General features: G+C 37.1%; 1 protein-coding gene across 1 annotated transcript; it reads left to right on the top strand.

The window, feature by feature from the left end:
* The first annotated feature begins 7,177 nt into the window (after positions 1-7,177).
* LOC149532345 (uncharacterized) lies at positions 7,178-106,712 on the top strand. Its single transcript, XM_089804935.1, has 9 exons — positions 7,178-8,066; positions 76,458-76,664; positions 76,876-77,109; positions 97,984-98,050; positions 98,142-98,375; positions 104,879-104,970; positions 105,192-105,386; positions 105,496-105,632; positions 105,724-106,712. The coding sequence occupies exons 1-9, from the start codon at positions 7,521-7,523 to the stop codon at positions 106,049-106,051; spliced, it is 2,040 nt and encodes a 679-aa protein (XP_089661061.1). The 5' UTR covers positions 7,178-7,520; the 3' UTR covers positions 106,052-106,712.
* Positions 106,713-144,179: the final 37,467 nt, after the last annotated feature.

The following is a 144,179-nucleotide window of genomic DNA, read 5'->3' on the forward strand; positions in this document are numbered from 1 at the left end:
GTCATATTATATTCACAAAAATCAAAGTAAGGATTAAATGTAATGATAAAATCAAGATGTCAATGTCATCAACCATCTTATTTTGTATTCACCTATGTGTAATGTTTTAATGGAATAACATAATAAAAAATGCCATGCTCTCCTCCTAACCCTATCTCATTAATGCCTTGATGCATACTCATCTTGCTTTAGACTTGTTTACCCAAATTGCACACACCTTCCATTTAATCATCCTTATTGTTCTCTAGTTCAAGTCTACTTTCTTACATTTTATACTTTCATTGGAACTAGTATTTCATCCACAGGGTTCAATTTAGATAGTGCAATGGTTACTTGATTTAATATTTAGTTGTGAGAGTAAAAACTTGAAAATTTTACATTCAAATTTCATTTACAACTTTCTTGCACCTTCCTATAGATAGGTGTTTAAAAATATTCTATGTGCGATTAATTGATTTCTCAAGATATACAATATGTGATAATAGAACATCTGATGCAATGAGAATCTGAGGGCACTCCTACTAGAGGTAATATGGATCCCTACAAATAACTACATAGTGGAAACACAATACAAGATACACAATATGCTACCAAATGTAACTCTTTATTCATAAAATAACTATTTACATGTAATATGCCCAGCTATAAGGCCTTCCAGGTTAGGGCCAATTACAAAAGCAATTAGAAAAAAATAGTTTTGTAAGATCCCTTAAGATCTAATTCCATACTAATTTTGGTAGAAAACCCCAAGGAAATCTCAACTTGTGCTCAAAAGCTCATCAAGCAATTTACTAGTTTGCCAAGCCTCAACTACTATCCCTTCTCAAAGTTGGCTCCTGCACTTCATCCTTTTCTCCAAGTTGGATGACTCTCTGATCTCCTACTCCAAGACTCCACAAAAACACCCCTACTTATACCCAACTAAGCCACACTAGCCTAGCCCATTAAAAATTAAAATAAACCCTTACATTAAATGTTTTCATAAGTCACAAGTCAACTGCAACACAAATTAAATACCCATACATAAATTAAATGCAAAAAGTCAGCTCATTGATAACTCGGGTACCATAGGAACCAAGACCGAACTAAGTGTCAGATAAAAGCATGTTGAGTGTTAGCATTCCACAGACATAACTAAGCTCCTTTATTGACTAGACACCAATATGTGTCAAGTCCTCCAGAAGCAACCGACCCCCCTCATTAACCGAGCTAACTTACACAATACTACTGCCTAGCTCCCAATACAAATCGAGCTCCCAGTATCTACTGAGTGCCCCAAGCCTCACTAAAAATCTCCATTAATCGAGTCACTCCATTAACAAAGCAACTAAACCAACTCAATATTGACTGAGTCCCCTTCATTCTTTGACTGAGTCCTCCAACTCCAAGGTCAAACCACACTAATATGCAAAATTGCTAGCCAACCAAGGATGCTCTTGCATCAGACACCCCAGGTTCAAAAAGATGTTCTCAGTAGCTAGCAGAACATCTTCTAGGAATCAACACATAAATCCCAAATTGGTTCTTCACATACATATCCTCCAAGTCCTCAACTTGTACACTCTTTCCCTTGATCTTCTTCCGCTTCTTCACATCCATCCTTGGTGTGCTACAGGTTTGCTTTCCATGCTAATCTCTAATCCTCTCATAATCCTTGAACTCAACTTGGTTGCCAATACTCAGGTTCCTCTTATCAAGCTCTTCATTCTATAAAGGAATTTGGGAATGCTTCTTGCCACCTTTCACAATTGTAAACACATTCTTGACACAATCATGCACAACCCTACAATCATACCACCAAGGTCTACTAAGCAACACATGACAACTATTCATGTCCTTAATATCACACAACACTTGATCCTTATATTTCTCAATCTAGAAATCAATAAGGCATTGCTCCCTTACTTCCAAAGCATGCTCACCTTGCAACCAGCTAGCCCTATAAGGATAAGGATGTCGTACTCTTCTCAAACCAAGTTTCTGAACCATCTCCTTAGCAACAAGGTTATAAATACTACAACCATCCACAATCACCTTGCAGACATTACCACCAGCTTTATAACAAGTCTTGAACAAATTAGTCCTTTGACAATATTCCACTGTCCTTTGACCAATCAACACTCACCGAGCTAGTAAATTCTCTCCTTTCTCAGGTTGATTGTGATGGTCTTCTACCTCATTCATAGTAGCAACTCTTTTGTCACCAGCCTTAAGACATTCATAAAATTTATGTCCTACTTCTCCAAATTTGTAGCAAGTATCCTTAAACTCAACTCTACTTGTCCTTCTCTTCTGATCAACAAGTTTTGGTTCATCTTTATCACTTGGTCTAGCTTTTGCCAAGCTATCCTACTTCTCCTTCCCTCTAGAATTACCTTGACTTTTCCTCTTCAACTTATCTTCTACCTTTAGGGCATACTGTTAAGCATCCTCAATTGAATCAATATTCAACATACCAACCTCATCTTGGATATTGAATCTCAAACCATTAATGTATCGAACTACCTTCTCCTTTGACAAATATTTATGCCCAGACTAAATAGTCTTGTAGAACTCCTCGTTATGATCTCTAATAGTCACATCTTTCTATTTCAAATTCTACAACCTTTTGAACAACTCAAGTTTATAATCAACAGGAATTCACTTAGCCTTCAACTTAGTTACCATCAACCTCCATCTAGTGACCTTCGTTTCACCTTCCTCCTCCCTATCTCTTTGCAGTTCTTTCCACCAAAGAGAAGCATGCCCTTTCATCTTAGTTTGTGCCAACCTCACTCTGAGTGGATCTTCAATATCCTCAAGCTCAAAGTAGTCTTCCAACTCACCAATCTAGTCAATTAGGTCTTCATGAGTCAAAGTACTCGAGCAATTAGAAACCTAAATCTTATGCTTCAACCTCAACTAAGATCGAAGTCTAGCAAACTGACTACCCCTAGTTCCAAGAAGTCTATCCACATGATCTATTTTGTCCTCACCACTTGATCCAACAACTTTAAAGTCTTCAACAACCTTGTCATAACCATCTTCGGTACCCACATGCTGAGGTACACCACCTATGGCACTTACAATTTCAACAATCATGTCACTCTTCATCAACACCATCTCAGATATGAATAATTCTTTAATCTTCTATGAGATCCTTCTTCCACAACATCACTAAGATCATTAATCACCCTAGGGTCCAATCTTCTTAGAGGCATCTTCCAAGATTTTTGCAAACCCTCTACAATAAATCTAGAAGACCAATCAACTCCACAACATCAACCTTCTCTTCTAGCCTTCATCCAAGTCCTAGTGCAAATTATCTCAACTTTGATGCTTGGTCTACACACTTAGGAACAAATAATCTCTGATACCACCTGATGCAGTGAGAATCTGAGGGTACCCCTACTGGAGGTAATCTGGATCCCTGCAAATAACCACACAAGATACACAATGATACCAAATACAACTCTTTACTCATAAAACAACTATTTACATGCAATATGCCCAACTGTAAGGCCTTCTGGGTTAGGTCCAATTACAAAAACAATTACAAAACCAGTTTTGCAAGATCCCTTACGATCCAACTCCACACTAACTTTGGTAGAAAACCCTAAGGAAATCTCAACTTGTGCTCGCAAGCCCACCAAGTATTCTCTTGGTTTGCCAAGCCTCAACTGCTATCCCTTCTCAAAGTTCGCTCCTACACTCCATCATTTTCTCCAAGTTGGATGATTCTCTGATCTCTTGTCCCAAGACTCCACAAAAACACCCCTAATTATACCCAACTAAACCACAAGTTGGCCTAACCCATTATAAATTAAAATAAACCTTTACATTAAATGTTTGCATAAGCCACAAGTTAGATGCAACACAAATTAAATACCCATACATAAATTAAATGCCAAAAGTCGGCTCACTGACAACTTGGGCACCACAGGAACCAAGACTAGATCAAGCTAACTTGGGCAATACTACTATCGAGGTCCTAGTACAAATCAAGCTCCTAGTATCTGCCAAGTGCCCCAAGCCTCACCAAACATCTTCATTAACCGAGTCACTCGGTTAACATAGAAACCAAACCAACTCAGTATCAACCGAGTCCCCTTCATTCTTTGACCGTGTCCTCCAATTCTAGGATCAAACCACACCAACGAGTAGGATTGCTAGCCAACCAAGGATGCTCTTGCATCAACATCAAAGAGAGAATAATTAGACTTCATTTAATTTTCAAAAGATAAATAGAGAATTGGATGAGCATTGCAATAGGTTAGACACATACACATATAGTCTCTAATATTTCTTGTCATCATTAACCTACACTACCAAATGATTTTGGTCCAAGAGAACCCATTGAGTTATTGAGTTGATAAAATCAATTGTATCCTTGGACATATCCTTGATAAATCTTGATACTAAAATATTAAGGGTGAGCATATTTTCAAGCACATATTATGTCTACTTGATCCCATGCCAAACATATCAAATGTGTACAACAAATTAGATTTGCATCAATGCAGATTGAAATAAGATACTCAAATTTTAGCCACATTTTTAAACAATAGCAACATTATTGAAATAGTAAAGATTCTAAATTAATTATCAAACCGAACAAATTGATTTTTAAACAATGAGATTTGATTCTTCTAACATATTTTGTAAAATGAAGCAACTTGTAGCTTGTGCATATTTTGATTTTGAAGTAGAAGTTGCTCGTACCATTTGTTGGTTTCTATGGAGTAATCATAAAAAATAAAAGAAAAGAAAAGACATTCTCTCCTTTTCACATACATTATCATTTTATAAGTGTTTGTATATATTAGAGTAAAGGGTTAATTTAATTTCATTTATTAAATTACGTTTACTCCCTACTTAAGATTTTGATTTTATGCACATGCATTCCCATTTAATAATTAAATATTAAATATTAAATATCATTTACCTCTTAGGGTTTCCCTTTTAGGTTTTATGATCTCCTTCTATAAGGATTGATCCACTGTACATTTCTCTCATTCTTTTTGTCTGATAATATATTCTTTCATATTTCAGAGCCAAACCCTTGCCTCTCTTGTCTTTTTCCTCTCTATGATAGGTTATTGCATATAGGTGTTTTATTGGATCTGTGGATTTGATCTCATCAAATCCTTCAGTATATTTACTTTATGCTAGCTAAAAAATCAATATACTTTGATATGCATGGTCACATTGGATTCACATACATGCCGAATAAGAGGAAAACATAGCGGTGATATTAACATACCAATGTCAATAATTGTTTAGTTTTTCACTCACCTTGGTGCAATATTTTATTGCAATGCATAAAACAAATGATATGCTCTTTTTCAGGTTGTGTTTCATGTCTTAAGACAAACCCATATTTGTTCAAAACTATTTACTCAACTAACACCCACCTACGATGCAATCATCATTATTGCATTCACACTTAAATGTGTTTCCTTAAATTTATTCTTTGCATTGAAATTACTATTTTAGGTGGCTTAAGGTTAACTTGATTCAATCTTGGGGTGCAAGAGAGTTAACTTAAAATTTATTTGTTCAAATTTAAATAACAAGATTCTTGCCCCTTCCTACTAGCCATTATGAGTTAATCAAATACATGTTTGTGTGATATGTTATTATATCATAGTAGTTGAAAACATTTTATATGTATTTGATTGATTTTGAGGTCCAAGGTACAATAACACATATTCTCTATTTTGTTTGTTTTTATAGATTACTGATATGAAAAACAATAAAAGACAAAACATATATACTTTTTGATAAACAATATCCTTTTACAAGTGTTCACACACCTTTCATGATAAGTAAAAATGTGAATATCCTTTTTAATTTTGAGATGTGAGAGAGAGAACTTGAAATTATTATGTTGAAATCTAGATTACAACTTTCTTGCCCCTTCCCAATAGCCACCATGAGTTAATTAAATAAATAGTTCTATGACATGCTATTGTGTCATGATAATTTTAAATATTCAATGCACAATTTATTGATTCCTTAGAAACTAAGATATGTGTGAGGAGAACCTCAGGGACAAATAATTAGAATTCACTTCAATTCTTGAAGAGAAGTAGACATGCATTGTGATAAGCCATCTACAAGTTCATAATATCTTGTCATTAATAGTTATTATTACCGTTGACACGTCTTGCAAAAGGGTTTTGACCTAGAAGAACACATTCATCCATGAGTTGATAAACTCCCGAATAATGCTCTCATACACGATCTTGATAGATCTTGATACTAAAATAGCAAGGGTTAGCATATTTTCGAGCACTTATTATGTCCATTCAATCACATATCACACCTAATAAATTCATACAATATATTATATTTATTAATGATAACAAATTTCCACAATCAATAACAAATATTTTTTGATATTTATTAGAATTTTTTACATCAACATTTCATATCACACTATAAAAAAATGTATAAGAAAGAAAACAAATTACAAATTCTAGTCACAATTTATTATTATTAAAATAAATATGATTCCAATATAATTATAAAACTAGACATATTAAACAATCAGATCTGATTTTTTACAACTTCAACATCATTCTCTGATCGTCAAAATTTAGACCCAAATATCCTTATTACAATAATCTTCAAACTTCACATTTAATTCTTCTATACCACCATAATAATGATGTGCTCATAGTTTTGCAATTATGCCATTACACATCAGATGTAAAGAACTTAAAAGAGATGTAGGCCTAGCATTGGTCAGCCACGTGAAAAGTAGGTGCCATGGACCCTCTAACATGTACGGTGCACCTAAACCCTTTTACAAAAACCGAGCTTGTTTCCTCAAATCCCCACCTAAACATTTTAAAATCATCTAAAATCGGACAGCGAAAAACATTTTAAAGTCGCAAAACTTTAGACAGTAAAACAGTGGATCATTTTCATTTCATTTTTGGGGCCCCCTAGTCTCGTCACACAAACAAATAAACGCCAAATCATGGAAAATGAGGGATTTCAAATGTTTAGTCGTATAATCATTGAAATATTTATTTAGGTGAGACAAGTCGCCCTCGTAAGGCCCAAAAAAACAAACCGCATAATGGCCAAATATCGTCTACCAACAGTAAGACTGATTTAATAATTCATTCATCACTTTTTCCGACTCGCATGAAATGAAATAAAACGAGATGAAACGCAAATTAAGGGCAGATGCAGGAGAATGGAAAAAGACCGATTTGGCTGCGTTCTGTAATGCCACAGAAGCCAAGGGTTAGCTGTACAGCAGAATAATTCAGCTCAGGTCAGATCCGTTGAAAACCCTGCTTGAATTCAAACCCTAGGATAATTCCTCTGCTTACATTCGTTCAGCGCTCTGAAAATTTCGAAGTACCGATTTGCTCTGGACGCAATTCGACTAACATTCTGCCGGCACGTACGATTTTCGAAAAACTCGTATTATCTTTTCCTAATGAGAAATGTAGAAAATTTTCCTGACGTTGATAGCAATACTTAGCAAATTCTGAGGAAAATTGAAGGAGGGGAGAAGAATAATGGCGCAAAACAGCGGCAACAATAGTAGCAGCAGCAATAACAGTAACAGTAACAATAATCCGGCGGCACTGCCTGTGAGTGAAGTTTATTGGGGACTGGTCGACAAGGCTGACAAGAAATTCGCACGCGTGAGAGATTTGCCCTCATACGGACGCAGCAAGTATGATTCTTACTTTCACAAGGTTTTCAAGGTTTATACGAAATTGTGGAAATTCCAGCAGGAGAACAGGCAGAAATTGGTGGAGGCGGGGTTGAAACGGTGGGAGATCGGAGAAATTGCCTCGCGTATTGCACAGCTGTATTATAGTCAGTACCAGAGGACCAGCGAGGCCAGTTATCTTTCGGAATCGTATATTTTCTACGAGGCGATCTTGAGTAGGGAGTATTTTAAGGACAGCGGCCAAGAGATCGCATTGGCTAACAAGCAGCTCAGATGTTATGCGCGATTCATAATTGTGTGCCTTATGCTCAACCGGAGAGAGATGGTTCAGCACCTGCTCAGTCAGCTCCGAATGCTTGTGGATGATTATCGCCGCACCTTTCAGGTATGTAGATAATAATTTAAGTGTTTGGCATAAGTTTTCCACAGTCCATACACTATAATATCAAGAATTTGAAGAGTTTTAGATTGTAATTCAAGTAAATCTGTTGGAAATGACTTGTTGATATTTTTGTTAATTATCTAAATCGAAATTGTTGTACTTTATCCCGATTTTATGATTTTTCTGAAAATACCTCGTTTTGGTGAAATCTGTACGCTTTTGTTGCCAATGTGTGGATTTTGCCGTATGACTGGTGAAGTTTTCATTTATGAAGAATTCGTATCATTTTGTTAATAATCTCAATGAATTTCTTTGTATATTTTCAGAATTTCTTTTTTGATGAAGAACACAGTGTTTTTGCCTAGGAATGTTGGCGGTTTTTATATTTTGTTGTTCTTTTAGAGGAAACGTCCTCTTTTCAGGGAAAATTTGTTGAGGTTGGTCTATAATGTCTGTTAATTTTGTAATAATCGTGGGAGCAAAACTGCTTTTGGAGAGTTGAAGGATTTTGTCATTAATTTTTATCTATCTTGTTATTCTTTTCAGAATATATCATTTGATTCCAATAGAAATCTGGCTTTTATGGAAAATATGAAATTATGAATTTAAAATAATGTTTTCGCTGAACATCTAAATCTAAGAGTTTTGCAGGTTTAGGTAATAATCTCGACATATTTGCTGCATTTTTTTAGAGTTCATCTTGCATAGACCATTTACATAGTTCTCTTGATTAACACTCCAAATTTTTGAGAAAATTTCCCTCAGAGAAAATTCTTTACTGCTTCGTTGGATTTCTCAATCATTGATTTATAATATTTTTGTCCCTTTAATTCATAGTTCCAAGAATCACGGCGATTCATGCGATTCACGCGATTTGGCGATTTGATTCAAGCCAAACGATTTTTTGTGAATCGGTGAATCGAATCAGCGATAAAGGGTTTATGAAATAAGTTACTCACTAAATTTCAAGGGTTTTTTAAATTTTCCGATTCATGGCCGATTCACGATCCGATTCGGCCTTGCCGATTCCGATCCGATTCCGATTCTTGTTACTTTGCTTTAATTTTACTACAAACTTGACTTGTAGGGTTCAATAGTGAAAACACAGAGTTGAGATCAAAATTTTGAATGATTGATAAAAAAAATGATCTACATACAAAAAAGAAACGATTTTGAAGCTTAATCAGTTCAGTTACTGGTTCAGGCTCGGGGACAGGTGCGGGTCTATGAGAACCGAGTACACGGGTCTGTCAAATTTTTATTAGGGGTTTGGCTACTTATGGGTAGGTGTGTGCGCGCGCACGCGCGCGTTTGTGTGTGTGCATGCATACAAAAAAGAGAAAAATAGAGAATTTCAAAACTAAATCATTTCAAAATCAGCTAAGTTACTGGTTTGGGCTGAGGATAGGTGCGGGTATATGAGAACACAATAAGTGGGTATGTGAAATTTGTTTTAGGGGTTTGGCTACGTATGGGTACATGTGCGTGTATATATATGCATTATATATACAAGAAAAGAGAAATGTAGAGAATTTTAAAATTAAATCATTTCATAGTATGATACTTGATCATTGATCAATGCCAAATGCCAAAAATAAATATTAAATGCCAATTGATAGTGGAATAATAATCGAATAAGCCATATCAGCAATACCATATAAGTCTATGCTCACAAATTTCAATGAAATCATTAGAATTACTTAATTACAAAATGTAGTTCATAAAATATGATTCAATGTTCATCAATCATCAAATGGATTATTAAAAACATTGTCTACTGAATTTTGATGGTCTGCAAGATTAAGATTATCATCATCATTTAAACCCGAAACGGTTCCACTTGCACTAGATGCACTGTGTGGTATGTCGTTGTCGTCGTCGTCATCATCATCATCATCATCCAAATCAGCCATAGTGGCTCTAGCAAGTTATTAAATGGTTGCATCCAAGTCAGCAAACTCGGGTACTACATCCCAAAGCTTTGCTGCCCCCTTTTTGTATTGGGGATCCTTATGTGACACAAGATGCAAATTAGAATGAGTAAATACCAAGTCCTCAACTCTTTTTGCTGCCAACCAATTATGATTCACTGAATAGATAAAGGAGTATGTACTCCAATTCCGTTTATTGGCAGAAGAGCTTTCAGAGAAAACAACAACAAAATAAAAGTTGAAAAATGCAAGATAAACTCAAGTATTAAGTGCTAATTTCTATTATAATATTATTCTATTACTATTTAATGGTCATTTTTGTATAATATGTAAATCATGTAGATCAGATTGCTTCTTCGATCTTCTTCAGTTTTTTGATTTTCTTTGAAACTTGCTATTTTGGATTCTTGTATATTCTACATAATGATCTTTTGTTAATATATCAAAATATTTTACCAATTTATTCACAGTAATATGGTATTAGAGCTTGGAAGATTAAGAAATTTATTTCTCTAAAAAATCTGATTTTTCGATTTTTTAAAAATATTTTTATTTTTCATTACCCTTTTTGTTTCAAAGGGCTCTCGCTCTGCAAATGATGCCTTCTCTCTGCAACTTGAAGGTGTTTTCCTTGCTCAATGCCATTTTTTCTGGAGTGACAACATTCATTTTGCTGTGTCTTCCTCTGCAACCTGCGTTTTTTCTGCAACTTACCGTTTCTATTGATGACCCATTTTGGTTGTTCTCTTTGTTGTTGATGGTGCATTAGAGTTTTTTGTTTGCAGACGAGACTATCTAGTCTCTTTTAGCTAGTGTGTTGACTTTGCACAAAGCTTTTTGGTTTGTTTATGGCTGCCTAGGGTTTCTGCAACTTCGATTAAGCTTTTGACTCTTCAATTTAAGTCTAAAAATTGTTTTGATTTCTAATTCTTTGTAAGTTTTTTGAGAGCTCTTTTTTGTCTTCGTTGGTTTTTTCTAGGCCAACTAATTTTGCTTCTGAAAATCTGTACTAGTCATACTTCAATTTTTTTGTAGTTGTACCTACATCTGCCTCTATTTCTTGCATTGGGATTCATGTTTCAAATTCTGTGCTATTGCCTGTTCTTTGTTTTTTCGTTTTCAAGGCATTTGATCAACTTGATGTTGGAAGGCAGTTAGAGATTTAACAACAAAAATTATAACACCTAGAAGCAACACATGCTAACAATCTTCGAAAATCTTCGCCTTGATGAACTTGTTTTATGGAATAGAGACTCATCCTACCACAACCGGAACAAACCAAGACAAGTTTGATGGCCAGAATCAGGACACCGTCATTCTTCTCAAGCTCTTTGTCACAAATGATCAGCTGCCTCAAGTTCTTTTTTGCATGTTAGTGTCAAAAATTTGGAAGCATCTAAAGGACTTGCATGATGGATGAATGTATGTCTTTGCAAGAGCATCTCACGAAGATTAGGGACATCTAAGATCAACTTGAAGCCATTGTTCAGAAAATAGAGGAAGAAGATATGGTAATCATCAACCTGAAGAGCCCACCTAAACCTTATGAGCGCTCTACCGAAACTCTCAACATTACTTCAACTAATGTTCATCTGAAATTTCCAAAGTTGTGCACCAAACTCCTGCAGCAGGATTGTTGGAAACAACAATTTGGTAGCACTGCCACTTTGTCCTCAGAGCAAGCTTTTGAAGCCAAATCCTTTTCCAAGGATAAAGAGAAATCTCACTCATCTTTGCAGAAGGGCTCTTAGTCAGTCTCAGGATAGTTCAAAGAAGAAGAAGGTTCAATGTAACTGCTCATAAATATGGCCATATGATCAAGGATTGTCGCAATTGTTTGCCTTCCTATCAGTGGAAGCGGGGAGGGTCTCAGCCTAAAGCCAATGTTGCTAAGCACATAGAGCAGAAAGAGTCTGCCTTTTATGCCATCATGGGTAAAAGACTTGCAGACCATGTGAAATCTTCTGCTTGGTATATAGGTTTTGGTGCTTCTTGACATTTCACTCACATGCATGATTGGTTTATACAATTTTCACCCTATCCTGATTTTCGAAAATCTTCGCCTTGATGAACTTGTTTTATGGAATAGAGACTCATCCTACCACAACCGGAACAAACCAAGACAAGTTTGATGGCCAGAATCAGGACACCGTCATTCTTCTCAAGCTCTTTGTCACAAATGATCAGCTGCCTCAAGTTCTTTTTTGCATGTTAGTGTCAAAAATTTGGAAGCATCTAAAGGACTTGCATGATGGATGAATGTATGTCTTTGCAAGAGCATCTCACGAAGATTAGGGACATCTAAGATCAACTTGAAGCCATTGTTCAGAAAATAGAGGAAGAAGATATGGTAATCATCAACCTGAAGAGCCCACCTAAACCTTATGAGCGCTCTACCGAAACTCTCAACATTACTTCAACTAATGTTCATCTGAAATTTCCAAAGTTGTGCACCAAACTCCTGCAGCAGGATTGTTGGAAACAACAATTTGGTAGCACTGCCACTTTGTCCTCAGAGCAAGCTTTTGAAGCCAAATCCTTTTCCAAGGATAAAGAGAAATCTCACTCATCTTTGCAGAAGGGCTCTTAGTCAGTCTCAGGATAGTTCAAAGAAGAAGAAGGTTCAATGTAACTGCTCATAAATATGGCCATATGATCAAGGATTGTCGCAATTGTTTGCCTTCCTATCAGTGGAAGCGGGGAGGGTCTCAGCCTAAAGCCAATGTTGCTAAGCACATAGAGCAGAAAGAGTCTGCCTTTTATGCCATCATGGGTAAAAGACTTGCAGACCATGTGAAATCTTCTGCTTGGTATATAGGTTTTGGTGCTTCTTGACATTTCACTCACATGCATGATTGGTTTATACAATTTTCACCCTATCCTGATTTTCGAAAATCTTCGCCTTGATGAACTTGTTTTATGGAATAGAGACTCATCCTACCACAACCGGAACAAACCAAGACAAGTTTGATGGCCAGAATCAGGACACCGTCATTCTTCTCAAGCTCTTTGTCACAAATGATCAGCTGCCTCAAGTTCTTTTTTGCATGTTAGTGTCAAAAATTTGGAAGCATCTAAAGGACTTGCATGATGGATGAATGTATGTCTTTGCAAGAGCATCTCACGAAGATTAGGGACATCTAAGATCAACTTGAAGCCATTGTTCAGAAAATAGAGGAAGAAGATATGGTAATCATCAACCTGAAGAGCCCACCTAAACCTTATGAGCGCTCTACCGAAACTCTCAACATTACTTCAACTAATGTTCATCTGAAATTTCCAAAGTTGTGCACCAAACTCCTGCAGCAGGATTGTTGGAAACAACAATTTGGTAGCACTGCCACTTTGTCCTCAGAGCAAGCTTTTGAAGCCAAATCCTTTTCCAAGGATAAAGAGAAATCTCACTCATCTTTGCAGAAGGGCTCTTAGTCAGTCTCAGGATAGTTCAAAGAAGAAGAAGGTTCAATGTAACTGCTCATAAATATGGCCATATGATCAAGGATTGTCGCAATTGTTTGCCTTCCTATCAGTGGAAGCGGGGAGGGTCTCAGCCTAAAGCCAATGTTGCTAAGCACATAGAGCAGAAAGAGTCTGCCTTTTATGCCATCATGGGTAAAAGACTTGCAGACCATGTGAAATCTTCTGCTTGGTATATAGGTTTTGGTGCTTCTTGACATTTCACTCACATGCATGATTGGTTTATACAATTTTCACCCTATCCTGATTTTCGAAAATCTTCGCCTTGATGAACTTGTTTTATGGAATAGAGACTCATCCTACCACAACCGGAACAAACCAAGACAAGTTTGATGGCCAGAATCAGGACACCGTCATTCTTCTCAAGCTCTTTGTCACAAATGATCAGCTGCCTCAAGTTCTTTTTTGCATGTTAGTGTCAAAAATTTGGAAGCATCTAAAGGACTTGCATGATGGATGAATGTATGTCTTTGCAAGAGCATCTCACGAAGATTAGGGACATCTAAGATCAACTTGAAGCCATTGTTCAGAAAATAGAGGAAGAAGATATGGTAATCATCAACCTGAAGAGCCCACCTAAACCTTATGAGCGCTCTACCGAAACTCTCAACATTACTTCAACTAATGTTCATCTGAAATTTCCAAAGTTGTGCACCAAACTCCTGCAGCAGGATTGTTGGAAACAACAATTTGGTAGCACTGCCACTTTGTCCTCAGAGCAAGCTTTTGAAGCCAAATCCTTTTCCAAGGATAAAGAGAAATCTCACTCATCTTTGCAGAAGGGCTCTTAGTCAGTCTCAGGATAGTTCAAAGAAGAAGAAGGTTCAATGTAACTGCTCATAAATATGGCCATATGATCAAGGATTGTCGCAATTGTTTGCCTTCCTATCAGTGGAAGCGGGGAGGGTCTCAGCCTAAAGCCAATGTTGCTAAGCACATAGAGCAGAAAGAGTCTGCCTTTTATGCCATCATGGGTAAAAGACTTGCAGACCATGTGAAATCTTCTGCTTGGTATATAGGTTTTGGTGCTTCTTGACATTTCACTCACATGCATGATTGGTTTATACAATTTTCACCCTATCCTGATTTTCGAAAATCTTCGCCTTGATGAACTTGTTTTATGGAATAGAGACTCATCCTACCACAACCGGAACAAACCAAGACAAGTTTGATGGCCAGAATCAGGACACCGTCATTCTTCTCAAGCTCTTTGTCACAAATGATCAGCTGCCTCAAGTTCTTTTTTGCATGTTAGTGTCAAAAATTTGGAAGCATCTAAAGGACTTGCATGATGGATGAATGTATGTCTTTGCAAGAGCATCTCACGAAGATTAGGGACATCTAAGATCAACTTGAAGCCATTGTTCAGAAAATAGAGGAAGAAGATATGGTAATCATCAACCTGAAGAGCCCACCTAAACCTTATGAGCGCTCTACCGAAACTCTCAACATTACTTCAACTAATGTTCATCTGAAATTTCCAAAGTTGTGCACCAAACTCCTGCAGCAGGATTGTTGGAAACAACAATTTGGTAGCACTGCCACTTTGTCCTCAGAGCAAGCTTTTGAAGCCAAATCCTTTTCCAAGGATAAAGAGAAATCTCACTCATCTTTGCAGAAGGGCTCTTAGTCAGTCTCAGGATAGTTCAAAGAAGAAGAAGGTTCAATGTAACTGCTCATAAATATGGCCATATGATCAAGGATTGTCGCAATTGTTTGCCTTCCTATCAGTGGAAGCGGGGAGGGTCTCAGCCTAAAGCCAATGTTGCTAAGCACATAGAGCAGAAAGAGTCTGCCTTTTATGCCATCATGGGTAAAAGACTTGCAGACCATGTGAAATCTTCTGCTTGGTATATAGGTTTTGGTGCTTCTTGACATTTCACTCACATGCATGATTGGTTTATACAATTTTCACCCTATCCTGATTTTGTCATCTTTGGAGGAGGTGAAGAGTATATCGTTATTGGCAAGGGCAACACTTGGATATAGTCGGGTGGGAGGAATCTCATATTCCTCAATGTTTACTACGTTCTTGGCATGGAACTAAACCTACTCTCAGTGAGTTGGATCATACGACATTCTCCTTAGCTTGATGTGGTATGTAGTGCACACAAGTGATTGTTGATTGTGCGACATACACTTTTGTAGCTGTTGGCATTGAGGATCATGGTCAATAACATAGTTACAAGACTCAAGACTTGCCTCAGACTCAATAAGTTGGTGTTGTGCTCGGATTCACACTCAATGTCCAAACTCAAAAAAAATGAAAAACCCAAGAAATTAAAAAATTTAGAACTTTTTTCATGCATCATTTAGTCAATTAACTTCAAAGACACTAATTGAGATAAAAGCCACTTTGCACACATACACAAGTTTACATTGATCATATAAAGTGTAAATGCAAATTTCTGAAGGAAACAAGTTAAACTAAAATTATATAGAAGGTATAGGTTATTTGTTATCATCATGTTGAGTATTGTGTTCACATTGAAGACTATTGGTGGTATCTCCCTTGAAGTGGATTACGAGGTTGCTCCCTTGAAGTGGCATATTATTATCAAATGTTTACAACGTATTTTATATTATATTCTTCTATCATGCAAGTTATTTCAGAACAACTTCGCTTAAATTTTTTGTTCTTAGTAGACTGGAAAGATCATTATGAATTTTTGGAATGATATCAAGTATATAATTGCTCAAGTTTCATCCTCTTTAAACTTTGTCAAATGACCGGTTTAATATGTTTTTTAAAAATCTTTCACAAACATTAAATATGTTCTTTTATTGATCTAGAGATGTTCAATACTTTAAAAGGAAAGCATTTTATTTCTTGCAATGCTCTCAAATTTGATAATGCTGTTTTAAATTTTTGATACTTGGTTCCAAGACTTGTGATTACAGTTTGTGAGGTGACATTGCTTTTTTGGCAAAACCTGTAATTTGCTTTATAGACAAATTGTTATGCTTTTTACCTGCTACATGCAAGACATATTTTACTACTCCATATTGGTTACCTTATTGGGAATCTCTAGTACAAATTGTTGGAATCTACTATTGCAACATGAACATATAAGCCAAAAAATTTCATTAAGCATGTTTATATTTACTTTATGGCTCAAGTGGCTGCGACAAAGTCTTGGCCATGAGACTCACTGAGTCAGGAGAGTCCATCAACTCTGCGAGTCTTGAAAGTACTTTGCAGGACTTGGCCGAGTTAGAGTCCACAGGCCAAAAACCTTTCGAGCCTTGACTCGGTTCGAGGCTTGTAGAGTCCTACAATACTGGTCTATACAGACTGGTAGATATGGGTGATTCTCTTGAGCATTCCTTCGCAATGAAATTATTGTCTATCAATAGTCTCTGACATCAACTATATGGTCACTTGAACATTCACTCTCTCGCTCAACTTGTTTAGGGAGATTTAATGCATGACCTACTTGAGAATTAGTGAGTTTGTGGAGCTTGTCAGGCTAGGAAGCAACTTCGGATACCATTCAAGGATGGGTGACTCATGGCAAGCCTCTAAGGTATTACAACTGATCCATGTTGGTGTATGTGGTCTGTTGAATACTCCTTTTGAGTTTGGGTGTAGGTATTTCTTGCTTTTTGTTGATGATTTTATTTGTAAAATGTGGGTGTACTTTCTTAGAGAAATCATGTGTTTACCATATTAGGAAAAGAGTTTGGTTGTTGTAGTATAACTCCTAGGTCTGGTAATGGTGGGGGGGGGGGGGGGGGGGGGGCGTTGTTCGACTAGTTTCTCCACTTTAGTTGATACACATGGCATCAAATGTTAGTTGACCACACGATACACCTCAACAAAACTACATTGTAGAGTGTCATAATTGCACCATTATAGAAATCGTTAGGTCAATGATGAAACACAAATACATTCCTAAGAAATATTGAGCAAAAGCAGTGTTTGCTGCAGTCTTTCTCCTTAATCGGTCTTCCACACATATTGTATCGCCCCACCATGTGACCCAAAAGAAGTTAACTTAAAGTTTTACTAAGTTTGTCAAACATTTTTTTAAAAGTTAAAGATAATAACTTAACAAACAATAGTTATAACATAGCAGAAGCAATTAACATTCACATAAGCACATACCATAAAACAGATTACAATTCTTAAGGGTCCCATGACGAATCACATTTAAGTTTAATTAATAATAAATTTAATATATAATAAATCCACATTAAATAATAATTTACCAATATAAATCCATTTAAATAATATACAATTATATATGATGCCACTTGGCAATAAACAGAATGCACAATCATCCACTGTACAGGTCACAGGGAATGAAAGGCTGAAATTAATTACATCATGAAATAAATTACATCATCTCTTAAGATCTTATAAAATCAAATACAATACAATAGTACAACCATCCATCATAAAAATACAATAACAGATATAAAGGAACATTTGCACAAACACATCTAGCAGCATCATTTGACGGTTGGATCTCAATGGTATAAGAAAAAGCACTACCACCCGATCTCATGGAACCCAAAAAGGTCCACTCCCACCGCGCTAAGGAGCTAGTCTCTAGTCCCAAACAAGATAACAAACTCAACAATCAAATCCAACATCTAGGATCAAGGAATTACCTGAAAGCAATCTAACTCAAAGGTATCAAGACACAAGTATCAACTAATCCCAAAGGCAACATAGACACGTAGGAAATCTATTATGCGAGTGGGCAAGTGTCATAACCAACTCTAGGGTTACCTGGCTAATCTTTTAATCCTCCGGCCCCCAAGTGATTGTATTTGGCACTAGTATCCTTTTGTATTGACAAGGCATACTAGCGAGTCAACTCTAAGGTTACCCAGCTAGTCTTTTAATCCTCTGGCCCCTTAGTGACTTTCTGTGGTATCAATATCTTTTTAATTCATTTTAAACCCATTTAATGAAATGTAATCACTTATTAAATAACTTACAATGGGTTATCTTAGCAACCACTTTGAGCCCCCGCCTCCATTGCAAGCCATTTCCCAACTTAACATACAGATAACCTACCCTAATCTCAGTAAAATCAAAAGATCACAAAAGACCACATACCACACATCAGTTCTTAAACAAGCAACTGACAAGTATTGAAAAACACTGATCATAATCACGGATTCCACCAATACGATCATCCTAACGGGACTAATCCCAAAATCAAGTATACATAAACCAATCCATGTCATAACATGAAATCACCAAGAACAAATCATATAAACACCTCAGTCCTATACAAGCGACTGAAAATCAATTCAAATACAACTGATTGAAGACTCAAAGGTTATATCAGATAGGTCACATCATTCATCTCAGTATCACATAAGAACACTGGAAAGCAATAACAATCAATGCATTAAAACAGCTCATAGAGCATACCAGACACATTACCGTGGTTGAGTATAAAAGATCGAGATCAAAACATCATCATGACATTACAAAACAAAACTTCCGAGCCTCTGGTAAACATCCAACTGACAAAAGCTAAGTCAAACCCGAAAACCCCAACACTAGTAAATCGCACATTACATAAAGTGCATACAAAAGTGAATTTCATAATTCATTAGGTTTTGAAAACCCTAAAGTTCAATATTTACTAAAAGTTTTCAGATTAAATCACAGACAATTCTATAATGGAAATCAATTTTCTCAAACAAGAGTTTCAACCTAGAGAACTTCTGAAAATAGAAACACAATAGACACAGAGAAAACAAGAATTCGAAGAACGAGCAACTACTGCACAAACCCACAAGATCCTACCTAGATCTGATGCTAAAACAATGAACGCACAAACACGCAAGAATCTTCCTTTTCCTTCGAAAACTCTCTTTTTGAAAATTGGCTCTTCCAAACCTGTGTCTCTAGAAATGAGCTCTAATCTCCTTAATAAAGAGTTTTTTCCCTAAATCAAGACTTTGATCATGCAATCATGCGAAAACCCGTTGTCTTTAATTACTATATTTTAATTTTCATGCACACACTTTATGCAATTTAATTAAAATAAACTTTATTAAATTAAAGCTTTCTCTCCCTTATTAATTTATTAAATTAAAGCTTTCTCTCCCTTATTAATTCATGTGACGTTTTTAATATAATATTTATTAATTTAACTAATAATATTATTTAGAGTTTATTAAAAATAAAACTCCTGAATAAATTATTATTAAATTAAATAAATATAAATACGCCTAAATTAGAACTTTAATCAAATCTTTTAAATTTAATTCTTTCATGCACATTTAAAGAACTTTTTAATTAAAATATTCTTTTATATTTTCTTTTCCTTCACTTTATTGATTAGCGTAAGCACTATTTAAAGCATAGTTTATTATTTAAATTAATAAGAATAATTAAAGCGTAATATTTAAATGCAACTCTAATTTAATAATTATTAATTAAATAATCATAATAAAACAATATTAAATCTTTAATCTTTTAATATTTTAATTCTATTTTTATCCAACTTCTTAAATTAGACTTTTAAAATAAATATTTTAAACTGAAGTACATATTTAATTAATTTCTAATTAATGAAATAACATATTCTAATCTTTCTTCAACCAATTTTCAATTTAGACCTCTAATTTAGATGTCTAAATTTATACTTTTTATTTAAAGCATAAATTTAATTAGTTTTTAATTAATCAAATATTCACATATTTTAATATTTTCTTTTTAATCAAATAATATTTATTACTCAATTGATAATATTGTTTAGAGTTTATTATTAAAATAAAACTCTTAAATAATAATTATTAAATTAAATAAATATAAATATGCTAAAATTAGAACTTTAATTTAATTTTTTAAATTTAATTCTTTTATTTAATTAATTTTTCAATTAATTAGATATCAAATTTCTTTATAAAATTTCCATTAAATTATCTTTTAATTTGATTTAATTATAACAGAAAATCACCACATACCCACAAAACCAAAAATGACAACTCAACTGAAGGCAAAGAACATAATCAAACTCCAGGGTCAAAATCACGAATTCACATCACTTGACGAATTCGGATGGATAAACTAACTCAGATATTTGTCTTATTTTCTAGGACAATTGGCTTAGGGTTTAGGATTTGGACTCAAGAGTTATCTCCCCACTCATACCATTGAAATATTGCGATAGGGTACGCTCATCCTGGCAATTCAGGGAAGTCGATACCCGGTACTTGCAATCTGCATAAAATCCATGCATGTACAAACACAATATTCTAAACTAAACAGACAATGACAGGAAGTGGTTCATCATGTTGATCCCTACTAGCAGGTGACTATAATTCCCTTTCTCAACCACATCAGAAAGGTCAAACATAAAGAAAACATACACACACACACCATACGCATGCAAGGATGGGGTAAGTATCCGTAGAAACCGCATAAAAATATTCGTCTAACTAACATCATTCAATAACTGAAATAATTGGCACTAAGTACCTCAACATATATATATCAATTGAATATGAAATACAACTAATCAATTCCGGTAATCTAGCATAGCTAATCATAGAACATAATAATAGAACAGGCCTAAAAGAATCCAGTCAAAACAAATTAGAAAAGTCAAGTAGGGGTAGGCATTACACATGTTAAGGGGAAGACTCCTAAGGAAGCCTAGGATTGATTGCAAACCTAGGATTAGCCATCTGAATGTTGTTGTCTCTTTAGTATATGTATGGATTCCAGATGCCTAGTGCTCCAAGTTAGATTCCAAGAGTCAGAAGGTTATGTTTATAGGATACGGTGACAACCACAAAGCTTACTAACTGATTGATGTAGACATTAATTGTTTTATCTTAAGTCATGATGTTGTCTTCAATGAAGGATGAGGACTAATTCAACTTTTTTTGTCTGAGCAAGATTTTGATGATAAACCTTTGAAGACTTCTAATTTTGGTGTCCATCTTCCATGGGGTTCACCTAATGGGAAGGATGATGCAAGTTTTGTATTTGATGATGCTCTATTTGCCTTCCCTTCGAATGATGCTAATTTTCCACCTATTTAAAATCCTCTTTCACCTCCAACTCTAGTTATTACTCCTCCATCTAATGTTGGCACATCTACTCTTTGACCTAAATGGTGGGCCAAGACCATTAGTAATCTTCGTTCTGATGAGCTCATTGAGTGTATATCTTCTAGGAATAAGGGCAAGCAACAAGATACAGTTAACTGTGCTCTCATGGCCAACCTTCATAGTATTTATGAGCCTCAAACATTTGTAGAGGCAAAAGGGATTCCAAAGTGGAAACAAGCAATAGATGTAGAATACTAGAGTCTTCCAAAGAACAACACTTGGGGTTCTCTTTGATCTTCCAGAAGCCCATTAGTTACAAATAGGTGTATGAGCTCTTCATGCATATGCTACCTTAGATAAATACAAGGCTTGATTAGTTGCTCGAGGATTCACACAGCTGGAGGGCATTGACTATGAGGAGACTTTTGCTTCTTCCAAGATGAGTATGATTAGCCTTCTTCTCACCATTGCAGCTCAGGTTGGAATGAAAGTCGATCAGATGGATGTTAGGAATGCCTTCCTCAATAGTGAGTTGTAGGATGAAGTCTACATGACACAACCTCTTGATTTCAAGGTTGCTGACAAAGAACTAGCAGTTCAACACATTTGATTGCCGAAATCAAACAAGACATGTGCAAGGATTTTGAAATGACATATTTGGGGCTTATATAACATTTTTTATTTCCTTGTTTAAGTATGCTAGCAACATGCTTGATAGGTTTCAAATGTAGGATTGTAAACTTGCTTCTATGCCCATGTAGAAAGGATTGACATTGTCAGTCAAGTTCGATTCTCCTTCTGTTCATGAAACCACTTTTAGGTACTTGACTCTCAAGACCATTGGACTTGATCTCAAGTTTGCAGTATGGTACATTTTACCCTTCAAGATAGTCCCCAAGATTGATCATTGGGCAGCAATGAAGCATGTATTGGGTTATGTGAAGGGCACCTCTGATTATGGAGTTCTTTACACTAAGAGTCATGAGTGGGTTCATAGATTCAAATTGGGCAGGTTCGGTGGGTGATAAGTAATCAACCCCTAGATATGTGTTCAGTTTGGGATTTGGTGTAGTTAATTAGACTACTAAAAATCAGCAAGTAGTGTCTCTCTCCTCAACAAAAGCATAGTATCGAGGAGAAATTAAAGCAGCTTGTGAGGCAGTTTGGCTTCGCCGGTTGCTTGTGGATATGCAAATATCTCAAGTAGGTCCAAGTCCCTTGTTCTCTAATAATTAGGGAGTTCTCAAACTTGCCAATAATACTATCTTCCATGAAAGAATCAAACACGTGGATGTTCATTGTCATTATATTCGACAATTGGTTGAGGACAATAATAGTTCAGTTGCAGTATGTCCCAATTGTGGATCACATTACAGACATTCTCACCAAGTCTCTTGGCCTAGATAAGTTTGTTAAATTCAGGGAGCAACTTGATGTTGTTGACAAATTGACCATTAAGGGAGGGCATTAGAATATTATTTTATTACTATTTAATGGTCATCTTTGTATAATATGTAAATTATGTCGATAAGATTGTTTTTTTGATGTTCTTCAGTTTCTTCTTAGAAACTTGCTATTTTTGTATTCTTGTATATTTTATATTCTATATTTGTGGTATTTACAACAAATGTTTAACCAATTATTTCTTAGTAATAATTTCTACAATACACGTGACAAAAAAAAAAAAGCTTTTGAGAGGATCTTGATTTAAGAGGTTAGATGTTCATATAATCTTGACTATGGACGTACCACCATGTGTAGTAGCTTCCATTTTGGATTGGTCTTTGACAAGAGAAGGGTTCTAGTTTTTTCCCTAAGACAAACATTCCAAATTCTTGCCTAATAATTGACTTGACTTCTAGATCTCTTAAGAGTCTACTAAATACTCTCTTGTACCCATTAACAACTTTAGAAATTCTATATGGTGGTACTCTCCCAGGGATAGAAAGTACACATGTTGTAGTACCTCGGTGATAGGGCATATGCAAGGAGGTGCACTGAGGTGGTCATCTTGCACCAACGATGAAGAACAATACCTTCCACCCTTTTGTAAAAGGTTTCATTAAGATCATTCTCTCTCCTTTGTAGGACTTGGGATATCAAATGATGTAAGTTATGTCGATTTAGATATCGCTCAATAAACAAGGACAGCAGAATGTATTATAACTTACCATTTATATTTCTCGAACATTGTGTCCTTGTTGTCATAGACATCCCCTAAGCATGGTGCATTTGTATCAACAAACTGAACATAGACATGATAGGTTTAGTGAATTCCAATACATAATTTGCATGAACCCACCCATCATCATCCAAGATCAATGCCTTGACCTTTTGGGCCCTCTCTAAATTTGATTGCTTCCATATACCCCATTGGTTGCTAATTACCATTTCACTTAATGCCTCCTTCATCTTTACAATTAATCTCAACAGAATGGTGTGAGATGTAAATTGGGTCTTAGCAACCAAAGAACATGCTAATAGTAAGTTAATAATACATTAAAAATATGTAAATAACGCAAATTTTTTTCACTCAATTATGTAATGTTCAGTTCTAGCTTAGAAATCAGATGAACAACAACAATAAAGAAATAATAAAAGAGATACAAACAACACCAAAAGATATCATGGGAAAACCCTTCTAGAATAAAGGGAAAAACCCAGTCACACAACACAAATACCATTTTATTGATCATAAAAATGAAGTGTACAATGCCTATCGCTCGATGCGATATATATAACTTAAGGAGAGACTCTTCACATTCCAACCAAAGGTCTCTCCAGATTCTTTCAAATTCTCAAAACGATTCTTTATAACAATTATAATTACAACTCTTCAAATTTCCATGCCTTAACACATGTCGAACGACACATGTCAATACATTTAATATTACAATTTAAACATAAGTGTCCTTTTCAGCTGAAGGTGACAATAACGGTAATAACATCCATATTTCCAGAGATAAAGATCTCTATCATAGTTACAATTGTCAACATTCTCTCTTAGCCACAGAGAGATCTTTCATTAAACAATCATAAAAGATTGCAACCAAAATGTCAATGATAAAATCTCATTACATAGATCCTATAAAATTCATGGAATCACTCAACATGAAAACCTGTAACAATTACTCATTGTTAATAATAATGGAAATAGCCCCACCCTGCCCTATTCTATGGCTAGTTTAGCCCTACGGCTTCTTGCCCATAAAATTGCCTGCTTGCCCATGAATAGATGGGGATGGGTGCATCCATCTATTATATACGTGATATGATTGATGATTGCTGACTATTCTAAAGGGCATAACGGATGGTTGGATGGATACGTGTATCTTGTGATGCGACTGATGTGGTGACTAATATCACAATCAGTTTATGATTCTAATGGATGGCCCCATCCATTATCCATACTTTATAGGGGGTGGTGCCAGCGTGCAGGGGGCCCCTAGATATATAGGCCACCCCTCTCCCTCTACCAACCAATCAGAAGGAGAAGGTCGAGTGGCTAGACTATATAGATAGGGGCCCACATTACTTAACATGACAACCTATAACAATTACTCATTGTGAATAGTCATGGAATCACTCAACATGACATATTTGTAAGACTCATAGCTAAGCCTTTAATCATGGGCTTTCTAAACGTGAACTGCCATGGAATCTCTCAACATGACATCCAACTCCCATCACGAAATCTCTCAACATGATGACATCATGGATTCTCTCAACATGATGTTCATGGACTCTCTCAACGTGATGACATCATGGACTCTCTCAACATAATGTTCACTATCGCATAGTGAAAGAGTTCTCATAGCTGATCTTACAATCTCATTTATTCACACAAGAATAAAATAGACATTAACACAATAAGACTTAGTGCCATTAAGTCTCAAATTTACAAGCATGACAAGCGTATTTGAGTATGAAGGAGATTCCATAAGTACTTTCTCTTAATTATGAAGCCTCCCTCTGAAGCCTAAATCTATATCTTGCTGCATCTTGCAATCAAGGGAGAGTAATAAAAATCAATCCATCATAAGTATTAATGCTAAGAGCATACTAGAGCTATACATAAATAATTATAGAATTCTTATGAAGCCTAGGAACTCATCTCTAATGAGCCATTGATCACAAATTTTCAATCTTAATACAATCTTCTACATTATGTTCCCTACTAAGTTGGCTTGCTCTGTAATTAGGACTCTTAAAAAAATTATTTGCAGTCCTAAGAGTATCAAGGAGTTTCAACATCTCCTACCAAATAATTAGTATTTTAAAAAAAAGGAAATGCATCAATATTAAAAATAGAAATAAACACTTATCTGACAATCTTTTGAGATCCTTTGGCGAATTCACTCCACAGTCCTATAGAATCCCAAAAGATGACTTTTACCCTTTAGTGTAAACTCAGATAATCTTACATAGTCATGAAAGACTCACAATAATGGAACTCCAGATCAATCTGAGAACTCCACATGTAGCTCTACTTCAACAACTTTGATCGCTTTTAACACAAACACGAAAAACCCAAAGCAAAAACTATTGGTGTTAAGACTGTTTGCAGGAAGTGTAGACATCCCTCAAGCTCCAAAAAAAAAAGAATAATAATGATAATCTCGAGAAAGTAACTACAATATCAAGTTTCTTCTTCTGTGTTCTTTATTCACTTTCTTTCCTTCACCGTATAGACTCACCACTCACCAACGACCATGCTCATACTAATAATGGTGGCGACCATCAAGTGTCATTTCATATAACTACCATTACCAAAACAAAAGATGCAATTTATTTTATTTGCGCACAATATTTTTAATTCAGTCCCGTACCCTTCACGTGAGAGTTTGAATTGCTCAATCAAAGAGACAAGTTAGTTACAAAGTACAAGATTAGATAATAATAAAAATAACTGCAAACCATCATAAATAAAATACAACCAGCAAGCATAGAACCACATGCTAAACACGTTCCTCATAATCTGCAACGGCTGTTTTCCGCTCTATTCTTCATGAATGTCTTATGCAAAATCTCCTTAGCTTTGAAACGATCGAGAAGAAGGTCCATTTGCAAAAAACATACTACCTTATAATGAGTTTATCTTTCTTTTTTTTGGACTATTTCAGCTACAATGATGGATTCACCACTATAATCACAAGTTTCTTCATTGAGTTGATATTGCCATTCAAACGCAAATATACACCCTATCAACCAAAGATAGAATTAAGAGTTTGAGCAAGATTGAAAAAATGTGCTCGCAAAGTTAAATTTGTTGAGAAAAGAATCATGAGCAACACTGAGGTACATAAATCAACGACAAACTCTAAAGAAGATAATGCGGCAAAGGAAAGATCTTGCTATGAACCTAAACAAAAGACCCGGTGAAAGAGAGTTCAACTGATTGATGCCAAATCTATAAGCTAATGATTTACTTTCTCTACAAAGGAGAATTCGAGCCTAGAAACAAGAATATCGACCACATCAAATCACACATATGAAAAACGAAATCCATTGGTTGGGCCTATATACACACACACACACATATATATATATAAAATTCCAGCCGATTCAAACATTAAGCATTTAAAACTTCATGCCAAAGCACAAGGATAAGGAATAAATTTGAATTCACGACAATGAGAGAGATGACTCACGATTCCAGATTTAATGAAAATATGCTGCTATGAATAAAGTGCAGAGATCAAGCAAGACACAAATAAGTGAAACACCATGATGCCAACTCAACGCACATGTATTCTTTGATTTCAATCAGTGCGAACCATTGAACATTGTGCTAGTAGCATATAGATAGAGACGAGTCTGGATATTACTCAAAAAATAAATAAAAATGACATAACTTTCCACGTCAAATATAAAGAATATAGAACATTGAAAAGATATACACAGTATCGTCAAGTAAAGGTACTCAACCTTGAGCATTTCCCAACCTTATGATAATTATAGAAAAGAATGAAATTCACACATAGCTATGAAGCCAATAAAAGATTTATACAAATTCCTTCATTAATATATTCAAAATTGGGCTATGATATCATGTTAAGTTCTAGCTCAGAATTCGGATGAACAACAACAATAAAGAAATAATAGAAGAGATACAAACAACACCAAAAGATATCTTGGGAAAACCCTTCTAGAATAAAGGGAAAAACCCAGCCACACAACACAAATACCATTTTATTGATAATAAAAATGAAGTGTACAATGCCTATCGCTTGATGCGATATATATATAACTTAAGGAGAGACTCTTCACATTCCAACCGAAGGTATTCAAATTCTCAAAAGGATTCTTTATAACAATTATAATTATAACTCTTCAAATTTCCATGCCTCAACGCATGTCGAATGACACATGTCATTACATTTAATATTACAATTTAAACATAAGTGTCCTTTTCAGCTGAAGGTGACAATAATGGTAATAACGTCCATCTTTCTAGAGATAAAGATCTCTATCGCAGCTACGATCTTCAACATGTAAGACATGACATAAATGAAATTATGAAACTAAATGAATCAAATATACCTTCAACAACTTAAATTTTGAAAAATTTATGAAAATTGCTAGTGACATATGGTGGTTTGTTACAAACATATGGGTCTCCTCAGCCTTTTAGGTTTCTTTTACCCACTCTATTTGGGATGCCAATTGCTTTCATTGCGAAATTGGTAGTGCACGGTGTATGGTGTCCAAAAGATGTGCTCATATCTTGCCTCTACCAAAGCACTTGCAACCTTGCAAACTTTTGCATTGTCCGTAATTACCTAGACAACATTTTCATTACCCACGATCTCTAGGGAGTCAATGAGAATCTTGGAAATGAATTTTGCATCTTTTACTTCCCCTTAACAGTTAACCCCCTCAATCACATTGATCCCTTGGGGGACATTGCAATAACATTAATCAATGGGCATTTTTGGCAAATTCTTCATCCATAAAAAACAATAAATACTCACTCTAAGAATCTCTAATTGGTTTTAGTTGGGCCTCTACATTTTTTTTTCTCTTTTTTGCAATAATGTGGTACACACCTTTTCATGCCTTTTTGCAACAAGGTGGTACACACTTTTTCATATCCAAGACTTGTTAACCTAGATGTGCACAATTTATTGCTAAGTATTGCCAATATGGTGATCTCACCAAATTGAATGGAAGACCATTGGCATAGAGGCAATGTGCAATTTTTTCATCAGTGGTATCTCCTGCTTCCAATTTAAATGCCCTCCCCTTTATACCTCTCTTGCAGGTGGGGAGTGGTTCTTCTTCATCTTCATCTTTAGTGGAGGGTTGTAGGCAAGAAGGGATGTCTAGAGGCCGTAATTGTTTGAGAGGGTAAGTTTTTCTTCTTTTCTTTTCGGAAGTATAATTGCCTTGTTTTCCTTTTGCAATCAATATGTCAATATCTTCTTGTTCTTTTATAAATGCTCCCCTTCTTTTTTGGTTCCTCACTCACATTAATCCCTTTACTATTAGGGCCCATAAAATGAAGTTTCACTCGGTAATAAGAGCTATTATATTGTGCATTGCAAAAATTACACTTCCAAACAAAGTCTAAGATTCGTGAAATTCTTGTTGTATTGCTCTATAAGGAGATGCTTTATCAATTTTTAATTTTTGACTTCCCTCCCGATCCCCACCTCTTGAACTTTGACTACTAGCCATTGTTGCAATCTATTAGAACAAATGGAATAAAAAACTATTACAAAGTAATTGAAAAATATTTGCTTGTTTTTAATAGAGACTGAGAGGTCAATTTATACAAGAGATTGAATGATGTTTCTGTAGGAAACAATCGTAAAGAATAGAAACATTCTATTTTAGAAACATAAAACTAAATATTAGAAACATTCTAATATTTACATGAGATTATAATAGATTATCATTACATACTAAACAAAGATAATAGAAACTACCTATTATCGTTGTACCCTCCCTTAATGGTTAATCTATCCAAAGCACAGAGCTATCAAATAGCATAAAAGGCAAATCCTGTCTGCTCAAGGTGCTCCACACTGTTCGTTATGGGCTGCGAACTAGATTGCTTAGATAGGGCAGCTAAGCACTTCTAGCATTCAACCTTCATGTGCCTAAACTTGTGGCAATAGTTGCATTGAATGGTTTTTCTTCCAGGAGCCTTCTAAATCTGGAGCAAAGGATGTCTGTTGAGAAGATTATTGATAGTACTTTGGATAATGCTCCAAAACTTTGTAGATGAGCATAATGATCCAAAAAAACTACAAAAAGTCATGTTTTTAGTAGAAAATCGAAAAAACCGATTTTTGAGGTGAAAAATCAATCAAAACCCAACATGATTTTTGGGGTGAAAAATCAATAAAAACCCAACATGATTTTTGAGGTGAAAAATCAATCAAAACCCAACATGATTTTTGGGGTGAAAAGCAATAAAAAACTAACATGATTTTTGAGGTAAAAAATCAATCAAAACCCAAGATGATTTTTGAGGTGAAAAGTCAATCAAAACTTAACATGATTTTTGAGGTGAAAATTCATTTAAAAGCCAACATAATTTTGAGGTGAAAATAAATCAAAACTTGACATGATTTTTGAGGGGAAAAAAAAATCAAAACTTGACAATACAAAGCTTTATTTTTTTTAGGAAAAATGGTAAAACCTAACAAATAATTTTTGAAGAAAAAACTTCAAATCCATAAAGGAATCCCACACAACTTTGCAAATTACAAAATCATAAATTTTTAAGGGAAAATTTATAGAAACCCATATTTTTTTTAGAGAAAAAAATATGAAAAGCCATCATATATTTTTTTTTGAGAAAAACAATTATGAAAACCCACTTGTTTTTTTAAGGGAGGCAAAACACGAGACTTTGCATGGTAAAGCAATACATGCAAACATCATGCAAACAACATGCAAGTACATGCAACAAATATGCAAGTACATGGAACAAACATGCAACCCTAAAAAATTAGAGACCTAGAAAATTTGAAGGGTGACTCAGAGGAGAGCTCGAAAAACTTAGAAACAATATGTTGTTGGTTTTTGGATCGGCTGGTTCGAAAATCGAGGCATGAAAATTGAGGCACCAAAAAAACAGACAACCTAGTTGAGATTTCAAAAAACTCATCTAGAATCTGTAAATTTTTTTGATCCGATACAAAAAATTAGGGTTTTCAACAAAAACTGCCCTGTAGCAAAAAAAAAGCTTTAGAAAATGGTAGAAATGTGCAGAAAAATGGACGGATCTAGACATAAATGGGTTGCAAAATCGAACCAGAAGTTTGCAGATTCAGATCTGTTAGAATAGAAACCCTAGTTGGATTATAGAGAGTTGGAAGCAAAAATGTATGTAAATAATTTCAAAAATAAAAGACAGATAATTTCAACCAAGAAATTATAATTATTTTCGGAAAACTTTGAGTGTTGGCTCTGATACCATATTACGAAGTAATTGAGAAATATTTGCTTGTCATTAACAGAGACCGAGAGGTCAATTTATATAAGAGACTGAATGATGGTTCCGTAGGAAACAATCGTAAAGAATGGAAATAGTTTATTCTAGAGACATAAAACTAAATATTAGAAACATTCTTCTATTTACATGAGATTACAATAGATAATCATTAGATGCTAAACAAAGATAATAGAAACTATCTATTATTGTAATAAAAACTACAAAACTTCTTCATAAACTTGAAAATGGGTAAATTTTTTGAAAGAATTAATCAAAAGACTAAAGAGTAGGTGTTAAAGACATACCTTAAACACTTAAATCTCCTTTGTGGAAGCTATTTGGCACACTCCATAATCGATCTCCTTTGAATACAACCATTTTCCTTAGAAATGACAAGATGGAGAGAAAATATCGTGAGAGCAAAATGATAGGAAAAATGGAAATTAAAGTGTGTTTAAATTCCACATAAAGGGCTGTTTTAGGGTTAGAAAACAAAACGTAACTTTTAAAATGCTTTTGGGCCCACCTTTCCTTGGGCAGGCTCATTGGTGCGCTTGGGTTTGCACCTAGTGCTGTGGGCATGCATGGGTGTGTGCACCCGGGCTTACCGACTACGTTGGGCACACACACCTTTTACGAACCCAACACATACCCGCAAACATATCTGTACTGGGTGTGATGCAGGAGCATCTTGCATGGGAAAATTATTAAAAAAAAAAAAAATTCTGGAGGAGAGAGAAAGTGACGAAAATAGAAAGAAAAAAAATAGAAAGTAGAAAAAAGAGGAAAAGAAGAATTTCTATTTTCAAGGTGCATAGGTGGTGTAAATAGAAAAATAGTTGTCATTCTATTTATCGAAGTGTGTAGGTGAATCTTAGAAGCTTTTGAAAAGTTCTTTAAATCATGCATTTAATATTTGTTGTGATCCATAAAGGAAATGTTATTTTCTAATTGGGCCACATGGTGGTGCTTAGTTGTATTCTAAAAAGTTGTGGATATTGTAGAAGGTTATGGATATTGTGTAGGAAGAATTCTAGAAGGTTGTGGATAAATTGGTAAGTGCCAATTTAAGCAATGCATATGAGCATTTCTAATCAAGCTCGAGAAGGAGAAGCTTTGGAAGGTGCAAGTTTCAAGGTGTGAAAGCTGGAAGGTGTGAAGGCTTCAAGGTGTGAAAGAGAAGGAGGAAGTGAAGAGTGAGTTTCCTGAGTCTGTGGACAGAGCGTCGGATGTGAGGCAGTTTACAGCAGGATTGTGATGGAGTTGTGAGTGTGTAGACAGAGCGTCGAATGTGAGGCAGTTTACACTTAGATCTTGGATAAAGTTGGAGAAGAGCTAGTGACTGCGGTTTAGAAACAAGGAGGTTGCTTGGTGGCTTGCGAGCACAAGTTGAGATCTCGGAGGTTTCTACGAGAGTGTGGATCTGGACTAGCTTGGGTTTGGATTGGATCTTGAGAGATCTTGCAGAAATGTTATTGTAATTGCTAAGGATTTTCAAGTTTAATAAAATTTCTTGGGAAGCATTTTATCTCTCTTTGTCTTCATATTGTTGCATTCTTGGTTATGAGTTGGTAAGGGTGGTGTGGCTCTTCATCAAGTGGTATCAGAGCATGCCTCCATCAAGTGGTATCAGAGCGTACCTTCATCAGGGTGCATACCCAAACCCGGTATGTGGCCTGTGGATAGGAACACGGTAACGTAGTTAAATGGTTAAATTTTCTCGATCTGTACAAATATCTTTCATGTATGCCTTTAGAATTTATTATTTCTTCTCTATAAAGATGCATGTGGTATATAAATGTTAATCTTGGGGAAATTTTGAGTTCAAAAGTATTCTAGTTGAAAGTATCAGTTGTTTTATTAGCTGAAATGTCTAAACCCGCCCCCAGAAAAGATCATAGTAAATGTTCAAAACAGTAGGTCATCAATATTTTTATAAAAAAAAATGTTTTATTCAACACAACAAAATTGTTCAAACTTCAAAGGATTACAACAGATAAATTGAAAGCAAATGACAACTGATTGTCCACATTATGAGGTGTATGAATTCTTCGTTTGGGCAAGTTCATTGTGTAATAATTGCATCCTTGTATTGCTCCAACATTGCCAGTGAAATGATAATAAACGGGATCATCCAGTGTCTCAACTTTTCTAATTCTGAATTTTCATGCATAAACTAGAAACAAATGCTGCTGAATACCTTTAGTGGGATTTTTGTCAACAAGATGCTTCCGCTGTTTAGGGATTGGCTGCCAAGTGATTTGATCAAAGTTTTGCATGATCTTAGAAACTTGTTTAGTAAAAAATTAAACTTGTTAGACCTAACCACTTGGCTCCTATTACGAAGTAATTGGTAAATATTGGCTTCATATTACTAGAGATTGAGAGGTCAATATATACAAAACAATAAAACGATGTTTGATCAAGAAACACTCATAAAGAATAGAAACATTCTATTCTAGCTAAAAGAAAGCTAAAGAAAGCTAACAAATAACTACAGACTAACTAATATTAGAAACATTCTAATATTTACAATAGATTACAAATAGATAACCATTAACTAATAATAGAAGCTTATCTATTATCATAATACCCTCCTTTAATGGTTAATCTATCCACAACACCAAGCTGTCCTTTGAATTTAACAAACTTATCAGCACCAAGAGGCTTGGTGAGAATGTTTGCAATCTGATCCGTAGTAGGAACATACTGTAAGTCTATTGTCCCGTCTTCAACCAACTATCGTATATAGTGACAATGAACATCCACATCCTAGATTCATTCATGGAAGATTGGATTTTGTGCTAATTTGATAATGCCTTTATTATCAACAAACAAAGTGGTCGGTCCTGTTGGTGACATTTGCATATCCCCAAGCATCCGACAAAGCCAAACAACTTCACAACCTGCTTTTATTGGCCTTTCTGTTTTGGCCTTTTTAGAGGAGAGAGAAATTGCTTGCTGCTTCTTATTGGTCCATGTGACGACACTAGATCCCAAACTGAACACATATCCAGAAGTTGACTTTTTATCATCAACATAGCTTGCCCAATTTGAATTTGTGAACCCATTGAGTCTAGAATTAGAACTTAAAGAGTAAAGAAGTCCAAAATTTGTAGTGCCCTTCACATTACGAAGCACACTCTTTGCTGCCGTCCAATGATCAACCTTAGGAGCTATCATAAAACGTGAGATGTAGCTGACTACGAAGTTGATATCAGCCCTAGTAGCAGAGTGGTAGATGAGGCTGCCTACTACTTGCTAGTATATAGTATCATCAACGACAGAAGAATCAGACTTGGCTGATAACTTAAGACCTTTCTCCATGGGTGTAGATACAGGCTTGCAATCAGGCATACAAAATTTGTCTAACAGAGCCCTGGCATATTTGGACTGAGAGATGAATATACTAGAAGATTGCTACCAAACCTCAACACCTAGGCAATAATGTATGAACCCAAGGTTAGTCATATCAAAAGATTGGCATAAATTCTCTTTGATTCCCTGAATCAAAGATGCTGAATTGCCAGTGATGATCAAATCATCCTCATAAATAACCAGAAGGATGATGTCATTGATAGTAGTCTTGATGTACAAATTTGAGTTTGAAGAACTCTTTTGGAAGCCTTGATCACTGAGGTACTCATCAAATTTTACGTACCATGCCCGAGGGACCTGCTTCAAGCGATAGAGAGCTTTCACTAATTTGAGAACCCGATGTTCTTTACCAACAATTCTTGAAACCAAGAGGTTGTGTTATGTAGACCTCTTTGTGGAGATCACCATTGAGGAAAGCACTCTTTACGTCCATCTAATGGACCTTCCAGCCAAATTGTGTTACCATGGCTAGGACTAATATGATTGTGCTCATCTTTGTAGTAGGGGCAAAGGTCTCCTCATAATCAATGCCCTGACATTGAGAAAAGCCCTTTGTAACTAAATGAGCTTTGTACTTATCCAAAGTACCATCAAATTTGTATTTGATTTTGTAAATCCATTTGCAGCCAGTGGGTTTCTTCCCTGGTGGAAGATCAGAAAGGAACCAAGTGTTATTTTTTAGTAGGCTCTAGTGTTCAGATGTCATGGGCTGTTCCCACTCTAGAATTCCTTTAGCTTTGGAATATGTTTGAGGTTTAAACACACTGTGAATGTTGGCCATGAGAGCAAAGTTAACAAACTCTGGAGGTTTGCTCAGTTTCTAAGCAATTCTCCATCAATGAGCTCATCATTACGAAGATTAGCAAGTGTCTGAGCCTACCACTTAGGCTGGAGAGGAGAATAACCAACATTAGTATCAAGCGATGCTCTATGAGCAGGTTCCTCATTTGAAGAATCTGGATCAAACTCAGGTGAAGCATCTACAAATTTGGGTGATCCTGAAGGAGAAGTTGGAGGTGTCTGCACAAGGAGGATCACTGGTATAACTGGAGCTGCAAGAGCTATTGGAGTCCTCCCATTAGGTGGACCTAATGGAAGTCTAACTCCCAAATTACGAGCCTTCATAGGTTGGTCTGCTGGATCATGCGTGAATGGTCCCCGTTGTTCATCAAATACTACACCATGACTACACAATAGACGAGATGTCTCAACGTCAATCAAGCAATGGGCTTTGTGAAGACTACTATATCTAACGAATATGAGTTTTTGACTCTTGGCATCCAACTTGGTGCGTGACACATCATGGATCCAAACAAAAGCAAGGGAGCGAAAAACCTTCAGGTAACTGATTATGGGCTTGCGACCTGACTAGGCCTCTTCTAGAGTCTTACCTTTGACCGCTACTATGGGTGACCAGTTCAAAAGATAAACTGTAGTGTTAATCGCTTCTACCCAGAACTTCTTCAGAACATGTCTATGTTCGAGCATTGTTTGAGCCATCTCGGTGATTATTCTGTTCCAAGGTTCAACTACACTGTTTTGTTGTGGTGTGTGGGGTGTGGTTAATTGGCTTTTGATGCCATGAGTATCCAAGAAGCTAGAAAATTTATTAGAACAAAATTCCCCCCCATTGTTTGACCTAAGAGTAATAATAGATTTCCCAGATTCCTTTTCAATTAAAGGTTTAAACTTCTGAAATACAATAAATGCATCTGATTTCTTTTTAAGAAAATATAATCACATTTTTTCTAATAAAATCATCAATGAACAATAGAAAATACTTGGACCTAAGAACAAAAGGCATGGCCATAGGGCTGTAGATATCGTCATGAACAAGATGAAGTACTTGAGAAGTTTGCTATGAATCGTCACTGGTGAAAGGTGTGCGATGTTGCTTCCTAGCGTGACATGCATCACAAAGTCCAAGCGGTTGAGTCTGAATCTCTAGCAAATCGAGGACAAGCTCTACTCAAGTAAGCTGAGAGAGATAAGTACCGTTGAGGCTAAAGTGTGCTAACAGAAGATTGCTGAGTAGCCATAGCTAAGTCCTAAGAATCGCCATAATCAATAAGTTGCAAAAGACCATGATCCTCAAGACCCATTGCAACAATAGACTGAGTCGATTGCAACAATAGACTGAGTTGCCCTATCAATTATAGTACACTGATATGAACTGAAGGTGACATCCAATTGTGGAGAATGTCACAAGAACCGATTGACTTAGAGTAGATTTAGTTCCATCCCTAGAGCGTAGTACAAATCAAGGAAAATGAGATTCCTCTCAATAGTCTGAATTTAAATGTTGCCTTTGTCGACAACTGTGTACTCTTCTCCACCACCAAAAATAACCAAATCTTAATAAGACTGGTAGTTAGTGAACCAATCTCTGCAGTGGGTGAAGTGACGAGAGGCGCCTAAATCAACGTACCAGGCAGACGATTTCACATGTTCTGCAAGTTTTTTATCCATAAAGGTGTAAAAGGCAAATTCCGTCTACTTAGTGTGCTCTCCACTGTTCGCTTTGGGCTGCAAACCTAATTGCTTAGACTGGCAGCTACGCATTTTCAACATTCAACCTTCATATGACCAAACTTGTGGCAATAGTTGTATTGAATGTTCTTCTTTCGGGAGCCTTCTGAGAAGACTGCTAAGACTTGCCTTTATCCTTTTGAAAGGATTTAGCAGCAAAGGCTTTGCTCTGAGGAGGTGGAGCTGGAATTGCTACTGAACTATTGTTTCCACCGATCTTGCTGAAGTAGGAGTTTTGCAGAGATCTGTGAATTTTAGATCAATACTAGAAGAAGTGATGTTGAGAGTCTCAATAAAATGCTCTTAAGACTTGGGTAAACTCCTTAGAGTGATGACCACAATTTCCTCTTCCTACATCTTGCGACCAATGGCAAGCAACTACTACGGATTTCTTGAATCTTATTCAGGTGAGCCTAGAGTGATGTTCACTCATCCATGATAATAGAAAACATAGTGTTCTTCAAGAAGAATGCTCTGCTTTTGTCAGAAGTCTCATGAAGATTTTTGGATGTACCCATATCTCGGCAACTGTCTTGTTGTATGGAATTTGAGAGAGCTGATCATCAACTACTAATAATTTGCATCACCGCCTCCCGATTATTCAAATCCCATGTATCTTGATCAGTACCAGGGTTAGTTGGATTCTGTGTAAAACTGAAAACAATCTGATCAATATTTCAATATTCAAAAATTGCTATTATCTGCTACTTCCAAGTGCCATAATTTTGACCATTGAATTTTGAATTGCTCTCAAGCATAATATTAGTCAAAGATGCCATAGCACGCTTTTCAATGAAAAATGTGAAAATTAGTGAAGGCACGTACTTCAAGGCAAAGAAACGGAAGACCCAAAAGATTTGAAGGGGTACCCAAAAGAGAGTTCAAAAAACTCATAAATTAAGATTTACGGCAAAGAAGATAGCCGTGTGAAGTCATTTGGACCTGCAGTGTTGGTGTCTTCTGGACTGCGGTTTCCTTTGTATGAGGTTGATTTTGGATGGGGGAGGCCCACGTTTGGAAGCTACCATTTCCCTTGGGGCGGTGAAGCAGGGTATGTAATGCCAACTCAAAGCCCCGCAGGAGACGGTAGTTGGATGGTCTACATGCACCTTCCTTTGGAGCAAATATGTTTTCGATTTTTTGATCTGTTGGCTCAAAAATCGAGGCCCACAGAAAAGACAAATGACAATTCAGTTGAGATCTCAAAAAACTGCCAAGAATCTGTAATTTTTTTGATTTGGTACAAAAAATTAGGGTTTTGAACAAAAATGGTCCCGCTGCAAAAAAATCATAAAAATGACGGAAATGTGCAGGAAAAATAGACAATTGCAAAAGAATGGTCGTAAGAAGTAGATATCACAAAAAATAATTTTGGAAAATATTGCTATGATAATTTCGAACAAGAAACTATTATTTTTTTTGAAAAAATTCAAAGAATTGGCGCTGATACGATATTACGAAGTAATTGGTAAATATTTGCTTCATATTAATGGAACTGAGAGGTCAATATATACAAAAGAATAAAACAATGTTTCCTCAGGAAATGATCGTAAAGAATATAAAAATTCTATTCTAGCAAAAGAAAGCTAACAGATAACTACAGACTGACTAATATTAGAAACATTCTAATATTTACAATAGATTACAAATAGATAACCATTAACTAACAATAGAAGCTTATCTATTATCGTAATAGTTCCTGTAAAAGCATTGGATTATCGACTTGGAGTCTCTCTAAATGGCAAGTTTTTGATCTTTTTCTTTAGTCAAAAGAAGTCCAAACATCCATTCGATACGTTTAGCTGCCTTTAGCAACATTATTCAAAGCTTGTCTTGAAAGCTAACAAATAACTATAGACTAACTAATATTAGAAACATTCTAATATTTAGAATAGATTACAAATAGATAACCATTAACAAATAATAGAAGCTTATCTATAATCGTAATAGTTCCTGTAAAAACATTGGATTATCGACTTGGAGTCTCTCTAAATGGTAAGTTTTTGATCTTTTTCTCTTTAGTCAAAAGAATTCCAATCATCCATCCAATACGTTTAGTTGCCTTCAACAACATTATTCAAAGCTTGTCCTAAATGCATGCTCAATCTAACATCCTAATGTGAGCTCTAGACCAGAGAATGCCTTCAACAACAACAATGCTAGGATTTGCTTTGGGTACTTGATCCAAAACAAGAGTACGACAATTTTTTGAGTAGGGCATCTGGCCAGAAAAGGGCTTTATAAATCTAAGAGTTTACTCTATTCACGACGTACTGTTCACAGAGATCTAGAGAGCATGTTTAGTTTTAAAAAAAAATCTTTGAAATGAATTTTGACATTTTCCATTATAGCATATTGGATCTTGTTAATTGAAGCATTCTTCAAGGTAACTATATATTAAAACATTCTTTTGCTCATGTTCAATGATATACAAAATAATAGTATTGAAGACCATAAGAGTTTAATAAGAGGCTCGCCTTTGATAGAGTTGTGGCATATATTCCTTTGCTAAGTATAAATGTTGAGGTTCAATCTATTTTTGATGTGGACACTAAAGGTAAGAAAAAGAGAAATCTAGAGAGATCTAGAGAGGAGGCATAGTCAGAAGGATGGTGAGATTGAAATTCTCTGAAGCAAATACTTCCTCTCCATATAGACTTTTTTGATGAGATTTTCTCTAGTATCTTATTCAGTTGGACTAATGTCTGTAACATGATTATTTTAGGAGTCATGCTGAGGTCTCATATGCTATTAAGATTGTAGTCAAGGGGTTCACCTTTATCAATAGAATCAATTCTGGCCCAAATATTATAGCTGCCCGTAGAATTCATCTTTCCCCAAGTTAGATTATCCCGACAACCTGGATCAGGAGGCGTAATACCAAAAAATTGTTTCTTATGAAAATTGTACTCTCTGTGATGCTTTTCATCAAGCCCTTTAAGGAGTATACCATGTTTATCGTACAGGGTAAAAGGATACTTATCGCATGTACTATAGTAAGATATTACACATAATAGATACTTTATTCATATATGCAATATGCACTCCAATGCTTACAATATGATTATGATGATGTCTCAATAGTCCCTATGGACGATGTACATATACTTTCCTGAAGCGGTGAATCAACTGTCACGTGCCCTTTCGGATACAATTCTACCCGTTTGCTACAATATAGAATTTACTGACAACATCATCCCCCCTAAAAGTAAAGTCGTCTCCGGACGACAAAATAGAGACAACCCTTACAACAAAACTCAAATTACAACCAAAATAATTAATTACATCAATATTTAAATAGTAAGAAGAGGGATGCGTCCTTGGTGTAGTAGCCGTCCGTGCCCTAAGCTCGTAGCTTATACACTTGCTCCTTCTGTACTTTCAATTCTGCTTCAGCCTTCATTTGAAGCTCCAAAGCTGATTGCATCATTTCAACAATCTCTCCAAGCTCGCTCTTTTTCTTGTCTGCCACTCGCTCCTCTGTTGGTAATTGTTCCTTCTTTGCTGCCACCTTCAGTAGCTAACTCTATTGGGCTAACAATGTTGCCCTCTTAGATTCCTAGGCTGCCCTCTTCATGGCTAGTTTGGTAGTTGACTCTTTCCCAGCCCTCTCCGTTGCTACCTGGTCTGCCTGGCTCCTTTGAAGGGTGTAATATGCATCCCTATGTATCTCGACTATCTCTTGAGTTAAAGCCTCTACTCAGCTCTCCATACAAGGATCTCTTGTAGTGGCCCAATCTTCGTGCATCTCTGCAATCTCCACACTTGGCCATCCTCGCTCCTCAAAACAAATTGTAAAGGCCACCGGGCATCCTACTCTCATGAAAGATCTCATACTCTCTAGCTCCTTTACTACTGTTTGCAAGGCCTGTATCTCTGCAGAGGCCACTATTTGGCGAGCCCGAGTCGCTAGAGTCGCTATATCAGTGAAGAATGCTTGTCTCGTCCTTGTTTTTGGTGCTACTGGAGAGTGCTGCTGACCACCCATAGCCCTCTCTACTGCTTCCTCCATCCGCTCAACAACGCTATGTGGTAGTCCATTAGTCCGTGTCGGGTGATTCCCCTGCACCTGTGTAGAGGATCTTCCTCCAGAGCTACTTCTCGCGTAGGTGTGTGAAGATATGTCGCCTGAGGTGCTAGGGTACGGTGAAACCTCATGCTACGTGCTCAACCTTTGAGTTTTGCTCTCTTTGTCTAGCTCCTCATGCAATGCTAACAATGCTGTATCCATCATAACCACTGCATTAGAACCCACTACTTCCAAATGAACACCTGGCGTCCTCAACCCCTTGCCTGTCGGTAACTCCATCACTCCTTCCTAAGTGTCTATTTTCACATTAGGTACAAGTACTTCAGCCCCTGCCTCTGGTATAGCTGGCAAAACCTCTTGAGTTGGCTTCATCGTTACCTCTGGAACGACTGTCTCCGTCGGTGACAGATGAATGCCGTGTATACCTCCTAGGACCAAGTTTGCTATCATTGAGAGTGCAGGCCATGGAAATCTCAATGGTATAGCTATAATTACTTCCACCTCCTCATCCTCTTCATCCTCCCCGTCGGTCTCACTATTCTCAAAAGAAGTCTCCTCGCGACCATTGTCAGTATTTTCGTAGTCCGGTCTTTGGTCATTCCTGTCCGACCGTGGTCTTGGTGCCAAGTGTATCAAGATGCCTCCACTATATGATCGGGGGTTTGCTTGACGCGAGTGGTCCCGGTTTGGCCTCCAGTGCATCGTTGGGGATCATTCGCGTCATTGCTTCCAAGAATATCCCGATGGCATAGTGTGGCATGTAGAATGTCTTGCGCTGCAGTGTCATAAATTCATACATCCATTCTGCCAACAGTGTAGCTCAGTCATACACTCTTCCATTCAAAATCCCATTCATTATCGCCACTTGTGGGAATGAAATGTTTGAAGCTCGGCTAGATCCTGTGAGGCAACTTTTTACTACACCATAAGACAACGCCAGTGGCCTTCTTGCATGTTGGATTTCTTCAATCCTCTACCCTTCGACACATCCGTGAGAGCTTCTTGCTCTATCTGTGTGTACCAGTTGTATCAATTGTGTCTTTACCTCCCGACTCAATTTTTTTGGTTTGCTATCTATTTTTCTTCCCCCTTGTGTATGACCAGGTATCCCGAATACCCGTGTGAAGTCGGCTGATCTGAATGATATTACCAAGTTGCATCCAAGATAGGCAAATGTATTGGTTCAAGAGAACCTATTGTACGTTTCTATCATGAGGTGCAAAAACCCTTCATAATCTTTGATATAGAACATAGGCATTTGTATTACCCATTCGACTTGTGCCTTCCGAATGCTGGCCTTCATTGGATGGTTATTAGGTGTCTCCTGCCACCTTTTCTTGCACTTTGCTCCATTCAACTCTCCAAATGAAATATTCTGCACTGTGGGATTATCTGTCGCAGCCGACTGTGCTGATTGCTTCCCTTTCTTTTTGCTTGGTCATGTACTTTTTCCTCCTGCTACACGTACTCTAGATGGCAAAGTCTTTACATTCTTGTTCATGGCTATAGTCTAAGTCACAGGGTTCGTCGAATTTTCGGCTTCAAATTTGAAATTCGGCAAACCCCAGAAAACCAAGAAATTTGTTAAAGTTCGTCCAAAATTCGTATGGATGGGTAAAAAATTGTCATCTTACAAAAATTGTATTTTATCACCCCATGTTTTAGGTTTTTCGATCATTTTTCATTATAAATACAGCCACGTCCATGCTGAGAATGCACCAATAGTTTATGGGCAGCGACGGCTAGGGCTTTGGACTATGCTTTGGTGAGCATTGGTGCCTAGACTTCATCTGTGTTTTCTTGTCTGTTTTTGGATTCATTGTCTCTGCAACTTCTCAATCTGTTGTAGTGACTCGTCTTTGCAACTCCCGTCTTTCGCCTCCGCCTTGTATTGAGATTTTAATAGTTATAAACTTATATGTGTTTTTAGGTTTAGTTTTTATTTTAATAAGATTGTCATTTTATTTTATTTTTCATTTTTAAAATATGAATATAATTCATTTTCATTTATGTTATTGTTATTAGATTTATAAAATTATTACAATCAAAATATTTCCATAAGATCTATAGACATTTTAATTTATATTACTATTTCTGATTAATTATGTTACTTCAATTTAATTTGTTATAATATAAATTTTATATTTTTTATTTTTTTTACATTTTAAATCATTATACAAATTTTATATATTATTTTTAATGTTTTGAATTTTAAAATTGTTACTTTTTCCACATATTAAATGCTACATATTTATTATTATATACTGAAATATTGTAATTTTTAAATTGAAAATATTTATATTAACATATTATACTTTTTTTTTTGTAAACCATAAATATTATTATGATTATTTATCTCTATTTTGTAATGTCAAACTCTTTTGATTATTTAAGGGATATATTGTTGGATATGGAGAGATGTTTTATTTAGTAGTTTTATATTGAAAAGTTCTTTGAATGAAACTCAAACATATAATAATAACATTTTTTTTAATTACATAAGGTGAATTTAATGTCGATTTTTTAAAATATTTTTTTGACTTGTCGAACGTCATTCGAACATCATAGTCATCGAACTTGAACCTTGTGACTTAGGTTGCAGTTGTTGCTGTCTTCTTCCAATTTCTTTTTCCAAGCCCTTTTACCGATTTAATGCATAACTGACACCTATTTGTCGTTTTGCTTGAAGAGGACAAAAAAACTCTTAGGTCAGTTACCTCTTTACACACTTATTTCTAAAGTTTCTTTTACTACCTTTGGTGTTTGTACAGATCCGTAGGGCTCCGCCTTCGAATGCCTTATTCGGGTTTTCCGATGCAACACTTCTCCTTCTAAATTGTACGGTTGAACTACACATTCGCTCTATACTTAGACTCAATGTTACGTCTGTACACCGTACGGTAGCATTTGTAGCTTTCTCTTGTTTTGGCATTCCTTTGCCCCTCCTCCGTACGGTGCTTCTTCTCTTTGTTGCGTACAATGAACTTGGGTTCCTTATAAGGTTTTCTGATACTATATGGCCGTATGGTTGACTTATTATTTCCACAACTATCTGTACGGTATTCGCCCTTCCAACTAATGGCCGTATGGTTATGCTTTGCTCTTCTGCTGCTGTCCGTATGGTGGTATAATATATCTCCTATTGGGTCGTACGGTTGTCTCTTGTTCCCTCTCGAAGCCACTGTTCTGCTCTTAGAGGCCATATGATGATCTTCACTGCTGATAGCCGTATGATTTTTCACCTCACTCTTCGGCGTACAGTCCCCACCTCAATCTTTGCGCACTTTGTATTCCTTTGACCATATGGCCATACGGTGTGCTTACGAGCCCCTCCTGAAAACTCCACGGCTGTATGGTGCTATTATATGCCACCTTGCCAATACATCGTTCGTACGGTGTACGGTACTGTGCACTGCTGACCTCTGTGCTCTACCGTATAGTGCATGGTGATCTTTCCCTTCTTGATGCTTCCGTACGGTGGTATTCTTTACTATTTCTCCGTATGGTCTCTCTTGTCATGCCCAAAAATACGACGCAAAAAACACACGTAACAATTTTTTTCTTTTAATAATTAAATCTACTAAGTTGATATGATGAGTCAGATTATGATAGAAGATGAGTTGGAAGTTGTAAATAGCTTGTTGATAAATGTTTTAACGTTTTAAATTAGTTCAAAATGAGTTTTGATAATATCTAGAATTAAATATTAGTATAGTGTTAAGGGGATAGCATCATAGTCGACATCTCTGCTCTTCTGTTTGTGTGAAGAATGGTAGTGGTTATGTTTCTTATAGTGCTCCTATATCGTACAGCCGTACGATTGGTTCTATCCTCCCCCAAGTGTCCGTACGGTGAGCTTGCTTTCTAAATGGCCATATGGTGAACTTTCCTCCTTAGATGGCTATACAGTGAGCTTTCCTCCTATGTTTTAGTGCTATCGTATGGTGAGCTACCTTCCTGAAATGACCGTACAGTCTCATATTCTTTCTACTTGGTGACTGTACATTGCCTTTCACCTTTTCTTGCACTCAATACATGTATTTTATTAATGCCGTAGAGTATGGTTATCATTTCTTTATTAACATATTATATTATTTACATTTACTTTACATATTTACATTATTTATCTATTATTTTATATTTTCTCCAAGTTGTTCGAATGCAGAGGGTTCGAATGCAGAGGGTTATTTCTTTTATCTTCAGTGGTTTTCCAGCTCTCTGACATGTATCGCAGGCAACAACTCACTGCTTGGCGTCATCGTGCATGGTTGGCCACCATAACTAGTGCAGGGTCACCTTGAAACATAGGGCCCTCACCATCTTCAATTTTGTTGTGTTGTGCTCCAAGAGAGACTTTGTAAGTAGAATAAGGGTCTGTGGACCTAGATGTGTTAGCTAGGATATTGGAAGTCATTAAATGTCCTTAGAAGAGTCACTAAATGACCTTAAAATCAAGGCATTCCTTGCCATAGAGCAATAAGTAACCTAAGGTATAGGCCACTAGCTTAGGGAAGGGTCCTTAGTTGGGAAATCCTAAGGGATAGCCTAATTAGCAAGTAGGAAGAGTTTAAGATTACAAGCAAGAAATATTGCAAAAATTGCTATGCAAGAAATATTGCAATTTTGCAAGAAAATGCTGATTTTTCGTTTCCAAACATCAAGGAGGCCGATGAAAGCTTTAACATGAAGGAGAAAGACCTAGGAGGACATATTTAAGCTTCCCAAACCCTAAAGTTGGAAGAAGTTAATGTTATTTGTACGGACAGCATGCTGTAGCATCAGTTTTTGAATGCAAAAAGACTGAAAATCTGAGTTTAGAAGGCTTTTGAACATTGTTTTTGTGTGCTGTACCAGTTGGAATTGTAGATAGGGTTAATTAGGACATTTTTGTTTCAACAAGTTTGTTTTGATTGTGCTTTGTTTCATAGTTTTAAAAATCTGTCCTTTCTAGCCAGTCTGCTGTCCTCTTCCAGACAGTTTGTATTGGAAATGGTGTAACTCGCTATCCCATTGTAGGAATTGTATGGCCTCTTGGGGATAGTGAGTGTACATAATGTACTTCACATTGGCAAAAGCAGGGGCCCTCAAAAGCATGAGAGGCATTTTTAAGCTCTTGCCCTAGGCGAGCCAGAGCATGCTCGGCTAGGGAAAAGTTAGATGATAGAGCTTATTGTATGCAGGATTGTGGAGATTTTTTGGAGAGTGAACATGGAGGTTGAAGCAGAGTGAGAGGAGATCCCTTGGGTAGAAGGAGGTGGTGTGGCCAATCCATTTAGACACCTAACACGACCAAACAGCATTGTGACCTTGAAAACCCTCAAAAACCTTCAAAATCAGCAAAGGCACTATACGGCAGTTCTAGGGTCTGAAACCTAGAAAATTTGAAAGTACTCTTGACATGAATAAAGGTCTATGAAGACACCTTGGAAGGCTTAGTGGAAGAAATTGGAGAAAATCCCTATTTTGTAGGAAGAAGAGGGCTAATTGGGGCTCTTCCTTGTAGCCTTGTTTTGAATGAAAAGGGTGAAATCGATAGGAAGTCTAACCATAAAGAGTTGTTTTGGCATACCAAAGAAGTGCATTACAAGGTTTTGTGACACCTCCATGATCCTGCAAGTTGGATGTGTAGAATGGTCAAAAAGAACTAGTTTAGTTGGAAGACCTTGTATACTCTCCATTTGGTATGGGAGCCTGGCAGATAGCAAGAAATGAAGTTTGATCAAGATAGTGGAGTAGGGTTTAGGATTGGGGGATCTTTGTTGAAAGAGGATCCTATAAGTCCATGTGGTGATCTAGCAAGACACCTTAAGTCTCAGAGGCAGACATGAAGCATGAGCCTATGATTGGTTCTAATAGCTTCCCCTATGGCACCATGAACCTGCACTTCTTCGGATTCAGTGCCAGTCTCACCCGTCTGCATCTCTCCATGCATTCTCGGAGTGTTGTTACATGTTTATCCTTTGCGCTAAAAATTGACCAATCATCCAGGAATGCTTTAAAGTTCCCGACAGACATTTTATGAAATGTATAAGATAATTCTCTGGAACTTTGCCAGAGCATTACATAGTCCGAACAACATCTTGTTATAGGCATATACTCCATTTTCCATTATGAATGTTGTTCTCGGCCTATCTTCTTCCGGGATGGATATCTGGGTGTATCTAGAGAACCCATCCATGAATGAATAAATTTCATGTCCCACAACTTCTTCTAGAATGCTATCGGTTAATGGTATTGGAAATGGATCTTTAATCATTACTGCATTTAGGCATCGAAAGTCTACGCATATTCTTATCCGTGCGGTGTCCTTTTTCAGAGATATCACAATCGGTGATACACACTCACTTGTTTGCACCCTAAAAATAATTCCTGCTTCCAACATTCGGTCGATCTCATTAGTGACCCATGCGGCATAATTTTTGTTCATCCAGTACGGCCACTTCCGTATGGGTACTGTACCTTTTATCAATGGTATCCGGTGGACACATAACTCCGGTGGTACTCCTTTCAAATCCTTATATGTCCATGCAAAGATGTCCTTATACTCCATAAATATTTTCAACGCTGCTGCCTTCAGGACTGGATTCCAGTCATCTCCCACAAATATATTTTTCGGATTGGCTTCATCTCCTAAGTCCATCATTTTTATAGTAGGCTCTTCATATTTTATAGGTTTGTCATCACTAAACGTATGCGCCAGTGGTTCATCTATACGTGCTTCTCCCTTCTTCACTTCACTATACTCTTTGGAAACTCATTCCCTTCTTTCCTCTTCAACTCCTAACATGTTATAGCTCAGAGAGAGCTCGTAATTCTCTATCTGCCAATGGAGTAAGCCGTTCATCGAGTCTAGGTTGTCATCATTCGACCCTCCTAATCTCAATACTCCTTTGTCAGGTTCTATTCTCTTCTTTCCCTCGTCGTCACCTTCACCTTCGCCTTTAGAATCTGATAATGCTCCCTCCTCACCTACCATTTGTTTGTGTAGGTCGATTATAAATTTCCGGCCTCTGCCTTCCATGGATAGGGTATTCCGCTTCCAACCATGTTTCACCTTTCCCTGCACTAGCCAGCCCTATCTGAGGATAGCGTCATACCCTTTTCTTTTTAATGGAATAACCACAAAATCCAATAAGAGTGGTTGTGTGCCGATAGTTACAAGCTGTGCCATCAAGGTCCTTAAGGCCTTAATCCCGTGCTCATCGACAATGAGTAATTGAAATGTAGGTGGGCACAATGTAGGTTGTCCCAACTTTTTCCATATATCCTCTAGTAGTACGTTTACTTTAGACCCTCCGTTGACGATTGTGTCTGTGAGTATAGTTCCCAGGATACCCATCTCCACTATTGCCAGATGTCTCCTCGTAGTGAGTGCTAGTAGCATTGGGTCTGTTGCAGTCGCTTCGCTGCCCTCCTTTCCTGTCTCTTCCATTGCTTTCGGGAGTGGTATCATGTTCAGTATCACCATTCGCAGCTAGGGCATTTTAAGGTCATTTAATTTCATAGGAACGTCCATTTGCATTACCTGCCTTATAATATTTTGTTTTGGTAAGTTCCTCTTCGAGGTGTTGGTAGTGTCTTTTGTTTGTAGTTTTTCCATTTCCATTTGTTTTTCCAACTCCGTTCGTGCTTGCTGCAACCTCTTCTTTTCTTCCTCTACATTTGGGTATATTGCCTTTTTTGCTTTTTTTCGAGTGATGACTTCTCCTTATCACGTGTTTCGATGCTTAACAGGTTCACCCTTGCTTCAGGTATTTTGAATCCCCGTGGTCTCTTGGACCACACCATCTACATAATAGTTGTGGCGTTTCCTTCGTGGTACAATCTCTGGTGAAGTGCCCCAAGAGGTTGCACGCACGACATTGTATCATTGGCCGTCCACTCGAGTCGTACTGTATTCAACTTCGGCCTTCATTTTTATTATTATTATTACCACCTTGTCTGTGTCGGTTATTGTTATGGTATCCTCTAGAGGTTGTGTCATTGTTCGTGTTTGTTGCTCCTGCATTGGATACTTCTTGCGTCAGTAACACTTGTTGGTGTCCCTTTGTCTTCATATTGAATGGGCATTCCTTTGTGGAATGTCCTGCAATCTAGCAGATATCGCAAAATTGCTTTTTCGGGCAAGAGCCCTTTGTGTGGCCCTCCTTACAGTTCGTACACCACAATTTCCCTTTCATGGAGTCAGGATTCTTTTTCAGATTTTTAAATTCCTTCATCATCCGTAACATATATTTTTGCAACGCTCAAACTTTCTTACTTTATTCTTCATTGCTGCTACTACTTTCGGAAGATGAATCATCCAAGTCCAATGATTTGTGCTTCTTTTTGCTCACTCTCTAGATCCATTGCTCGATTATACACATCTATGTACAATGCTGGAGGTACATTCTTCATTTTTTTCTTTAGTGCCGGCCGTAGCCCTTCAACAAACCATCATTTTCTTTAATCCGTCCGCTGGTTGGCTCTCCATCTTTCCCATCAACTCTTTCAGCCTTCTTGCATACACACAGATTGTTTCATTCTTTCCCTGCTTCGTACTGTATATTTTTGCCACAATTTCATTATCGTCCCTTAGTAGTCGGAACTTTGCTTTGAATCCTTTCTTGACTTTTGTCCATGTTGTGAATTTCTGTGGATTGGCATCTGAAAACCAATCAATCCCAACACCTTGTAGGGTGGTTGGGAATTGTCGGACCCAGTCATCCTCATCCGTTACACCATTTGCCGTCCATATTGTTTCGCATGTTTTGCAATGTCTGATTGGATCTGCTGTCCCATCGCCGTTGAGCTTTGGCAAATTTTCCTTTGGTCTTGCCATTGCTACTTTCTTTTGATTCTGTGGTACTTGCTATGTACCCGTGCTGTTCTGAGTACCCGCGTTGTTCTGAGCACCCTTGTTCTGCACAACCGCGTTGCTTTGGACAACCACCCTACTTTGGACAACCACGTTACCCGGTGAAAAAAGATCTTCCTCAAGAGAAGTTGTTCGATTCTCTGCTTGTATCTATTCATTGAGTGTATTGAGAACAATGAGTTTACTTCACGCTCGTGCTCCTTCAGCACTTCGAGTCGTGTGAATTACTTCCTTTCCGTTCAAATTCTCTACACTCAACGTATACAAGTTAAGGAACTCCTTTGTTGTTTTTTCCATCAAATTCAATCGTTGTCAAGTTTCTTCTAGCAATTCCTTGGCACTCCTTGGTCTGCTAGGTGAATGCACTCCCTCCGCTTGTGCTCCTTCACCCCCTCTATGTCCATCAGTAAGCTGTTGAAGCTTCTATTTGCGCTCCGCCTGTTGTGCTAAAATTAATACTTCCTGTGCTGTGTGTATCTCATCCTTATCTTTTATCTTATTCCTATTTTTATTAAGCAGATTCAACATTAATCTTCATAACACTTCCTTTGTTCCAGGTTAGACTGGCAACAGTGCCAAATGTATATCGTACAGGGTAAAAGGATACTTATTGCATGTAGTAGAGTAAGATATAACATAGAACAAATACTTTATTCATAAATGCAATATGCACTCCAATGCTTACCATATGATTACGATGATATCTCAATAGTCTCTACGGACGATGTACATATACTTTCCCGAAGGGGTGACTCAACTGTCACGCACCCTTATGGATACAATTCTACCCATCAGCTACAATATAGAATTTACCGACAACACACCATTTTGGTTGTTCTTAGCTGATGAGATGGACAAGTTTTTAAATTTGAATTTGTCTCATGGACAAGAGAAGACCTCTGGGCATGAAAGAATTCAAGGGTTTGTTTGATTAAATAGGCTCTTGCCAACATGTAAAACTGCGTTCATTTCTAGGGTATTAAGAATATTTCTTTTGATTGGTTTAGCAGACCTGGCTGTTGAAGTCTAGATTTTAGAGGCCCCAAGTAATTGTTGTATGGTATCTAGCACAATTGCTTCTTATTTGCCATCATTGCTTTGGGAGTAAGAATCTAGTAATTGTTGTATGGTATCTAGTACAATTGCTTCTTATTTGCCATCATTGCTTTGGGAGTAAGAATTTTCTTTCAAAAGAGTCATTGTGGTATTTCTTTCAGTCTAAACAAGATTAGACATGGTGTTATCCCCGGATGCGTTTTCGGGAAAATTTGATGCTTCTATGTTTTTGGGACGTCCCAAAAACCTTGGAACTTCCAAAAACCTTTCCTTTGGCTGTCCCATAAAATTAATGTTTCAATTTTGTAATTTTTTTTGACTTCCACTATCATGTGAACTTTAAAGTTAAATTATTTAATGCAAACATTTTGTGTTACGGTTCTATAATTTGTCCCATTACAGATAACCAATTAGAGACACCATTCATGGGCTAAGTTTTGTTTGTTGTCGACAAAACAAGTGTTGGATGTTTTCAACATATTCTTGGGCACTCGAAAGTGTGTTTTTGACATCCAAGGAGGTTGGCTTATTGTAGGAAGATTCTATTACTCCTTAGACATGATTGCAGGTTGAAACTGTTGTGTGTTTCCAACTTTTTGCATGATCGCAGGTGGTTTGGAGAGAAGTAAATATCTGATGCAAATATGTGCAGGCCAGAAATTTTTTGTTTTTGTGCATGCGTTGTTTTTTACCAATGACTGCACATGACCTAAGAGCAAAATATTTATTGCTGAACTGCATTTTTTTGCTTCTACATGCGACACAAGCACTTTTTCTTCTTTTGTTGCCACTTGCAGAGGGTATGGGTATGATTTTCTCTATGTTACCCCAAGTTTTTGGGACGAGGGGACGGGGGACTCCCTTTTTAATCGCCTTTAGGGCCTGTGGAGAAGGTTAGATGTATTTTTCGCCCGGTTTCAACTTGATTTTCCAGAGCTATCAATTCTATCCTTAGGCCGAATAAGTTCAAAATTGATTTCAACTTGGCAGGATAAGATTGTGAATTTTGTACTTAGACGATTTCTTTTGAAAATTTGGATTTGTAAGAAATGAATAATGTTGAGCAAGGAACGAGAAACAATCCAAGTAAGTTAAGTGTGAAACAATGTTACCATAAGATAAGCAACTCCAAGAGCATACACCAAGATGGTTCAACAATGGAGACAAGGATTTATAAGGGGAAAGCAAAGAAAACCCCTTGTGAGTTATTATGAATGAAGGCAAATGCCTAAAGAAAAGAGAGAGAGAGTGTTGGAGCAAAGATAGCTCAATACAATAACATCAAGTACTTAGAGTGGTGTGTAGTTATTGTGAAGAAAGAAGGAGGAGCATCTCTTATATAGAGATGAGAGAGGAGTTGCATTTGTAACTCCCATTTCTATGAATGCCACATTCATAATAGGTGTGTGCAAAGTGTCACAATCCTCTTAAGGAGGATAAACTAAATAAAGAAATAAACAAGAGTTGTCCTTACATGTGGAATAAAGGACAAATAATGACATGTCCTCCACATGTGTACAAGTGGACAAATTACATGTAGGGACCCTTGGAATATCCCAATTAAAATATATCCAAGGAAAGATTAACCTTTCTAACAGGATTTAATTGTAAATTTGAATGATTTTCAAATAAGGAAATTTTTCGTTAGACTTAGGTTCTTGGAAAATCTTATTTTTTTTTTTGGTGAAATAGAATTTAATTTTGTAAGATGAAGTTAAATTGCAAAATCGATTTTTACTCTAGAGACAATTTTATTTTTTTGTCATAAAATTTTAATTATTTAGCAAAATCGATTTAGAGGAAAATTGCAAAAATTGGCTTTAATAGATTAAATTTGCCTTGAAAGCTTTTGGTATTTAATGAAATTGGTAAATTAATATTAAGAAATGGCTTTTGGTTAGCCAAAATTCAACTTCAAGGATGTATTAATTAGCAAACCCTCATTAAATAGAAATTTTTAGCATCCCCAAGGCACCATTCAATTTCGTTTTGCAATTTGTGGTTAATTAGTAAATTAAAAGTGCAGTTTTCATTTTAGAAAATTAAAATTTTGGCAAAGTATTTAAAGTGGGCCACTAACTTAGCTTTAATTTTGGTTTTTTTTTCCTCTATAGGACCAAGTCGGCCAGCCTGGGAGGAAGGTGAAAGCTGCTATAAAGGGAGTCCCCTCCCATTTCATTTTCATCAATTCATTTGCTCCTCATGCTTGGGCGAATTTGAAGCAAGGGCAGATTTCCAAACTTGGGCGAAATTGGTGGAAGGCAGTTTTTTGGCGATTTTTGGGCAATTTCTTCATTGCCATTGTTGGGCGATTTGTCTAAGGGCCAGATTTTTTGCGTTTTTGGGGATTTTTGCTCCACTTTGTGGGCTGCGATTTGTGCCCTAGGTGGCAGATTTTACAGATTTTGCTCCTTCTTTACTTGGGCGAATTTTGTGAAAGGGCAGTTTTTTTTTTTTTTTCATGCTTAGCCGAATTTTGTGAGGGCCGAAATTTGTGGAAGACAAAATTCTGATTTTCTAGAGGGGCTGCAATTTTTATATCAGATTTGGGCAATTTTGTTGGGAGAAGAGATACATATGAAAGTTTGATTTTTGCATAGAAGGCAAATGTTGGATAAGCTTAGAGGCTTTGTTTTCTAATTTGCAAAGGGATTTGTAATTCTTTGATGTCATATCTCGGGTTCCGAAAAGTTGCTGTAAGATTATTAGTTAAGGTGAAAGTCATCATCTAGAGTTGCAAGGAGTGCTTAAGCTGACATCTATTCTTTCGCTCTTTTCTAAGAATTGCACTATTTGGTTCTTCTTGCCTTTTGGTCCACCACTCTACCATCCCGTAATAGGGCGACGAGCATGGAGGATGATAGTGCAAGTAAGAATCCCAAGCGGGCAAACGCTAAGAAAGACAAAGAGGATATGACGCCCAAAACTTCCTTCTTCTCGAAAATGAAGAAAATAACCGATACTAATATCGCTACAGTGGACATGATACGGATGAGGGACAGACTAAAGGAAGGACAATCCCCCTTGGCAAAGAGGATATACAAGAGCGGAATTGTACATGCAGCAGCTTTTCCTCCTACTTTGCCTTGTCCGGAATTGATTATGGAGTGTGCATCCAGATTTGATCTAGACAATAAATCCATCATTTTTGGCGAAGGGAAGAGAGTGTTGGCCAACATTGGCGAACAAGCAATTGAAGAGACATTTAATATTCCCCAGAGCAAGGGCATGACAGTTGTAATGGTGGATTAGGCGGCCAAATCATTTCAAGGTAACCAAGAGGCCTACTTCTCACATCTAAAGCGGAATTGGATACACGAAGGAAGGAAAGGAGTTAACAAATCAACAAGGCTTACAGTGGCAGATTTCAAGCCGGAATATGGCGATCTCATTGTTCTTCTCAGCCGGATCATGGGCCTAGCTCAAGCTATGCAATTCGAAAACTGGATGTACTTCTTCATTGATGAAATTGAAAAGGGAAAAGGAAAATTTGATTGGGCTAGGATCATAAGTGAAAATTTAGAGTTGCAACTTAGAACAGTTCAAAACCAAAGGCAATTCTACATGGGATCCTATCTGTTTTACTTAATTGCTAGATTGTATGAGAGTTCGAGACTTAGGGCCTTAGGAGAGATTGGTAATGGGCCGGGGCAATATTTGGTACATGAATGCTATCCGCAGCTTCATTTGCACAGTAACAAGGATTACAAGATGTTTTGCGATGCATTCGCCATGAAGACAGTAAGGGTATTACAAGGGGCGCCTGCTAAGAGACTTTCATCGGAAGCAGAAGCAAGGATTAAGAAGTTTGGGAGTTGGTTCATCCAATTCCCGCAATTCACATACATTAGAGTGGCAGGAAGTACAGTTTGTCCCAAGAGGCTTCCAAGATACCCGCCCGACAAGGTAGTTTTGATGAAATTGGCTAGGCAGCTTGAGCACTATGATAGAGTAATGAGGAATGAGGGGAAAACAGGCGTTTCCTTCTCAATTATAATTGGCAATGATAGTTGCCCAAATCGGGCCGCCTTTGAGGCTGCGGAAAAGGAATTGGAGTGGTATCATCTAGGATGGTACAGAGCAAGGCAAGGATTCGACCCTGTTGGTCTTATCAAGGCATCTCATGGAAGCGAATTTAAGCATGTTCCCACTATAGAGGACTCTAGGGCACAAATCGCAGCCCACAAAGTGGAGCAAAAATCCCCAAAAACGCAAAAAATCTGGCCCTTAGACAAATCGCCCAACAATGGCAATGGAGAAATTGCCCAAAAATCGCCAAAAAACTGCCTTCCACCAATTTCGCCCAAGTCTGGAAATCTGCCCTTGCTTCAAGTTCGCCCAAGCATGAGGAGCAAATGAATTGATGAAAATGAAATGGGAGGGGACTCCCTTTATAGCAGCTTTCACCTTCCTCCCAGGCTGGCCGACTTGGTCCTATAGAGGAAAAAAAAACCAAAATTAAAGCTAAGTTAGTGGCCCACTTTAAATACTTTGCCAAAATTTTAATTTTCTAAAATGAAAACTGCACTTTTAATTTACTAATTAACCACAAATTGCAAAACGAAATTGAATGGTGCCTTGGGGATGCTAAAAATTTCTATTTAATGAGGGTTTGCTAATTAATACATCCTTGAAGTTGAATTTTGGCTAACCAAAAGCCATTTCTTAATATTAATTTACCAATTTCATTAAATACCAAAAGCTTTCAAGGCAAATTTAATCTATTAAAGCCAATTTTTGCAATTTTCCTCTAAATCGATTTTGCTAAATAATTAAAATTTTATGACAAAAAAATAAAATTGCCTCTAGAGTAAAAATCGATTTTGCAATTTAACTTCATCTTACAAAATTAAATTCTATTTCACCAAAAAAAAAAAAAAGATTTTCCAAGAACCTAAGTCTAACGAAAAATTTCCTTATTTGAAAATCATTCAAATTTACAATTAAATCCAAATTTTCAAAAGAAATCGTCTAAGTACAAAATTCACAATCTTATCCTGCCAAGTTGAAATCAATTTTGAACTTATTCGGCCTAAGGATAGAACTGATAGCTCTGGAAAATCAAGTTGAAACCGGGCGAAAAATACATCTAACCTTCTCCACTGGCCCTAAAGGCGATTAAAAAGGGGGTCCCCAAGATTTTGGGGCGATGTGTGAAAACCTCACAACATCTGGCGACTCCACGGGTGAAATGTTCCTGAACATTTCGAGAAACAAGTAACTTAGAACAAAATCTCAGGATGGCCTATCCGCAAATCACTTAAGGACGAGCACTCAATAAGGGAAAGGACTCTCAAGTTGAACCTAAGCACTCTGACCATAAGTTACTCACGTGTGTGCAAATGATTTATTCCCCGCTCGACAAGAAGTTGATAGTCTCTCAGATCCATTAAACTTAGCTATTATAAATATCCTTACTTCAAAAGCAACCCGGATAGAGCTCCGCTGCCAGTCAGGTGTCTATAGCCCCGACGGAGTTATCGCTGTGGCACCACAATCACGGTTCTGCCTTTAGTGATTATCTTTATAGCACCGGCAGAGATGACTGCACACCCTTTAACCAAATTTTATCTTTATTTTCACTTTAATATTGCCTTTTCTCTTTTCTCCTGATATTTTCTCTTTTTCTTCTGATATTTTCTCTTTTTCTTCTCTCTTTTGTTTGGTTTGCAGGCAATGAAGCTTGCGAAGGGTTTGGAAGACCACAGTGGCGCTGAAGCAGGTGTATGATTTTTACTAAGTCCAACTTCACTTTAAAATACCAAGAACTCAGAGCAATTAAGTGTGAGTAGAATGTTGTAACCATGTCAAAAGATAACTTAAGAACCTCTATAGAGTCTAACCCAAATTTAGTACAAGTCCTACCATAGACCAACGACTAAACACATCCTTTAATCTCTGAACCTTGTTAAATGCATTCAAGAAATGAACAAGACAGACTCCGTTTTGTCCCAATAATATAAAATCTACACACCTCACCCATGAGTGATAACATGGAACCCTCCTTTGTACTTGCAAAGGTCCAAAACCAAAACTACTCTCCGACTGAGGGAAGCAAAAAGATCTCAAGTCAAATGACTTGATGCAAATCAAATTCAAGCTCCCTCAAAACACCTAAACTAAGCAACTAAAAGAAAACTACTCTAAACAATTGAAAGGGAAACTACTCTAACCCTTGGGCCAAATGGTCCAAGACAAACTCTATTCTAAAGAACTGAAAGCAAACCTAAACTAACAACTGAAAGCAAACCTAAACTAACTATGTACAAAGGGCTCCAGATAGAGTCCTAGGCTTGGAAATAATGCTTGAGGAATTGCCCATTGACGGGCAATGGGACATCTCCTCCAGTGAGTGTCTTGAGTCTAAATGCATTATCTCCGATGATCTCAGCAATCTGGAAAGGACCTTTCCAAAGTTTTTCGAATTTATTATGTTGTACTTTCTTTTCATGGGCTTTGTCCCAATATAAGACCAAGTCAGAAATCCTGAAGGCCTTGTTTTGTGCTTTTCTGTCAAACCAACGTTTTACTACGCCTTGATGTTTTGCAAATTTTTTCAGGGTTTCGTCTCTTTTCTCATCTAACTGCATCAGTTGAGTCAACCTGACTTGGACTCTGTCTTCGTTCTCATCATAGTATTCCTGTATGAACCTTAAAGTTGGAATTTTCAATTGAATTGGGAATACAGGGTCTTGTCCATAAACCATATGAAAAGGAGTGATCCCTATGGACTCTTTAACTCTTGTTCTATCTGCCCACAAAGCGTATCTCAGTTGTGTGTGCCAATCTTTTGGGTTCCTGTCTAAAAGTTTTCCAATCACAGTCAAAAGGTTCTTGTTTGTGGATTCTGCTAGGCCATTTCCCTGGGGATAGTAACCTGATGAAAATTTTAAAATAATCCCGTGATCAAATGCCCATGTATGAAATTTCAAAGAAGTGAAAGCAGAACCATTATCACAAACAAAAGCAGAAGGACACCCAAACTTGGTAGTGATTCTTTCCTCTAAAAATTGGATAACAATCTCAGCAGTGCAATTCTTGAAAGCTTGGGCTTCTGACCACCGAGTACAGTAGTCAGTTGCGGTTAGAATATACCTGTGTTGTGCTGAGGAAGGTGGATTGATAGGACCGATGAAGTCAAGTCCCCACATCGCGAAAGGTCTCACCTCGATGATTGGCCGCAGAGGCATTGCCGGATTCCTTTGTCGTTTTGCCGAAATTTGGCAAACATGACAAATCTTTACGTGCTCGTGAGTATCCTTGAACAAAGTTGGCCAATAATATCCTGCTCTTAGTATCCAATGTGCTGTGGCCAAGTCTGATCCGTGTCCTGTTCCCCATTTATCATGAAAATGTTCCAAAATATTTCTGGCTTCTTCCTTTCCGACACATCTCAAATATATCCCTTCATGATTTTGCTTGTATAATACTGCTCCTTGTAACATATATCTTCTGCTCTTGAATCTCAATGCTCGCTTCTGTACTGGATTCAAATGTGAAGGGCATCGATGATTTAACAAATAGTTGGTTATGTCCTGGTACCATTCATCGGGATGTACATCCTCCAATTCATAAACTTGTTGCATAAGTCCAGGCCCCTCTGATGCCATGGTCTGTGCCAATTGTTGTCCTCTAACCAATTTCGTTGGTAGGATTTCTATGTCATATTCTTGGATAGTGGCGACCCACTTGCCTCTTCTTTCTCCAAGCTCACTCTGCATCAGTAGCGTCTTCACTGCTATATCAGGTACAATTGCACGTACTTTACTTCTCAAGATGTAGTGCCTGAATTTCTTCATTGCCTTCACCAAGGCATAAGCTTGCTTCTCCACATTTGGATAATTCAATTCAGCTTCTCTGAAAGGTTCACTCATGAAGGCTATCGGGTGCTCTTCATCTTCTTCATTCTTCTGTGTTAAAATAGCCGCGCATGCATGATCAGAGGCGAAAGAATATATATTGAATGGCCTCTCATAATCTGGACTCACTAGAACTGGTGCATTGATGATAGCATGTTTTATCTCTTCAAATGCCTTCTTAGCTACTGGAGTCCAATCCACTTTTGCATCCTTTTTCAACATGTCATTCATTGGCTTCACGATCTCAACAAATGCAAATATGAACTTTCTCACAAAGTTGATCTTTCCAAAGAACGATTTGAGCTCCTTCTTACTTCCTAGCATGCCAAGTTTGGAAATTGCTTCCACCCTCTCTGGATCTATCATGATACCTCTTTCTGAAATTATATGTCCTAGCAATTTACCCTCGGTGACTCCAAACATACATTTCTTCGGGTTCAGAGAAATTCCATACCTACTACATTTCCTGAAAACTTTCCTCAAATCCAGAATGTGATCTTCTCTGTTCTTTGAAAATACGGTTATGTCATCCATGTAGATTATAATGCACTTGTCTTTTAAGTCCTTGAAAGCATAATCCATGGCTCTTTGAAATGTTGCGCCTGCATTGATCAAGCCAAAAGGCATCCTTCTGTATGCAAATGTTCCCCACTTCGTGGTGAAAGCCGTTTTTAACCTATCTTCTTCTTCGACTATCACTTGATTGTATCCCGAGTATCCATCCATAAATGACATCATTTGGGCTCCATTTACAATTTGCAAAACCTCGTCTAGTGATGGCAATGGATAATTGTCTTTTTCTGAGGCTCTGTTCAAATTTCTGAAATCTACACATAGTCTTATCTCTCCATTCTTCTTCCTTACTGGGACAAGATTGGCGACCCACGTTGAATGTCTCACTGGGAAAATGATCCGCGCATCTAGCAACTTCTTTACTTCTTGATATATCAATGGTTCTAACAAAGGATTGACTGGCCTCTGCCGCTGCCTGAATGGCTTACTCCCTTCCTTCAGTGGAATTGTATGTGTGATGATAGAAGGATCATATGTTTTCAAATCTCCATATCCCCAAGCAATTACATCTGGGAATTCCTTCATCAAACTCAATATATCTGCCTTCTCCTTAGGTGTGCAAACTTTCCCAATGTGAACTATTTTGGGACAATCTTCTGTCCCCAAATTAACCTTTTCACACTCATCGCCCCCTGTGGGTTGATACTGCATTTTGTGGAACTGGTCCATGTCAAATATCCTTTCTAACTCAATAATCCCCTTTGGAATAGTATTTTCTTTTAAGCTCATAATTCCTTCTGCATCAATCTCTGCTTCTTCATCCACTTCACCATCTATGATTTGCGCTGTGAAAACATCTGAATTGGTCAAGAATTTGAGGATATGTCTATCATCTTCAAACACTTGGAAATTCTTGACATTGTCTGGTACTGATGGAACCGATGCCAACTCAACTCTAAATTTCTTCAAACCATCCAACTTAATTGGTGCCAGCGAGCTTGCAGCCTGTGCGAGGGCATTTGCCACCTGATTGTTCGCTCTATAGCTAAACTTGATATTGAAGGCATCGAAGTCCTCTATCAAATCCCAAACCCTGTTTCTATATCTCTTCAATCTCTTGTCATAGCAGGCGAACTTCTGTTTTATCTGCTCAATTATCAAATATGAGTCCCCAAGAACATGTAGTATTTTGGCACCTTTCTTGATAGCGCATAACAATCCTAAAATCAAAGCTTCATATTCTGCCACATTGTTAGTGCATGAGAATTGCAATCTATGTGCCTCTAAATATGTTGTCCCTGTTGGGCTGACTAACTCAAATCCGGCTCCAGCTCCTTGTTTGGTTCTGGAACCATCGAATCTTAGAGTCCATACTCCATTTCTTTCTAGATGCTTCTCCTTTTGGAGACTCTCCGACTCGTCTATTTCATCATCTTCTTTTATTTCCGCACTGGGTGGTGTAATTTGGTTCTTTGTTTCACCCATCATGTTGCTTTCTGCTTCATCAACTTGTTGAATCTCGACCTTCTCAACTTGTTGAATCTCATCCTTCTGTTTACCATGTTGATCTTCTCATTTTAGAGCCCCTGGTATTCTCTTTTCCACTTGTTCTAAGGCTACTATACACAGAGAGCAAGATAACTCCGAGTGGAATGCATTGTGAATTCTGCACCAATTGGGTAATAATAAGTCTCTTACTGGTGTTCGGCTACCCAACTCCATTCCTTGTTGCACGGTCCTAGTCACGAAATTCTTGAAATTTTCAAACATGCCTTCACCCTCATCGGACGAAGCATCTGGATCTGACTCAATCAGGATCTCAGTGGAATCCCTTCCTTTGCTTATGATATTCATTGTCAATACTTCTACTTTCTTTGGTCTGTAGGTGCTCATATTTGTCTCCACAAACAATATTTCGTTTGACTCCCCATTTTCGGTCACTGTCAATCTCAACCTTGGGGTGCTATCAATTCTAATTTGATTCGCCAAACCTTTCCATGGGAGCCACATGTGGGAGAAGTCAGTAGCCATATATCCATTCAATTTTCTAGCCCAATCTCTCCCTAGGATCAATCCGTAGGTATCGGCTACATCCACTACTGAAATGTCTACCATGTGTACCATCCTCGGATCAGATGCCAACTGCATATGTATATTGTGTAATTCTCCTACCACTGGCACTTCCGTTTTATCTAATTGAGTAACTCTTCTGTTGGAGTCCAAAGGCGTGATTCCTAACCTTCTGCAAATGTTCAAAGGCATGACGTTGCTTGATGCTCCTGAATCTATCAAACAATTGTGAAGCAACTTCCCGAACATCCTTACTGACAACAAGAATGGGGCTGGTTCCTCTTTCCCTTGATAATATACCACAGGTGTCTTATGTGCTTGCTTTGGCTTCACTCCGAAATCTATTGTTTGAGTAATCTCTTCCTTCTTCACCTTTTCTTTATTGTTCACCGGATTTTGACTCTTTTGAGTTTGTTGTTCTATAGGCGTCGATCCTTGAGCCACATAAATTGGTTGAGGCCCTAACTGGCCATTGAAACTGCTAATGTCGCCATATGCAACCTCTTGTGTAGGGTTCTCCCCCTCACCATACGAAATTTCTTGAGATGAATTTGTCATATTCGCTCCTAGAGCGTCTTGGATTACATGCACCGAATTAGGAGGAGACCTCCCTTGAGTATGTGTTACTGTACTTTGAGTTTGAGATCCTTGTGGTTTGTTATCCTTCAAATTGTTAAGGAACGTATCCCTAACCTCTGCTATCTTCAGTAATTCGAACAAAGGGAGACTGATCTTGATCTTCCTCATCTCCTCTGTCACACTTTGTCCCAACTTCTTCAATTCTTCGTTATTGACAGTGTTGTTTCCCGTTCTTCCTCTATTTGTTTCTTGTGTCGACTGGACATTCTGTGATCTTTGAACATCTTGATTGTTCTTTTGTGTACCCTGTTGAAAATTCTGTTGTCCATTCCCACTGCTATGGTTACTCTGTCTGTATTCAGGGGCATCCCTTGAAGCATTTGGTACATTGCTCGCATTGGGGTGTGGAGGTGTATTAAAATTATTTGGGGGAATGGAGGATGTGAAGGGTCCGTCATTCCTCCTGTTGTTTCTCTGATAAAATCTTGCGTTGCTAGCCGGTTATTGAAATGTTTGATTCCCACCTGTTCCTTGAACTAGAACAGTATCCTCCAAAGGTGGGAAAGAAAAATCCGACTCATTGTTATATTCATTTTGATTTATCACCTCGCTAACTGGCCCATTGGCTGATTCGGGTGGAAATCTTCCTTGGTGCTCTTTATATGCTTCAAATTCTGGCGGGAATGAAAACTCCTCAACAGTCAAACACTGATCATATCCCGGGGATGGAACAATCTCATACCCCGTGACCTTCACATCTTCCTGACTATTTGACTCATCTATTATGTTTTGAAACAGGTTAGATGCCCTCTTGAACTCAGCACATCCTATCTCCAAATGTAAATCAGTCTCATGAAATCTGCAATATTTGGACATAGCGGACTCAGCTAGAAATATTCTATCTATCGGTCTACTGTCCGCTGAGGCCTGATTATCAAGTGGCGACACCACATTTCCATTGTTTGGGCCTGTGTTCCAAGTCTTCCTTTGGTTAGACTGATTGCTATATCCTTGGTCTTGTGACTGATTGTTACCTTGATAGTTGTTGTTTTGATAGTTCCTTTGATAACCACCACCTTGATTGTTTCTTTGGTAGTCTCTATCCTGATAATTTCTTTGGTATCCCCCTTCTTGATGGTTTCTTTGATACCCTCCTTGATAACTTCCACCTTGATTCTGGTAATTATTCCCTTGGTTCTGATAATTGCTTCCTTGGTTGTTTCTATGGGAACTTTGGAGTTGATTGTTCTGATTTCTCAAATAGGTGACTTCCGTGGATAGCTTCTTGACTTGGTCAATCAACTCTTTCATCTCATCCTTCTCTTCTTGTGTCCTCGTGGAGGAACCTGCACCTTGTAGATAAACTGGTACTGAGGGTGGTGCTTGAGATAATGGAGGTCTCGGGTGTACCACCAATTGATTTGTAGGAGCTTGGTAAGCAAGTTGTGGAACTGGATTGTTCGGATACCTTACACCTTGAGGTTCTATTCCTTGTTGGCCTAATTGCCTCCCAATCTTAATTGCTTTAGTGTAAGCCTCAGTTAGCGTTGTAGGAGCAGGATTCGCCATCCTTGTGAACATAGCCGTCTGGCTGTCTAAGGCACTGTAGTATGCTTCCAATGCACCCGCCTCTGTTATTGTGTAAGGAGCTTGCAATCTCGTGTAAGCCTTATGGAAACGATCATTGAAAGAACTTATTGACTCTTTATCACGTCTCCTGATGTCCACAAACATTCTATGTAACTCCAGTGGTGTGGTGGGTATACCAAACTTTGCAGTAAAGGCTTCCCTGAGTTGAACCCATCCCGTTATTGATGATGCTGGCAAATTGACAAACCAGTAATATGGTTCCTCACTCAATGAATAGGGGAAAAGCCTACATGCAACATCTTCTTCTTGAATTCTTCTGTTGCATAATGCCTCTTGAAACACTTTGATATGCTCTTCTGCTGTGCGGTTAGGGTTATTGACAAAAAACTTGGAGCAAAAAACCTCAGGATTTTTAGGTAGATCATGGTACTGTTGGAATGAAATGGGTGAAGCATTGTTTTGAATCCATGGTGGTTGAGCCATTGTTGGTTGATTGGCTTGAACTTGAACTTGAACTTGAACTGGCGAATTAACCAAAGCTTGGATTGTTTGACCACTTGAGGAGCTAGCTAAGTTTGAGATATCAGCTACCTGACGATTCCTTGACCTTTTGGGAGATTCTAACACAAGTAAATCTTCTTCTTGGTGTGGTGTATTTCTCAATATCCTCTGTCTCTTATCCGATATCAATCTCTCAAATCTTTCAGGGGAAAAAGATCCAATCTTTCTATCCAGCTTGAATATAGTTCAGACCCGACTCAAGTGATTCTCTAATTCGAGTCTTCTTTGATAATAGCGTGAGCTTGTCTTTGCGCCTTTCTTTCTCTCTCAAGCTTCCTTTCCAATTCTCTTTGGCGTTCCAACTTCCTTTGAATTCTCCTTTCAATAGCTCTTGCTTTCCTTTCTTCTTGATTCAATACTTCAATGGTGTCCAAATACTCTCTGGTGTTTTCACTTTCCTCCCAAGCAATTGAGCCCAAACTGGCTACAAGGTGATCCTGAAGTGTTCTCCAAGTTGCTCTAGGTTGATTTGATCTAGGAAGCACCATTCTTCTTCATACTTATCTCGAAAGTTTCTCAAAAAGGAAAATTTCTTGCCCTCCTTCTAGCGCCAGATAAAAACGCTAAGAAAGACAAAGAGGATATGACGCCCAAAACTTCCTTCTTCTCGAAAATGAAGAAAATAACCGATACTAATATCGCTACAGTGGACATGATACGGATGAGGGACAGACTAAAGGAAGGACAATCCCCCTTGGCAAAGAGGATATACAAGAGTGGAATTGTACATGCAGCAGCTTTTCCTCCTACTTTGCCTTGTCCGGAATTGATTATGGAGTGTGCATCCAGATTTGATCTAGACAGTAAATCCATCATTTTTGGCGAAGGGAAGAGAGTGTTGGCCAACATTGGCGAACAAGCAATTGAAGAGACATTTAATATTCCCCAGAGCAAGGGCATGACAGTTGTAATGGTGGATCAGGCGGCCAAATCATTTCAAGGTAACCAAGAGGCCTACTTCTCACATCTAAAGCGGAATTGGATACACGAAGGAAGGAAAGGAGTTAACAAATCAACAAGGCTTACAGTGGCAGATTTCAAGCCGGAATATGGCGATCTCATTGTTCTTCTCAGCCGGATCATGGGCCTAGCTCAAGCTATGCAATTCGAAAATTGGATGTACTTCTTCATTGATGAAATTGAAAAGGGAAAAGGAAAATTTGATTGGGCTAGGATCATAAGTGAAAATTTAGAGTTGCAACTTAGAACAGTTCAAAACCAAAGGCAATTCTACATGGGATCCTATCTGTTTTACTTAATTGCTAGATTGTATCAGAGTCCGGGACTTAGGGCCTTAGGAGAGATTGGTAATGGGCCGGGGCAATATTTGGTACATGAATGCTATCCGCAGCTTCATTTGCACAGTAACAAGGATTACAAGATGTTTTGCGATGCATTCGCCATGAAGACAGTAAGGGTATTACAAGGGGCGCCTGCTAAGAGACTTTCATCGGAAGCAGAAGCAAGGATTAAGAAGTTTGGGAGTTGGTTCATCCAATTCCCGCAATTCACATACATTAGAGTGGCAGGAAGTACAGTTTGTCCCAAGAGGCTTCCAAGATACCCGCCTGACAAGGTAGTTTTGATGGAATTGGCTAGGCAGCTTGAGCACTATGATAGAGTAATGAGGAATGAGGGGAAAACAGGCGTTTCCTTCTCAATTATAATTGGCAATGATAGTTGCCCAAATCGGGCCGCCTTTGAGGCTGCGGAAAAGGAATTGGAGTGGTATCATCTAGGATGGTACAGAGCAAGGCAAGGATTCGACCCTGTTGGTCTTATCAAGGCATCTCATGGAAGCGAATTTAAGCATGTTCCCACTATAGAGGACTTTTGGGCCAATGCAAAAGATGATTTTCACGTGAGAAAGCTAGCTTTCTCGAGATTGCCGGTGAACATGATGAGAGATATCAGATGGAGAGGCCTTGATATTCCCGATCAATTGGAGGATGATCGTAGTGTGTTGAGAGAAGACTATGAGACAGTAGTTGGAACAGAGTTGAATCCAGTGGATTGGGACGATCATCAGGATCCTTCCTTGGAGGCAGTCACAAGGACAGTAGATTTGCATACCGAGTCGTGGTATAATGCCAAGTTGAGAAAGCTACAAAGACAAAAGGTTCTCCTTACTTATGAGATGATGAAACCGAAGGAAGGTCTAGTAGAATCAATCGGACAGAAGGGTCAAGGAAGTGGCCGGCAATCGGAGGCAGTTAGAAATAGCAAGAAGAGGGCTTTGGAGGTAGAGAAAAGCCAAGAACGTTCGGAACCTCCAGCCAAGAGACAGCGGGCAGCGCCGTCAAGGGAGAGTATAACTAAGGCTAGAAGCCAAGAGGTCAATTCGAGTGATAAAGGGGCCGCAGTGGAGGTGAGCTCTGATTCGGAATCAAGTGGCTACAGTGAAAGTACGGAGTACTCCCCTCTCTCGGAGAACCAGCAAGGAAATATGGCAGAAACTAGTAGAGAAGAAGATGGGCCGATTGATATTGAAGAGATAAGTCAGGCGTCTAAGGCCGTTGGTGATGCTTTGTTGGTCGAACCGAATCCGGATTTGGGGAGATGCACTGCACCACTATGGTTAAGGCAAATGCTTATGCCGAGAGGCGAGGTGGTAATGGCTCACGCACTTGATGATATCCAAGGACTAATAGAAAAGGATGATAGCGAGAACCAAAAACAGATGGCAAATACGGTGGCAAGGGTAATCAGAAGCGACAGTGATGGTCACCGAAGGGTTCAGATTGCTATACCAACAGTCAATAAGGCAGCGGATGAGATTGCAGCCCAGGAGTACGAAATAGTAGAACATAATTTGGGAAGAAATACAGATGATATGGAATGTGAGGAGGTTCAGGAAGGCATAGCATCAATCAGAGAAAGATTGAGGAAGGCAAACGAAAGGATAGTAAAGTTGGAGGCCGAAAACAAATATTGGAGAGATTGCCAGCCAATCCAACAGCTGCATCAGGCAGCCCTTCCTCAAGACAGCGGGAGCAATTCAGAAGAGGTATCAGCTCAGTTACATGAAGTAAGGGGTTGGATCTATGATACAATCCAAGATGGGCGAAATTTCTTGCCCTCCTTCATCTCAACATTCCAGTCATTGGTGACTGTTAGAAACAAATTCAGATTATTTGAAGAGGAATGGAAGAATTTTCTTCCCATCAAGGATTTGGTTATTCCTAGGCTGCAGGCGTTCATTAGGCTACCGGAGGCATACTTGGAAAGAGCCCGGTTGGTTGATGAGAGAGGATTGAGCATAGTTGAATCTTGGTATGTCGCATTGACTACCAGATTCAGAACACTTGAAGAAATTCATGATGAGATTGCACAACACGGCCCAAGCGTCGACACTTCCATTTCGACCATGATGAGCGACATTGGGGTGGCGCTTGATTTTGAGGGTATTAGAGAGGAGGATGTCAGTGAGACAGGATTTGGATCGAGATTGGATGAGTTAGGAAAGGCTGCCGTCAAAAGGAAACATCTGAACACCCTTTCCTCACTCAATGCTTTTATTGGGTTTGCAAAGGAATATGAGAAGGATCACGAAAGGATACTACAAGCAGCAAACAGCGTGGCAAAGTCAGCAAAACTCCGAGCGAAGCACACACCTTGTCCTCCTATGGAAGAAGTTAACGAAAGGCTAGCTAAGTTCATTGCCTTAGCTAAAAGAACAAAAGAAAAAGGAAGAATTATATTAGAAGATCATCTTATGTAAGCCCAAGTGGCAACTTTCTCTTTCTTCTAGAATAGGACAAGTGTTTGTTTCTGATTGGCCACCATTTTGGTGCCTTCTCATTGGTTGCCACTTTTGCACTTTTTTCATTGGTCCATTGATGAGGTGGCATCTTCTCATTGGCCGATGGGGTGGCAACCCTAATTAGGGTTTTTGGATCCAATCTGGATCGTCGATCTTGTTTTGATCTCTACCGTCCATTGTATTTTGGACCTCTATATAAGGCCATTGGCTCTCATTTGTAAAGGGAGGGGTTGGAGAAATTGTTGCGAAAATAATACCAAAGTGCTCTCTTTTTCATTGCATGTTGACTAAGAACATTGGGTGTTATTGCATGTTTTCTACTTCCATATAGTTAAATTTTCTTTTCAAGTTGAAGCAATTTCATTTCAAGTTGTTAGAGTAAGAGTAAAATAAAATGGATAGTTGCATGGTAGCTTTGGTAGATGTTTGATAGGGGTCAACACTAGGCCACTAGCATCCTAGCGGCTGGTTGGGAGGCTTTGTGTGGTGATCTAGTTTACTTTCCTTTGAAGCGTTGCATCTATGGAGGTAGGGCCGCTGGTTAGCCTTCATTAGATTCGATCCCCGTCCATCTGCTAACCTTCCATTCTTAGGAGTAGGAGTAGTTGAGTAGCCAAATTTCATGCTTAGAAGAGGTTAGTTAGAGAAGTAAACCAAAACATCGGCATTCTCACCTTCCATCGCCATTCACCCTACATTGCCATCATCGCACCATCAACATCATCTAGCATTCACACCGAACCACCATCTCCATTTTCTCACCAAGATCCAAATTTTTCTCAAACAAGAAAACGTAAGGCCGCCTACGTGATTACCAGCAAATCACATTGATAAAACTGAGCGAGTATCCAACGGTGTAAGGAACATTGGAGTTATACTCATGTCCCATGAGAGATAACTTTTCAAGAGAGGAATTGTGTATTTGATATTCCGTATCAAGCATCCAATTACTAATATGTTATGTAGTGACACAAAACTCGCATCAACAAGGATGATAGTGATAGTGACTTTGATATGGATGATTAGGGGCAGCTGCCTTAGTATCTTTTGTTTTCATTTTGACTTTGATGTTTCAAACTTGGAGTGTTTTGTCTTGACATTATAATATTATATGATAATTGATACACTATAGTTGATACTTCAAAAGTTTAAAACTTTAAAGTTTGAGTCTTTATCTATTCAATGTTTCCATTTTATTGAGAGTTGATGTTTTTCATTCTCTTATTTGACTCATTTCATTATGTGCTAATGGTATCTTAAGTACTTAAATGATGATTGAAAATGATGCTATTTAAAATTTTCTACGATGATTCGATTAGATGCTGATTGCTATGCTCTATGATCATTGATGAATCATTATTTGATGAATGAAATTGATAATTTTAAACTATGTTGTTATGATGAATGTAGAATTGATGAATATATTTGAAAATTCAGATAAAATTCAGATATATATATATATATATATATATATATATAGCCGTCCCCTACCGTCCCCTTGTTTCGGCAAAAAAAAAAACCGTCCCGAAAACCCATTTCCCCGTCCCCCCGTCCCCTCGTCCCGAAAACTTGGGGTAACATAGAGAAAATCATACCCATACCCTCTGCAAGTGGCAACAAAAGAAGAAAAAGTGCTTGTGTCGCATGTAGAAGCAAAAAAATGCAGTTCAGCAATAAATATTTTGCTCTTAGGTCATGTGGCAGTCATTGGTAAAAAACAACGCATGCACAAAAACAAAAAATTTCTGGCCTGCACATATTTGCATCAGATATTTACTTCTCTCCAAACAACCTGCGATCATGCAAAAAGTTGGAAACACACAACAGTTTCAACCTGCAATCATGTCTAAGGAGTAATAGAATCTTCCTACAATAAGCCAACCTCCTTGGATGTCAAAAACACACTTTCGAGTGCCCAAGAATATGTTGAAAACATCCAACACTTGTTTTGTCGACAACAAACAAAACTTAGCCCATGAATGGTGTCTCTAATTGGTTATCTGTAATGGGACAAATTATAGAACCGTAACACAAAATGTTTGCATTAAATAATTTAACTTTAAAGTTCACATGATAGTGGAAGTCAAAAAAAATTACAAAATTGAAACATTAATTTTATGGGACAGCCAAAGGAAAGGTTTTTGGAAGTTCCAAGGTTTTTGGGACGTCCCAAAAACATAGAAGCATCAAATTTTCCCGAAAACGCATCCGGGGATAACACCATGTCTAATCTTGTTTAGACTGAAAGAAATACCACAATGACTCTTTTGAAAGAAGATTCTTACTCCCAAAGCAATGATGGCAAATAAGAAGCAATTGTACTAGATACCATACAACAATTACTAGATTCTTACTCCCAAAGCAATGATGGCAAATAAGAAGCAATTGTGCTAGATACCATACAACAATTACTTGGGGCCTCTAAAATCTAGACTTCAACAGCCAGGTCTGCTAAACCAATCAAAAGAAATATTCTTAATACCCTAGAAATGAATGCAGTTTTACATGTTGGCAAGAGCCTATTTAATCAAACAAACCCTTGAATTCTTTCATGCCCAGAGGTCTTCTCTTGTCCATGAGACAAATTCAAATTTAAAAACTTGTCCATCTCATCAGCTAAGAACAACCAAAATGGTGTGTTGTCGGTAAATTCTATATTGTAGCTGATGGGTAGAATTGTATCCATAAGGGTGCGTGACAGTTGAGTCACCCCTTCGGGAAAGTATATGTACATCGTCCGTAGAGACTATTGAGATATCATCGTTTTCGACGTTTCGGGGACGCGTTTCCTGTTTTCTTCTCCAAGTGGGGACGTCTGGGAAACGTCCCCTGCCGTCCCCTCGTCCCCGAAACCGTCTCCGTTTCCGAAACTTCAGGTTTAGGGGTGGAAACGCGTCCCCAAGTAACATAGGATTTTCTTGACTGTAGGGGCATTTATTGGCCCATTTTCTATCATTTCATGATCAAAGATGCATTGAATTAAGATTTGATCTTATTTATTCTACTTGGGTTATCTCTTCCTTCTACATGTGTCTTCATTTCTGGTTGTTCTTTGACACTTCCATGATCAAATATACACACAAAATCAAATTTTATCTGATATTTCTTGATTGCATTCTGTAATCTTAACTCAGTGTAGTTGGAGTTTGAACTTCATTACTATAACAAAGTTATGCCTGATTTTTTTTAAAGGCATCTTTGTACATTTTCTGGTTTATTCTTCGGTACTTTGCAATAGCATTTTGCTCTATATATGTAATTTCTTTATGCCTTGAAGTATTAGAATTCTCTGTTTTTACCTATTCTCACCATTTTGTTTCTTGTGCATATTATTTGCCTTACGCCAGATGTTTCTTTCTTATTTTCTGAAGTTAGTATGCTGTATCTATTTGTGTTATGAATGCTATATAAGTGAATGCAACTTCCTTGTAGCATCTAATTAGTTCTGATATGCATATGAGTTCTAGGAAATAAGAGTAGAGTTGAGAGGTGTGTATTTTTGAGGAATTTATTGATGTATAATGCAGTCCTAGGTGGAGAAAGTAACCAAATTTTAATCTAGTGCATCACCCCCTTTCCCTTTCAGCAATTAAAATTACATGCAATATTTCTCCCTTTCCCTCAAAAGTTGTAGTCAGGTGCATCCTAATTGTAAGGAAGCCAACCTTCTCCGAAGATTTAGGCTCTTGTGAACATGTAAAAGAACGTCCATTTCTAGGGTATTAAGAAATATTTCTTTTGATTGGTCTAGCAGACTTGGCTGTTAAAGTCTAGATTTTAGAAGCCCCTGGTAATTGTTGTATGGTATTGAGTACATTTGCTTCTTGTTTTACATCATTGCATTTTGGGGGTAAGAATCAAAAGAATCATTGTTGTATTTCTCATAGTCTAAACAAGCTGAGCCCCTGTGTTACCCACAGATGTGTTTTCAGGAAAATTTGACCCTTACCTGTTTTTGGGATGTCTCAGAAATACTGAAACTTCCAGAAACCTTTCCTTTGGCTGTCCCATAGATTTAATTCTTGAGGTATAACCATCAAGCAACCTTGTTTGCGCAGAAGTTTGCATCCATGCTTGAGGTTGTTTCCATATTACACAAGGTTGCTTGAGGGTTATACGTCAAGCATGGGTGCAAACGTTTGTGTCAACAGTTCCCACAACCGTCCCCTACTTTGAGGGAAAAAAAAAATCTGTCCTGGAAACCCGCTTCCCCATCCCCTTGTCCTGAAAATCAGGGGTAACATAGCTTAGCCGCAAGAGCAATGCTTATGGTGAAATAGATATAATGTCTTGGCCTTCACGAGGCTTCTCTTGTAACTTGGTTCCAACTAACAAGATTGAATTTCTTCTCATGAGATTGCTTGCTTCCTTGCCATAAAAATTCCTAATTTATGATCCAATACTTAGATAATTGAGACAGAAGCATTGCAGATAATGAGCTAGAAAAGGCCAAAGATAACAGATTTGATCAAGAGTAGTTTACCAACAAAACTAAGCCCCCATTGCTAAAACTTAAAAACTACGCTTAACAATCTTTTCTAACAAATTTAATGTGCAATCACAACTCTTTAGTTAATATCTCATAGGGACTCCCAAATATTTAAAGGAGCCAACACCCACTTGGGCAATCAAAGGATTTGAGAAAAGCTTCTATTTTCAGCAGCATAAGCGTTTATGTGGTATAATTTGAGCTTATTGGCATAGATAGCAACTGCAGATGAAAGAAGGGATTTGACTAAGCGGAACTTCAGTTTTTGTAATGTTCAATTTAGTGCCTTTCACTGCCAATTATCTAGTGTCTTAAACAAATTGAGCACGAGTAGTCTCCTTTATCCCACTGACAACCTTAACTTTCATAATGGCCTTGTCTCTACTTTCAATTGAGAGGGATATACATAAATTATCAGCTGAAGTGAGATATAAATAAAGGAGAAATGGGACAGCCTTGGCATATGTCTCCAACAATGTAACACCAGCACAGAGGGACATTGTGACGGGGAAAAAGGGTGTCAATTTGGGGATGGCGGTGGGGGAGGCGGTGATTGTTTGGGGGAGGAGGGGAAGGGTGCTGCATACTATACATATAGAACCTGAAATGCTAGTTATTATGAAATGATGTTTCAGTATAACATACCAAATTGATTCTTGAAATACTTGAACATAGAAAATTGCAACATGGGCTAGAATCGCTGAACATTCAACATAATAACATACCCATTACTGTAGTAACATTCAAATAGAAATTCAAATTATTACCAAAGAGGATTTTCATTTTTATTAGTTCTATTAAATATTCAAATATTGTAAAGATGATTACAATGAGTAGCATGATATGAATCATGATCAACGCCTGAAGTCCCTTGGGAGTCAGGGGGATGCCTAAGAGTCCCCCTAATGTCCTGAGACGTCCAAGAGTCCCCAAGCATTGAAGAGGTGTGGTGGGTGGGTGTTGCCCTAGTTTGCTGAAGCTTGGGAGTCAGCAGGGGTACTTGGGTACTCCAAGTACTTGTCTCGAGACGTCCCCGCACTGGGTACTCGTAGGTTTTTGGCCAGGTGCATGTCCTTGGGTTTACTGGTCTCTAGTGCTTAATAAATATAGGTGGGAATGCTGATAGGCCAAGGGTCCACTACACATCCAAAGGTCCATTTCAAGGAGAATAAAGGACCAAAGGTAATCCAAAAACTTGCATGTCCTCAGGTTTCATTGGTCTCTAGTGCTTATTGAAAATAGGTAGAAATGCTGATTTCCGAAGGGTCCACTATACATCCAAAGGTTCATTTCAAGAAGATTAAGGGTAATCCAAAAGCTTGCAAAAGTGGAGCCAAGAGTTCCTAGTTAAATCTATCAAATGCATTAGCCATGTCAAACTCTATAGCTTTATGGCATTATTTTTCTTTGCTTTTTTGGTTCTAGTGTGTAATTCTTTAAAAACAATCATAATATTTAATTATTTTTGGTAGATCAACATCAATTAGATCAAACTCAAAGAAACCGTGGTGGGAGCTCGAGATACCGTCAGGGCATGGGTCTTATCTTTCGTTGTGTTGAAAACTTCTTTGAAATCCTTCATTGCAACCGCCTGAGAAAGAACCTTATTAATGCCCTCAATGATAACTTTTAGAATGTTATGAAGGAATGAGACTTGAGTAGTGTGTTCTCTATCCAAATTATAATAGAGAGCTTCAAAATGATTATGTACAACTTCTTTGATTTCTTCTATGTTGGGCATCTAGTCATCACTATTAAGCGTTTTAATATCATCGTGATGCAATACAAGATTGGAGAATCTCCAATGTAGATGTCCTAATCCCTAGCTAATAACCACACAACGAAATATAAACAAAAACACAAGATCTGATACCAATTCGCAACTCTTTATTAATAAAAGAATTGATTACAGGCAAATTGCCGAGTTGTAAGGCCTTCTCGGCTATGGCCAAATACAAAGCAATTACAATAGTTCTTTAAGATCCCTCAAGATCCAACTCAATTCCTAGCTAGCCCAGATCCGTAACACAACAATCTGGTAGAAACCTCCAAGATCTCAACTTGTGCTTGCAAGCCACCAAGCAACCTTTTTTGTTTCTAAACCGTAGCCACTAGTTCCTCTACAAATTCGCTATCTCAGATATTCCTCTACTAAGGATGTGGAATCCTCCCCAAATGATCGACCACGAATCCCATAATGATTTCTACATCAACACAAGCTCCTTATATAGCCAGCTAAGCCACAAGTCGGCTAGTCAAGCATTTAATTACAATATAGGTGCACCTTGGAAGAGTAAACCAAGACTATAACAAACATGAACAAAACTAAATGACAAGTTATATTTAGGTCCACACATGACCCAATAACATGTCCCTATCTTAACACGATCCCATTTCCTCATACTAAATTGCGCAAGATGAAAACTCCACATGTTTCCACGAAAACTGCCCGAAAATCGATACTTGAGGAAAATGGCGATATCTCCTCGCTCCGATTGAATCAAGACTTGTGCTCTTAACTGAAGGTAGTACTTTAGGTCCTCTACAACCCCTTAAGTGCGCAAAGGCTGATTCATTAAGGATATTTGTGCATTCATCATGAAAGTCACACTGAGGAACTTGACGCGAAAACTGGCAAAAAATAATGCGTTAGGAAAATGACCATATCTCCCAACTCCTAATGAATTAGGACTTGCGCCTTTGAAAGAAGGTAGAACTCTAGGCCCTCTTTAATCCCTAAAGTGTGCAACCTCTCATTCATTAAGGATAATTAGTTACACTCCCCGCAAATTGCCTGTGTTAACCAGAAAATACAGCTCCATTTGTGAGGTAAAATAGTTTTAACTTCAACATGATAACTCCAATCTCTATGCACTCATGAGGAAAGGTTCCCCAATGTGTCTCCAACACATCCCTAACCATGAAAAGCATAACTCCACCAAAATCCAAGCTCGATGCTCCTGCATCACATCAATGAGCTTTGAGATGGAAAAAATTGTGTTATTGGCCTTTCTTTCATGAAGCCACGTCATGTGGGATTGATCCTCCTTTTTTCATGCCGTGCAGATCTAAGAAGTTTGATGGGAGGATCAATTTTCAAAGTTAAATTTTTTTTTTTTTTTCCTAGCGCGAGTTTAAGGGATTGTTTTAATTTGTTGGAATGGAGATAGCATTTGATCCATTTTCTAAAATCAGCTTTCAATGTAGTGAAATTGGCATTCCATTTGTCTTTACGCTTGAGCATTGCAAGAGGGACATTGAGAGTTTGAGCTGCGCTGAACCTCAAATAAATTCTAGTGAGATGGACCTAAATAGGGTTCTATTTGAAAGGAATAGGGCAAGCTAGGGACAGGGTCCTTGGTATTGTCACCAGATGTGGTCCTATGTCATGAGGCGAGTCAAGGTTTGGAAGAATGAGGTCTGTTTTTACCTTTTGATAAACTAGGGACGGGGTCCTTGGTTTTGTCGCTGTTGAGTTAGGGATGGGGTCTTTTAACTTGGCAGATTTGTCTTATGATGAACTGGAACTAAAAGTGATTGTAACACAGAAAATCATCATAGCTTATGTACTATCCTATAGTGCTGTCAATGCTTGTCAGACAAAATGATCATTTATTTATTCAATGTAAATTTCAATTGGATTGGATCGAGGAAGTTATCAGATCTATTATTATTTTGATCAGTACATTTTTAATAAGTAGGAGATATTTTCTACATCAAGTCACATTGTGATATTTCTATCTGGATTCAACTGTGTAGGTGTTTCACTTGCAAACTACACAGTTTTATCTTATAGCAATATCACAGTTTTGACTTTCGATTAGATCAAGGAAACTATCAGATCTATTGTTAGTTTAATCTGTACATTTTTCAATAAATAGGAGATATTTTCCACAGCAAGTCAAATTGTGATATTGCTATCAGGATTCAACTGTGTAGGTTTGAGTTCGAGTAAAATACTACACAGTTTTATCCTTATATCAATATCATAGTTTTGATTTTCCTCCTGGTGATGGGCCACTGAGTGTGGTGCTTTAAAATATTGAATAACAAAACATACATGGTAAACCTGAAGTTTTTGCATCTTAGAACATTTCTGTTTGAGCTTTAATTCAGAGTAGGAACTATGCAGGAATTTGTTTCTTTACACTTATTTGTGGATGTCAACATTGTCAAGCCTTTCTGTGTTTGGAGAGTGATGCGTGTAAGTCTGCTTTTGATTTTGGTTTTCAGGAGACAGATGCTAAAGAGTGGAAGCGAGTGGTGCAAGAAATTATTCGATTTATGAAAGCAGATAGTACTTTTTCAAACAGCAGGCCTTTGCGTTATAGTGTGCGACTTGATCCACATCCAAATTCAATTCCCCGTGTTGCTAGCTTGGAAAGCAGGCAGGCTCTAAAATTACGAGATGCAATATTGACAAGCTATCATCACAATGAGGTTAGGAATCCTTATAAAGTACATTTAATAAAGGTTATTTATGTTTAACAGTGTTACTAGGTGCTAGTCTGCTCAAAAGTTTTGACTCATTGTCTAGAGTATATAAGACTCCTACACACTGACTAAAATGCTATTTATGTTTAAGATGCTTCAAATCCCGTGTAACTTTATATTCAACTGATTGTGGATGTCTTCATGTGGTCTTCGACAGATTAAGTTTGCTGAGGTTACTTTGGATACCTTCAGAATGCTTCAGTGTTTAGAGTGGGAACCTAGTGGGATCTTCTACCAGGTGCGTACAGGGGATTCGGGAATAAATGGATCTTTTGCTGTGCAGACAGGATCAAGTCGCATGATTCCTGCTGAGGATATAACCGACCCAACTTTGCCACCAAATCCACGCAAAGCTATTCTCTATCGGCCTACTGTTACACATTTTCTGGCTGTATGTACTGACAAGTTCCTGTCAAATATGATTTATCTCATGAGACAGACTCAGTAATTTCTTTAGATGAAATGTAATTTAGTTGCCATCTATGCATTCTGTGTCTCCTTAGACATGATTATGAAGCCACATATATATGATCAATATCTTATCTGTCCTAATTGCTTAGGACATACATTGATTTGTTTATATTGCATTGAAATCAAATGGAAGTTTGCATTGTATGGAGTCTGGGCAATACTGACTCATCTCTCATATAATATTAAATATTGTTTCCGCTTTTGAATTTTTCATGTTTGGGTGCTTTAATTTTATAAAGAATAAGATTTCATTTGTTATGCTATTTTGGATTTTCTTCTACATGAAAGTGTCTTTGGAGTGTTTAATCCCTGAGAGATCAATATGACATGCAACAAAGGACACCCTCAGACATGGTATTCTCTTTCCATGAGTATGTGCTATTCCTAACTATCTGCAGCCATCTTCTAAATGATCTAGCAAGTGATTGTTTTATTGGACACATCACTCAAGCTGGCAAGAACCCTATGGGCCTATTGTCAAAATATAACAACAATGATTAAGTACAAATTTCTTCTTGGAGGCCTGGCTGGTGTTGTTTTTCTGAGGACCGCTGCAAATGTGATGGCACTGCCATAATGTTTGGTATGTGTTTTTCAAATGATAGCAATCTCTCTGTATTTGTATGAGGAATAAACCAAGAGGAGACATGTCCGTTCATGGGGCATGTCTATTCATTAATGCAATTAATATAATGATAATCTTAATCATATATATATATATATATATATATATATATTAGTTATATTAATTAATTTTACAAGTTTATCTTACTAAAGCTACCAAACATCAATGCTCCCTCTTTTAGCTAGGGAGGATGAACACATGTATCACCTTAAATTAATATCAAGCTAGCAAGATTAAGGAGATATCCATCATTTTGATATCATGAGGATTGGTCTTCTTGAATATCAATGATATTCACCAAATTCACAAATTTGGTTTGATATCACATCTGATATCATGAGTATTGGTCCTCTTGATTATCAATGATATTCACCAAATACTCAAATAATGTTTGATATCACATCTAATATCATGAGTATTGGTCTCCCAAAATATCAACACATGACATTCACCAAAAACTCTTTGAGTAATGGCTTTTCAGAATATCGAGATGAAAAATGTTCACCAAGTTTTGGGAGTAATGATCTCCAGGCCATTTAGTCGCATTATATTCACCAAGTACTTTGTGTAATGGCCCTCTAGAACATCAATTTGGATAACATTCACCATGTATTCAAAAAACGTTTATAAGGTATGTGCACACACATTCTCATAATGCTTACCATATAAACATCCATCATGCAAAGTATAATCTATCATGATCTGCATAGACATTGTAAGATATCCATCAAAATAGAAAATCAAGTCATTGTAAGATCGTCACCTTTCAATAACTTCTGCAAATATAAGTGATGATCATTTGGAAGTTGTCACTTCCTCATGATGTACAAAAGGATTAGGCCCATTAAATCATGCAATCACATGCATGATACCAAAATTTTACATGAAGTCAAAACTCCCTCTAATTCTGATATGATCAATATCTTCAAGGATCAACAAAAACATATCCTCTATCTGCTCCTTCAGATGGATGTGTTAGACTCCCTCTAAACATCAATCTTCTGAGCTTCTTATCAAAACTTGCCTTTACCAAAGTGTCAGACTTCCTTTGAATCTCATATCAATTATTTTTCCTTCTATGTATAGTGATAATTTCTTTAAGTAGAGTTGATCAAATGAGTAACAATACCCATCTCTCATATTGACACTAAGAGTTACATTTAACTTGATCGTGTCATCCAAATGAGAATGTATCCATCTCTTATACCAGCACTAGAAGCTTATGATCATCCCTTCATAAGAGATTTTATTAGTCTTTTCAAATGAATTATCATCTACTAATATCTTTTCTTTTAAAAAATCGATGCTTAAATAAATAAAAGAAATATACCTATACTAAATTAGAGTTTATCATATATAATACTCTTAAACATAATTTAAGGTGAACAATATATAATCATATCTCCATTGTTATCTTCTATGTTCTTTCATCTCTTTTGCCTAACATTTATCACCTTTGTTGATCTCTCTTTTATATTGTACTAACTCTGCATCTTCTACATATGATAATGTTGAGTCACCTTGATAGGTGGGACCCCTACATACCCGGGTCTATGTGTTTAATGTCCTTTTATTTCAGTGACACTCCTTTCACCTTGGCTGGGGGTACTGCCCCTTATTCCACATTGGTGATGTGTTCCGTAATGGAATTTTGTATAGTATGATATGCTTCTCCTGTGCCTTCAAAACTCCTGCTCCTTTCCAAATTGTCGTTCTGCCCTCCTTTCATATGACAAATTTCACCCATGCATTTTTTTTCATATTTTTTCTTTGCTTCGTAGTCTCATAACTAATACGAACCAAATACTTCCTTTTCAAATAACTGATAACATAGGAGCCCCACAATAATCATCTTTTTGCAGAAAGTTGAAAGGCAGTTATATGTAGAATCCTCAGTCCACTAAAATATTTGAGGCAATGTTGAGTGTTCTTTCCAGCAAGTTACTTCCAAGTTGCTGCCATTCCTACCAATGTTGTGCCATGCCTTCTCCTTCTAAATTTTGTACAAAGTCTGTCATCTTGGGTCGATCCTTAGGTGAGGTTTGTGTACATAACACTGTGACTTGTCTTAAGCTAAGGAGAATATTATCCAAATAAGAGGCTATAAGAGACCGAACTTGGTATTATTGACTAATTAAATAATTATAATCCAAAGTTTTTCCATTCTTCTGGCTATAAGAGACCAACCTTGGTATTATTGACTGATTAAATAATTTTAATCCAAAGTTTTTCCATTCTTCTGGCAATTATAATGATCCCCTCTGTCAAATGTCCTGATAAGCCTTGGCTTTCTGCTTTAATATATTATTATATTGTAGAGATACTTTGTAGTTCCGACAGCAGAAATTGAAGCTTTTAGTTTGTTATAGCCAAATGGGCTTCTTCGAGAGTCGATGATACTTGTTGTGTATACAAGCATCATTCCTAGCAAGAAGAGTCTCATAGCTATAGTCTCCCTATGTCCGCCAAATAGCGAACTGACTTAAATGTGGTTGTTCACCACTTATTTTGCAATGGAAAATTTCCAACACAAAAAGGAAATATTAAGGCTTGCTTCGTAAAAAAAATGGCGAGACAAAGGCCAAAAAATCTCAAGTAATTCCTCCGGACTCCTTGTTTAATCATGCCACAAGCTTATTAGTCAAACATCTCAAATTCCACATCAAACTAAAGCTTTTTGAAAGCTTTGATAATAGCAATTTATTTTATTATTTCTCACGATAATATAAGACTTGTCCATTTATTATTATTATCCATTTCAAAGACTTTACAATATTTTCAAAACATTTGCTTCCCAATGATAATCAAATCTGCTCGCAGAATCGATCCCAACGATAATCAAAACTGCCTACACAGTTTGAGTCCTCTTTATTTGTGCACAACAACACAAGTAACCTAAATCCTGACAAAGCATTTGCTCCCGTAGGTCTTGTTTATGACATGGGTATGAAAAACCACATGATGCGATTTATTTGATGGCTCAATGACACACCTCAATAGACTTTCCTGAATTGAGTGGCTCACACATTGCCTTAGTGCAGATGGACATGATTTGTAGTAGCGGGCGTTTTTAATGCTTTCTTCCATCAATGAATGCATTCAGGAAGTAACCTGGCTTTGATACTATGTTGTTTTTCTGAGGACCACTGCAAATGTAATAACATTGCCATAATGCTCGATATGTGTTTTCCAAATGGCAGCGATCTCTTTGTATTTGTATGAGGAATAAACCAAGAGGAGACATGTCCCTTCACGGGACATGTCTATTCATTAATGTAATTAATATAATGATAATCTTAATCATATATATATCATTATTAAGTATATTAATTAATCTCACAAATTTATTCTACTAAAGCTACCAAACATCAACAGCTGGAATATTGCTAAGCTGAAGGGTAGGTGCTTCTCAGTGTCTATGTTTTGAGCCTAGATGCCAAAAACATTTAGTTTTGTTTGCGATTGGTAATGCAAATTTTTGACTCGTTAATGTCTATTTGTAAGGTTAACCTTAAATAAGGGACATTACAAATGCTGCTTGTGGGAAGGTTATGTTTGGTCTGTTGAATATATGGTGGCCACAATTGGTTTATCCTTTAAAAGACGCAGTATAAGGCTTAGCATGAAAATTTATTTGGTTGCTAACACTACTTCACCTTAAGTATTTAGGAAGAAACAATAAACTCAGAATTGGACATTGCCAACAAAGTTGAACAAACAAATATTTTTCTTCTTATCAAGACCATAACTCAAATTTCTAAAAAGATAGCTTTTGAAAATAATCCTAATTAGTATGAGATAAATTTATTTATTTTTAACATGAAATTTACCCAATTTTAAGTTGTTTTTAATCTGCTAAAAGCTTATAATCATATTTAAGAAGTCAATTGTGGACTTGTTTGATTGTCAGCCAATTCTTCTTCGAGATTCACGAGCTTCATTCTGACAAGAGTTTATATTGACAATTAAATTTTGTTTACAATGCAGCGGTTTCTGCTTTTACATTGTTTTCCCAGCTAACTGCATATAAAGATTTCATTAAGATATCTTATTCTTGGTTTCAATGTCACCAAATTGGTTGGAAATTTCACAATTTGCAGGTATGAGTCATACCGGAATCAATTATGGCTTGGGATTGACTGCGGGTTCTCACAGTGTCCAGTTTGTACCAGTCAGAATCATTAAAAAATGTTGTAAAGTGAACCCAGGCATTTCTGAGGTTGACATGGTGAATTTGGAATGATGCTGAAATTTGAGGGTTTTCTATGCATTTTCAGTTCACTCTTTGATCCTTGCATTCTTTAACAATTGCTGCTAAACGCTATATCTGGAAAATTTTCAAGGCATGTTTACCTATTTCATGTTGCAGGAAATGCTTCCAAGGTTGAATGTTCAATTGTGAAAGGCATCTAGCATCCACAGTAATTTTTATCTGGTTTGCCTCCATGAGTTAAATGACAATTGGTGAGACCCACTCACTCATTTCCACTTCAAATATTTTAACCACATCCAACATTTTCTCGATTTCCTCATATACCTTGACAATGTAATTTTTATTCATCGGTAGGGCCTCTTCCATACAAGTTATGCACCTGGTACAAAGGGAGATCGATGCACACAATTTCGGTGGTATCCCCTCAAGGTCCTTGTATTCCATGAAAATCTTAAATGTTTTTGCCTTTAGAGCGGAGTTCCAATCATCACTGACAAGGATCACCTTTGGATTATCTTCATCGTTGAGATTTATCTTCTTCACATCTTCTCTTTCAAATGGTGGGTAAGTAATATCATCCACTCGTGCCACTCCTTAATACTCTTCATCTATTGGAGGAAAACTGTCCCTGTTGACCTCCTCTATCTCCCCAATCTACAACATGTTACATTTGGGTTGAAAAACTTCACAATCCTCCATTTGTTTGTATTACAAAGTAATTGGTAAAATACTTGCTTGTTATTAACAGTGATTGAAAGGTCATTATATACAAAAGAATAAAATGATGTTTCTTTAGGAAATAATTGTAAAGAATAGAAACGTTCTATTCTAACAAAGAAAGCTAAAAAAGCTAAAGCTAACAAAAGCTAACTAGATATTTACAATAGATTACCATTAACTAATAATAGACGATTATCTATTATCATAATACCCTCCCTTAATGGTTAATCTATCTAGAACGCCAAGCTATCTTCCGAATTTAACAAACTTATCAGGACCAAGACGCTTGGTGAGAATGTCTATTGTCCGATCTGTGCTAGGAATATATTGCAAATCTATAGTCTTGTCTTTAGCCAGCTAGCGTATGTAGTGACAGTGAACATCCACATGCTTGGTTCGTTCATGGAAGATTGGATTTTGTGCTAACTTGATAACGCCTTTGTTATCAACAAACAGAGTAGTTAGTTCTACTGGTGACACCTGCATATCCCCAAGCATCCGAAAAAGCCAAACAACTTCACATCTTGCCTTAACAGTCCATTTGTATTCGGCCTCTGTAGGGGAGAGAGAAACAACCTGCTGCTTCTTACTGGTCAATGTGACTGCACTAGATCCCGAATTGAACACATCACCAGAAGTTGACTTTTTATCATCAACAGAGCTTGCCCAATCTAAATTTGTGAACCCATTGAGTTTAGGATTAGAACTTCGAGAGTACAGAGGTCCATAATCTGAACTGCTCTTCACATAACAAAGCATACGCTTTGCGGCCATCCAATGATCAGCCTTAGGAGCTGTCATAAAGCATGAAATATAGCTAACTGCGAAGTTGATATCAGGCCTAGTAGTAGAGAGGTAGATGAGGCTGCCTGCTAGTTGCCTGTATGTAGTATCATTAACGGAAGGAGAGTCAGACTTTGCGGATAATTTGAGACCTTTCTCCATAGGTGTAGATGCAGGCTTGCAATTTTGCATACAAAATTTGTCTAATATGGCCTTGACATAATTGGACTGAGAGATGAATATACCAGAAGACTGTTGCCAAACTTCAACACCTAGGCAATAATGCATGAGCCCAAGGTTAGTCATATCAGAAGAGTAGCATAAATTCTATTTGATTCCCTGAATCAAAGATGCCGAATTGCCAGTGATGATCAAATCATCCACATAAATAACTAGAAGGATGATGTCACTGCCAGTAGTCTTGATGTATCGATTTGAGTATGAAAAACTCCTCTTGAAGCCTTGATCATTGAGGTACTTATCATTTTTATGTACTGTGCTCGAAGGGCCTGCTTCAAGCCATAGAGAGCTTTTACCAATCTAAGAACTTGGTGGTCTTTACCAGCAACCTTGAAACCAGGAGGCTGCATTATGTAGACTTCTTCATGGAGATCACCATTCAGGAAAGCACTCTTGATGTCCATCTGACGGACCTTCCAACCAAATTGTGTTGCTATGGCTAGGACTAATCTGATGGTGCTCATCTTTGTAGTAGGAGCAAAGGTCTCCTCATAATCAATGCCCTGACATTGAGAGAAGCCCTTTGCAACTAAATGAGCTTTGTACTTATCCAAAGTACCATCTGATTTGTATTTGATTTTGTAAACCCATTTGCAGCCAATGGGTTTTTTCCTTGGTGGAAGATCAGAATGGACCCAGGTTTTATTCTTCAGCAGGCTTTGGTGTTTATATGTTATGCCCTATTCACACTCTGGAATTCTTTTAGCCTTGGAATATGTTTGAGGTTCAAACACACTATGAATATTGGCCATGAGAGCAAAGTTGAGAGACTCTTTAGGTTTGCTTTTTTATTTTGAGCAGTTCTCCCATCGATGAGCTCATCATCATGAAGATCAGCAAGTGTCTTAGCCCACCACTTAGGCCAGATAGGAGAATGACCAACATTAGTATCAGGAGATGTGTGATGATCAAGTTCCTCATCAAAAGAATTTGGATCAAACTCAGGTGAAGCATCTACAAAGCGAGGTGATCCTGTAGGAGAAGTTGGAGGTGTCTGTACAGGTATCACTGGTATAACTAGAGTTGTATGAGCTACTGGAGCCCTCCCATCAGGTGGACCTAATGGAAGCCGAACTCCCAAATCACGAGCTTTCATAGGCTAGTCTGCTAGATCAGGGACAGGAGAAACAGGCAAGAATGGTCCTTGTTGCTCATCAAAGACTACATCACGACTGTAGACGAGATGAGGTGTCTTAACATCATTCATGCGGTAGGCTCTGTGAAGACTGTTGTATCTAGCAAGCAAGATTTTTTGACTCTTGGCATCCAACTTGGTGCATGATGCATCAGGGATCCAAACAAAAGTAAGTGAGCCAAAAACCTTCAGGTGACTGATTTTGGGGTTGCGACCTGACCAGGTGTCTTTTGGAGTTTTACCTTTGACCGCCAGTGTGGGTGTTCAGTTCAACAGATAAATTGCATTGTTAACTACTTTTGCCCAAAACTTCTTCAGAACATGTCTGTGTTCGAGCATGGATTGAGCCATCTTGCTGATTGTCCGGTTTCGACATTCAACTACACTGTTCTGTTGTGGCGTATGGGGTGTGGTTAACTGGCGTTTGATGCCATGTGTATCCAAGAAGCTAGAGAAAACATTAGAACAAAATTCTCCCCTATTGTTTGGTATAAGAGTAATAATAGATTTCCTAGACTCTTTTTCAACTAAAGGTTTATACTTCTAAAATACAGGAAATGCATCTGATTTCTTTTTAAGGAAATACGCCCACATTTTTCTACTGAAATCATCAAAAAACAACAGAAAATAGCAAGCCCCAAAAACAGGAGTGGCCATAGGGGCCGTAGATATCAACATGAACAAGCTGAAGTACCTGAAAAGCTTGCCATGAATCGCCACTGGTGAAAGTTGTGCGATGTTGCTTCCTAGCCTGGCATGCATCACAAACTCCAAGCTGTTGAGTTTGAATCTCTGGCAATCCAAGAACAAGCTCATCCCAAGCAAGCTATGAGAGATAATGCACATTTAAGTGCCCATATCGTTGATGCGAAAGTGTCCTAATAGAAGACCGCCGAGCAACCATAGCTAAGTCCCAAGAATCACGAGAATTAGTAAGTCTGAAAAGACCATGATCCTCAAGACCCACTGCAATAGTAAACTGAGTCGCCCGATCAGTGATGGTGCACTGATGTGAACTGAAGGTGATGTCCAAGCGTGGAGAATGTTGCAGCAACCGACTAACTGAGAGTAGATTTAGTTCCATCCTTGGAATTTAGTACACATCGAGGAAAATGAGATTCCTCCCAGCAGACTGAATCTGAATGTTGCCTTTGCCGAAAACCATGTTCTCTTCTCTGCCACCAAAAATAACATAGTACATTGACTTCAGAAAGAAAGAAAGCTCTTTTGAATCAATGTACCAGGCAGACGACTTCACATGAGCTGTAGGTGTTTTAGTGATGAAGGCGTAAAAGGCAGACTCCGACTGCTCAGTGTGCTCTGCACTGTTCGCTTTGGGCTGCGAACTTGATTGCTTAGATTGTGTAGCTAAGCGTTTTTGACATTCAACCTTCATGTGTCCAAACTTGTGGCAGTAGTTGCATTGAATGTTCTTCTTTTAGGAATCATCTGATGGGGAAGCAAAAGACTTCTGCTGAAACTTGCCTTTATCCTTCAGAAAGGATTTCGTAGCAAAGGCTTGCTCTGTTGAGGTGGAGTTGGAGCTACTACCGAATTGTTGTTTCCACCCATCTTGTTGAAGCAACAGTTTGTAGAGATCAATGAACTTCAAATCAACACCAAAAGACGTGATGTTGAGAGTCTGGATAAAATGGTCATAAGACTTTCATAAACTCTGAAGAGTGATAACCACAATATCCTCTTCCTCCATCTTGTGACCGATGGCAAGTAACTGATACGGATTTCTTGAATCCAATTTAGGTGTGCTTGGAGCGAGGTGCGCTCATCCATGACAATAGAAAATAGAGTGTTCTTTAGAAAGAATGCTCTGCTTTTGTCAGAAGTCTCATGAAAACCTTTGAGATGTGTCCAGATCTCGGCGCACTTGAAGTTGAACAGATTTCAATCAGGACGAATAGTCTTGAAGTATAATGGGTGCAATGAGATCAGACTAGGCATATTTAAAATAAAGTGGGTTGGACCATATAAAATCTGTGAAGTGGGTGATAATAGAGCAATAAAATTATGGATGTTCGACGGGAAGGAAGTAGTCGATGCAGTAAATGGGTTGAAGTTGAAAATCTACCATGAAAGAATTAACGCACCTTCGTGGATGAACAATTGAGAGTCAGTATAAAAATAGTAATTATTAATGTAAATAATAAAAAAAAATGTAAAATTGTATAGAGCAGTGATAAGATAGTAAACTGAAGGCCATACAATGCACCGTACGGTTAGAAGATTTGTTTGTAGAAGATAACAATATTGTACGACCATCAGGAAAAAAGGAGACTATAATAAATGACATTGAATAGAGAAAGTTATTCATTGGAGAATAGAGATTATTTTGAGCTAAAAACATTTAGAAGACACTGTATGGCCGTATAGACAAACTGGGAGGAAGTAGACACAATATGGCTTTCAAATGAAGCAGAGGACAAGATGATGTGGGAGGCACTCACCGTACGCACATAGAAGCAGGGTAACGCAGAAGTGATACCGTACGGACATGAAGGCAAGACACCATGCAGGGTCAAGTAATCACTGTACAAGAGACAAACCAATACAGTATGGAGCTCTACCAAAACACATGAAAAGCACACCGTACGGTCATATGGACAGAAAGCTAGTCAAGCTTGTACGGCTAGAGGGACCGTACTACTGTACGGCTTATTGAAAACATAAGCGTAGGTGTCGTACGAATGTATGGACTTGGGGAGTGCAGAAAGGAAAAGTCACAATGTGGCCAGTTTAGTGGACCGTACGGTCTAGGGAAAGTATGGCCGCTAGAGAGCAGAAGATAGAGAAAAGCGTTGTACGGTAAAAGGAAGCACATAGGAGGAAAAGACATTACCGTATGACCATGGATTGAAGGAGGTAGGAGTGTGAGCGGAAACAAGACCGTACGAACTAGGGAGCAAATAGACATAGAAGCACAGTGTACGGCGATCCAGTGGAGAGATAAGAATACCATATGGATATCAAGGAGAGTCTTCCGTACAATCGTATGGCTCACACAGAAGCGAACGCTTGAAACATTGTACGAACGCAAAAGAAGGGTGAGAGGAGGTTCTAAAAAAGCAAAAAACAAAAAAAAAGACGACAAATCAAAACAATCCATAATGAATAATGTATGATATTGAAGGGAAGGGAAAGACATAAACAGGTAGTAAAACATAAGAGATTGGCTGAAAGAGTATGGAATCAGAAGAAAATCACAAAAATGGTGTGTTCCATGGACTTTTATGTGGGTTTGTGAGTGTTAATTTGGTCTTGGCGGCGGGGGCGCTGCCCCTTGACGTTTGGGGGCGATGCCGCCTAGACCCCCAGTCAATTCAGTTATCAGTCGTGGGAAGTGTGACTAGTTGATGAGACTTCGAGCTACTGCAGACATGGAGTGTCTATGTGCTAGAGGTGGAGAGAGCACTGGAGCAAGCCTTTCGAGAGGGGTGCTACGCTTTGAGACACTCAGAGTAGGTGTTGGATGTGAGGCTGTCTTGGTGGATGCATAGAGAGCTTGGGAGGAGCTGATCATCCAGTTGGAGGCAGTAGAGTGACACTTGGCTCAATGTACCTCAGAGTTGGAAGCAGAGAAGGCAACACGGGTGGCTATCAAGGTCAGCTTGGCTAAGGAGACAATATTGTGTTAGCAGAGGCTACAGATGCAATGTGTTTTGTAGACCAGTTTGGTGCAGGGACAAGACGAATATGAAAGTGGTGTGACGGAAAAAGATCTATCCTGTTATAGTTAGTCATAGTTAGTGTATTCTATTTTGTTAATCTGTCTCGAATATTTTGTAATTGTCGTCCGGAGATGACTTTACTTTTTTAGGGGGGGAATGATGTCGGTAAATCTGTATTGTAGCCGACGGGTAGAATAGTATCTGAACGGGCGCGTGACAGTTGAGTCACCCTTTCGGGAAGGTATATGTACACTGTCCGAAATGTACTTTGGAATCATAGTTGTAATCATCATTGTATTCGGATTGTAAGCATTGAGTACGTATTGCATATATGAATAAAGTATCTATTTTGTGTTATATCGTGCTATACTATATGCATTAAGTATCTTTTACCCTATACGGCAAACAGATGGAATCTGAGAAAGTTGATCATCAGCCACGGATAATTTGAGAAGGATCACTGCCTCCTGATTATTCAAATCCCATGTATCTTGATTAAGACTAGGAGCAATCAGAGGCTTCATAACACCTAATACAAGTTGATCGGTGTTCCGATATTCAAAAATTGCGATGATCTGTTGCTTCCAAGTGCCATAACTTTGACCATTGAATTTGGAGTTGTGCTCGAGCAGAATGTTTGTCAGAGATGCCATGGCACATTTTTCAATGAAAAGACGTGAAAAGATGTGAAGGGCGCGTTCTTCGAGGCAAAAAATGGAAGACTTAGAAAATTCAGAGTGTGATCCAGAAGAGAGCTCGAAAAACCGAAAAGAAATATGTTGTCGTTTTCTAGATCCGTTGGCTCAAAAACTGAGGCACAAAAATGAGGCACCCAAAAAAATTGGACAACCTAGCTGAGCTCTTGAAAATCCCACCAAGAATCTGAAATCAAAAGTTTTTTTTGAGCTCAGAAATTAGGGTTTCAAAGAAAACCCTAGTTGGCGGTCATTAATGGTTGAAATGGCAGCAAAATGGTGTTTTGCAGGCAAAAGATGCCTGATTTGTGGTCACACAGCTGTTTTGAGGTCGTCAATGATTGAGAGGACCAAAAATGACACCATGGAGAGTGGAGGCATGAGCAGTGAGCAAAAACAAGGAAAAACAGCTCTGCTTGGACGCTTGCCCTGTGATCATGCCTTGATCAGAGATAGACATGTTGCATGTGTGGAGTTGCAGAGGGTAGATCCAAAACGACACCAAGCAAAAATGTCACCAAAATTGATCCGACCAGACCGAGCTTGCGATTTGATTAGGAAATCTTTGCATTCATATTTCGCTGAAAAAAACTTAGCCGAGTGTAAAACTAGTTCAATTTTTGATGATTGTAATTCTCCAAAAAAAAAGACGAACGAAAACCCTTAGATAGGTTTATGTTAAAAAAAAATCTTAGAAATAATTTCAAAAAATTTTAACAAAAAATTTTAAAAGAAATAATTTTTTTGAAAAAATTCGAAGTATTGGCCCTGATACCCATATTACGAAGTAATTGGTAAAATATTTGCTTGTTATTAACAGAGACTGAAAGGTCATTAAATACAAAAGAATAAAACGATGTTTCCTTAGGAAATGATTGTAAAGAATAGAAACATTCTATTCTAACAGAGAAAGCTAAAAAAGCTAAAGCTAACAAAAGCTAACTAGATATTTACAATAGATTACCATTAACCAATTATAGACGATTATCTATTATCGTAATAGTTTGTGGAAGAAGCCATTGAGAGAGCTAGTTTCATCTTCGGAGCACTCCTTGAATTTGAGTTCGTCATCATTTAGTTCCATTGTCTTCCCCCATTTGTCCATCTTGAAATCTCCATTGTTAGATTCTATGTTGATGGATGCCAGTCCCTTGTTGGCTGCTTGATTTCTTATGTTGATTATGTACTTTCATCCTTCACTCTTGATGTATAATGTGCTCCGTTTCTAGTTGTGATTTGCCTTGGCGATGATAATCAACCCCTCCCAAGAAGAGCATTGTATGCCTTCTTTTGCAAAGGGATGACTATGGAATCTAGGATGAAGTATGGTGTGCCAATTGTTACTTTCTGTGCCATGAGTGTCACCAACGACTTAATGCCATGTTGGTTGGCATCTACCAAGTTGGCAGCCAATTTCTTTTCTGAAACTAGCTGCCAAGGTTTGTGGGTCTCTCGGTTTGAAAGGAATTGTTGTTTGTAGTACCCACCTTGCTAGTTTCTTTTTTGACTTTGATCATAAGGTGGCAGTCAGTTTCTTTTTTGAAACTAGTTGCCAAGGTTTGTAGGTCTCTCAGTTTGAAGGAATTGTTGTTTGTAGTTGCCTTGCTAGTATCTTTCTTGACTTCAATCATAGTGGAGTACACGTGGCTTCATTTGAGTCTCTTCTTTCGTTTGCCATTGTCCATTTCGCATTGTCTTTGGCTTCTCAAAGCCTTTCTTTCTTCGTACAATGATCTGGGTATATTGCTTTCTTTATTTTCAACTTTGTGGCCTCGAATACTTCTTCGTCTAACTCCATCACCAACATGTTTACCCCTTTCGCTTCGGGTAGTCAACGCCTTTATGGCTCTTTGGTCAACACTAGTAGCATATCAATCTAGAGTTATTTGGTCACTTTTGCAGTCATGGGCAAAATGACCCTATTTATTGCACTTTTGTCACTAGATCATTGGTCTCCCTTCACATTGTATTGGATTCTGCTCCATGTGCCATTGTTTTTATTATAGGTATTGTAGTAGTTATTATCACCTCACTTGTTACGGTATTTGCCAAGCAATGCACAAGAGTTGGTAGGTGGGGTTTCTTGTTCCCTTGCGTGAAGAGCATATGTGTGTTTCTTATTTTCAAGTTGTACAAGCATTCCTTGATGGAATTTTCTAATACTTGATAGATGTCGCAAAATAATTATTTTGGACAAGTCATTTTTGTGCTAACTACCTTACAATCAGTGCACCGCATTTCTTTATTTTCCTCGGAGCTTTCTTTTTCTGCCTTTGGCTCCTTCATCGTGCTTGTTGAAAGGCTTGTATGGTTTTTGATTCCCCAACACTTACATATTGTCATCATCACTCATTTTTTTACTTTCCTTGTGATGGTTTATTTTCACTTACAATGCCCATCACTAGATTGCAAGCGTCAACATATAAGGATAGGGAAACCACCTTATCTTCTTCCTTATGGAAGTAATCAAACCTTCAATGAGCCAATGTTTCTTCAATCCTTCACCAACTTGGTTCTCCTACTTGACTGGCAACTCTTTGAGCTTGCAATTGTAAGTTTGTATTGCGTTCCCTTGTTTGGTGTTATAAAATATAGCTACAATTTCATTGTCATTCAAGAATTTTAAATCCCTTTTGGGATGCCTTCTTTAATTTTTCTTTGGATTTTGTGTGTTCCTTTTGAGCCTGCAAATCAATTGATGGCTATCCCCTTAATGTGGTGAGAAATGACCTCAACAGATAATCCTTATCCATCAGACAGCTGGCCAACCATACGGTTTCTCACGTCTTATAGTGTCGTGCAAGATATCCCATTACGTTCCCTTTGAACTTAGCTTTCTTTTAGTAGGACCATCATTCTAAAGTGGTATCTACCATGTATCAGGAACTTGATAGGATAGCTTTTCTCTTACTTGCATTCTGGTGCTCCTGCACTCTCAGCCATGTGCTAGCCCTCTACATGTGCATCATTAGTGTCCCTTGTACTTTGGTTACCTCCTCGTTCCTAAACTCACTTCTTGGGGTATTTGACGTAAGACCCCCTATTCTTTGTTTGTTTGTTATAAATAGGCTCTTAATGCAGTATAGGTTTTTCTCAAATATCTGGGCAACCTTGTTTTCAGGTTCCTTTCTTCGTTGTTTTTGTCACGTCTTGAGTGATTAACAATCTACTCTCCATGGAGTCAATCTCTAAGACTTGTTTGACACTACTTGTTAGGACAAATTGTTTGCTTGATTGGAAAGATTTATTTTGTGGGGGTGTGTTAGGTTTTTGGTGATTTCCTTCCACTCATGCCATAAATGTTGTGTTGTGTATTCCTTGTCAGATGGTTTTTGTTGCTTTCAACTCCAGCTTGGGCTAACACTTCAGCTTTTACTTCATGACCTCTAATATTCTTTGATGATTTTTCTGAAATCATTGTCATCTTTCACTTTGCTCCTTTGATTCAGAGAGATCTCACCAGACTTCTCCCTCTTCCTGAGTGTGCATGATACATCTTCTTTATTTGGCAGAAGTGGCATTAATTGTTGGAGGTGCGATATCTGCTTTTATCATGTTCTTTCTCCTCCCTTCAGTTCTTTTCCTTGTATTGTTATAGTTTTTGTTGCTGACATTTTTGGTGTTTGTTTTCCCAAAGATCTCAGAGGGTTATTAGGTTACGTGTGAGCAATCCTGTGAACCTTAGAAGGAGACGGTCGACTTTGTTTTTCTCTCTTTTAACTCCTTTCGGATGTTTCTCTTAGGGACTCCTTGGTGGAGACCTTTCATATGAGTTTATGGATACTTCCCATAGGGATACAAGATCTTGTGTCAACTCCTCCTCTACTATATGTTTTCTTCTTTGAATTCAGAGACTTATTGTGCACAGGGTCGGCCAATTATACTGCCATACTCCTTGTCACCATTTTTCTTTGTGCTCTAGATCTCTAGGCTTCATATGGCAATGGTGCCAAAATGTTTACTCCCAAAGGGAACTATTTTGATCATGCTAAATAAACAGTAACAAAATCATATCATACAACAATGCAACATAATTAACACAGACAACATAATATGGCTAGAAAAATGTATCCTGTTATTCCAGAACGTAATGTTTACAATCAATCAATGCTATTTTCCGAGACAACGTTGAAGTATATATATAGTACCTGGCAGTTAGTTAAGGTCACCAACTGTTGGCAACCACCAACAACTAGTTGGATGCAAATGTCATTACACTGCCAACTAACCATTAATTAATTAACATGTATATTTTTAAACTCCGGAAGATTGTCAACTACACCTATCATCATGTTTTTATAGTATTTGACATTTGTTAGTCAACTGTGTATTAATTGTTTGTTAGCTTCAATAATTATAAGTGTTGGTTGGTTGACTGCTGTGTTAGTCTTGGCACCCAGGGGGTCCTTTGAATAGATTGTGTTTAATCAAGGAAATTAGTATAATCTAGTCCTACTGACTTTGATCCTATATATATATAAATAACTATAAGATTGTGATAATGTTAATGAACAGATATGTCCCATGAAGGGACATGTCTATTCTTTACTCACTTTCATATAAATATAAGAGGATGCTACATTTGAAAAACACATACCAAGAAGGTAGTGCTATTACATCTGCAAGCAATTTAACAACAGACAAGTTTAAAACATAGACTTCCATGAGTCTCTACTAGCTTCTTCTTACCCATACTGCCATTGGAAGATTGCAGAAAAACATAAGCTTTGAATAAATTATAGACATGCATCAAAGCCCCATAGAATCTCCTTTTGGTCAAAATTTACAATTGCAAAGGCTCGGGTGGACATGTATACTAATGTGGAATTTTAGACAATGCGCTTGAGTTGTTTGACAGTGTGCCTCAGAATAAATGTCACCTCAAGGTACAAAATTAAATGATTGTAGGATTTGCATGAAATGAAGTGCAGATTTGGCATGGAAGACACCATAATCTTTGAGAAAGCATCCTAACATGCTGATCATGAATTTCATTCTCATGGCATATTTTTTAATTGTGTGTACACAAGATACCTCAAATAAATGTAGGCTCATGGAAACCACAAGGTCAAAACATGGATGCAAATGTGGAAACGTGCAAATGGCTGGTAGGAAAAACCATTTCGTGAAAGTAATGGAGAAGGTATTACATTTTACAATATGCAACATGTAGAGATTTAGCTTAGTGAAGTGGGATTTTCTTTTGGAGCAGCTTTGTTCATATAGTTCATTTCTCTTATAGTTGTTGAATGAAATATGCAAGTGTACTGAAATTTCAGTTGGAAGAGTGGATTATAGATGTGATCTTGTACTTGTTTCAATCATACCAAAAGAGGTACAAAAAGAATGGTGGCTTGATTAGCTTATTTTAATAACAACTTGTAGCACTCATGAAATGATTGTAGTGTACTAGACATGGCGAGACAAATTATGCATGAAAAATGGCTAACTTGATCACTTAAAAGATTTTCATCATTCATCATAATGCTAGTTGCATTCATTCAAACCATGTATATGACACTCTTGTAATGATGTTGATTTGTTGTTTCAAAAGAAATCCAAAGAAGTGTGGGTGACATACTAGATATTGTTATGTTGGCAAAGGCTTTTTCAAGATATTGGACAGAGGGTAAGGTGTCAGTGAAAGATGTTTGGCTAATTCAATTCAAGTGTGCATCCCTAAAGGAAAATTGTTGGTAAACAATCACTTCTTTATGTGAATACTCAAGATAACAAGCTATGCACTACATGGTGATTATTATAAGTCTAAATTAAAGCGAGGATGGAAAACCGTAATACATTGAATAGCTCACTCTTCTTTCAGTGTTGAAATTTCAAATTGAAACTCAAGATACAAGCTATGCACTACATGGTGATGGTTACAAGTTTAAATTGAAGTGAGGATGGAAAACCGTAATACATTGAATAGCTCAATCTTCTTTCAGTGTTGAAATTTCAAATTGCCTAATGTAAAAACTGACTTATGTCACTCATTGTAACTAAATTTGAATTTTGGGTTCCATCATTGTAAAAGTTAGGTAAATTCTAATTTGTCTTAAGATAGTTAATCCATAGTAACATGGGGATGTGTACCCCCCCTTTTTGACCCACGTCTTGACGATAGGGACGCACAGGGGACTCTGTTCCCCCGTCTCCAGTGGTGCCACCAGATTTTGCCACCTCCTTCGAGGATGGGGGGATGTCCCGGTGTTGACTATTTGCTGATTCAACTATTTATGTTCAATGTTCGATTTTCCAATTCAATGCAATGTTCAAGTATTTACTCTTTTACATCTTTATATCTTATATTGCAATACATCTTTTCATAACTAGCATTATAAGTACCATATGTATAGTATATACAACCCCCCAGGTCCCCCACCACCATCCCCCACCAATCCCCCACCGTCCCCAAATTAAGGCCCCTCCGCCCCCCCGTACCTTAAACTTGCCCTCCTATTCCCCCGTCCCCCTGTCCCCCAGGGTGGTGTAACTATGAGTTAATCTAATTGGTTATTAAGGCCCCTCCGCCCCCCCGTACCTTAAACTTGCCCTCCTATTCCCCCGTCCCCCTGTCCCCCAGGGTGGTGTAACTATGAGTTAATCTAATTGGTTACCTAGGTAGTTGTCTTGAGTACCTATCAAGTAGTTATCAAAAATTGGTTATCTTAGGTAGTTATGTGGTTATGCGAAGTGGTTACAAGTTGGTCATTCCTTGAGCCTATAAATACAAGGCTTTGTAATGTATTGGGGTACATATCAGCAAACAAGAAATTATGGAGAAATGTCCAAAGAGACTTTTGGTTTTACACCATGTGCAAAAGTGTTTTTGATTTTGTATATTTTCAAAGACAATGAATAATGCATTAGTCGTATGTCTTAAATGTGTTCATGGTTTGTTATTGCTAAATTTTCGTATGCCAAATTGGTAATCTCTATATGCATTGATGGCATCCAATGGTCTTTCTAAAAGATGTAATTGATTTGATGAAATGCATTTCATTTCTTGGTATCTTGATGTGGATGTTTTGAAGTAGCATATCCTTTTGCATATCAGGATCTTCGGTACTCCTTTTATCATCATTGCATGCTGTGCTTAATCCCCTTATCATTATTCGTTGTGAATCCCAAATAGTATTTGTATGTCTATTGTTGAGGTTTATGTTCATCGTTTCCTTTAGTTCCATTTTGCATCCTTTTCGTAGTTTGATTGCGATTAGATTTCAATTTCTCCAACTATTGGCCTGGTTGTCACTGCTGCTTGGGCAAACAGGGTCATTCTTAAGGTGTTCGCAGTGACAAATCTGTTTACCAACAGTGTCTACTTTGCCTGTACTTCTTGGTTTAAATACAGTTTCCTTGTCTATAGCATTATCACCAGTTTGGCACACCTTCCCTAATATTAGTTAATGCTTACCTTTTTTTCATCATCTTGAAGATGACTTTTACTTTTGAGTGGTTGACATAGTCAGTGTTCGATGACTACTATTATGTTTTCATATTATGGGTTATCCAACTATGTACTAACTTTTTGTTGGCTTTGGGTAGTTTAAGAATCTGTCAGTCAATAGTTGTGTTCCTCTGGCAACACTCGAGTTCTTCAAATAAACTTTGTACCATCAACGATATGAGAGTTGTCTAGTTCATTCCAATTTCATCCTGGCTAGCCATCTTTGGTCTACTTCTGTAATAACTTAAATGTGTGAATAAAGATATACTTCTTTGCCTGGTATGCATTGTTATTTATGATAGTAATTTGAGTACTAGTTGTATTAAATAGAGCAGTAAACTGTATTGTGAATTTATAAATATATATGTGTGTGTGACATTTTTTGTGGGGATGTATCCAAAACATACCCAAGACCTCTCCTCTGCCCCAAAAAATATTGTTCACCTGCTTACTGTGCCCATCTTTGGTAACTTAGCATGCTTTTGATCAAAATATATATCTATGAATTTTATACAACTGCACATTTTGGACATTGGATATCAATCTGTTATGAGGCAGTTGTTTGTGTGGATTATAGGTAATCAAATTATCCTTCACAATCATCTATAGTTGCACTATTTTACTGCCCTGTAGTACATAACTCTGGACTTAAGTTCACATCAAATTTTCCTATTGATTTCTGTTGGTTATTATATTTGTCAGTTGATCTGGGCATCAACTGTTAAGTTAAATTCCTGCAATTCCTTTTTCTTGAATCTGGATCCTTTTCAGTTATATCTTGATTTTCAGTTATAGCTTCTGACGTACAGAAATTGCGAAGGCTGTAGTGTCTAAGTGATGTTAATATTATATTTAGATTGAGTGTTGCAGGATTTTCAGTTTATTTTGCTTATTCTGGTATTATAAACAATGAAGTAAAATGAAGAAAGTGGCAGCATGTGATGGGCCCATTACTTTGTGTTTAGCATTTAGCTTAGTTGGACTAATGATTTCTTGTATATGGTGATATGAATATCTGATTGTGGTTAATTATATTCCAATCAAATACTAAATGATTTTATTAAACTTATGTTTGTTTAGTTTGTTATGAGAAAGCTAGTGATAGAGTGCAGAAAGCAGGAGCATTGGATGAGCTCATTACTTCTTTTTCAGCTTTTAAAAATAATTTCATACATAATTAAATGGGAGAATACTTTGCACTGATCAAACTCTTATTAAGTGTCGAATGAATGACTTTTAGACATTTGCAGGTATTAGCCACAATTTGTGAAGAGCTCCCAACTGATAGTGCAGTGCTACTATATATATCAGCTTCAGGTTAGATATATAATGCAATCTCTTGTGCTTTTTCTTTGATTGGCAATTCTTCAATCTTAGCTTCTGTCCTATCAATGAACAATTTATGTAGGTAAGCCGACTCGAGGATCTGCATCACTGTCTACATCTGGCACTATACTGAATCATGCAGTGGCAGAATCTCGTGCTGATCACCATGTTACAGATACATCTTCAGAGGCAACCTCTGTTTCTCCATTGAGTTCACCACATGACAGCCCTACACCTCAAAGACCCTCCATTCATGAGAGTGGGAAGTTGGGCAATGTTGGTAGTGGACTGTGGCTAAGTTCGCAAGGAAGCAGAGGTATTTACATTTGTGATGCAAGTGTTACCTTTTTCTTTGTGCCCTTCACGTGATACCATAGTTGTTTTTGTGGTCAATATTCTACCAGAAATACTTTTTGTTTTTATTATTTAAAAATTAAGAGTGTTTCCTGTTTTCAATTGTCATAATATGATCAGCTATTAATTTTCAGGATAAAAAAATGTTAAGCTAACCCAGAAAATGGTTGCTCCAAGGATCTCTAAGGGATGAAAAATTATGACTATGAAAATGGAAACTAATACAATTCAAGAAATATAGTTATGTTGAAGTATGTAATATAAAGTAAATTTGAAGTAAGACAAGGCTTTGACACAGAGTTTTGAATGCATTGGTAGCTTATAATGCAAGTTTGCGGACTAAAACTTATGGCATCAATAAACACGTGTGCTTTTACATGACCTGACTCTATGGGCATACCTGTTTTTCCTTAATTATTTAATATTGTTGTACAGCAAAGTAACATAGATAATTTTAGGTTTTCCAGCACTGTGCAGGTAGATGTGGCGACATGGTTGTTCTAGATGCAAAGCGTGTGGTTAAGTGTCAAAATTAGTTTGGCTAGTTAAAATGGTTGTTAGCCAGTTTGTTAGCGTTTTAAATTGTGATAATACTACCGGGACTTAACTGTGTCGTTTTTGAGTCAAATTCATTAACCCATGTTTCATGAGTAGTGGTTCACAAGATCCCATCTTTCATGAGAATGAATGGAATACTTAGTGCTCATTGCACCTAGGCGACGCTTAATTATATTTCTAAGTTTCCTTCAATTTCTCATCCCCAATTTTCTGGTATAGGAATTGTATGATTCGTTCCCTTGTTTTTAATATCTATAGAATATATTTCAGCTCCAATTCTATACTCAAAGGATGATATTCTTCCAAGGACTTGTGGTCTGAGCTGGTCATTTGGGAGTCTTTAAAACATATTATAAATGGATGCTTTTTTCAAAATGATTTGAAGGAAGTTATGCATAAATTGTTAGCCTAGTTTTGCAGAGAGAGAGAGAGAGAGAGAGAGTTAAAATTCCTGGGTTATATTGCCGGGGAAGCTTTTGATGGATTTCATTGTTGTCCTTAGTGAATAAGTTGGAAAGGACCCATCTGAATGCATATTGAGGAATTGAGAACTTTTCCATTTGAGAGAGAGAGAGAGAGAGAGAGAGAGAGAGAATTAAAATTTCCGGGTTATTGCCGGGGAAGCTTTTGATGGATTTCATTGTTGTCCTTTGTGAATAAGTTGGAAAGGACCCATCTGAATGCAAATTGAGGAATTGAGAACTTTTCCATTTGAGAGAGAGAGAGAGAGAGAGAGAGAGAGAGAGAGATAAAATTCCTGGGTTATTGCCGGGGAAGCTTTTGATGGATTTCATTGTTGTCCTTTGTGAATAAGTTGGGAAGGACCCATCTGAATGCATATTGAGGAATTGGGAACTTTTGCATTTGAGTAACAAAGAATACATGGTGTTCTTCAAATAATTATTAATGACTGTGATTCAAAGATTATGAAGACTATTGTGATAGATTCCTTCAAAATTTTGAAGATCAATTGGTTTAGTCCCTGATATTATCTTTGAGTAAATAGACATACTAAAGTAGTTATAATGTGTTAAGATGGTTCTGGTTATGTTGAAGTAAACAGCAAGTCTGTTCCAACCTGAAAAGCAAGTTTTGTTTTGGTTAAAAACTTAAATGTCAAATTAATTCAATTACTGACATTATTCTAATTAGTTTCCTTTGGGTATTGCACAGCATTGTCTAGAGTCAAATGCTGTTATTAGACCGGGTTGTAATAGCTTTCAAGGACAGATATATTTACTTATAGGTCCAGCAAACTTGATATGTAATTGGATCAGTTAAGGTAGTCAAGTTGGCTAGCTTGTACTGTTCTCATTGAAGCTAATTCTTTGTACTAAAACAACTCAAAGGTTTATTCTTGAGGGATGATGCACAAATTATCTTAGGTTGATTGTTGAAGAAAATAAAGGAAGAATTGAAGGATCTGATTGTTTGTGGTGATTGGACCTGACAAGTAAAGACACAATAACTATGAATTGCACTTGAGTCAATCAAATTGATTGTTGAATAAAGTAGAGGAGTACTTGTAAGTGCCTGTGACATATCAGTGACGTGTTCCAGTTAAGTGAAACATGTGTTAGTAGTTTGGTTGTGGTTTAATCTTTCCATATCAGAACCAGGTTTGCAGAACTTGTTCAACTGCATTTCAAGCACATAGCACAGGATGATAGAGATGGGGCCTGCATTGTGTGAGAGTTTTGAAATGTGACAAAGGGGCTATTTTTTAACTACAAGGATGCTTGGGCTTCCTCTTTTAATTTTTGTTGCAACTCAGCCTTGCGAAATCCCTGAGATGGGTCATTGCCCTTAGTCATTCTTAGCGTTGTCATATAAAATTGGTTGTAAATACTTATGTTGCTTTAGCTTATCAGTGGAGTTGTAGAGACTTTGGAGAGTGTCAGAGAGCATTGGGAATTTAGAGGGATTCTGTGGGATATTGTTATTTGTGCATTTCCTATATAAAGGCAAGATGCCATAATAACATCACGTGGTAGTGTTTGAGGAGGATCAACACATTAATCAATTGAAGTTTTCCCAAGTTTTGGACTTCATCAGGTCATATTGTTGTTATTTTTTGTTATTATTATAGTTTTATGATTTGTGCTTGCAGTTACATGTTTCTTTACATTGTTATTTGCTTTTGTCAACTGTTTTATTAATATTTCAACACATGGAATGAATTTTGCAATTAATTCATATTAAAAAAGTTTAGTATCTGTTTTGATGAATTAAGTAGTGAACTCTCCACACTTATTACGGATAAGTTGGTATGAAAGCAGGATTTCATGGATTTTTGTGTGTTGGTTGTTTGTGTCAGTTTTGTATGGTTATGGCCATTGCTAGATCTGTACTTTCTTCGGGATGATATAATGTCCCCTTTCAAAAACTACAATAATTGGGAGATCTGTAGCCTATTTATCTATTTCCTGTAGACTGAGGTACAGTTGAGAAATATTTAATAATACCTTTTTAAGTTCATCCTAGTAATGTTATTCTAAAACATGTAAAAGGACAAATTAAATATAATCCTTAATATTACTTTAATAAGATTGGCCATCAAAATAGACATAGTAAGGCCTTATGTAATATTTTATTAAAATGTTTAAGTTGGCAGTTTAAGAGGGAAAAGGGAATTTCAAAATATGGGCGGTCCCAAATGGCAGACTATAAAAAGAGAGGCATTTACTGAAAGGAGATTATCCAATTTATGACATTTAAACCCCCATTTATTTGATAGCTTGAGTGTTTGTGTTTGTATATTTCTCCAAAGGATGAGAACCCTCTTAGTTTCCAAGCAAGAGTAGATAATGAAAACCCTTTGTTCTTTGAGGTAGTTTCACCAAAGAATCGCAATCACACAGAGAAGATTGTGAGTTATTTTCAATTTTCGGTTTGCTACAGTACTGCTACTGTAATATTGACAAAATATTATTTGTACTTTTGCTATAATATTGCTACTATAGTACCTTGTCATTGTTAAAATTATTTAATATTTATAACAGAAGTTTTGTAGGAGGAATTGGTGTATTTGTAATGATAGGTTGCAGTACATTTTGGTGTTGGTTCAACCTACAACAGTTAGTAATTTTTGGGGTGATGCTGGGATCCACTCTACTTTCTGAGCAGCCCTGTCATATCATATTTTTTGAGTTTAATTTTTGCTGTTAATCTTGGGTAGTTTGAATAATATATGGAAAGGGATTTTTGCTGTAATATTGTTGTTTAGTTTGTTAATTTCCAGTCTGCTCCAATAATTATATATTTGATATGCAAAGAGTTTCAATGATGAATATTATCTTTAATAATTACTCTTTAATATTTCGTAATTGTTTAAGTATTGCAAGGTAGGAGGTTTATTGAAAATTGTAGGTTATGTAAAACTATTAAAAGAGGGTCATTACAGTGTTATCAAAGCTTGGATTTCACTAGCTTAGAGAATTTAATGCTAACATTTTAAATGCAACCAATGAAAATGACTTTAGAGTCTATCAAAGAGAAAGAGGGACATTGCAAAATTAGGGTTCATAAATAGAAATAGGCAAAGTAGAAATGAGAGGGATGCAAATTCCAGTATAATGCCATTGTCAATATAGCAATGTCAAACAAATGACAGACCTTATGGCACAATTCTTGATGACAATGTAGAACTAGAGTATCATGAGATCAGTTTAATCTCATCCAGGTGAAGGGAGACCCTCTGCAAATAAGAAAACTATGATTTTCTTAGCATCTAGATCCTTCAAGAGTATGTTTTTATTTTGGAAAATGCAAAGCTTTTTGGACCTAAATTTCTTTCAGAAACATCTCTCACCAACTTCTTGAAGAGCAAACAGGAAATACTGAGTGGGGGGAGGGGGAGGGGGTCAGAACTTTATAACTTTTAAAACTTGAATCACATAAAACATGAAATAAGCAAACATAAAAACACCAGCACCAGATCTTTCGTGGAAAACCTTTTTGGGTAAAAAACCATGGCATACAAAGCTTTCATTAACTAAACATGGGCACCAACCCATATTACAGAAGGGAGCACCGACCCTCAGATTAAAAGATTAAATTACTTTAAAAAGAAACTCAAAATTGCTTGAAATACTCCATATTCACACCAGAATAGATTGCTCTACAGACTGCCAGCTGTGAAAAGAGACCACCTTCACTTCAAATCTACTTACACTCATGCATTGTTCACATTCATTCATGCATAGAAGAACACACGTAGTATACTCAAATCATTTTTTGGAAGCAGCCCAATAACTTCAAGTAGTTATTGCATCACCCCTTTTCTGATATGAGCATTGTCATCTCAACAATCATACACACCACTGAACAAAGCATATTTATGAACAGCTACACCTTTCTCATCAGTTAAAAGCATTAATATATTTAGACAGGCGCCATAAAACATAGACTTGGCGCTGGTAACTCCAGAAATGAAACAACCATGAAAAACTATCTCCAGGAACACTCAACTGTCCTTTGACGTGCTTCAAGTTCATAAATGTTTTGCTCAACACACTATATTAGTCCATGCACCATTATACTCCAGACTACTTTGATACAATTCCTCACATCCAAAAACTGAAATGGCACACACAACCAAATGGTACACACATTCAGAGAGAACTACCCGTAGCTGTATGCGCCAAAATTAGCATACAATTTTTAAGATAAACTTCACCTCTCAAACAAGTTTCTCTACACACAAGTAGTAATGCCCAAAACTATTTTTCAATACACTTCATATTAACATGTTTTTTATATGCTAACTCGTGATGATAGCACTTGCTAACAGCATCCAAGACAGAGAAAATAATTACAATTTCCTCAAAAAATATCTGTCTAGCACAGCAATCTGGAACCAACACATTTGTTTTTTGTTAATGGTCACTCCTTATTTGAATTTCAAGAAATGGTAGTTTGGTAATGGCAAGAAGTAACACACGCACCGAGCCACACCATGTTTTTGATAAATTTCAAACATTATGACAGAAAGTAACTGAAGTTTGTATCCATGCGGCTTGGTCTTCAAGTATTACACAGCTTTGGATATATCTGAAAAAATTAATATCCATGTGGCTTTGGCAGTGAAGTCTTCAGCTTTGAACATTTCAAACTGTATCGAAGTATTTAACTAAACATTTAGCTCCACTAAATCAAATAAGTCATGGCACCTTTGAGTACCCATTTTTAATTAAAACAAGGACATGCCACATCTGACTTGGCAAGGAATATGCTTTGACATGTCAAAAGACAAGCAAGCAGCTGATGCAGACACACGACCAGCTTATGCACGCCAACCAAGCAGCTTAATTAAAATTTCTAAAATGCGGAGTGATCCTCTGGCATTGATATGAGCTTGAGCATTAACCTTTGGCATCAATGTCAATATATTCAATAGTTCTGTAGCTTGAAAATGAGCAGTGCACAAAAGAATTTTCTCAATGTTTTTCTCTTTGTGAGAGGCAACAATCAACTTCAAGAACATTGTCTACCCCCACCCCTCCTTCGAGAGCATCTTGCTGAGTTCTGTAGCAATATCTAAGGCATAGGTGCATGAGTTTTGTGTATGGCATCAATCAACTTCGAGAACATTGTCTACCCCCACCCCACCCCACCCCTCCTTCGAGAGCATCTTGCTGAGTTTTGTAGCAATATCTAAGGCATAGGTGCATGAGTTTTGTGTATGGCTTGTCTTCCATCATATTCTGTTAGTCTCTGTTAGGATATAAGGTTTAATTTATTTTTTGAATTGGATTAGTTTGTTTCTTTTAAGTTTTTAACTAATTATTGTTTTTTCATCCAATTTTAACTTGACTATTATCTTCAAAAGAAGATTTCTTGGAATTGTTTATTGATCATATATTGGCTTAGAGATACCTTTCTGATCATATTATTTTGGTTTTGCAGGTCTCAACTGTATGTATCCTGGTGACATCATTCCCTTCACAAGAAAGCCCCTCTTTGTTATCATTGATAGTGACAATAGTAATGTGTTCAAGGCAGGTCATAAACTTAAGTAAGCCTTTTCTGGTATATTTTATCAGCATCTTGTAGAGCAGTTCCCACAGAGAAGAATCATTTTCACCCATACTTCCATTTCCGTCAATACCCAACTCTCATCCTTATGAGGGACAACGGAAAATTCAGTTTTGATTTTGAGTTGATATTGTTTAGTTGAAGCATTGCTAGCAGGTCTTAACATTTGATTGTATTAGAGCAGGTTATTAGTGGTGCAGAAAGAGGAGAGCCTACAGCATTACTCCTTTCTCCAGCAGCACAACCAAATTGTGTGAACACTTCTAAAATGGATTGTTCTCGCTACCAGAATAATGGGAGTCTTTTCACGTTCTTCCTCACAGCCCCTTTGCCAGCTTTTTGTCGATTGGTTGGTGTGTCAGCAGTCAACCTTGGAACTGTGAGTTTTCCTCTCATTGTCGTTTGCTTGTGTTTGATTTCTTTGGGTTTAAATTAATCCTATGCAATTCTCATTTGGTGTTCTGTTGTTCATATTTACACATTTTCAGGGGGCATATGAACAGGCAGAAAAATTGTTATCATCTTTTCTTTCAGACTGGGGAGGGATTCTTGCAGTGTCTAGTTCGCTTGACTTTGTTTGGGCACGTGTTCTGTCTGACCCTTTCTTTAGGCGTCTCATTCTCAGGTTTGAGCTTCTCCATTTTCTTGAGACAAATGTAGTTGCTGAAATATAGTAGTAAAACATGCTTTTAAAACTGTATCACTTTATATCCCAGGTTCATTTTCTGTCGTGCATGCCTTTCATTGTATTCTTCATCTTGCAACAAGAAAGAGTGTATCCCAGAATGCCTACCTCGACTACCAGATCAGTTCTTGCCGTCTTCGTCAACTATAGAATCTTGCATATTTCACCTTGCAAGCAGCCTTCAAGTTGTAGAACACTTTACATTCTCAGAAAGTATTTCTGTTTCCAAGGACACAGTGGCCAAAAGACAGCAGGATGGTGATTATTCATCAAGTGAATCAAATAAATTCCAGACTTCAGATATGGCTTCAAATTCTGGTGAGATAGAAGAACATTTTGATGAAGAAAATGGTCACTAGAATACCATTGAGAAGATAATTGGAATTTATTCATGAGTTGAAAAATATTTTGGAGTTGGCAGAGAATTTTAGCTTTTTTTGCATTCTGCAAGGATGGGATGTCAAGATCATTGACCATATCAAGGTTGGAAGACATGACCGGAATATCCCATGGCCATTTTCTATTAGTCATTTACTTACCTACTTTTATACAGGCCTTCCTGGAAGAAGCTATGTTCGCATGTCGGAGCCGGCATAACTCAGTATGAGTATGATATTTCTTGTGCAATTTGCATATGTATTGAAAATTGATCTATAACGTCTTGGTTTGGATTGTACCAATACTTGGAGAGCAGTTGCATACAATCTGAGGTTCTCTTTGTTAGACCAAATTTTGGCCACAAGGGTGTTACTGGTCAGGGTGCTGGATGGTTTTTGAAGGAATCAGTAGAACTGTAGATCATGTAACATGCTTGAATATTTTCAGATGCTTCTGTTTATTTATAAGGTGAATTGCAGATGCTCAAGCTGAGCTCTTTATGGCTCATTGTTTGAGCTTGGATACACTTAACAATCTTTCTTTGATGTGCAAAATTATTCAATTAATGTGAAAAGGATTTGGAATAACCAACTGTTAATGTAAAACATTCAGGATGTTCTATAAATTGTTTGTTCAAAGCCATCATGATGATGTTGGGCAGGAATTCTGAGTCCCCACAATTTTATTAAAAATTAAAATTGATTTGTATCTTGGCCTATTTTTTGCTGGATATGGCAAGTAAAATAGTATTAAACATTAATATTCCAGTCCATGGAGTTTGTGCGATGTCAAAAAAGCAGATGCATTTTGACACTGTCAATACCTCAAATAAAGTAAATCGGTGCTTTTGCTCTGCTTCCTACAATTTTAATTGCCATAGTTTTAAAACTTGAACAAATGATTATTGTTACGAATTAACAATTAAAGATAGTAATAGGTTTTAATGAGAAAATTATCTTCAAAGAAAGTATGAGTGAACAGCGAAATGTTTTTATTGTTGGTAAAGAATGTTTCTAAATTTATTAGACTGTTACATGTGACATCTTTCAGGACAACAATTTCAGATGTTACAGATTTGCATTTAGATCTCATTCTTCATCCATTAATCTTTTCTGGAATTAGAGCTTGAGAGACACTTCAAGATAGCCAATGCTAACAAAATGATCTCAATTTGTGTTTTCTTTTTTTATAAATGAATATATGAGAAACCAACCATCAATATTGCCATCTTTCTCGCTCTTCGATCCTATGAGAAGTTGATGCTGCTTTCCACTTAATTTCTGGAGGTTCAACCTTGATCTTATTCCAGGTTAGTTACATGGATAGCCATTTTGAGGCTATGCTTCGAGCTGGACCCCTCAAACTGAAATAGGTGAAAGAAGGAATAAATCAATAATGGACTGTGCTAGAATTAATGATGGAGAAAAATGTGTCACAAAAATACCACGCAGAAGTTGTAAGTACAATTGTTTATACTTTGAACAGAGTGCAAATCAAGAAAGGTACAAATGCTACACCTTTTGAATTGTGGTATGATATGCACCTAATGTGAAGTATTTCAAAGTTTTTAGAAGAAAATGTTACATGCTTAAAGATAATAGAAATAGAAAATTTGATGCTAAAAGTGATGAAGATATATTCCTAGAATATTCCACTAAGAGCAAAGCTTATAAGTGTTTGAACTCTACACTAACAAAGTTTTAGAAATCGCAAATGTGAAATTTGTTGAATGCAAGACAAAATCTGAATATTACAACTCATTCATATATGTGAATTATGGTGCTCCAAGAACTCCACCTGAACAAGAAAACAAAGTTGTAGATTCTTAGTAGACTAGGAATGTCGAGTTGCAACAACCAGTTGCCGAGAAGAAGATTGTGGGTGCCAAACAATAGATAAGTGATGTTGAGTCACAAATAGTGGAAGCTAAACATCAAAAAGGAAATGCCAAACATGTAGAACCCGAACAAGAGAGAGAAAGAGAATGAGCTTGAAATCATTTTTCAAGGTGAACTTGTTCAAGAACAAAGAAGAAACGAGTCTATGTTAACAAAATATGTAAGGAAACACCATGCACTTGAACAAATTATTGGAGATAAAGAATCTAGTGTTATGATAAGAAAAAAACTTAGGATTGATACATGCTTGCTTTGTGAGTTTGAGCCCAAATCTTTGAAAGATGCTTTGGAGAATGAAGATTGGATACAAGCCATGACTGAATAAATTGAGAAAATTGAAAAGAACAAAATATGGTTCTTAGTATCTAGACCTAAAGACAAAAATGTTATTGGAACAAAGTGGGTATTCAAGAACAAGCTAAATAAAAAAGAAGTTAGAAGGAACAAGACTAGATTGGTATGCAAAGGATATGCAGAAGAAGGTGTTGAATATGGGGAAACATTTTCCCTTGTAGCAAGACTAGGAGTTAGAACACTGCTTCCATATTTTGCTTATAAAAGTTTAAGGTATATCAAATGGATGTCAAATTTGCATTTTTTAATGGGATACTTGAAGAAGTATACATAAATCAACCTTAAGGATTTGTGGACCCTAGCAAGAAGAATATGTTGTGTAACACAAAACTTTATATGATTTGAAACAAGCAACTAGAGCACGGTATGAAAGATTGCATAACTATTTAGTGAAGATTGATTTTGCAAGAACAAATGATAACAATAATCTATATTTGAAGACAAGAATAACGAGGTATTGTTATTTGCAATTTTTAAAATCAATGTTTGCTGAGATCAAATTCTTTGTTGGTTTACACGTATATCAAATGAAGTAAGGAATCTTCATTACTCAATCGAAATATATTAAGGAGATACTGAAAACTTTTGAGATGAAAGATTCAAGACCAATGAGCACACTTATGTTTGTTGGACATAAGTTATCTAAGAATGATGATTCTACTAATGTGAACTAGATACAATACATATCAATGATTAGAAAACTGCAATATGTTATTCATAGAAGACCTAAAATTGACAATTGGGATAGTTGTAAGATTTGTTGCGAATCCTAAGAAAAATTATATGATAGCAGTGAAAATGATATTGAGATATCTGAAAGGAAAAGAAGACTATGGATTTATTACAAGAAGAATGATAAGTTTGAATCGAAGGTATTCACAAACTCTGATTGGGTAGGAAATGTTGATGATAGAAAGAACACAAGTGGTGGTGCATTCTTTCTAGGAAAGAGACTAATTTCATGGACAATCAACAATAAGAACTGCATTTCCCAATCAACAGTTGAAGTCGAGTATGTGGCAGCTGTAGTGAATTGTTCAAATATCATATGGATCAAATAATTTTTGAAAGGTATGAAGGAAGAAATTACTGACCTAGTGGTTTTTTATTATGATAATACTAATTTGATTAACATATCAAAGAATCTTGTAATGGACAAAAAGACAAATTACATTGCTATCAAGTATCATGACTTGAGAGAGCTAGTACAAGACAAAGAAGTGAAATTGGAATATGTGAATACTAAAGAAAAAATTGCTAATATATTCACTAAAAGCCTCACCTAAAGATGCTCATGAATATTTTAGAGGTAAATTGGGGGTGATTCCCCTAGACAAAGTTACTTAAGCATAGAGGGTGCTATGTATCAAATGTGTTGATCAAACTATCTTACAAATTGATGCAGACAGTTCTACTTTAGGAGTTTTCTAAGGTCCTAAAGTAGTAGTGAGAAAGAAGGACAAAATGATGGATTAGTCATACAAAGATGACATATGTTACCAAATTTAGAACTGACATGAGAATATCTACATGAGAAAGATATATGAGTTAAAAGTGTCTTTGGCATTATTTTCAAAGATGGAGAAGATTATAGAGTATCTAAGTTACCATGAAGAAGAAGATGTAATTTAGTTACCTATGATGTGATCAGCATAAGGGAGAGATTATTCTGGAAGATCAAGATGATAGAGGGAGATGATGAAAGCTAACAGAGATAATTTTAGTAAGAGGGAGAGATTACTTGGAGTTTATAAGACTAATGATGTTGCTAGATCTGATATGATAGAAAGAGAGTTATGGAGATGAGAATAGGAATGAAACTAAGGAGATTAATATAGATCTAATACTTTGAGGGTGTTGCTAAAAAAAGTACAAGTTTTGGATTGTATTGTACCTTGAAGTATTATATAAATATTTTAGAGGTGTTTCCATCAATGCCAAAGGGGGAGATTGTTGGAAACTACAATTGGAACAATTGTTATATTGCAATTGATGTCAAACCTATTGGTGAGATGGTTGCTATCTGATCTAAATGTCATATTTATTTGATTGATTAAGAGGATTTGAGAAGTTGAGCATAACAAAAGAATCTAGAGGATAGGTTGAGTTATAAAGAGGAAACTACAAATGAACATTTGATTAGTTAGACTTTGACAAGATAAAGTGATCATTTAAATCATGTTACAATTGGAGAAGACAATAATGTTAAGTCTTGAAAGTGTGAACAAAGATAGATCAAATGCATAGGCTTGATCGGTCAATTGAGCAAAAGACTAAAGAATTTTAATGTACACGTCAAGTGATGCTAGTGTCAACCAAGCCACAGTAAGTGCTACACAAAGTTAGTGTTGACTGATCATCAATATCGACTGAGTGAATATGCATGTGCCGAGAAAGAAATTTAATAGTGACCGAGTAACCCAGTGATGACTGAGTGTTAGAACATAGTGTTGGCCGAGGAGCAACAATTTAAATGTTTATGAGAAATCATAATTTCCAGCCAACTAAGTTGATTTCTTAGAATATGGAAAGCGTGTTAAAGATAAGAACCGTTGAGTTGGATCATTTAATTCTAGGAGAGAATTAGGTAAACATCCTGAGAGATGAATTCGAAGAGAAGTTTCTAGAAAAGAAGAGATAAACAAAATGGCGAACAGAGAATGTATTTGATGGATCAAATCATGATTTTCCTAAGATCTATGGTGTTGATTAAGTGAAAAAAGATCAGAATTACCTATTTAAGGAGATACAAAGGTGACCTTTTAAGATGTGCAGAGAGTATATGCCCAAAAAGGATATGTTCTAGAGAGTTGGAGCTGATGCTGATGTTATTGATTGGCGAATCTAAGTAGAAGGCTAAATCGAGTTAAGAAGAAGTGAAGGGTGATTTCTTGAAGGGTTGCCTAGAAAATTTGAGATGGATATGGCAATGGAGGCCAGACAGTGAATCACTTTTATGAATAGAACAAAGATCTGTATATGCAAAGTGAGTTGTACTTAACAGATCAAAACCTATTGTTACTTTCCAACCATTGTAAACAATATTTTAAATCCTTTAATCAAGGTTGAACTAACAGTCATATGTAAATCCTTTAACATGGTCACTGGTCTACCTCACAATAGGTTTGTGATAATCATGCCCAAGGTTTTACTTAGGAATAGTGTATTCAATCTAAGGATTACTTCCCCCACCATAAGGTGCATTTAATTTGTCAACCTAGGGTCGTATAATTGTTGGCTAAATATCAAAATTGCCTCAATCCTCATCTTTTTGAGCAATGGCTATTTTTAGAATACGCCTCATTTTAAGCATTAAAATGGTCATTTTTCTAAATTTCACCCTCCAAATACCTTTGGCTTGTTCCCAGCTCCGTTCTGCCTTTTGAAAATTTGAATTTTGATTCTTGAGTCTCAAATTATCAATGGTTAATGAAAGACACTGAAATACACATTTTCAACCAAATCATTAACCATTAACCTTTAAAAAGGTTAAGATTTGAGGGTCAAAACATGTATTCCAAACCATTAACCTTAACCATTAACCTCTAAAAAGGTTAAGGTTTGGAGTCTAAAACATGTGTTTCTGAGAAGGTTATTAACCTCTTTGTTTAGATGATAAAGGTCAAGAACTGGAAGGAAGATCGTCTCAGAGGTGGGTGTAAGATAGAAAATTACATGACAGACATGAGAACATCAACTGCAAACTATTTGTCATAATACCCCATGAGTAAATCACTTCTTAGAAGTGCAACGATTTGGTCACAGAATCATTCTAATCCTTCATGCCAAAGGTCATGAACATGCAAAGTGAAATTCAAATAAGAGCAGCTAATGTCTAATAGAGGTGTTTGAGATGTTGGGAAGAGTACCAAACCAAATCACAGTGAGGATAATTGTGAAAATAGTCATTAACATCTCCAACCTATTCATATAAGAGCAAGATTGGAAATTGAAGGCAGATGTGACCTCTTTATGCAATAGTAACCTTATGAAATAGAAGTGAATATATCCACCTGTGGTAGAGGCGAGTCTCAAACAAAGCGCTCATGATTTCCTTTCTGCCTGCGCATTGATGAAGCAAATGGAGGGAGTCATTAATGTTGTGATTATGATTATCTCAAAACTAGGTACATGATTTGTTTGACATGAAAGGTATGCTGTGTACATGAAGATTGTATGGTCTAGGTGTGTGGATTCATGGTAATAGACAAGGCACATGAACAAGTTTGATCTGAGTTTTCACCCTCAACTGGACCATGGCCAAGCACGTGAACTGTTTGGTAGAATATCTCTATTCTTAGCCCGTGATAGGTCTGCACCGAATTCCTCAAAGATTAAAGATAGATAGATAGATAAAATTTTAACGTCCACGAGGCCAAAAATAGCCTATGGGACAGCAAGACAACTCAAGCAGACTTAAGTAGCGCTGTTCGCCTCTTGTGTAGACTAATGATGAGCCCCCCCAATTGCTCAATGTACTCTTCGTTGAACAGGTTATGCCAAGAGCTGTCACATATAGTATCCGCAAACTTATCCCTGCTATCCTTGTAGGCCTCACATTCTAGAATAAAGTGCTGTTCAGTTTCCACTTTCCCAGAATTGCAAAATCTGCAAATTCTCTCTTCCCAAGCCTCCTTTGGCCTCTTCCAACGCCCGGTCTCACAACGAAGTTGGTGAGAGTTGGTTCTCAGCTGAGCAATAAGAGTTTTAGCTCTCCAAGAAATGTTTAAATCTGATGTCATCCAAACCAAGTGTGTAGCATGGTATCTACTTAGTGATACTGTCAACTATTCGACCAAATACTAGACTCCCTCAACTTGCGGCTTTGTGCTTTAACTCAACAATTGGAAAGACCCCAACACAGGCACGTGAGCTACTTGACATAATTCCTTCAAAAAAAGGGGAGAATCACATGAAGAAACAACCGTCTAAAGCACTAATTGGTTAATCCATATAGCCCAGGTGCGGATTACATACACATTCTCAAGATACACAACCATGGTGTCGGGTATAAAGTTTTTTGACTATGCTCTTACACTGACACTATCACATGCAATGATCCATTGAAGGAAATTCCCAAACACCGAGCTCTTCGCAAATGACATGTCAACTTCCAATTAATGACGTTTACTTCCATTTCAACAAGTTCATGGTTGTATATACAATCATTGAAAAGATAGTATGGAACATGAGGGTCTCCTAACTATTTAGCAGAATGTCTGATATATATACAAAGCTGGTGGACATGGATGTCTGAATACAACCTCTTTGCAAACACACCCTACCTTTCGAGAGTGCCAAAACAAAAAGAAAGCTTGAGCATGCATATATCTTGTATATGCAATAATGGGAATATGTGTTGCTTGACAAATGCCACTATAAAATGTATAAAACAATCTCGGTGAGCATATAAAATAACCTACATTTGTCTAAAAATCATCACACTGAATCTTTGAAATCTCTTTGCATTGACTACTCATTAACATCTTTTGATGTTGAATAGATAGATAGATAGATAAAATTTTAACGTCCACGAGGCCAAAAATAGCCTATGGGACAGCAAGACAACTCAAGCAGACTTAAGTAGCGCTGTTCGCCTCTTGTGTAGACTAATGATGAGCCCCCCCAATTGCTCAATGTACTCTTCGTTGAACAGGTTATGCCAAGAGCTGTCACATATAGTATCCGCAAACTTATCCCTGCTATCCTTGTAGGCCTCACATTCTAGAATAAAGTGCTGTTCAGTTTCCACTTTCCCAGAATTGCAAAATCTGCAAATTCTCTCTTCCCAAGCCTCCTTTGGCCTCTTCCAACGCCCGGTCTCACAACGAAGTTGGTGAGAGTTGGTTCTCAGCTGAGCAATAAGAGTTTTAGCTCTCCAAGAAATGTTTAAATCTGATGTCATCCAAACCAAGTGTGTAGCATGGTATCTACTTAGTGATACTGTCAACTATTCGACCAAATACTAGACTCCCTCAACTTGCGGCTTTGTGCTTTAACTCAACAATTGGAAAGACCCCAACACAGGCACGTGAGCTACTTGACATAATTCCTTCAAAAAAAGGGGAGAATCACATGAAGAAACAACCGTCTAAAGCACTAATTGGTTAATCCATATAGCCCAGGTGCGGATTACATACACATTCTCAAGATACACAACCATGGTGTCGGGTATAAAGTTTTTTGACTATGCTCTTACACTGACACTATCACATGCAATGATCCATTGAAGGAAATTCCCAAACACCGAGCTCTTCGCAAATGACATGTCAACTTCCAATTAATGACGTTTACTTCCATTTCAACAAGTTCATGGTTGTATATACAATCATTGAAAAGATAGTATGGAACATGAGGGTCTCCTAACTATTTAGCAGAATGTCTGATATATATACAAAGCTGGTGGACATGGATGTCTGAATACAACCTCTTTGCAAACACACCCTACCTTTCGAGAGTGCCAAAACAAAAAGAAAGCTTGAGCATGCATATATCTTGTATATGCAATAATGGGAATATGTGTTGCTTGACAAATGCCACTATAAAATGTATAAAACAATCTCGGTGAGCATATAAAATAACCTACATTTGTCTAAAAATCATCACACTGAATCTTTGAAATCTCTTTGCATTGACTACTCATTAACATCTTTTGATGTTGAATAGATAGATAGATAGATAAAATTTTAACGTCCACGAGGCCAAAAATAGCCTATGGGACAGCAAGACAACTCAAGCAGACTTAAGTAGCGCTGTTCGCCTCTTGTGTAGACTAATGATGAGCCCCCCCAATTGCTCAATGTACTCTTCGTTGAACAGGTTATGCCAAGAACTGTCACATATAGTATCCGCAAACTTATCCCTGCTATCCTTGTAGGCCTCACATTCTAGAATAAAGTGCTGTTCAGTTTCCACTTTCCCAGAATTGCAAAATCTGCAAATTCTCTCTTCCCAAGCCTCCTTTGGCCTCTTCCAACGCCCGGTCTCACAACGAAGTTGGTGAGAGTTGGTTCTCAGCTGAGCAATAAGAATTTCAGCTCTCCAAGAAATGTTGGCTCCTATGTACACTTTTTCGAGTTGATCACAAGTGGGGTTGAACTCATTTATATAATATAGTTTCTTCCTCCCAATCTCGCTTCCCCAATTTCTCTTGTAGAATTTCTCCATAACAAAGACCTTTATTTCTTTATTACTTGTGGGGCACATATTGAAATGAATATTCCATTTACTCATCCACTTGATGTTTTGTTGCATCCATGTCCTTTTTCGCTTACATAGTGTGTCACTAAAGACAACTTTCGGCCATCTATCCTCTTCCATTTTTTCAATTCTTTTTAGATAGCTTAAAAGGCGAACCATAGCAAGTGCCTCAATAGGCGCAGCCCCCATTTCACTTAGCATGATGTCATATGGAACAGTGCTTTTAATTTTAAAATTGCTTGTAATCAAGCGCTTTTGGATTCCTTCGATTTGTTTCCATTGTGCTATAGTAGTGCTGCTGGCCCATAATTCACACCCATAAAGAACAACTGGCAGCACAAGAAGACCAAACAAGGTTTGAATAGTTTTCCAATCCCACAACTCCACTTCACGGCACCTATTCTGAAGAGCGTAGAAAGCCTTCCATCCACCTAATGTCCTTTTATACCTGCAGCTAGACCAGCTTAGTTTTTTGTTGAAATCGATGCCAAGGTATTTATATTCCGCAACTTCTTCGAGAACACTTCCATTGTAATAAAATTCATGTTGATGCTGTTTTTATTATTAGAGAAAATCATAACGTTGGTTTTGCTGATATTGACTTGCATCCCCACCATTCTACAAAAGCGCTCAAGAGAAGATAGATGGTCTTGCAAACCACAAGCAGATTTGGCAATTAAAATGAGGTCGTCCGCATATAGGAGTAGCTTTATAACAAATTCCCCTAGCTGAATGCCTTCACGCTCTTGCGTGTTTAACCACTCTTCCAGTTTGTCAATATATAAACCAAATAAAGTAGGGGATAAAGGGCAGCCCTGTTTGACCCCGATATTGCTCCTAAAACATTCTGAAATGCCATCTGAAGTTCTGATTTTGACTTTCACCTCTTCGTACATTCTATGAGCAGCAGCTCTGAGATGCCTAGGAATCCCCAATTCTTCCATCCTCAACCAAAGCTTGTCTCTCGGAACGGTATCAAAAGCCTTTTTGAAGTCAACAAAGCAACAAAAAACCTCTTCTTTTTTCTCCCACTCTTTTTCAATAATGTGTCTCAGAGTGACACAGTGATCCACTGTCGAGTGCTTTGGCCTAAAACCAGCTTGCCCTTTAGCACGTTTATGATTTTCTTCTGCCCATTTGCTGATCCTAGTTTCTATCATACTGCCAAAAAGTTTAGCAAAGAGGGGATTGATCATTATAGTCCTGTAGTTGGAGGGATTGTTAACATCACCACTCTTAAAAAGTGGTATTGCAAGGCTGATTGTCCAATCTTTCGGAAACCCTTCCTGGCAGATTTTGTTGAAGATTTCAGTGATGTGCGGTGCAAGAGTTTTCATACCCCACTTCAAATATTCAGCTTGAAGCGCAACAAGGTCTTTTGCTTTGCCTCCACCCAACTTCTTAATCCCTGTCTCTATCTCTTGCACAGTAAAAATATTTGTGGTATCATTGACCAAAGGTGGCTGTCCCACTCCACCCTCTTGTTCATAAAGTTTCTTAGCATAATCAAACCATTGGGTGGCAGTAATATTATTTTCAGTTTGCTTCCTCCTTGGTTGGAGTTCTTTCCAAAAACGTTTGGGGTTATTTCTGCCCAAGAAAATTAGCTCCTCTCTCCTTGTGGACATAAAATCGATTTTTTTCTTCTTTAGGATCTGTTTGTAGGTCTTAATGTCAAGGTTAGTTTTATTTGACTCCCTTAGATTTCTCCTAGCCCTCTTGCATTCCTTATCAAACCATGCATTGGCTGGAAAACAATTAGTTTCAGATTTTCTATTTTTTGCTCTCTTGCATTTTGAAAGAGCCTTGTGAATCAGATTTGATAAATCATGACTATTAACACCATGCTTATACATAGGGTGTCCCATACAAAGTTCCTCAAGAGCAGCCCTGAAAGTGTTACTATTTTCTGAAGTTAACAAAATTCTGCCCCGAGAAGGTGGGTGTTGAGGGCCTTGGATTTTTGCCCCAATCCGTCTATCCTTTGCCCAATACAAAATTACGTACAGTGGTCTATGATCTGATTTGAGATCCCAAATGTGCTCTCCAATTTCAACTTCTTCAATATTGTTATACAAATGCTGCAAACAAATTACATAGTCTACCACACTTGCCCCGTTGTATGTGTTGCAAGTGAAATTGCCCGACTTAGCCCATCTAGCCAAACCATTACAGATTATTAGATCAAATGTGCCACACAAAGTGATCAATTCTTCCCCAAAATGATTGCAGCCTTTAGCATCTTCGGATATTCTATCCCATGGATGATTTCTCTCTTCTGTGAGCCAAATAGGGTTATCATTTACTTCGGAGCTGAAAATACTTGCATGCCAATTTGCTGTCCTAGCATTGAAATCTCCAACGAGAAGGACATCCCCACGTTGTGAAAAAATAGCAACATCTTTCTTTAACGTAGCATAAGGGTCATTGTGATCTAAACCACACTTTTTATAAATTTTAGATACTTGTGGAGCAAAGTAACAAGCTGCAATCCTGAGAAGAGTGTTATTTTCCACGATTTTGAGCCATATAAATTGTTTATTAGAATCAGTCTTTTCCAGCTGAATGACACGACCTTCTTTTTCTTTTACTAGAACCATTATACCTCCATAACCTTTACCATTTCCCGCTACCTCATTCCACACGGCCATCTTCCAGTAGCCTTCAAACAATGGGGTCTTACATCCCTCATGCTCATGTGTCTCTATGAGACAAATAATGTCTTTGCCTTCCGCAATAGGCCCTAACCCAGGCCCACGTCTCCACGGATAACCTCTGCAATTCCAACAAACTAAACTTAAGGACGCCTGGGTTAAGCTTGATTGCTATTTATTTTGATGCGAAAGACTCAAAGTTGAGTTATTATCGCTAGGTGTGGTTATGGATCTTGTTGTATCGCTGCCTGTTAAGGTGTTTGTTGTTGCACCTTTGTTGCCTTCTTGCTGCCCTTCATTGTAGCGGTGGCCAAAATGAGCAATAACTGCTTTTCCCTTGAACATCCAAGCTCTTTTGCCTTTATTTCTAGCTGTTCTGATTTTTTCCATTTCCATCCTTCTTTCTACTTGCTGTCTCATAGTTAAATCCTCCTCTAAAACGAAGCGAGAACCCCACAAAAGCTGTTTTTTGTTAAGTAGATTTTGTTTGTCGCTAATGCTGAGCATGACTACCTTGATTGGCCTATTTCTCTCAGCGTGTGGTTTGCCAACCCTCCAAGCTTGGCAGATTTGTCCTTGCCACAACAGCACATCTTGTAGAAAATCCCTCATTAGGTCAAGGGTATGTTCGCCTTCCCCATAGTCTTTTATCCCCTTGATAATTATATTGGATGCCCTAAGCTGCCTTTCCTTGACCTCTTTGTCTTGCGTGTTCACACGAATCTTTGCCTCTTCTCTTGCCATATCAGGGTGTTTGCTGTTTTTGTCCCAAGTTTTGGTGACTTCTGCAAAACTCCTTCTCTTCTCTTCACCATCTGCCTTTCCTGGCAAACTAGTGTGAAGAATCGTTTTCTCTTTATTATGAGATGACTCGGTATTTGCTGTGACCTTGTTTGTTTCCAATGTCACATTCAAGTTTTTCCATTCATCCTTCATATTCTGCCATTCAAGCTTTCCGGCTAAAAGTGTTTCTTGCAACGTTGAGATTTGAGCTTTTAAAGTGTTGTTATCATCTGCAAGAGTTTTATTTGTTGCAATTAGCACCTGTATATTGCGGTAACTTTCTTGCTCCTTAGCCTCTAGGAGCTCCAACCTCCTCTTGGCCCTCAAAAGTTCTTGCACATAAAGATCTGGGCACCAAGCGAGAGGTGTGGAGGTAGGGCTGTAACTGACAGACTCATCGAAGTTATTACTACCATACAGATGACTGTCACCACTTAAGTGTGGAGGAGGGCACATTTTGACTTGTTTATGCAATCTCTGCCCGTGTTTTTGCTTGTCCTGTGACCCTTTCATACGAGCAAGTCTACGTTTTAAAATGCCCTTGAACTGTTTAACATTGACCCAGATATATTTTCCTGTCTTGCCAAGTGATGCCATTTTGACTTGCCCTAAATGGTTAGTTTCAAAGTGTACCATAATTTCTTGACCGTTTTTTACCAATGAGATGGTTTGTTTTTCCATGGTTTGCATATCCACCGTTTGTTTTCTCATTTGTGTATCCTCAATTTGTTTTTCCATTGATCAAAAGAAAGAAGGGCGAAACAAAAGCTAACAAGAGCAAATATATAAAACAAAAGCAAATATCATTCTTGAGCAAAAGCAACGCGAGAGTTTAAGACATTCAGTGTGATCAAGGGAAGGATTAGTAGTCAAACCATGAAATATAAATATCAATGGTTGAATTATGATCCCATTTTAAAAAGTACACTTCTCGACATTGGCAATACCATCTTAAGAAGTGTTTTCCTTCAAGATTTTTTGTTGTCTCTTGAGAGTGAGGACAAGACCCCTTTAGCCAAAAAAAATATTGGAAAGCGGCATAGCTCGAGTAGGAGGGCACCCCATCTCAACACAGTGCCCTGATTTAGTGTTGGAATGCATGAAAGTCTATCATCCAAATACCAAGGAAATCATTTCATCAAATAATAAAGTGATCGTTTATCTGGATCCTGTTTCTAGGACCATTGCTTTTTGATTACCTACCAAAGTGCAATATGCCAACATCAATTTAAGAACCACCAAGGATAACTATACGGAAAATCAAACTTAGTATTTAAACACCATTTCTAGATCATGGTTCTTGCAACCAAGGAAAGGGAAATCTCAGTTAGCCAAGTCCATCCATAGATCATCATTAAAAGAAGACATAGCAAATATGGTAACTCTATTGAGTAGGATAATAGGACTTCGGGATTCACATGAGTTTGAAGGTTAGATGTTCCTATTTATTAACATGGTCCATAAAGGGAAGCAACACATTGATTAGGTGGAAAATTATCAGTGACTCACTGCATAGGCAACTCATAAGACTTCAAGAAAATAATTATTTCTACATGACTTCTTATCTTTTCTACGCTATTGCAGGCACCAAAAGTTGGCCAGGGCTTAACCAAACAAAGTATATATGATGATATAACTATTATTTACAACCACCTTCCTCAGATACAATATGACAATAGCCTACACCATTTTAGAAGAGTGAATGATGCATTCACAATGTTGACTATAAGAGAAATTTAGGGAAACATGGGACTTAAAATTTCACCATAAGCAAGGATGAAAGTACAAAAGTATGGAAGTGTTTTCATATAGTTTCTAAAGTTCACTTATATTAGGTTAGCCACCTATGATAGGTATCCCCTTATGCTACCTAGTTTTGTCGATGATAAATTGGTCTTGATTGAAATGTGCAGACAGATTAGTCAAATTAATAAGCTTTGCAAGAACATGAGGATAGATGAAATACCTTTCCCTATTGGCATTGGACATTATAGTTGTGATACTGCATCAGATGCGAGGAACATAGAGAGATCCATTGCCACAATTAATTTGCATCCTTATACCATGCGTTTCCCTTATAATAGTAAAGGCTATGCAGTTAATGAGTTAAAGCTAACTCCCATCGTTGGTCACTTTCTAGCTCTAGAAGATTTTGGGAAGATTGTGAAAGTAATTTTGAAGTCAGGAAGAGAGATTGGATACGACTTTCTGTAAGGAAAGTGATAGACTTCAAGGTGAATGTTGATGTGACAGGTATAAATGATGATGAAGTTTCCTTGGTCGATCCCTTCTGCTATGAGAAAATTGAATTACTAGATCTTCCCCCTATTGATTGGTCAGTTTAGGAGTTAAAAAGCTTGAAGGAAAGAATTGCTTATGTCCTTAAAAGAACAAGGGACTAGGTTAGTAGAATCAAAGTAGAAAAAGTGACCAATGAATATCAAAGTAAAGAGAGAAGTAATCAAGGAGAATCATCTTGAAGCATTGAAGGCAACTTCTAGTGAGAAAATGCAACAATTAGATACAAGTGATCTAGATAAAGATGAAGATGTCAATCGACCGACTAAGTTTATAGTCAAAAGGAGGACAAAATTGAAAGGTAAATCTAATCGAGTGAATTAGGAAGGAAATGAACCTAATGAGAAGGATTAAAGAACCCCTCAAACTATTGAACAACACATTCTAGTTACGTCCTCTCATGATGTAGTAATTCCTCCTTCGAGTCTCTCTCCTCTTGAGATATCGTTAATAGACATCACACAGTTAGAATCAATTATCTAATTCAGAAGATTTGATGATGATTGCTGAAAATACAATAGACAACATGCAAGTTTCACTTCCAGCTACTACACATTCATGGCTCCAAACCAATCTCCAAAAAAGAAGAAGAAAGTTGTTTAGATGATCCTGCTTCCATTTGACATAATCTCTAGTTCCCTTCAGAAGCCTCCTAAAGTGAAAAAGAGTAAAGTGATGTCTAGGTTGGCCGTTGATAAAACTTTAGGCAATTTATGTTTAGAAATAGAAAAGCCCATAATAGAGAAGAATGTTGATGAAGCATCTGAATCAGATTTCATTTTGAATAAGGTTAATCTTGGTCCATCTACTATGGAAAGCAATTTTTAAAATTGTGAAGTGACTTCTACCCAAATATTACAAAGAGTGAAGAAAGAGAAAAGATCAAAGGAGCAACTCAAAGAGCAAGATCAGATGCTGGTGTCTTACATCAATTCAATTAGAAACTCTTCTAATGCAAAGGAAATAGTTACTTCACTAGCCTCAGTGGGCCCTGATGGTATTCTTGATCATGCCATTGTTGAAAGAGTAAACAAGCACAAGTCACAAAGTATGATGATCAAAGCTTGGATGAACAAAATGATAGAAGATGCTTCAAAACTCATAACTGGAGTGAAAGAAATATATGGAAAAGCCATTGAACAAATACAAGAGATGTCTAAAGAGCTAGAAAGTAGCAAGGAGCAGAAAGTCACCTGGAAAAAAGTAGTTGATGAACTACAAGAAATGTCCAAGTTAGATATAAACACTCAGATTCTCGAGAAAATTATTGCTGATCCAAGTGAGAATCAGACACACATCTAGAGTGAAAGTATTAACTGAAAAATGATAAATATTAGCAAAGGGATCACTGAATTTGAAAAACTAATAGCTTCATGTGAATAGTTGAAAATGAAACTTGTGGATGAACTAATCTCTACTATCACAGGTGGAGCACCAATAAATGATCTTCAACATATTGATTGCCAATTTCTTCTTGATTCCTTCTGTATCCAAATTCATTCATAAATGGAGAATTGAGTGTTAGATGCCAAAAATATGATGAAGCTTAGTCTAGTCACAATCACTCTAGAAGATTGCAACATTTCAGCCTATCAGCAAGAGTCAGACGAGATACAAGATAAATACTTTACAGCCAAACTCAGGATGGAAAATGTGTTCATTCCCAATTATGGTTCAATGGTGATCATCCTCGATGCTTATAGGACTTTCTAGGATAAGTCAATCATGTCCAGATAGATAGAGTTCATAGCTAGAAGACCAGTGATGGGATCTATATGCATTCTTAGCAATTCTAGCTTAAGTTATGCTTTTTGAGTTTTCCTTGTATAGGTTATTTTTAGTGAGGTTAATTAACCTCTCTAAAATTATGTATTTTGAAGGTAGTTATTAACCACGAAAAAGTAGTTCTTAACTTCCATGTCTATATAAGGAGTCATTTTTGGCTTTGTAAAGGGGACTATTTAGACTTTAGGAAAAGGGAACACTATGCTAAAATTTTGATTAGAAGATAATATTTTGAAAGTGTGTACAAATTTTGTCTTTGTAATAAAAAATTCCTCTTAGGTTCTTGGTGCAAGAAAATAAAGGAAAGTACAATTTGAGTTCTCTTCTTGTGAATCTAAATTATTAAAAATATTGATTCTCTTTGCAGTGAGCATTCTCACGATATTGTGTAGATGTTTATGAATCTTTGGATCAGCATTGTGCTAGTAATAGTTCTCAAGCGTAGATCTTGATTGTTGTTATTAACTATTTTAAGTTAGTTCGAGAAAGCTTTGAAGTCGTGTGGTGCATTCGTCATCAATGTATTTCTATTTATCTTTAAAATTTTGATTTCATCTTTATTTTTTTATTTATCTTTAAAAGTTTGATTTCATCTTTATTTGAAAAATCTCAAAATTACATCATACGAGAGAGCTGCCCCTCTAAACGCAGAGGAAGGCCTCATATCAAGGGCCTATCCAACTATTGTGAAGAGTTTGTCACATACACTTTGTTGGGCCATTTTTACAATGACAAATATGTTTACCAACAATACTTGAAATGGTCGGCACGGTATGTGCACTAGGTTTCTTAAGGAGTCATTATGCTTATGCTGAGGAAAGTAAAATGCAAATAAATAACCTACACTAGTGTTGTAGGAAAGTAACACACTTAACTCTTTACTGAAATGAATGCTAGAAATACAATTATACGCTAACTTATATTTCAACTCAAACCATCCACTATAATTGCTCTTGCAGATAATGCAGGAATACTCACAAAGTATGATGCTACAGGAAGAAACTTACAAGTTCTACTTGAAATACTAAAAATGCTAGAAGTAAATCTACACTACTCTAGTCTAATCCACCTCCCAAGTGGACCCCCTTGGTTGGCTTCTGCTAATCTACTAACAAAAAATGTAAACCAAGAATTACTTCATTATATTCCAAAACTCCTTACATAAGAACAATACATAAAACTATGAAACAACTCACTATGAGAGTCAATAATGTTTTTCCATAAAATTTTCTCTAACCTCCAAAAACTATCGATCGAATCCCTATAAATAGAGGATCGACACTTATTCTAAAATAGGAAAGCAAGCAAGCTGACTACAAATTCACCAGATAAGAAGAAGGAAATATAACAGCTCGTAATACAAGCAATAAAGTTTGGATAACCAATTAAACACAATAGTAAACACAGAGGGAATATAGCAACACTTCATCCCTACATTCCTAGAATAATAGCTCCTTCTTTGTAGCAGTTGTGTCTCCTAGTACCGTTATGGTTCTTCCATTGTAACTGGGCCTTAATGCTCCTCCTTGCTGTTGACCATACTCCAGCTTCTTCCCTAACAAGTTAGTCATGATGCAAAAATATTTGCAAATAAACATAATCAAATTAAATTCAAATATTAGAACACATGTTTTGATGATTATGTGAAATACTGATTATATGTATAATATTGGCAAAATATGACATACTATCTACTTATGGGTTAATTGTTATATCTGGACTTAATCATAAGTTCAACTAAGCATAAGTTCACAAATGTCTTGGCAATATTAAAATAGAGTATTAAAATTAACATAAAATAGAGGCAATAATTAGCCTCATCATCTGCGCCTTGGTAACTTTAATGCTTGTCCTCAAGCATTGCATCTTCTAGTCATTGATAAGAAATCTCCAACTTCAGTCCTCCCTCACCTGTTACTTCTAAAAGGTGTAATAGAATCCCTGTGTTCTCTCCCAAACTTCCCTTCTATGGTCCTCCTGCAACTTGTTAAGTCGGTCAGAGTTGATATCATACAGGGGCTAAAGGAGCATGGGTGGCTGCATTGTTAATGAGCACCAAAGTTTTGGTCTAGTCCACCTTCCCAATTGTATGTATTTTGGAGCTCGATGAAGGGCTGCCTCTAAGTTGATAGGACTATGCACTCTAAAAAGAAAAAGTAAGGCATGTTATCATATTCTGCATATACCTTTGTTCTGGCCTCAAATATTTGCTTTCTTATCTCCTTGTGAACATCCCCATAGGTCAGCCTAAACCAATCCTTGATGATTTCTTCTGGTTTATTTCTCTTTACTCTTAATGGCAAGGGTTATGTTCTCTCCTCATCTCTGTAATTGTTCAACTATATATCATAATTGGCCTCATTGTGCATCCAGGACATTAGGGCCCTAAGGTGTATATCCCCTATGTAAGGTAAAGGATTTCATTGAGTTTTTGTAGGGATAGTGAAATTGTGCACATACAATTCATAGAGTAAATTTTTTTGCCATGATGGAAGAGTTTGGTATAAACCATAGAATTCCTGAGCTGACTTGAATGTTGTATTTATATCTCTAAGGTTCATCATGAGTTGGAATAAAAGGAATTGTTCTTTTAAACAAATGGCATAGATCCTAGGTGGTGGCTTGCAAGTAATTATTTGGTTAGCCAATTTAAGGGCATGATCCATCTTTTGTTTCTGTTTTTCCAATTGCTCTTTTAAGTCTGCAATTTCTTCATCTTGATCTGTTATATCTTCTTCATTTCCTTTTTCTCCTCTTTTCATAGGGTTGTTGTCAAGACATGTTTATTAATAACAAAAAAAAAAAGCATTTGCAAAGTAATTGGGCCACTTTCTTCTTCCCAATTATTTTTCTTCCTTTGTTCCCTCCATGATTGTTCCAAGAAATTTGTAAACCATGTTTGCTTGTAGGGAAGTAGGGCAGTTTTGGAACAGGCCAACTGGCGCATTATTGGGGCTTTTTCTTCTTTATGACTTGGAGTATCTTGTTGGCTTGTTGGGAAATTATTTTGGCTTTCATTTATTTCAACCTTACATTCCTCATTAGGGTTTTGAGGAATGTCTAAAATTTTAGGTTGATTGGGGGAATCATCCAGGACGACTTGTACTGGGATTCTTCCTTAGATGGTTTGGGTGAAGTGGACAAAGTATCTATAGACACTTTAGGAGTTTTCCCTTTCATTCTAGGGCTTCTTCACACAGGGGTTTCTTCAAGCACCACAACCTTTTTCCTACTAACCCTTTTCGGTGTCTCTATTGTAGGAGTGGCTATTGCCAGACCCAATTTTGTTTTCTTTTTCTTTGAGATTGTAGGGTTTTGTTTTTCTGCTGTTGGAGCTAAGGTTTCCTCTTGTAATTTTTGTTTTCTCTTTGCTCAGGTAGAGGTAGGTACATTGTTCATTTGAGTAGGTAAAGTCACATTTTCTTGCATATTTTTGATTTCCACACCTTGGGTGCTTTGCTAAGTAGTTGTGTCAATGGGGATTACATTTTCTTTACTGGGTTGTTCATTAGGGGCAGTCTGAGGTTGCAAGGTTTTACGCTGGAAAAATTCTACCCATGACATGGGAGAAGCATCCCTAAGAGATCTCTCTATAAGAAATTTTATTAGGGCATGGTGAGTAACATAGTTGTCCTTCCCTTTCTGGGTTTCCTCAACACTAATGCATAACTTATTGTGCAATAAATTTGGTACATTCACTAGAAAATTATGCCTTACATAACTGAGCAACTTAAAATGATGTGCATGCATATATAAAAATCTTCCTTCATAGGTAAAATACCTGTAATATGTATGGCCAACTCATTGTGCATCGACAAAAGAGATATTCTTTTGCAACCCTGCTTGGTTATACCCAATGGAGGGTTAGTTGGTATGAAAAATTGGGCCCTAGCTGATCTTGCATCATGTGCATTGGGGTAATGTTCTCCTACTGCTGGCAACTCAATTACTTTCACTATCCGCTCCTCTACGGAAACAACTGTCAATCCCCATACTGTTGCTTCACCTTCCTCAAATGTATGCATAAATTCAGTAGCTGCTTCTTCATCAAAATCTGTTAGTTTCAAGAAATATCCTAATCAACCAAATGCATTAAATCTTCTTACTGCTTCTACATTAGAAAGTAAAACATTATGTTCCAAGGTTCTCGTCGCTGCAACTATCCTCCCATTTGTGCTTGCTAATTTCAATCTCTGCTCTGTTTGCACTTTTACCTTCTTCCCTCTCTGAATTTAGACTCTTTGTTTTTTTAAAACCATGAACCCTTTTCACATTCTTTTTTGTGAATTTCCATCATGAACAATATGTCATGAGAAATAATAATGTGGTTTTAATGAAAATAAATCATAGATATGCAAGTATTGCTTCAAAATTGAATCTGGGTCACATCATTTAATTTGGGTCACATCTTAGTCTGATAATTAGGAATTATTCAGGAATAAAGGTACGAAACTTGACACTTGCGTTCTATGGCAATTGGGTTTTAATCAAACAAAGAGAGAGTACAAATTTGAGGATCTTTAATGAGTAAATAGAAATGACATTAGGAATTAGTGTGAGGTCTCACCCAATCCGCCGTAGTATAGATGACATAATTGCATTGTGGTACTTTTAGTTTGGTATTTTAATATCTACATTTTGATGATCCACATTTATGTCTGCACATTAAGGCCTAACTAATATAATTAATGATTTTGTTCATGAACTAGACCTTTTCTATTGCTTTGATAGAGGCAAAATTGTAGAAATGCTTGTGATTCATTATTTATATTCGATATTTGGATATTTGACATTATTCAAGATCTAGGAGGACAATGGCTTACTTTATCAATTGATTTTGACACTTACAGTAGTGTTCTGCTTCTACGATATGCACTACAAAACTTATACTGTGAATGGAATGATCGAACACATATGGATGCAACTTAATGACATGATAAAATTAGATTATAATATGATGATTACGATGATCTATGATATGTAGATAAATGATAAGTTGACTACAATGGCTTATGATGTAAATGCGGATAAATGTTAATTTGATAATGATGATTTAATATTTAATGTGGTATGTAGATAAATGTTAATTCGATTATGATGATTTATGATACATAGACCTATGTTGACTTGATTTTGATATGTAGATCCTGATATTTTAACATTTTGAATGATTTACTTGAAATGATTATGATATTTATTCATATAACCTCGGACTACTGATGCTCGAGTTGAATGTGCAAGAAATGGAACCATGGAATTTTTTTGGGGAAATAAGTTCCAAACCTTGTGAACATAGTTTAACCAAGGCCAATCTTTGGAAGATTCAAAAGCCTCGTTGTGAAAGTGTTTTCTTCGTAATTGTATGGTTGCTTGATTGCGAATATGTTTAATCATATTTTAGATGCATTAAGGGCATGTAAAAGTGAAGTGTGATGTATTTTTGTGTGTCACTTGACACTTGTATTGTCCATGTGTTGATGACATGCCACCTAGAGTGTTGGTCACAAGGTCACTTATCTTGGTCCTTTTGTGTCCTTCTAATTAATGTTTAAGTACACCCACTTGGGAGAGAGTGTTAAGATGGGTCACTATCATGTTGATTTTCGAATTCAAACTTGTTAGGTATTTTAGGGGGCCTAAATAGGATCCTAAAATGTTATTTTATTGATAAAAAAGCCACCCAAATGGTAGTATAACATGTTAAGGGCCTAAATTCAACTATTTCAGTGATTTCCTAGCTTAGGGAGCCCCTTAAACAAAGCCATCTTAAACCAATTCGAAATTTTGAGTTTCCCCATGGAGGTACCCTCACCATCCCACTTGGTCAACATTCTTATTTTGGAGGAGAAACAATGTAAGATAGGGAGGCTTGATGTTCTTACTAAAAAAGGGTAGTAGAGGGTCTTTTTAGTGGGGGGGGGGTGACAAACTAATGAGTGTTCACCCACTCTCTAATTTTGGAGACAACTAAGTTTTGGAGGGAGATGAAGGGAGCTCTACTACAACTATCCTTACCCTAGCTTGGACCAAGGTTGGTGACTCAAACATGTTCTTTTATTTCTTTCTTTAGTATGGATAAGAAAATCTGCAAGTGTGAAGAGTTATCAATGGAGTATGCATTGCATTGTGAACCTTGTGTTATGAGCTTTGTTATTGTGTTGAGGAGAGGTGAATGTGTTTTGTGTTCATGGAGATTTTTCCTTGGGTTTTCTTGCTTGTTTCTTCATTTGTTTTGTTGTTGTTTCTTGTTTTAATGTAAGTGTTGATTGTGATTATGGGTGTGAAGGCTTCACTCACCCTTGAAAGGGAAGAGAAGCCTTGGGTGAAGGGCATAAGTTGGGCTTGACATTGCAGTTGAGAAAATTTCCTCATGATGAGGGTTTGTTAATATCATGGAGTATGGGCTCCATTAAGGCCATGGATCTTGTTGTTTTGGGAGGTACAAGGAGGTTTTTGTTGTTTTGGGAGGTACAAGGAGGTTTGGTGAATGAAGAGGAGATGATTTGCTATGATGGTCTTGAGAGGCAAATGAAATGGCAATATGTTGTTTATGATGAACTTGAGAGTCAAAATGCATTGGCATTATATTATTTATGATGTTAAATATCTCCTCTTTGAAGAGCCCACCTTCACCCAATGTTTTATGATTCCAATACAGAATCATTGTGCAGGCCATGGAAGGGTGTTGATTTTGTTTTGTGTTGTGTCTTCATGCAAATTTTGGTGAAGTATGTATGTAACTTGTTTGGTTCTTGTTTCCCTTGTTTGGTGGGTGGCTTCATGGAAGCCTAGGTTGGGAGGTGAGCCTCCATGGTTCCAAGTTTTGTGTTGTATGTGCAGGTTTGGTAAAGATGCACTCTATGAAGTATTAGGTTTCACCCTGTCAAGTGGAGAAGATCCCAAAAGTGTAAAGAAGGCCCAAAGTTCATGTTTTCTCAATGTTCAAATTTTTTCAATGTTCATGATCTTGAAGGTCTCTTGTGTTGTTTCATTGTGAGGAAAAGAGATTGTGCCTTTGTTACCATGTGATTATGTAGAGGGAAGGATTTGAGGTTGTTGGTTATCTATGTCACCTTGTAAGAAATTACCATTGAAGTTTTATGCATTATGAAAGCATCAATATGAGTTGTGACATGCATTGGTATCATTTGAAAGTTGTGGAAAGAAGATTTGGAAGGTTGTACACTTATACTTTACTTGTAATGAAAATCTTATGAGACTTGAAGTTAGATTGTTGTGATTTTTCTCTTTGATGTATTTGTAAATATGCATTCCATAAATGACATGTAGAATGAAATTATTGAGAAGTAGTATATACTTTCACTTGCAAGAAAATATGAGTATCTTTCTGCTCAATTTAGTATAGTTAGAATTTATATGCCATAAATGCATTGTGGAAGAAAATGTGCATGGTTGGTGAATTCATGCCATAGTATTGTTTTACAATTTATAGGTACTTAATGAGATTCAAGAAATTGTTATGTTGAATAATTTTTTTGTATATGCATAAATACTATTTTCCTTAAGATCCAAGTTCAAATAACATCCTATTATCATCCATCTTGATCACTAAAATACTAAGGTGAAGTCAAGAGAAAATTTGTTAGAAAAAAAGCTTGTTGTAGGTCCACATTTTCCTCTCTAGAAAATGTATGGAGAGAGGAATAACATCCTCTTCTAGAATACAGAGTAATATTTTAATCAAGGGAAGATTCCTGGAATCATGAACTTGAAGAAATAAGTTAAAAAAATATATATATACATATAACATATGGGTACTCTTGTAGACCAAAGTGTACAAAAAAAATCCTTGTAAGAAAGCACAACCTAACTCCCGTGACCCCAAATCTACATAAAGTATAATTATCTGCTAAGGAGCAAGGACATGTCACATCGATGGAACATTAGCATACACTGTTAACACTAAACTAGCAATCACCCTATGAAAGCTTCCATGTCCCATGTCACCTTTTAATCCTTTAAAATATATATCTATAACTATTCATGGTCACGTATAGACAAGCAACATTTAAAAAAAAAAATATATATACAAACTCAAAAATAATGACAAGGACTTACTTGGTAAGTTGATACTACACTTAATGGGGGACAAGTATTAAATACCTTTGATTTGATTTAGACCACCTCTTCCTACACCTACACTAACGCCTAGCCAGGAAGTAGGTGAAGATTTTCTAAAATAAAATATGCCCCAATCCCCACCATGCCTTGGTAAGAGATCCATACATGTGGGAGGGCATGCAGAGTTGGTGGCCTTGGGGACTTAAATAATATTAAATAGACATGAAAAAAAAATTGCCCCCCTTGCAGCAAGTCAACATCATTAACACAAAGCAAAAAAGAGAGTAATGTCTGAGCACGTGATCCCATGCCACTCAACTTTGGGGATGGTGACGCCAGGATGGGATATAGGAAGGTTAGGAGAATTAAGCATAAGTATATTAATGTTTGTAGTAGATAAAATTTTTGGGCTTAGATGTTATTATTATTATTTTTATTTGTAGGGTTATAGGGGTTAATAGCTAGTGGTAGGGTAAATGGAATAATAATAGTTATAAATATCAGATTATTTATAAGGAAATAATAATAATGTTCTTATTAGGAATAATAATGATTGGATGTTAAAATTTAATGAATGATGGAAGTTAATATGTTAAGTTCATTTTGTGCTAGGATATTGATGAAATTGATAGGGAATAATTTAATAAAGAAATTGTTTATAAATAAATAATGTTTAGAATTAAATAAAATTTAAATTAGATAGTAGACCACCAAGAGAAAGAAAAGGACATGGAATTATCTTTGATAATGTTGTAGTTAGTAAGTTAGCCTATACAAGACATTTAGAAATTTCTCGTAATTAAGATATATGACAATTGTTGGATTATAGATTATGTACCTATGGATTGACACTTAATGTAGTAGTTATTTATTTTATAGTTAATGACTATGTGTGGTTGTGTCAAAAAGGTGCTATGAATATCAAAGGAGAGAATGGTTAATAAGGACATTTAGGATATAATCCGTCAAGTTCAAGAGGTCACTGGACATCCTAACATGTTGTCACGGGTGCTAACGACATATTCTATCCCATCTAGATTATGATCCTATAAATTTACATCGATGTGAATTGCGATCACATTTTGTGTCACCCTCAAATCATGATGGAAAATCATTGTTGGAAATAAAATGAGAAGTAATGTTATGATGAAAATGTTATTAAGGTCTAAGAGATGTATTGTCTAGGTTATTGGAGAGGAATAATCAATAGTTAATTTATAGGGGAAAGAAACCAAAAAAAAAAGAAAAGTTGTACTTTTCCTCATAAATTCAGGGCATGACAATTAGTAACCTTTCTTGCCCCCTACGAAACATGGACAAGTGTCTTCACTTATCATACTTGGCACAAGGTATGGAACTGGCATAACAACACAACAATATATTTAATGCAGTAATAGATATAACCAATGAAATCTATATGCTAAAAATGAATAAAATTTGAAAATTTTACACCTGCTAATTGATCATTGTATGTGCCATATAAAGGTGGTGAAAGTCGAAGGTTAGCAGCAACAACATACATTAGCACACTCAACATGTTACTGAAAGCATTGTAAAATGATGACATGGAAGATGGGTGGGTGGTACAGAAAGAAACGAGATGAGTTGAAAAAGAAGAAATTAGAAAGTGAATGGAGAATTTGAACTTTATGTGAACATAAAGTTTTTATTATGGGCATACTTTGAAGGAATTCTTATTGAAGAGCTGGAGGCAGAAGGTCAACACCTTCTGCTGTAGGAAGTGTTACCCGTTGTGCATTTGAAACTAGTTGTTGAAATTTCTGTAGGAAGTCTTCTTTTGTTTGGGGCTTTTTATACATCTTTAGCCGATGTTTATCAACTAATAACTTGAAGTATACTAGATCAATTGTGGTTAAATTGATGGCTCCATTTGCAAATGCATGGCTTATTTTATAGGGACTCAACCATTGTGTCTGCAACTTGCCTGGTATGTCTTTAAATCTAGAATCATAAAGAAATTCCCAATTGCCAATTTGAAATTTCATTCTCATAATGTGGGATTCATGCCATTGTTTCCTTTGCTTCTATATGATTTCTGTGCATTCTAGGATAGACTTGCACATTTCATCCAAAGAATTAAGATGTAGTAGGCACTCTTTCTGTGCTACAAGAAGGTCAATGTTTAATTCCAATGCTGTTCTTAAATTTTTGTGTTCAAACTCAATGGGTAGCATTGCTTCTTTTCCATACAACAGTTTAAATGGTGTGAATCCTGTGGAGGTCTTCCATATAGTTCAGTCTTCCCAGACAACTTTTGGTAGTCTGTTGCTCTAGTCTCTTTGGTGCAAATGAATTGTCTTTTTCAAGATGGCCTCTATCTCTCGATTTGTAACTTCTTCTTGTCCATTAGTTTGAGGGTGATAGGGGCTTGATTTTTGGTGTTTGAATTTATACTCCTTCATGAGTTCTATGATCAGATTGGAAGTGAATTGAGTACTCTAGTCAGTAACAAGTTCTTTGGGTATACCATATCGAGCAAATATTTCTTCATACAAAAATTTGGCAACTTTACAATCATGGGCATGCTTCATGGCTTTGAATTTAACCCATTTTGTGAGATAGTTAGTGCATACAAGAATATATGATTTCCCATTGGATGGAGGATATATTGGACCAATGAAGTCCATGCCCCATTTCTCAAATGGTATTAACACCATTTGTGGATTAAGAGGCATTTCATCTATTTTTGTTGGTCAACCCATCCTTTGACATTTATCACACTTCCATGTATAATTGGTTGCATCTTTATGAAGTGTAGGCCAATAGTAACTGGTTGTTAAAATCTTCAGTGTTGTTCTTTTTGCCGCAAAGTGCCCTCCACATGGTTCATTATGACATGCATGTAGATTGTCATATGTCTCATCTTCTCTCATGCATCTCCTCATAACTTGATCAGGTCCAATGTAAAATAGTATGTTATTAATCCAAGAGAAATGGAAACTTTTTTCTACAAGGAACATCTTTTCCTTGTAAGAGAAATGTGTTGGTATTTTATTAGCTGCAATGTAATTAGCAATGTTTTCATATCATGGGGTTTGGAAAACAATATGAAATAGATGCTCATCTAGAAATGTATCATCTACCAAAGTAGTATCTTCTTAATCATGGTGGATTCTGGATAGACAATTAGCTACCACATTTTCTTTCTTAGGTTTGCCAATGATTGTAATATCAAATTCTTGCAAACGAAGTAGCCATCTTGCTAACCTGCCTATAATAGTAGGTTTGTTCATGAGATACTTAATTGCTGCATGGTTAGTATGAACAAATATGGGATAGCCAGTTATGTAAGGCTAGAATTTGTTCAAAGCATAAACTACTACTAACAATTCTTTTTTAGTCATTGTATAGTTTATCTCTGGTCCATTAAGGCTCTTACTGATATAGTAGATTGCATTTTCAAGATGTTGAGATTTTTGTCCTAGGACTACACCTATGGCATAGTCAGAAGCATTTTTATGTATGTGAAAGGTTAAAGTCCAATCAGGATCCCTAAGTATTGGTGCAGTTGTCAACGGTGACTTGAACTCCTAGAAGGAGTCATCACATTCCTTTGTCTAGGAAAATTCAACCTCTTTGGTAAGAAAAGTATAAAGAGGGCTCGCTATCTAACTAATTTTTTTAATAAACCTCCTATAATAAAAAACATTTCCTAGGAAATATCTGACTTCTTTTTTCTCTGTGGGAGTAGGGGGTGTGATAATTACCTCTACTTTTGTAGGATCTACTTGTATTCCAGCTTTAGAGATAAAATATCCCAATACCACACCTTGCATCATTAGAGAGAATTTCTAACTGTTGAGAGACAAGTTTTGCTCTTCACATCCGATTGGTAATTTCTCCAAGTTCTCCAAAGCTTCCCCAAATGTGACACCAAATGTCGTGAAGTCATCCATGTATATCTCCATGCAATCATGTGATATTCAGTAAAGATGCTAATTACAACTCTCTGGAAAGTAGCAAGTACATTGCATAAGTTAAATGGTAATATAGAATAGGCATAGGTACCCCAAGGAAATGTAAATATGGTCTTCTCTTGATATTTTGGAGCAATACTTATTTGATTGTACCCAATGTATCCATCTAGAAATGAGAAGTATTTCTTTCCAGCCAAAGTATCCAAAACTTGATCAATAAAGGGTAAAGGAAAGTGATCCTTCTTTGTCACATTATTTAATTCTATGTAGTCTACACATATCCACCACTTTCCTGCTTTCTTAGGTACAATAACTAATGGTGATACCCATTTGCTATCTGAGATTGGATAGATGAATCCAACATCCAACAACTTTTGTAACTCAGTCTTAATTATTTCGTGCAATGCTAGATTTATTCTCCTTTGAGGTTGATGGAGTGGAAAGCTTCCATTATTGATGCTTATCCTATGGATGCAAAGTTTAGGGCTCAATCCTACCATATCCTTATAATCCCAAGCAAAGGATTTTTCATGCTGATTGAGGAGCTTGGTTAACAATTCCAATTGTGATATGGACAACTTGTTGTTACATGGAGATTATGACTAGGAGAAAGTTCAACAGCAGTTGTTAATTCTACCATTGACACTTTTGGTATTGGACTTATAGCTACTTAACTTGGTAGTAATTGGTGAATTATCTTAGGGCTTGCTGGTTAGACATAGTCTTCATAGGTACATAGCTTTAAGATAGAACTTTCAACAATATCTCTAGCCACTATACACTCATTGGTAAGAATGCTCTGAACTACATCATCTTCTTCCTACATTTTCAAAAAGGATTTCCTATGCAACATCATGAGCTGAGCTATAGAATTCAGTTCTTCCTCTTCATCCCCTAAATCTGGCCACATAGGTTTCCCAAGTCTGGTTGGGGTTGGGCAGGTGGATATAGCTATAAATTCCTTATGGTTTGACCATTTTAAATTGTCATACTGCCTCATCCACAACTAATTCTAGCATCAGTGGTGTCTAACTAGTGTCTCCCTAATATGACAGGATAGCCAGCTAGTTTTACTTTGGGTGATAAGATAAGAAAACCAGCAGCGTATTCCCATAAATCTAAAGTAACTATCACATCTTCCATGAGACCATCTAGAGTGACAGTTGAACTATTTGCAAGTTGTAACACTGTGGGTGTTGTTCTTAAGAATTCCATACATAACCTATGCATTGTATCTTTACTCATCACATTTATTGCTACTCCTAGATCAACTAAAGCATTTTTCATAGCTTGTTCATTTATGATTAGATTAACTACTAGACTACCAAGATCTGAATACTTTGGTATCACTACCTTTTCTAACATGATATCTACTATTTTCCCGACAACATAGACTATTTGAGGATCTTTCTTCTTCTGCCCCAACTTCTTAAGGTACGCTTCCTTAATAGCCTTTTCATAAAGAGGGACATCTTTGATAGCTTGGAATAGAGGAATTTGGATATGCATGTTTTTTAGCTGCTCAACAATGTCAAATGTCCCTTCCTCTTGCTATATAGATTTCTATTTATTTAGCCTATGTTGAAAGGGGGGATTCACGATGGTATGATTAGTAGTCTTACTGGGTACATTAGTTGGCAGGTTGGTATTTGGCAATGTAACTTCTAGAAGGGGTACTATAGGAGTGTCTACAACTTTCATGATAATAGAGTTTTTGGTGTAGGCAAAGTTGTACCTGATCTCAAATGGATATTAGATATCTCGAGCGAATATGTAGGGCTTTGCTAAGTATCTGTAGCATACATTTGTTGCTATTGTTGCTTGTTATTTGGATTTGTATGAGACTGAGCAGGCAATTATGTAGGCTTAGAATTAGTATTATTTGCTGTAGGAGGTGGCATTATTGTAAGTTGTTGGAGTGGAGGTGGTATTTGTGTGTTACCAAGATTTTGGTTAGGCCATTGTGGAGGCCCCCTCCATTGATTATTTTGTTGCCAATTTCCTTGCGATGGTTGCCATTGATTCTACTGATTTTTCCATTGGTTATTTTGCTAGTTTTGCCACTGGTTATTTTTCTAGTTATGCTAGGAAGGTTGGGAGTACTGAGAAGGATTATGATAGCTTTGGTTTTGCCATTGATTATTGTAAGGATTTGAAAATTTTAAAGGATCTTGAGGCATACCTTTATTAAAGCCCATGGTCGACATTGAGCAATGAAGAACACTTGATTGTTGTCCCCATCTATCTTCATGTACTCCATTGGAAAATGTTGATTCTCCAGGTTGGCTACCAGTTTACATGTACAATCTTGCTTTTGCTTACGACAGTGAGGATAGTACTCTGCCAATCGTGATTTAAATTTTTCATGCTTCTTTGCAGTCATTCTGTCAAGATGTGTAGCTACATTATTTATGATGTCCTTCTTGAAACCTGGGAGTAGATTAGATATCTCAAGCTTTGAAATACCTTGACTAATCCCTTTAGTGGTTGTGGACTAGTATCCTCTGCCTTTCTTCATAGTTGACCTTGAGTAGTTAAGACAGATTTTCTTGATGTCATCTCAAGAGGATTGGTATACATCACCACTAGCCATCAGGTCTAGTGCTTCTAAAAAATTATCATTTACCCCTCTCAAGATGACTAGTTTTTGTGAATCCTCCACTAGTACATGCTGGGGGTTGTTCTGTAGTGTATACAAGAAATGTGAAACATAGTCCTCTAATATTTTATCCTCCTTTTGTGATATTCTAAAGATGTCATCTCCTCTTAGGCCATTCCCTTTGCAGTAATCTTTATATTTCTCCAAAAATAGAGTTTTCATTTCATCCTAGGTACCTGGTGCATTAGCTCCTAAGCCCACGAACCATCATAAGGCTGATTCTTTTAGTGTTGCTAGAAAGAACTTGAGCTTGTGGGCATCAATGTTATAGTCAAAGATAGGATAGAGTATGTCAAACTCAAACAAGAAAGTATTAGGATCCTCAGTTACAAGGCCATAAAACTTTGGAAGAGTAGCTACAGGTATACTTTTGAGATTAGCATTGGTTGTGAAGCTCGGGAGAGGAAATGGAAAAGTAGGATGTGCCATTACTGGTGGTATTTGATTATGGGGTTGCTAGTGTATATGAGCAATGTTAGTATGCTAATAGAAACCAAATTTAAATAAAGCTTCTACAAACTAAACAAAATTCATAAACTTCAAGATAGACTAAGATGAGCTCTCAATTGAGAATATGAGCCATTAATGGGCTCTCTCAATGAGAAGCTCTCTTGTTGAGTAGCTTTGTCTAAATAGATAGGATGTATGTGTAGACACCTAAAAACCTTTAAAAAATAAAGTATTTTTATTTTCTGAAAAAGTCCTGATGACATCATCATTTATTAATTAATTAATTAATTAATTAATTAATTAATTTTTATGCCATTAAATCCCTTTATCTTAATTAAAAATATTTAATTAAGGAATCCCTCCCAAAAATGTTTAAATCTTATTTAAACATTATTTCCTTATTTATTAATTATTTAATTAATAAATTGACCAAAAATCCTAAAATAAATAAAAAATTTATTTTTTGCCCAAAAATTGGCCAATTTCCTTATGACCAATAACCTCTTCCAAAATCTTCTAATCCTTCTTTAATTTCGATTAAAGGCTAATCTCATCATTTCCTACCCCTAACCCCAACTCAAAATATTTAATTAAAATTAAATATTAATCCTCATGTTTATTAAAAAAGTTTTAATAAATATCTCCTCAACCCAAACCCTTGAAATAAATAAAACTTTATTTATTTCCTAAAAATCTAATTTATCCTCACCCTAAGAAGTTCTAGACTCTTCTAGAAAGTCTTCATCCTCATCCTAGGAAATTCTAGACTATTCTAGAAAGTCTTTATCCTCATCCAAAATCTAGACTCTTCTAGAAGATGTCTTTAAACCTAATCCTAATCCCCTCCTAACCTTGTCACATTCCCTAAACATGGGTTAAAACTTACTAACCCAAGCCAAAGTTAACAAATATCTCTTCCTTCACCCACCCTCATTAAATGCCATCCACTTGCCTATCCTTAAGCTAATCCTAAACCATCCTAATCCATCCTCTAATCATTTGCACAAGCCTAAACAAGCTTAAAACATTTCTAATCAAGTCCAAGTCGAATTTGCTCTCATCACCCTCAAAATATCTCAACCATAAAACTTTATGAAGTCCACTAGGTCATAAATGACTCTTACAAGCCCTTTTATTGCTCTTACAAGTCATTATGAGGGTCTTTATGAAGATTTTATCTCTTGAGCCTCCTTTGTTGACTCATCCTTGCCCTTTCCTCCATCCTCTCACCATGTGACATGTGTCACTCCTTGATTGGCTATAAGGAAGCACAATCCATGTGCTCTCCTCTCATGCAATCTGAGCCTTCCATAAGCTTTTTCCCATCCTTGCATCTTAGCCCTCAATCCCTCAAGCCTCTTGCCTATAAATTGGATCCTTCCCCTTTGCAAAATAACACAATCCATGAAGTAAAGTTATAATGCTATTTTGAGAGCCAAATCCATACTAAATCCATCTATCCACACCAAAAATCCACAATCATCCATTGAAGCCTTTGAAAGCATATTGAGCATACATCCTATCCATTTAGATAAAGCTACTCAACAAGAGAGCTTCTTATTGAGAGAGTCCATTAATGGCTCATATTCTCAATTAAGAGCTCATCTTAGTCTATCTTGAAGTTTATGAATTTTGTTTAGTTTGTAGAAGCTTTATTTAAATTTGGTTTCTATTAGCATACTAACATTGCTCATATACATTTTGGCACGCCCGGTGGGACCCCGCATGGGTCATCTTCATTAGCTTTTTTAGTCAAGTTTTGTATGTCATTTGCTGATTTTGGCTAATTTTTCTTGTTTTTGTGATTGGTAGGATTGTATAAATTGGTTTTGTAGGTCTACATGAGCATGAAGAAGACAAAGGAACTCATAGTCAATCTCATAGTGTTTGCAGATTTTTCAAGCTTATAGGTGGAGAAAGCACTTGGGATTATTCTTCCTCTTCTTGTCTATGTTCTTCTTATTCCATCTACTTCTTCTTCTTCTTCTTGTGGGAGATCTTGGCCTTTTTTTTGTTAAGGAAGCAAAATCATACACACTTCTTTTTAGTGCTTAAAATGAACCCCCAAATCATACTTAAATCCATTGAAAAACTAACAATTTGCAAAAAAGAAAAAATCTTTTAACAAGGGAAACTAAACCAATCTAATCATTTGCATCCTTGCAACATCAAGGTTTTAGATGCATTCATGCAAAATTAGGAACACTTCATTTTTGGGAATTTAAAAAGAACTTCAAGTTTCTATTTCAAAAGGTTCAAAATCAACACTAAGTGCACACTAAAGTTCTTTTAAAAAATTTCATGAAAACTAAGAGTCCTAAATGGTTGCCAAAAATTGTCCTAAAAGCTTTGTTATTTGTTCCAAACAAATGTCTTATTGCAAAATCTTGAATGTTTCTTAGGATTTTCATGCATCAAAACAATCTAGGAATATCATTTTTGGGCTTAAAACATGCAAACTAGAACACAAAATTTTGAATGAAAACCAAAGTCCAAAGAGTCATTTTCACTTTTGAGTCCAAAACAAAATCTTGAATGATCTAAGGTTAAAACAAAGCACTTCAAAGTTCTTAAAACAACACACAAAATCTCAATCTTGAATGCTCAAAAGAAAACACTTGAATGTTTAACCACTTGTCTTTGAATGCATGTTGCTAAAATCACTCTTGAATGCCATGGATTAAAATCAAATTTTCCTTGAATGCATGATTAAAACAACAAATCCAATCTTGAATTCTAAGGATCAATTAACCATTGCAATATCAAACACTTCATTTGGAGCTTCTAAAAACTGAACAAAACAAATCTCTTTTTGCAATCTAGGTAAAGTTTGATTTTTGGACATTTAAGAAACCTTGTTAAGTTAAAATACAAATTTGCAAAAATCAATTTGAGTAGTTCCTTGGACTCACCTCTTTTCTAATCACCCATCAAATATTAACCATTGGTTGCAATCTCAGCGCCATTTATGGGGATGGGTCTACTTGAAAAAGGTGTTAAATGTTCCACAATCTAACTCACTCACTTGGTCTTTGAATGTTTGCTTTAACTTTATCAAAATTCTTAAATGATCAAAACTCTAGATTAAATCGATCACACTTCAAGTTTGGGCACTAAAATTGAACAACAACTGACGTGGAGAGCCTCCGGGCGCGCGCTTGAAATCGAATCTCACACACTTTTGTTTTGGGCTTAAAACAAACTCACACTCAATCTTGAATGCCTTAAAGAAAATTAATCGATACTTGACGTGGAGGGCCTCTGGGCGCGCGAGTTTGCTTTTGTTGACCCTAACTCTTCTTATTGTTTTCATTCTTCGATCGATTTACTTTTGTTGGCGCTTCAAGTTGGAATAAACATTGTATCTTAAACATGAGTGCTTGCAAAGTCTAGATCAGAAAACTTAAGCATCAGTTGGTAAAAAAAACAAGTGTGTTTTTTAGCCCAAGGTCATCCAAGTCTTCTCTCCCCTTGTCGTCTTTCGAGGCCATCTTGGGTGCATAAGATTAGGATCCAAAACCTTGTTTCTTTTTAGGAGGCCTGCTTGGGGATTTCATCACCCCTTGGACGACCTCAACTCCAGCGTTCTGGCGGAGTATAAGAATCGGAAGGTGAATCGAAAGACACCTCTCTTGGGGTCAAGATTTTGTCACTCGGGCTAAGCCTCAAGGAACTTTATACCCTTGAGAAGTGAAAGAGGAGAAGTGGGTTACCGCTCCTCTCGGCTGTGTGACATCTTTTTGGTCTCATCTACGGATTTGGGCCTCACGTACCTTGGGTATATCGAGGACTCCTTAGCTAAGCCAACTGTCAACCCTGTAGACAACCATCTAGGATGTTAATGTGTTTGAGGTGACTGATCGAAACATTTGTAGAACATACACACTCCTTGGCGCAAGTATCACTTTCTGAGAATCAAAAACTTCTATCTGGTTGTTTCTATCTATTGCTTGATCTTTTATTTGTTGAATAAATATTTGCCAAACTTGGTCAATCCTAGCTTAGGGCATACTTAGCGTAGTCACTGCCTATTCCAGAAGTTGAATGAGTTGAGGTAAAACAACCAAGATCTCTCAAAGCCAAGCAGATTCAGAAATTGATGTCAGAGCAACCCAAACCCAAACAGAAGTTCCACAAAGTTAAACTCAAACCATCTCTAGCATACCAAGAACTTTCAGTCAAGAGAAAAGAAATAACACCAAGCCCACGAATTGCCAAACTCCACAAAGTAGAGGCAAAAGCTACCGACGAAGCACTTCAAGAGGCCTGGTTAGAGCGCACCATCAAATTTAGCCAACATCCAGGAGTTAATCCTGCTTATGCCTTACCAACTAGGCATGATTTCTATGATTAGACACCCTTGTTTCTCCACATCTTCTTGGATAAGCTTCACTTTAGAGTCATTTTTGTAGAAAAGCCAGCCATCTTAGGTTATCCCCTTAAGTATTATTAGCTCATCCATATCATTTAGAATCAAACCATCTAGCCAGCAATCAAAACCTCACATCCAAGCCTTAAAAATTGTTGTCACTTTTGCCAAAAGTTTGCCACTCCTAAAAATCTTCCAAATCCATCAATCTCACCAAGGTTATCCCTTTGACAGAGCTTTGTCTAGGGTAATCCAGCTTTGTCACTTGTTATCCCTCATCACCTTGAGCTAAAGGTTGGGATCCACAAGTGGTCAATCTCGTGTTCTTCCTAAAGGATCATCAGTCTATCCTTAAGTTGACACAATCACCACCGAGCTTGCACATAGGAAAGCAGACCTTTCGTGCTTTGGCAACGTATCTTTGAAGTTTGAATCTCCAACCCAATCCTCCTTAGGTTTTTTCATATAGCTTTGCCTTAACCTAGGAAATCATTTGCATAGAGAAGCCTTCCCGCTTTTGCATCCATCAGCATTATTGCATCTCATCCCTAGGAGCATTTTTCATGCCACCCGTCACTCGCTTAGCCAAGAAGAAAGAAACAATGGAGCCCTATCATTTGGATCGAACAACCTCACCCCCCTTGAGCACTCAGCCATCCTTCAGCCCAGAGAAAGCTATGCCATCATGTACTGACATTGAAGCTTTCATGAACCAACCAGGAAATGCAGTATTGGTAAATGCCATTATAGACAAGAACAAAGAGACAATCATGGCTAATTTTTGAAGGGAAAATGTAGGAACCTTTGACTTTGGAAGACCCCCTCCATTATCAGATCCATCTCACCCATTGTTTGGGCAGCTACCACCACCCATAGGCTCTTATGATCCAAATTATCCTCAATATATGCCAAAAGAAGAGCCTCCAGCCAATCCATATGATCCAACAGACCCAAACATACCATCATCCACCCAAGTTGAAATCTCCATGCCGCAAGGCAACCCAGCCACCACCACTCCATCCTTGGTTCATACCTCTCCGCTCCAAACCCCCTTTACCCAAAACAGCTCACCGTTCACCCCCTTCACTATTGCTGCTGCTACTCCCCAACCCGGCCTTCCAAATCCACCCATCTCCCAAATCAGTGCTAGCATCTTTGGCCAACCTCAGCAATATACAACAGGGATGCCACCCATGGGGCCAAGTAATCAATCTTTCATCACCCCCAGCTTGTTCACTGTAGCCCAAAGCACAATCCCATCATTTCCATTAGGTCTTGGGAGCTCAATACCATTAGCCACAAATCTACAAGCTACTACCCTCACTCCACAAAGCTATCAAATCTCACAAGCTACTACCAATTTTCTACCAAGCTCCCAAGTGACCCCAGCCCCTGCCACCACTCTACCAAGCTTCCAAATCCAACCACAAAGCTATCAAACCCCATCAGTTCCATTCCCAAGCTTTCAATTCCCACCACCTCCACCACCAACTAATCCATTACCTCCAATTACCAACTACTTTTCAATGCCACTTCTAGGAGGTAATCCACCACCCCAGCCAACCACCAATTATTTGCAGATACCATCCCAAATGGGGGCACAACCCACATATATTGGTCAAACCCCACAAGCCCCCCG

This window comes from Cupressus sempervirens, chromosome 10 (genome assembly GCF_028749045.1).
Source record: "Cupressus sempervirens isolate cs-2001-9-10 chromosome 10, ASM2874904v1, whole genome shotgun sequence".
NCBI lineage: Eukaryota > Viridiplantae > Streptophyta > Pinopsida > Cupressales > Cupressaceae > Cupressus > Cupressus sempervirens.

Excerpts from the sequence above, each read along its gene's own strand:
- LOC149532345 (XM_089804935.1), top strand. The coding sequence starts at position 7,521 with ATGGCGCAAAACAGCGGCAACAATAGTAGCAGCAGCAATAACAGTAAC. Across the intron at positions 98,051-98,141 it reads ACTATATATATCAGCTTCAG|GTAAGCCGACTCGAGGATCT; the intron begins GTTAGATATATA and ends CAATTTATGTAG. Across the intron at positions 98,376-104,878 it reads AAGTTCGCAAGGAAGCAGAG|GTCTCAACTGTATGTATCCT; the intron begins GTATTTACATTT and ends TTGGTTTTGCAG.